The 144,179-nt window shown below is 43.5% G+C and overlaps 2 protein-coding genes across 2 annotated transcripts; both read left to right on the top strand.

Moving 5' to 3' along the window:
• The first annotated feature begins 4,635 nt into the window (after positions 1–4,635).
• Positions 4,636–12,848, top strand: ST8SIA3 (ST8 alpha-N-acetyl-neuraminide alpha-2,8-sialyltransferase 3). The gene is made up of 4 exons (XM_045790382.2): positions 4,636–4,856; positions 6,286–6,408; positions 8,793–9,350; positions 11,887–12,848. Exons 1-4 carry the CDS (start codon positions 4,678–4,680, stop codon positions 12,167–12,169), a joined length of 1,143 nt encoding a protein of 380 aa, XP_045646338.2. The 5' UTR covers positions 4,636–4,677; the 3' UTR covers positions 12,170–12,848.
• A 64,675-nt stretch (positions 12,849–77,523) lies between these two features.
• Positions 77,524–135,247, top strand: ONECUT2 (one cut homeobox 2). The gene is made up of 2 exons (XM_045790169.2): positions 77,524–79,042; positions 120,409–135,247. Exons 1-2 carry the CDS (start codon positions 77,815–77,817, stop codon positions 120,693–120,695), a joined length of 1,515 nt encoding a protein of 504 aa, XP_045646125.1. The 5' UTR covers positions 77,524–77,814; the 3' UTR covers positions 120,696–135,247.
• Positions 135,248–144,179: the final 8,932 nt, after the last annotated feature.

Raw genomic sequence — 144,179 nt, 5'->3', positions numbered from 1 at the left:
CTTTTCTAGTTTCAGTCCCATCTGAGGGCTTTTGTGAAGCTTTCTTTGATGACAATGGCTTTCCCACCTCTGAGCTCAAAAAGTATCTTCCATGGGAAAATAGGAGGTAGAAACCCCGAGAGTCCCAAAATCTTTTCCCCCTGTGGCCACTGTTAGACCTATTAGAAACTAAGAAGTCAGGCAGTAATGTGCCGAAGGAACTCCAATCACATGTGGCCAAAGAGCGATTTCCCAGTGGGCTGTCCCTGAGCTCCCTGGACTATGATCTCCATGACATCTAGGAGGGATCACTTGCCCTTCCAAAAGTCGGCGCCTTGCTCAGGAGTGAGTATCTCCTAACAGAAAATGGTCAGTTGGTTCACTGATAAATTAAGGCATGCTGGTGCTTCTTACACATGGACAGGACATATCAGCTGATGTCCACCTAAGCAGCTGCTGTTCCCATCTCCCCACGGGCCTGCCTCCAGCTGCTCCTACATCCATTTGGTGCAAATTAGATTGAGCCAGTCCTCTCTTAAATGTTGGGCGGTGGTGAGCAGAGCTGCCAAGGACACAGCCAGCTCCTTAGCATGTCATCCAAGACCCTTCGCAATCTAGCCCTCACTCCCTTTCTAGGCTTTTCTTATTTATGGCAGTCACCTCATTATCTCTTGGCATCCCTCAATCCCACCGTAATCTTCCCTGCCTCCTCATCTCCCCTCTACTAAGAATGTCCTTTTTTAGCCTCTTTACCTAATGAATCCTACTCATACTTTAAAACCCAGTTCAAATGTTGCCTCTATGAAGAACCCTGCCAACCTGTCACAGTTTATGCCCCGGTTCTCCCATCAGCCCTCTATTGTTGAGCTCTCCACAGTATTACCAGTGCACCTACTCTACAGGACGCCGAGTACCTGCTTACTTAGGCTTACTCTTCTCTCTCCCACAAGACCGCAAGCATTAGGAGGTCAAGGATGATTTTGTTACCCTTTATCTGTCCAGCAAGGTGTCTGATAACACATTTTATTTAATGAATTGATGAGAGAAAACAGAAATAAATGAATGAAGCTCTTTCTTTTTTTTTCTTCTAAGATTTACTTATTTATTTTTAGAGAAAGAGAAAGAGCACAAGTGGGAGGGGCAAAGGGAGAGAATCTTGAGCAGACTCTGTGCTGAGCAAGGAGCCCGACATGAGGCTGGATCTCACGACCCTGAGATCATGACCTGAGCAGAAACCAAGAGTCCGACGCTCAATAGACAGTGCCACCCAGGTGCCCCTGAATGAGGCTCTTTCTAAGGAAAGACATCATCCTTCCCAGCTTTCCCATTGAAAATGCCTGGAGTCTACTCCTGGTAGGTATGAGTTGGTGAGGAACTAGACAGGGTCACAGAGCCATGTTCGTAAAAGGTAGGCAGTCACGGAGGTGGGAGAGGGAAGTACTTGTGTCCAAAATAACAGCTCCCCTAGAAAACCTAAATCAGAGGGGTCTTTCATTTCTGTATTTCTCGTTTTCACTCTCCTATTCTCCCATACAGGTCTCATTTCTAATGAAATTTGTTAAGTGATATTCTGCAGAAATGTCCTAATTATTTTTTAATTTACTAAGTAGCTATCCAGCCAGGCTTGAAAAATCCCATATCCAGTACTGCAGTTGCTCTGTGAAGCACCATCCCCAGGATTTTTCCCTCTGGTAATTGCCATTTCCACCTTTAGGCCTGGCACAGGATTCCTGCCCTCTGGTTTATTTTCCAGCTGATTTGGTTCCTCTACATTATATGACTTTCGGTAACCCATATGCAATATGGGAATCATCCTACTAGGACTTTCTTTAGAAGGTTCACAAAAGTATGCTAAACATAAGCAATATATCACCTTTTAAATCCAGGCAGAATAGAAAGCCTATTATGTTCTTTTTAAAAAGAGAACCAAAGAGCTTCTTGATCTTAGCCATTTTCTTTAGGAAAATACCTCACCAAGTACATCCCTTCTCAAGCATTCTGTAGTGGGTCATTTATGGGGTCAGAGAAAGACACTGAAAACTTGCCCAGGCTGTTTAGTTCATACTTATTAACAGCTTAATACAGACCCGGAGCTGTGCCAAGGTCTTTACATGCCTTGTGTAAACTTCTCCCAACTCCTGGAAGGTTTTCATCCTGATTCTGCAGCCGAGGAGCCTGGAACACAAAGAGGCTGATAATTTACCACAGGTCAGATAGCTGTGGGTGCCAGAGGAAGCTTTTGAAGTCAGGGCTGCTGGCTCCAGAGCCTGAATGTGTAACCATTACTCTGAGCTCCATGGCATGTTCCCTGCCTTCGTGTTCAAGAAGAGTTTTTCCAATATGTGGAATTCCTAGACAGCTCTCTAAGGGAAGATCTTACTCTTTTTGGCATTTTACACTATATTCATATGATCTTCTCTTTAAAAGAAACTATAGTAATTATTCAAAACATAGGGTTCGAGTATTCATCATATACAAATATGCAAGCTTTTTCTAAGACTTCTTAAATAAGAAAGGTCCCATGAGAAAAAGAAGATTATTTGTGTTCTCTTGGCCCACATTTTAATTTTTAATTCTTTTTTCTTTTTGAGAGAAAAAGCGTGCAGATGTAGTGGAAGAGGAGTGCAGGGACAGGGAGAGAGAGAAGCCCAAGCAGGCTCCATGCCTAGCGCGGAGCCCGATGAGGGGCTCGATCTGACAACCCCAAAATCATGGCCTGAGCCAAATCAAAAGTTGGATGCTTCACCAACTGAGCCACCCAGGCGCTCTGGCCCACATTTTTAGATTTTGGTATAAAATGCCTTCCATGGGTGCAAAATGAACAACTCCCTTTTTTCATTCATTGGAAACAGACATTTGCATTCTGCATGCTGCTGCCCACCACCAGACAGATGTTTTTCACAAGGGACCTCATTCAGTTCTCAAACATTTATTAAGTATGCCCTCTACATGGGAGAGTTGCTGGGCAGTATGTGCAAAGAGCAAGGAAGAAGATATGGCCCTGGCTTTATAGAAGCTTACAGTCCAAGAGTTCACCCCTTTGAGGAATTTGAGGTCCACAGAAAGACCATAACATCAGGTCCACCGAAGACCATAAGACAAGGAGTTCAGGAGAGAAAGAAATCATATCCCCCTCAGGAAGTATCAAGTATCCAATGCTTTATTGGAAAAGGTTCTCAGAGCCCAATGTCTCACCTCCAGCTTCTTTCATTAGTGCTTCTGGACCAGTACCAGGAGGACCAGGCCAAGGGTAAAACTAGGGTGGAGGAAGCCACAAGCTAACTGCAAGAACGGAACTCAAGAAATACGTGGGTTGCCTCTGAGAATACAGCAGCCTGACTGAAAATGGATTTTTATTTCCAATGGGTGTTAAAACAGGCAACATATGACTATTCTGAAACAAACTGAAGGTCAAACAATACAAAGTGTTAGGCAATGAGCCTTCCTTCCACCCTCCGAGACAGCCTCTCTTACCTGGTTCTTGGGCTCCTTCAAAAGAGAGTTCTGTACATTTATAAAGTTCATAATGCCTTTAGCTTCTGGGCCTCGCAGGACTAGGTTAGGTGGCCCATCCCCAAGACCTGACCCCAGGGATGGGTCAGGAAAGTGGGCAATGCAGAGTTAAATCAGGGAGAACTGCTCCAGGGTCAACTCAGGAGCACTGCCCAGTTGACCACCTGCAGTGTGCTGGAAGAAGGACAGGGAAGGAGAAGCCAGGCCCTCCACACTCACAGCTCACCTCCCAACTGTGCTAGGCACTGCCCATGTTTTAGAGAGAAACAATGTATGTGGTGGGCATAGGAAGTGGATAGGGGAGAGATTCTGGAAAATTCTAGGGAGGTTTTAAGCGTTCACAAGGCAGGCTGGCCCAGCAGCTGTTAGGGCTTCTTGGCTGGGGTGCTGGCTTGCTGGGGCACGTGCTACCTTGCGGGGCCCAGGGCGGTGCCTCAGTGGTGAGGAGAGAAGCTTTTAAATGTCTGTCTTCCTAAAACCACTCTCTCTGCCTCTAGGAGAAGCATACAGCTGGTATATAACCTCCACGACAGCAAGTACAGTTGTTTTCACCCTATCCTGTAATATATTTATAAAGTAATGAACGGTCCGTTGAACCAAGTTTGGGCGTCTGTCTTGCCAGGGGCACCTCCTTGCGCGAACCCTCACCCGGGGAGCCCGCGGACGTGGGCTGCAGCCTTCCAGCCTCAATTCCCCTCCCTCTGCTACCCTTCTTCCCTCCTCCCTCTTTGCCCCTCCCCCCGCTTATTCGGGAGATTAGAGTTCATTAATTAAATCCTGTGCTTAGATCGAACTGTAACATTATTCCAATCACATTTATCTTACAGGCGGCGGAGGAGATGGCAGCCTCGCTGGAAACGCGCGGGGGAGCCTGAGCAGGCGGCCGGGGACGCACAGCGCGGCGCGCTCCTTCGCCACGCCGCCGCGCGGACCCTCCATCTTCCTGCCCAGCCTCCTGGCCCCGCTCTGCCCTGCCTTAGGGGTCGGCTTCTCTCTAGGGCTCCTGCCCTCCCCCCCCCCACCCCCGGGCCTCCGCGGCTCCCCTGCCCGGTCCCCCTCCCCCGCCACACACGCTGACACGCGCGCGCGAACACACACACACTCACACACACTGACACGCCAGCGAGCTGCTGGCCGCTCAATGGACCGATTTCCCTGCTTCCCCTGATCCCAGCCCAGCCCGGGATGAGAAATTGCAAAATGGCCCGGGTGGCCAGTGTGCTGGGACTGGTCATGCTCAGCGTCGCCCTGCTGATTTTATCGCTCATCAGCTACGTGTCCCTGAAAAAGGAGAACATCTTCACCACTCCCAAATACGCCAACCCAGGGGCGCCCCGAATGTACATGTTCCACGCGGGATTCCGGTGAGTGCGGGCCTCTATTTGAGCGCCTCGGGTATCTGGTTTATTTGGGGGGGGGAGATCACAGGGGGGGGGGTGTTTTGGCTTCTCCGAGACACTTTGGGCAAGATAACTGCGTGGTCCTTCCACTCTTCTCTCTGATTCTCCCTTCCCCCTCTCCTTTATTTTTTTTTAACCCAAAGCCCCTAAAAGCCGTTGTTCTAATCGATGTGATTGCATTTCTCGTATTCTTCCTCGGCATCCCTTCCCCCATTTCAAAAATGGGGGGAGGGTTTAAGGAGAATGATGATGGAGGGAGAGGCGGTGTGTGTGTGTGTGTGTGTGTGTGTGTGTGTGTGTGTGTGTGTGTGAGGGGGCGCTGAACCGGGAGATGGACGTGCGTGAGGTGAGTGCCTTCCCGGTGCAGCGTCCGCAGACTCCACGGCCGGACTCCCGGCGGTCCAGGGCCGATTTAATGGCGCAGGCGCTGGACTCCCCTTGCCCTGTCCTCACTCCTCTTACCAAGCCCAACTGCATCAAATGATGCTCGGGTCTATTCTCCTGTAGCCCCTGGGGTATTTTACCCCGAACCTTTCCCCTGCTGCCACCACTGCCCACCCCCCTTTCCGGGATTTCTGCAATTCCTCCGCCCTCTGCGAGAAGCAAGCCTCCTAAGGGCCGCCTTCCCTCGCCCCTGGTCCAATTCACCTCCTGGCGAGGGGCTGGACTGGGAAAGCGCCAGGCGCAGCTTGGCGCAACTCATTGAGAACCCCTGCCTCTACCTGTGACCCTTAAGAGTTCTCCCAGGAGGATCTCCTGAGGGGCAGGTGTCAAACACAATCTGCAACCTGTGGTCCAAGCGGGCCAGAAGTGCGGAACCTAGAGAAGCCCCACCTGGGCAGAAGAGTGGAGCTGGCCTGCGGCCTCCGGCGGTCCCCAGTCAGGGGACAGGGAGTGAAGTCAGACTGGGCTCGGGAAGTAAGAGGTTAAGGCAGGAGCCACCCCCAGTCTTCCCCTTGGGTCTCCGGTTTCCTCTGCCCTTTCTCCAAAAATCAATTCACCCGGACAGCCGGGTCGTCGCGGGTCGGACTAGCGGAGGCGCGGCCGCTGTCCGCGGTGCTGACTCCCTGGTCCTCACGGCGCACCAGGCTGCAGCAGTGCGCCGGGCTCCCGCCCCTGCTCTCCGCCAGACGGCCATTTTATGGTCTCTCCCGCACCCGGAGGAATGGACAATGGAGGCGGATTTCCCTAGTTTTCTTTTACCCCTGGGTGTGTGTGGGAGCGGAGAGTGGACCAAATGAGAGAGGCTCGGGAGGGATAGAGCCAGTGCGTGTGCCAATTGCCCCTCCCCCCGCCGCCGCCGCCGTCCCCAGCAGCCTGGGCTTTAATGGCTACCTTGGCTTCCCCCAGCTGAGGCCAGCACGTTTGTCTGTGTACTCATGCTCCTCTCCAGGTCACAATTTGCGCTGAAGTTTCTAGATCCGTCATTTGTGCCCATTACGAATTCTCTGACCCACGAACTCCAAGAGAAACCTTCTAAGTGGACATTTAATCGGACAGCGTTTTTACATCAAAGGTAGGATAGGGGGAAAAGATCCGAAAGGTGTTTTTGAATTCTGGAGTTCAAAAAACAAAACAAATGATCCAAAACAACAAAAATCTATCCTATCCCCCACCCCGAGGTGTTATTTGTATTTTCTTCTCGGCCTGACTGCACAAAGCCTGATTGGTAACCCTTTTTTATGTATATAGGGCCCTCTCAAAAAAAGAAAACATCAAGAAAACCAATTGAATGGAAGAGAAAAAGATATTTCCAATATCCGCTCTAACTTGGGCTTAATTGAGCACAATGACTTATAGTGAACATGCATGGGTAACACTGCCAAAACCATCTACTAAAATAAATAAATAAATAATAAATAAAAAACTTAATTGCATCAAGACCACCTAATGCATTTCATTCTCCCTCTGAGAAAAAAAAATTTTTTTTAATGAAATAGAATTGTCTCACCCTGAAATACACAACAAATACTATAATCTGCCCCTATCAATTACTAGTGAAAATCTTGGCCCAAATATATGCAGGTATTTAAGTAAGATTTTTCATTAAACCTTTACAGCCTTTAACATATTGTAAAAGCTACCAACATCATTTTTATAGGTTGTCTTGTAACAGCCTTGTTTATACAGGAGGGAGTTTATGTGTGTGTACGTATGGGGTTTGTCTGTGTGTGAAGTGGGGAAGAGGATGAGATTTATTCAAATTTATTATGTTGAGTGATTCTGGTCTACTCTTAGCAACCCCAGATAAGTCATTACTCCTTCCTTTTTGGTGGGATTATTATGCTGCTAAATGGAATGTGAGCCATCTAGTGTATTCATTAGGGGTGTGAATACTTATTTTACACATACTCATTTTACCACTCATTTAAGGGGTTGTGTTTGGTCATAGCATTTCTAGTTACTGCAATTTTTTTTTATTTTAAGCTAATGACAAAATTAAAACAAAGTCACTAGATATCTATGGTGTCGTGAAAATGTGGTTTACTTGAAAAGCTGATATAGTCATGTTATTAGTATTAAAATTTTTAAAACTGTTTACTTAGAAATTACTCCATGGCAATCATTGATTAATTTGAAAACCACAGAAGTGCCCTTCTTTTAAACTATTGGGTTTTTAGTCCAATATTAATTTTATAGACAACCCAGAAAACTTTAACGGTAGTATACATTATACCTTCCCCAAAACATATTCCTAACAACAAAAATTTTCTTCCCACACTAGGCCATGTGACCCAAATGACTAGTCAGAACAATATTTCCTTCTCAAAACTTCCCTCCTTTCAATCCCCTTATTATGTAGTCTTTAATTAATTTTCCCAGTATCATTTTAAATTTACTTTACCTTTATAACAGGTAAAGAATAGTTTGTAAAGAACAGTATTGTAACTTTGGAAGTTTTAAATTAAAGCTCCAGTTGATGTTGTTTTATACTTCGACAAATGAAGTAATTTTTTAAAATTCCAGGTAAAGTGATGATATACACAACATTTAGTTTCAATCCTGCTATTTCTTAGGCAAAAGACACTGGAAATTCACAATGTGATTTCTCAGAATTAGAGAATCTAGTTAAGTCACATGTTACCGGTCTGTCTTAAATATTTTAAATAGCTGAAACTTTAAGAGGAAACGCTTAATTTTACTTAAAGCTCAACATGCAAGCAACCTGAAATTAGTGCTAAGTATCACCCTTGCCTTGTTTATCCTCTGAATTCTTAGAATATACGCACATTTTCACGGTTTACCATAGCCTCTTTTTCTAAGGATTAAGTTACTCCAACTAAATTGTGTTTCTATATAATCAAGGAGAAAAAATTCCTGTTTCATTATTCAGAGGACCTTAATGAGATTATCATCTCATTTCTATTAAATATTCAACTACACTCACTGATACTACCATTTCCATATTTTAATAATAGATAGTAGTATACTGACTCATATCTACTTGGCTCTTATTTGGACACCAGCGATATTTGATATTCCTTGAACGCTGAAGTCCAATAGCAAACAAGTAGTCCCTAGTTACAAACTCTAAGTCACCAATGTTTGTGCATTAATGTCAGCTTTTTGGAGCCTGTGTAAATTGTCTCCCTGTATTTTCTGACATAGTTTGGTCTATGCCTTCCCCTTGATCAAATACACTTTTCATGTAGAACAACTGTGAGTTACAACATTTATACGCCTTGAAGGATTACACCCAGAACTTGACTGAGAAATCAGCACGTCTGTAGATTCTGAAGGAGTCCTTCCCCAAAAAACCACAATTATTATGAATGTATAATCTTTCTTGGATACAGTGTACCTACGATTCTTGTCTGAATAAAATGGCGGCATAAGACATAAGATGGAAAATCAATTCTTTTGAATGGGATGCATTTAATGAATTTCTTTTCATTTTAGGCAAGAAATTCTTCAGCATGTCGATGTAATAAAAAATTTTTCTTTGACCAAGAATAGTGTTCGGATCGGACAACTGATGCACTATGATTATTCCAGCCATAAATATGTTTTCTCTATTAGCAATAACTTCCGATCACTGCTTCCAGATGTATCACCCATTGTGAATAAGCATTTTAATATGTGTGCTGTGGTTGGAAATAGTGGGATCCTGACAGGGAGCCGGTGTGGACAAGAAATAGATAAGTCAGATTTTGTTTTCCGTTGCAATTTCGCCCCTACGGAGGCTTTCCAAAGAGATGTTGGAAGGAAAACCAACCTTACCACCTTCAACCCCAGCATTCTGGAAAAATATTACAACAATCTTTTGACCATTCAGGACCGTAACAACTTTTTCCTCAGTTTAAAAAAGCTCGATGGGGCCATTCTTTGGATCCCTGCATTTTTCTTCCACACTTCAGCAACTGTTACCAGGACATTAGTTGACTTTTTTGTTGAACACAGAGGTCAATTAAAGGTCCAATTGGCTTGGCCTGGAAATATAATGCAACATGTCAACAGGTGTGTATATTTTATTGCCTTTAAGTCTTACCCCACCAGATGGCAAATCAATATTGTAATCTCTTGGGGGTGGGAGGTATCCGATTAGTTACTTCTTGTGGTTAGCTTAACACTTTAGGGCAAACTCTTATGTTTTTGTAATGAAAGAATGAATCATTCTAGGTAAGAAGTTCAGTCATCTACCCCCAGCTGGTAACAAAGTGCCAAATGGGGGGACTGGTATTTCATCAGCCTCCCTTCTCTATGCCGTCTCCTCCCTTGGTGGTAAGCCTAACAGGCAGTCATGGAAATCACCAAAAATCAAGAATTTTCTTTAAATGGATAGCTAGGTCCCCATAATACCAATGGGGAAATTAGACAAACCAAGTAAAAAAGATGCAATTGACTTAAAATGTCCCTTTTTATTTGATACTTGGGAGTTTTGTCAATGTCCAAGATTAGAAAACCACCTAGGTAAATCATGAATTGTATAATCGGCCTTTATCATTTGGGATTTCAGTGACAAAACATGTGAAGGGTATTTTATGACCTTGTTGTTATCCCTTATAATTTGATAGAGAGCTTGACCAGAAATGCAATATTTTTGTCTATTCTGATGAGTCTTAACTCTGGCTATACATTAGAATCACCTGGAGAACTTTAAAAAATACTGTTGCTTGGGCTCTACTTCAAGGGATTTTAATGTAATTTATCTGGAGGTGGGAGGGGAAGGGCCCAGATACCTGTTTTTCTTAATAACTCCCCAGATGATTCTAATATGTAGTCAGAATTGGGAGCCACTAGTCCAGGGCATTTTATAAAGCAAAATTAATTGTAAGATTCATTTTTCTTTAAATCATCTGGGGAAACTGCCTCAACTCTAATTTCTCCTATGCAAGTAGCCTCCATGTCCTAACATACTGTCCGGATCATCCTACAAGTTAAAGTGGGTTCTGGGAGGACTGGTAACCGGGGAGTTCAAAGATTTTTATCCCCATCTTGTAGTCCTCTAAAGTTTCCCGAACTAAAGATCTGTTTAGTTGACCTCTCATAGAAGGAGGAATCATCATCTAATAAAGTGGTATGTCTCTAACAGGTAGGGTTAGGACCATAATATATAGCCCAAACTGGAGCTTTGTCTTTGAGAGAAAGAAGGTGCTATTAATAATGACAGCAGGATAACAAACAAAATTTGGGACTATCCTAGTTTCCTGGGATGTACAGTCATCTTTTTGAGGTGACGTAGCCCATTTCTTGAGTTTAAAGATGAGTCAACTGGGGTACAAACAAAAGGAGTTATTTACCCAAAGTCACTGCCCAAAATGGGCAAAAACAGAATTAGAAGCCAGGTTTCCCACTAACCTGTCCTCTTGTGGTCTTTTGACCTCCTCATTTTTCTCCCCTCTTGCTTTATTTAAGTTCAGCCATACCAAAAGAATTGTCAGAAGTCATTCTAACTCCTTAGGTAAGAAAACCAAGACTAAACTTTTTAATTTCAACTGGAATGGGGAAAGATCTATGTGTGAAGCTTTCAAGTAGTAAAGAAGGAACTATGCATGCTTAGAAACGTTGGGAAATTGACCTGTGTGGCCTAGCCTGCTCCCAGCTTCTCAGAAGGGCTGAGGAGTCAGCCATAATGCTTCACAGCCACTCAGGCTTGAACCAAACACATTGGTTCAATGAAAACTCGGAGGAAATATAGTTCATAGAAACCTGATTTATAAACAGTTTCATTTTGCCTGCATAGCCAATGATACACACACACACACACACACACACACACACACACCCTCCCCGCAGTCTCAAATATGTGGTAGTATAGGTAGGAAGGCTTCAAAGGAAAAACAGCCATAATTTAGCATTTTTTTTAATTCAGAAAGTGTTTAAACACTTTTCTTAGACCCTGCCATGCTAAAGGAGAGCTCAGGACCCCCTAGCTAGACAACAACGGAACAGGGAATATGACTTGGTACAAGAAGGTACAGAAAAATAAGTCCCCACACTGTCTCCAGACCAAAGAAGAAGGATTTAATCTCTAGGTTTGGGTAAGAAAGTGACACAGGAGGTACCCTTAGATTAAACAACCTCCTCCCCACTTCCAAGGGCCCTTTGTGTATGAGAAGCAGAGTCATTCTCATTGCTGGCCTTCTGTGGGGTCACCAACGAGTCAGAGCCACCACTCCTCAGGACAGCTGTGAGGCAGGGCTGGCATCGGACACGTACGGCCTGTACGGTCACGCAGAGGCTGTGCTCAGAAGGCTCCAGTGCCTGGTGGAATGCTCTGCTATCACCCTCTTGAAACTCTAAGTAATTTTGGAAGGAAGGGCCCACATTTTCATTTTGCCCTGGGTCTCACGAATCCTGTAGCCAGACCTGACCCAAGCTATTCTGTGGTCTGAAAGATAGATTCAAAGCCAGTACTATTTGTGGGGGGGAGAAAAAGGCAAGTACTAAATAAGTTACAGATACAAATCCACCTCCCGGCCCAGTCACGTTGATCTTATCGGATTGAAACCAACACTGGCCTCTGAAACCACGTGTACTTATTATCCTGCAGGTACTGGAAAAACAAACATTTGTCACCCAAACGGCTGAGCACAGGTATTCTTATGTACACCCTTGCATCAGCAATATGTGAAGAGATCCACTTGTATGGATTCTGGCCTTTTGGATTTGACCCCAACACAAGGGAAGATCTTCCATACCATTACTATGACAAAAAAGGAACCAAATTTACCACCAAGTGGCAGGAGTCACACCAGCTGCCTGCCGAGTTCCAGCTGCTGTACCGAATGCATGGGGAAGGGCTCACCAAGCTGACTCTGTCACACTGTGCCTAAGACTCTGAACAGAAAGTGCCAAGTGGTCATTTAAAAAGTGCCCCAAATCAAATGGAATAGTCTTCAGAATAGAACCCTAGCGAATTCCTTATAAAGATTGTCTGCCATTTAAAAGGAAAGATGTCATCTCTCCCTCCTTTGCACTGCTCTTTGAAGGGTCTTGGCAAGACAAACCTAATTGAAGCCACATGATTTAAACTTGATTGATAAAGGGAATGTTGCATTTGGAACTATGCTGCTAATGAAATGGTTTGAAGTATTTTCGTGTTTGTATTTTGATAATAAACTGCCTCCCATTTTTTCATGAGGACTAGAGCTGTAGTTTCTGCAGCTTCGAGATACAGTCCTCATAGAGGCCTCTGGCCAGTTTGGGCAGGATTTCAGTTTTGCCTGGGTGGGATCAGACTCTTCAAAATGGAAACAACAACAAAAAATCGTTTGCATACTTCATCTCTCACTCTCTCTTTCTATTTCTCACTGTCGTTCTCAATCCCTTTCCCTACAACCCCTTGCCCCACCACTGTGGAGTTTAATAATTTGCTAGGAATCATATTAAATTAGCTTTGCTTGTATGTGTTGCATCTGTACTTGTTCGATGTGTTCAAGGCTCTGGGTAACTTTGATGTTTCATGACAAACTGACCAAATCATGATGGATCCCCTTAGGATTACTTTGTAAGAAATGCCTCTTAGGAAGTTCTCACTGGTCCACGCAGTCGTTCTACGGCAGAGCAGTCCCTCTGTGGTGAGTGGCATATAGCACAGTGTGTCTTTCACTATCACAAAGAGAATGTATGTCATGGGTGGCACTGCGTCTTTTGACATGAGTGCTATTACGGCAGATCATTCTATTGCCACATTGCAAGAGCGTTCCAGCCTGACTTCAGTGCCTCCCACAATCTTAACCCAAGCACTGGGCTGGGAATTCTCTCAGAACGTAGAGGCAATTGAGTCAGCTTAAGAGCCTGGAACATAGAGAGGAGAAGGAAGAAGAATGTTTAGAAGTAGTTACAGAATCCCCATATACCCTAAAGCGTTGTAACCATGGTGCCCATTCAGAGTCTTTGAAAACCAGGAGGGTTAGAGCAAAACAGAAGGTTTGAAGTGGACTAGGACAGGCCCCCATGTGAACAGGGCTGAGGTGAGGTCATCTTCAGTATCACTGTGTCCACCAGCACTGCTCAGAACCAACTGTTCTCTTCAGGACAACTGCAGACAGTGGATAATCCCTTTTCCAATGGAAATCTGTATATCTAAATTTGCATATCTAAAAATCAAATCAAATCTATATATCTAAAAATCAAGCATTTCATAAGGAAAAACCACTGGGTAATAGGAAGATTTGGTACAAAATAACCCTTGGAATTTGAGCTGTGCAGACCTGGCATGAAGGAATTAGTCGGCCATTTTCTTTTTTTATTATATCAGCCTCAGAAGTACAAATCACATCACTCCCACCCCTGGCTTTCCACTGAGCAGCACTTTGTTCTCCCGGTTCAGCCCAAAGTCTGGCCAAGTTGACGTTAAATTTTAATAAGAGTTTCTTTCTTCATTCCAAATGCCAGTCAAGCACATTTGTAATCCATCTAGGTGGAGTAGCTTGTTCTTTTCCAGAAATCTCATCCTAGATTGCCTGTAATGTTGCAAATGCTGTTTAAAATAATTGCTGTAGTTCGGTCATCAGCTCACTGTCCCTCTTTGGGAAGGTATCATCATGCTCAAAGTTAAACCAAATACAACAAGAAAAGACATAGTTCTTATGCTCATCTGCCCCTGGCCCTAAAGGGGAGCTGTCTTAGTCTCCTGTTTTTCAGAAAGCTCATCGGAGCAGCTTACCTTGATCCAGATATTAACTAGTGAAAGAAAAACCATACGGGTTCAAATGTGTCACCGATTTGACACATCTTACAATGCTGTATGAATGGCAATCCAAACAGGAAGAAATAGGAATAGATGTTTGGGAATAGGAAACACTAACATAGCTCAATACCTGAAATAATTAGAAGGGGAGAAGTAAAAAAAAAAATTTTTTTTTAATTCGCTGGTATAATTTGATGGGCATCAAAACCAGTCCATGCTTGTTCCCTGTCACTTTAAAGAGGACAGTACTCCAGTGCTCATGCTGCACTCTGTTAGGATCACTGCGGATTGATAACTGACAGAAGTGTTTAGTTGGCTCTTCCTAAGCACTTAGTTCATTTGGTTACAGCTAAGTGATATTAATGCCAATGTTACATGGGCCAGATCCTGACTCTGGAGTTTTAATCCCAATGTGCCCATTAGATTTCACTAAAATATATATATATATATATATATATATATATATATATATATATAGACGCATTGAACCAGGCAGGTTAAAAGAGCAAAAGACCAGAATCCCTAAAAACAGTTCATTGTTCTATAGTGGACCTTTTAAAATAGACCTCATCATAATGCCGTGTTGGTTTTGGTGGGGGGGTTGGTTTGTGGGGGTTTTTTGCCTTTTCGAGTTCAGGAAAACGTTTTACAGCTCACGTCACTCTTGGCTCCATCTTAACATCAGAGTGAGGGGACTCTTCCACTTCCCAACATCACTTCATCTGTCCCTTTCACAAGAACTCAGAATATTGAGGAAACAGGCTTGTTTCCCAGAACCAGAGGGCTTAGAGACCAGGCTTACCCCGTTTCCAGGCAGGACTTCCTGGAACTGATCCAAAAGACCACCCTTCCCTTTTCTTCAAAATCTCTTAAGAAAGCCCCAAGTCCTGCCATAGTGGTTAACCACAATTCTCATACCTTATAAATTCTTCCTACACAGCCTATCTCCCTCCTATTGGAAAAATTAGATGCCGAGTGTGGGTAAAGCATCTACCCCAGCTTTCAAGTATGTAGTAAGCACTCAATATATGGCAGCTCTTACTTGACCTGTAGTTCCAGCATAGAGAAACTCAGCTTCTAGCTGATCATACACACCTCTTTTTGTTTTTAAAGACTGTTTCAAAGATCAAATCTATATAACCACTGTCGCGACTGAAAGAGTTGGCTGGTCCCATGAGTCCTGATTCGAAAGGCAGTGGTGTAAGTAACCAGAACTCCCGGGGCTGTGCGGTCAAGAGCAGTGAAACGGGCAGACAGCACTATTGAATACCGCCCTCCTGATTCAGCTCCAATACAACACGCTGGCTTTTGCATTGCCCTTGCTTTATTGGTTCTAGGCTAAGTGCATCCTTTTGTCTGGGATCCTCACAGCAGAATCCACCCTCAGCTATTGGAATAAATGTCACCATAGAGCCCTCAAGGCCATCTACATATGATACCAACACAAATGAACAATTCAGTTGCACAGAAGAAAAAAACCCACAAACATTTAGCGACCAGCTTAATGCCAGTCCCTCAACTAGTTTTCATTGGTTGTCCTGAGAGTCATGTGCAAGCATTTAAACCAGGGGGGATAGAGAGCTAAAATGAGGTATCGAGAAATCCCCCCACACCCAGAAATCTTTACCATATTTGACGATTAGAACATTTACAGTTCCTCTGCCTTTGCTTCTGTGTCTCAAGTGTCCTTGACCACTGAAAAGTGCTGTGCGTTTAGCAGTGTTGTGTGCCTAGCAGTGCTGACTGTGACTGCTGTACTATTTGCCTGTGAGCTTGATGTCGGGCACGTGACCACGGGGCTGCCAGACAGGACGTGCAAGGGGATTCCTCCAGGCTCCTTGTGCCCGGACTTCCACGAATGTGAGTGCCATGACTAACCTAATTTGGTGGGGAAGCGAAGGAAGGGAAGAGCATTTCTTCTGACTTTGGGCTAAGCAGTAGTTATTAGACACTCTCACACAGCAAAGAAAGGTTGAACTGAGGCCAGAGGAGGCAGGGACGGAATTGTGGAACCACAGGATACCGGAAATGGAAGAGCCTTTCAACTTCTCTGGTCCTAATCCTTGACGCTACAAAGGAGAAATGGAGAAACAGAGAGGCTAAGTGATTTTCCCAAGATTGCATAGATAATCAGTAGATCTCCTCCTTATCAGCACTAAATGAAGATGGGCCCTAAAAGAAAGTATTTTAGTCTGGGGTCCTCATGGCACAGAAAATAAGTCAGACTGTAAAGGAGGAAAATTTATTCTCTCCCCCCACCCAAAAAAACCTATTTATTTGTCAGTGTAAAACAGTTAAGGAGATGGTTGCCTAGGCATACAACAGTCCACTGGTAATAACCTACATTCTCCCCTGAAATGAGAGAAAACCCCCTTGGTAAATCATGATTCTGGTAAACCACAATTTAGTTACTAACAGCTCACATTTGACAGCTGGAATTTTATCCAGTAAGTCAGTATTCACATTATAAAACCTTGTTTTAGAAATATGTATGCACAATTTAAAACTGAATACTGAGAATTGTTATGTACTTCTTTTTAAAATTTTTATTCAGTTTATTTAATCTAAAAAAAACTCCAAAACAGTTCATTATTTGTATTGTTCCATGTGCATTATTTTCAGCTGGGGCCTGTTAAGGTAAGGAATACCTTTTGTCAATGCCTTCCACATTGTAAGTAATTTCTACAGCAGACTTCGCATTATTGCATTAGTTCAATATGCTAAGAAGTTGTGCAAATAATAATGAATCATGTTGAGCTGAGTCTTTATGTGCAAAATAACAGACCAAACAATTTTCTGTATGAATCTGGATACTTAAGTCCTTTTCCTCTGATTGTTTAAATGTGCCAGGCAAAAGTATCTGTGTAGCCTCTATTTCTCCCTGAATATGCAGAACTGTCCTTTTGCTTACAAAGATTGTTGGGACTGTGTGTCTGTGGCTGGAAAACCCAGATGGAGCATCACAGGTGCCAGAGACTTAAAGCCCCTGGGCCACCTAACTGACCTATCTGGGCTCTGTGGCCCAATTAATCAAGGCCACGGGTGAATTGACACCAAGGACCAAAATGACTGAATATGCCTCCCTCACACCCTGATCGCTTTGCCGCATTGATATAACATTTGAAATGGGAAACCTGTTAGAAAGTCATTATTGTATTACACAGTATTTCCTAAAGTTTGTTTTTATTGTGATGACTTATTGTTGAAGATACGTGTTTTAATAGATGTTTTTATTCTCCATGAAGCCCATTCTCATGTTGTGAATAACAGTGGAATCACAGTGAAGAGCCTGTCACAGAAAAACTGCCTCCAAGCTAAGATGACAATGGGGTGATGGGGTTAGGACCTGGGTTGTGTTGCTGATCCACGGGCAAACAAAGCTGAGTGACATGAGGAGCTCTTTAAAGCACAACTCTTGCGCCCCAACCCAGACCTTTGACTGGGATAAGCTAAGCTTACAAAGATTCCCAGGTGATCCTGATGTTGCCAGCATTTGGAAACAAACCATTTACAGCAAAGTCATATATACCATTTTGACCAAAGTTGCTGAACGCTTATCACTCCTCATGCAATTAGTATCACATCTGTTCCTTGAAGTTATCATTATATATGGCGATATAGACAGTCTTAGTGACTCAACTATTCAACTGTTTTGGCTGAATTGACCTGTCACTGATTTGTAAGCAAGCAGTAACTGGTTAATTTAGTCAGAATGGATATAAGCCTGAAGACAGCTGGAGTGAGGGACATAGCTTTAATATACTTTACCCCAAGGCCAGCTCTTTATATTTCACTTTTGATATTTCAAACAAAGAGGCAGATCTCAGGTCATCCATCTTTACAAATAGTTAGATTGAGAAACAGGGAAGTTAAATGATTCACTCAGATTCTACTTGGATGTCATTCCCAGAGTCAAAAATATTCCTAAAAGGGTCTGATTTCTCAACCTACAGGTAATGCCCAAAATGCAAAGATCCTCAGGTTAAAATGAAACCGATCAAGAATGGAAATTCAAGCAGTTAAAATTCTAACACTAACTGAACCAGTTAGTCACTGGCTGCCCTGTGTCAGGCAACTTCACTACTAGTGAAGTTTTGGGCTGTGCACATGCAAAGCCTTTAATCATCAGAGACACTAAAGGGCTCCTTTGATTTTCTTTCTGTGAGACTCTGAGACAAGTGTAGCTCTTTGGGGCACTTCTAAATATTTAACAACTGGATCTGGAGAAGGTGGAGCCCTGAGCTGTAGTACTTGCCAATTTCCATGGTATAAATACTCTCGACTTAGACAGTTTCAAGCTACTAACTTGATGTCAACCAGCTAAGAATATGTACGAACACATTTTCAGGAGCCACTCTGAGCTCGCGCCAGCACAGCACTGCCTGAACCACTTCTGAGTCAGAGAGTACCAATCACCAGAGGCTAGCCGTGGCTTTGGAGAAACTCCCAAGTGCCCCCTCCCCGCAAGGAGGCATTTCTACTTTGGTTAGATCTACTAATTTTTAGTATATTATTGGGTCCTTGAGGCCAAGGACTCAAAGGTGTGCAAAATATTTCCTAGCCATGTGACTCTTAGGAACCTCTCAACAGAACACTCGGTCCTTTGGGAGACTACCAGCCACAGTTTTTCTAATTTCTAAGGGTGAGCTTCCAGGTAAACATTCTTTAATTTAACTGCCAGTTGAAACCACGTTTGGCTGATCTTTTCTCATATCCTATAGCCCACTGCCTGTTTCCCCAAATCTCTAAATTTCCCTGTCCACTTGCTCCTCATTCTCTGACACAGCATCCAGAAATCAGTGCCCGCAAAGGAGTAGGGGAAGAACAGACATCCAGTAGGCTTACCTAGCCCGCCACACCTGGAGAGTCTCCATGGTTCGAATGTCTCTACCTCATTAAGGGACATCTGCTAAGCCTCATGCCCACGGCTTGAGTATGCACCCGGCTGGGCTTTTTTTGCCCACAAAAAGTTTCTAATGGGCAATAAAGACCACAAATAAGAACACCACTGGGTAAACTTTGTAGAGGAAGGCACTGTGTGATGCCTTGCCCTTAGCTATGCTAGTGTAAGGCTGTACCCCAAGGAAACCTACCAACAAACTTTTGGCCACTGCAGTCCCCTGGGCATTGAGCAGGAGTACAACTTTCTTTCTTCCTCCCACTAGTTGTAAGTCAGTGCCCTACTTAACAGAGTGTTTAGAAATCAGACACTTTGGTGAGCCACAGAACAAACTTTGTTTGCAAATTAAAGGTTCTTCTGGTGGAAATCATTCTTAGGTGGATTTGATTCAATCCTTTAGAAGGCAACACTGGAAAAACAATGTATTTAATTCCTCAAACATAGTTAAGTGGACATAGGCTTTCATTCTGTATGTAGTTAATCAAAATTAGATCATAACAGAGAAAATCTACTTGTTACTGTAGTAAAATATCCTACAGGGTCTGTAAGGCATTTCTAGACTACAAATGTTTGAAACCCAACTTGAACGTTGTCTATCTTATGTTTAAAAGGCCAGGGTATGTCTCTGTTTTCTGTACTCTTTAACAGTCATTGAAATGTGCTTGCTTCTTTATACTGAATAAGCTACATTTTGTTTTAAATGAATCAGGTACCAGTTCAGATGTTTTTCTGTATTCAACAAATTGCATGTAGCCTCGGCACAAAATATACCTTCATCCCCTGGCTTTTTTCTGGACACCAAAGAGATAAGTCCATAGCTACAAGCAGAAAGGACTTGACAGTAGACCCCATTTTATTATGAACAAATTCACAGCAAAACCAGCCTTGAGGAACCAGTCACTCCCACAGTATTTTTAGTTAGAGAAGTAGGTTAGACAAATTGAAAGATGACAGGAGAGAGGTTTGATCAATGTGCAGATGTGGAATAAAGTCATCGAAGTACTTACAAAAAGGAAAGGGAGGTTTCTCTCTGAAATTTGGAATCTAGATCATTTTGCAAGACTTAGAATAATTGGTCTCCATGTCTAAACACCCTTTAACGACATTTCAAAATCCAAATCTAAGCCCTTATTATGCAAAAAACAGCCTTACAGCCAAGAGCCCTGGGAGGGGTTTATTGATGAGTTGAGATCCAATCACCAAGCATCAGCAATTAGTGCTGAAATTCTCCCCGGACGCAGAACAAAAATACTGAAAAATACGTGTACTCACATAGGAGAGTCAACTACATGCACAGCAGAATTTCACAGGTCTAGACATTACCTCAGGTCTAGACATTACCTCAGGTCTAGATTCCAGATCAAAAGCTTCACCATAGAGATGAGAAAGCTGAGGTCCAGAAAGTAGGAAATGACTTAGCTGCCCAGCTAGTTAACTGCAATTAGAGCCCGGGTCTCCCAAACACTGATTCTACTCCAGCACACCATGCTGCCTCCATTCTTTAGATGGGAAGCTGACAATCAATTGTAAAGCGTAAATCAGAAATCAAGACAAAAGAATGTTTGTGATACCTTCTTTCACTTGACCTACTTGGTTTCACTGCTTCATTTCAGCATCTTTTTAAGGAATGTTGTACTAATGTAGAATGAAGAACAAAGCTTTTTTCAGAGTGATGATGAAACCAAAAGGTGGGAGAACAGTGAATGTAAGTTATTAGAGAAATGAGCAAGAAGCATGCGTCAGGGAAAAGAAATGCTTCTTATATTGTCATAACCATAGAGCTTTCCCCTCACACACTTGATGCACTTACCTTGGAAAATGCCATTTTATGCTGAGAGACTGGCACTGAAGACTTCACTCCTTCTCAACTACATCCGAAGCACTCTTGCTCTTGGGGAGAAGCTGTGGCCCTTAGGATCAGACTCCCATCTCCTATGAGGGGCAGCCTCAGCTGCCCTGAGAAACAAGGTGCCAGACAGACAGGGCCACGGAGACCTGAAAGGAGCCAGCACGGCTGGACTGAGGAACGTGTAAATATCTTCCGCCTTCTTGGCAAACAAGGATGATCGTCTTTCTTTTGTAGAGGTAATCGTGTGTATCTTGTGACTGTAGTGTGTGAAGAAAATGCACTGATCTGCTTCGACGGCTCCCCAGATGTACCTGTTCCATGTGAATATGCCTGCCTCGTTGCCTCATGTGCCAAACACAGTACTGAATGCATTGTTTTTGAATAAACTCTTCTACTGTGCATTGGGAAACACGGCTGGGTGTCTCTGTCCCATCTGGAAGACCCCCCACCTCCACCCCCACACTAACACTCTCCGTCCAATGCAGAGATTAAGGACACCCTCCTTTTTTTCATTCCCTGTATTTTGAGGAATTCTCCTTGGAGATTTGTACCACTGCAGGAAGGCTGGGCTTGGCAGTCTTCAGCCATGAACGAGCAGCAAATAGTAAGTGCCCCCACACGCCATCTTCCGTAGGTCCTTGATGCAAATCATGCAACAGGCCTGAAACATTATTAATAATAATATATTCATCTTGAATGTACAGTCACACACGTCACTTTATTTCATCAATAATTAGGTGAGAAAGGGACATTGAGGGAGTTGGTCCATGTCACACAGTCAGTGGTAGAGTTAAAATGAGATCGCAGCCTGATGCCCAGTCCAGTGTTCTCTCTTGCCTCTTCCCCCCATTCCAGTCTTTCTTCAGGCCACCTTCTCACAGAGCCTTCCCTCAATGCCTTCATTGGCCTCCATCCCCTTACATGGTTTTATTTTTCTTCATAGCATTTTCATTCCTTGTTTTGTAAGATTTTATTTATTTTAGAAAGAGAGCACACGCACATGAGCAGGGCTGAAGAGAGAGAGAGAGGGAGAGAATCTCCAGCAGACTGCATGCTGAGCACAGAGCCTGACTTGGGGCTCAATCCACGACCCTGAGATCATGACCTGAGCGAAAACCAAGAGTCAGATGCTCAACCAACTGAGCCACCTAGGAGCCCTAGCATTTTCTTTCCTTGTTTGAAATGATAGTATTGAATTACTCCATTGTCTGCATCTCCCACTTATTATAAGCTCTACCATCTACAAAGTATGTAACTTTGCTTGTCTTAATCACACTATGTCCCCAGTGCCAATAACAGTGCTGGGAACTTAGTAGGTTATCAATTCATCTCTGTTGGATGGATGGGTGGATGGATGGGTGAAGGGATGGATGGATCAGTGGATGGATACACCAGAGTCTATGTGTCACCTCTCTTTTTTATCTCCCTTCCCATCTTTATTTTTTTTAATTATGATTGTTAGTCACCATACAGTACATCATTAGTTTTTGATGTCGTGTTCCATGATTCACTGTTTGCGTATAACACCAGTGCTCCATGCAATATGTGCCCTCCTTAATACCCATCACCAGTCTATCCCAATCCCCCACCCTCCTCCCCTCTAAACCCTCAGTTTGTTTCCCAGAGTCCATAGTCTTTCATGGTTCATTTCCCCTTCTGTTTAGCCCCCCCTTCATTTTTCCTTCCTTCTCCTACCAATCTCCCTGCTATTCTTTATGTTCCACAAATAAGTGAAACCATATGATAATTGTCTTTCTCTGCTTGACTTATTTCACTTAGCATAATCTCCTCCAGTCCCATCCATGTCGATGCAAATGTTGGGTAATCATTCTTTCTGATGGCTGAGTGATATTCCATTGTATATATGGACCGCATCTTCTTTATCCATTTGTCTGTTGAAGGGCATCTCAGCTCCTTCCACAGTTTGGCTATTGTGGACAATGCTGCTATGAACATTGGGGTGCATATGGCCCTTCTCTTCACTATGTCTGTACCATTGGGGTAAATACCCAGTAGTGCAATTGCTGGGTCATAGGGTAGCTCTATTTTTAACTTTGCAAGGGATCTCCACACTGTTTTCCAAAGTGGCTGTACCAACTTGCATCCCACCAACAGTGTAAGAGGGTTCCCCTTTCTCTGCATCCTCTCCAACATTTGTTGTTTCTTGCCTTGTCAATTTTTGCCATTCTAACTGGTGTAAGGTGGTATCACAATGTGGTTTTGATTTGAATTTCCCTGATGGCTAATGATATTGAACATTTTTTCATGTGTCTGTTAGCCATTTGTATGTCATCATTGGAAAGGTGTCTGTTCATATCTTCTGTCCATTTTTTTATTTGATTATTTGTTTCTTGAGTATTGAGTTTGAGAAGTTCTATATAGATCTTGGATACCAGCCTTTTATCTGTAGTGTCATTTGCAAATATCTTCTCCCATTCCGTGGGTTGCCTCTTTGTTTTGTTGACTTTCCTTTGCTGTGCAGAAGCTTTTTATCTTGATGAAGTCTCAAAAGTTCATTTTTTATAATAATATTTTTTTATTATATTATGTTAGTCACCATAGGTACATCCCTAGTTTTTGATGCAAAAGTTCATTTTTGCTTTTGTTTTCCTTGCCTTTGGAGACGTACCATGAAAGAAGTTGCTGTGGCCGATGTGGAAGAGGTTCCTGCCTATGTTCTCCTCTAGGATTTTGATGGGTTCCTGTCTCACATCGAGGTCTTTCATCCATTTGGAGTTTATCTTTGTGTATGGTATGAGAGAGTGGTCAAGTTTCATTCTTCTGTATATAGCTGTCCAATTTTCCCAGCACCATTTATTGAAGAGATTGTCTTTTTTCCACTTCCCTTCCCATCTTTATGTCTCCAGCACAGACACCAAAAGTCATCACTCTGCTCTGACTGAGCTGCCTCAGACGGCCCCATGAATAATATGTGTTGACTGAATGAATGAACAGTCCTAGGAATCGTTTTTCTCAAATGCCATGCTCCAACATGAAGACTATCCCAGCATATTCATGCACCAAAGTGCATCCTGTTCTTGTACTTGGCTGATTATAATTTCAAACAAAACAAGAACTTGCATAGGGTAAAAATATCACATTATTGGAAAGACCCTGCCTTCAGGAAACAGGGTCCCATCTGGAAGAGCCTGCTGCAACGCCCTTTAATTCACACTAAAAGTCCTCATTGGTCACTATGTACAAAACCGGGCAGGATAGGAACAGGATACAAAATCACAATGCCTATCCTGAAGGAACTTACAGTTCCACACATTACAAGGGAATATCTTTCATCCTGGGCAGTGCCAGAGAATGTTGGGATACAGGTAAGGGACAGAGAGAAAAAAGAATGGTCCCATTAAAGTGAACACAATAAAAACTATAAAGGCCAAATGTAATACTTAAGGCTTATATTTTCTGAAAACTACTTGCCAGTCTGATGATTACCCACCCCAAAAGAGAAATGGAAGTTCTTCTAAAACAAAGCACTTCACAAACTTTGGCAAAACATGAAACTGACACCAAGTTTATTGCAGGCTGTCTTTGCCTGGGGCTGCTTAGTACAAATTAAATTTTAAAAGTGGAATTTTTTTCCCTACGAAAATGCATTGCCACAGTTTGATCAAGACAAAGAGGATTAAGGAAACCCCACTCATGAAAGGACCAATCTGACCCAACACTCCCAAGCCAGTCAAAGAAGTAGGTTTTCTGCATCAGGGTAAGCAAGAGCGCTGTCTTCTTACCCAGCGGGTCTTGCACAGGGTCAAAAGGCCTGGGGTGGCTGATACCCGCCTCAACAACCGACCTATTCCCCATTTTGAGTGCACTTTTCTTAGTGAGTGAGTTAGCCTGATGACGAGGCTAGTCTGACCAGTGTGTCATGCCACTCAGAAAGTCCACAGGTGACCAGGAACTTACAGATTCAATGAACTCAAAGCTCTTATTTCCAGATGAAGAAACCAAGGCTCAGGGATGAAAGTCACCTGTCCAAATGTATTCTCCTAGCAAGCAACAATTTAAGTGCTTTATCAGTTTTTCTGGGAAGCAAAATGAAAAGGAAGTTATTTTTCTATCAGCCAACATTCTTAACTCTAAATGAAATATTTGGTAGGACAGTCTGCTCATCTTAAGTTAACTCTTTTTTCTTCTCATTATAAAAATATTCTTTGAAAAACCATTAGGAAATAGAGATAAGCAAAAATATTTTTAAAAAACCCCACCTAAAACATTCATCTGTTTCACCTGTGTGCTTGTTCTACACCATGCATCCTGTGTGTTTTCTGCCCTTTCCCCACCTTAAAATATACCAAGAGCATCTTTCCCTGCCATTAAATTTTCTTTGATAAGCTCACAGTACGGAAGCATTTATTTAACACATTTTCTATTGTTACAAACTTCAGTTTAGGTTCTTTGCCGTTATTCATCGCTGTAAACTGTGCTTTAACCAACATCTTTGTAACAATGTTTGAACATCCATGATTATTTCCCCGAATAATCTCTTGAAGTAGATTTTCAGGAGACATGAAAAATTTTTGCAAGAGGAGTCTTTTTCAAAGGCAGTCAGAAATGTTCAATGGAAGGTCAATGACCAACTTTCTAAATCTTTATTTCCCTGGAACACTTTAAAACACTTAGAAAAGGCAAAAAGTTTAGGAGAAAAGCATGCATCATCATTGAGGATGACTTCCTCCACAGAGAGGTAATGCCTTTTTATGTACTATATTAACCTAAATAAATAAGTTACTGGTGTGTGCCACTTTAATTCAGTTACTGCGTCTCCTGCGTAGGAGATGGGAGAACTTCACACATTTATAGAGGAAGCCCATCCAATTACTCCTCATTGCTAATCAAATAAAAAGCACCCAGGACTATCTGGGAAAGACAAACCTTCAATACAATGATAGATAGCTCTTTTCCTTATTCCAAGAGGATGTTTATTGCTTACTCAACCCTACCAACCTAATAATGCTTCCAATTCACATTAAGCCCAAGAACCCAAAATGAGGAGGATGAACTAACAATCTACCTTGAGGCTACACAAATCCTATAGGTCAGTTTTTTTGGTGAACTTTCTTTTAATCAATATCTCCACTTCTTTTTTTTTTTTAAGATTTTATTTATTTATTTGACAGAGATAGAGACAGTCAGCAAGAGAGGGAACACAAGCAGGGGGAGTGGGAGAGGAAGAAGCAGGCTCATAGTGGAAGAGCCTGATGTGGGCTCGATCCCATAATGCCGGGATCATGCCCTGAGCTGAAGGCAGACGCTTAACCACTGTGCCACCCAGGCGCCCCAATATCTCCACTTCTATAGGAGAGATGTGACTTTAAGCAAATTGCAATATGAACATACAGATTTTCAAAGCAGAAGTATTAAGGGTGGCTGAAGAAATCACTACAGAATTCCCTATTTCCCCATTGCTGTCCCTCTCTTAAATAAATCTGTATTTGCACAAAAAATATATTAGTAAATATATTAATCACTGTAGGTCTTACAGTCTCTGTCACAACTACTCAACTCTGACATCATAACATAAAAGCAGCCAGAAATGATACATAAATGAATGAGTATGGCTATGTTCCAATAAAACTTTATTTATAAAATAGGCAGCAGCCAGATTTGGCCCATGGGGCTATAGTTTGCCAACCCTTGCTTTAAGTAACATGTTCTTTATGTAAAATATTTCATCTGACAACCCCCATTGTATTCATTTCCTAGGGCTGTCATAGTAAATTACCACAATCTTGATGGTTTAAAGCAACAGAAATATATTCTTTCACTGTTCTTAATGCCAGAAGTCTGAAAAAAAGGTATCAGCAAGGTTGATTCCCTCTTGAAGTTCTGAGGGCAAATCATTTGGTCTCTCTCCTTGCCGCTGGTGGTTGCTGGCAACCCCAATGTTCCTTGGCTTATAGGGACATAACTCCAATCTGCCTCCGTCTTCACATGGCCTTCTCTGTATGGCTACATCTGTTTCCCCTTCTCTTCTCTTATAAGGGCTTGCCAGTGGGTTTGGGGCCCACCATAATCCAGAGTGATCTCATCTCAAGATCTTTACCTTATGACATCTACAAAGACCTGTTTTACAAATAAGGTCACATTCCAGGAGGATACATCTTTTGGAGGCCACAGCTCAACCCACTACATCCATTTACAATATAACACTGACCACCAAGTCACTTAAGGACCCGTAGAGAAGGGGCCGTGGAACACAATTCAGTGATGGCAGACTCAGATGTACATCAGGTGTCATTTTCCCCTTTGAAGGTAACAAACCCATACAGTAAAAGCCCAACAGCATTACTGGGTGGTGGAAGGCATGTTCTCAAATTACATTTATAAAGCTCTCCAGTCTATAGACAGTAAATGGATGTGCTTCCAACAATGGATTCAGAAACAAATCAAACATCACCTCCAAAATCAACAAATTCTGAAGATGTTACTAGCATAGAAGAACTCATTCTGACACCCAAGAGACGCTCAGTGCCAGGGATACTGATCTAGTGTTAAGTGAGTTTTCTGGCTGGGGTGCATGCAACCACATTGAAAGTAAAAAACGCATATGGTGAAAATACAAAAGTTGACCAACCTATGACATAGAAATGATAAGTTCAGAAGAAATGTCTGGAATGTTTCAGTAGACACAGTTGTTCAACACTTAAAGATCAATTTAACTCATTCTCATCTCGCAGCAGATATCATAGATATATAGATAAAGATCTAAACAACTTTACTCACGGACACTAATATGTCTGATTTCGCCTCCAGAAACCTCTGTGACCTAATCGGCAAACAAAGCCTGTTGGGAACTAAGGTGGAAATTTAGTTGGAGACATTTTTCTCAGAAATGGAAACTATCATTCACAAAGTATAGAGGGTGATTGAGTGACTTAAAGGAGAGAAAAGTCAGAGTTAAACAGAAAATCAGAAACTGAACACATAGATTTGTTTTGTCCTTTTAGAAGTATTACATCCTTCAAAATGGAACATTTACAGCACAAGAAAGTTTTCTGCCTTAAAGTATGTCAAGACCAGAATGACTCCTTGGAGACTGCATTTTTAGGAGACAAAATTACATGAATGTGAAGGCTTCTCAACAGAAATGGCCCAAATGGTTTTTCCTGAAGGAAGCTGAGTGTTCCCAGATGAGAGACATTCCCCCGTAAGCCCCGAACTTGGATGGCCTAGACCAGGAAATGCTCTGCCGGTGCTGGGGAACACACATGGCCAGTCTGCTCTCACTCTCTGATCCAGTCCTAACTAAGGGAGGGCATTTCCATGTAATGAATAAAGCAAACACTACAGCAGGGATAAGTAATGGTGGAAGAGGTAAGTTCAGTAAGTCCTTGGTATAAAAGGGAGAGGGGTGGGTTGACCTGGATACTCTCTAAAGAAGAAAATCATGAACTACCAACTGGGGACAAGGGACCAGAGAATTCTGTCATTCTCTTTAACCTTTGTAATTCCCTATATTCCCTTTGCTGCATGTCTAGACTATTTCCCCATTGTGGGTAGAGTTAACTCTCTGGCGGCCCCTTTAAATGGTCTCGGCATGCTGCCTCAGGAAGTCCTCTTCATTTGCTTTTCTTCTGACGACATGGACCTTCCTCACATGGTAACTCCCCACAGTCCCCCACCTACTCAGTTTCCAGCTTGGTGTCCTCATTCCAACTCCAAGACTTCACCTTGTTTTCAAACCAGGGACTGCACTTGAGATGCGTAAGCCATAATAATCTCAGACTTGCAATGGGGCTCCCTGAGCCAGGCACTTGGGACATGACTGAGCAAGCCCACAGCACCCCTAAGCCCCAGCCCATGTAAGGACAGAATTATGAAAATAAGCCTAGGTGCTGGGAACTGGAGCCAGGCCCTCCTCGGCTGCCAGTTTGGGGGCACACAGAAGAAACTCAAGGGATAATATAGGCAGCAGCACTCTGATAAAGAAAGAAAAATAGACTTGGTCCCTCTGGGGAGGGAGAAAGTGGACATAGAAAGGGAGGCAGGAAGCTAGAGTGGTCAGATAGATTCCTGACAGCCTCATAGAAAAATGACATCTTCAGAAACCTATTCATGATTTTGCATTCCCAAAGTGTTCAAGTGAGGCAAATAAACTTCTGTTGTTAAACCATTGAGATTTGGGGGTTAATTTATTACCAAAACATAACCTAGCTTACTCAGATTAATACAGTACCTTGGACTTTACACTTTTACTTTATTTTAAAGATTTTATTTATTTATTTGAGAGAGAGAGCATGAGTTGGGGAGGAGGAGCAGAGGGAGAGGGAGAAGGAGACTCCCTGCTCAGCAGGGAGCCCGACACCAGGCTTGATCCCAGAACCCAGAAATCATGACCTGAACCAAAGTCAGACGCTTAACTGACTGAATCACCCAGGCGCCCCTAGACTTTACACTTTTACAAACAGATATCACGAAAAGATGGTGTGCAAATAGAAACTGTCCCAATTGAACTTCTTGGTATCGAGCTACAGATCCTAGCTCCTCCAGAAAGGCTTGCATTTTCCACCCTATTCTTTTCTTCTCAAGTAAATAGCTCTGAAGAGTCAGCACATACTACTTAATTTCAGAATGAAGCTCACTGGATAGTAGAGATAGTTTTCATGAGTAGATATATTCAGAAATCCCTTCATATATTCTATTATGGCTTTGTTCTCACGTCTATACCTGGAAGGATAGATACCAGCATCTTACTTAACAGTGGTTATCACTGCATGGTGGTATTTTGGTGCCTTTTTATAATTGTCTAAATTTTCTCCAGTAAACATTTATTTTTGTGATCTGGAAAAAAAAAAGTTTGATTGCTTGTTTCTTTCCCCTCCCCACCAAAAAACACAATGATTCCACTCAGAACACAATTAAAAACATCCCTCACGGGATATGGAAGCTTTACTTGCGGCTCAGCCCTATCCATAAGTGATTGCCATGACTAGATGAAGCACTGGGAGCCAGAGTGAGGTGTCTTTTTACATCAGCTAAAATGTTCAACCAACCAATAGAAGCTAAACAGGAAAAAACAGTCGGCCCTACTCACTTTTACAACCATACACAGGAATATCAATCTCCACAGACAGCTGTCCCCAATAACCCACTTGAGCTGAATACCAACGGGGCTCCATGAATACTCCATGGCGTTCCTTGTGGGGAGCCTACAGACCAGGAGCCGGCAGCTCCATGAGCCGTGACTAGTGGCATTTTGAGACCTGGCTCGAAGTGGGGAGTGAGGAGGGACAGGCACTCCTGTAAATGTCCTTTCCTCCATCTAGAAACAGGATGCTGAGGGATGGTACCTCCCAGGTGAATGGGCACTAAAGGTATGGCTTCTCAGATTGACAACCAGAGGATATTAACACTGGAAGGAACTTCAGGGGCCCAGAGGAGTGAACTGACTTCTACTAAGTCACACAGCTAGTGAATGACAGGTGCAAGACTAGAGCCTAGGTCCCCTGCCTCTTACTCAGGACTGGGTCCCTTTGCATGACTGTGCTTAAAAAAAAGCATGGGGACATCAGAAACAAAGTGTCTCCTTGCATCCCTGTGGGCATCCACATCCTCCATCCCTCGCTGCTGTGGCCCTATTTGGCTTTTCCATGTGCACGCCTATGCTGGATGTGGCTTTCTGACTTCTCTAATCAGAAGGCACTGGCTTAAATTTGAAACAACCACTGTTATACTGTAATTAGTAATGAACTTGCCAGCTTCCAACAGCAACAATAAGAACACAACAGAGTTCACTGAAAATTAAAATCAAGAAAGCATTTAAAAAATTAAAACAAAGTAGATTTAAAGGAACTATATCACTTGATAAGTCAGGTCACTGAAGCTAATTCTAATTCCTCCTGACAGAAGAAAGGGTAATAGTGGGGTAATAGGTTACCTTTGAGAAAAAAACTTATATCTTACTGTGGAGCTTCCAGAGCAAGCATGCTTAAACTGGGGTTCACTAAGTAACCAACCAGCCCAGTTTGCAGGGACTGTCCCAATTTTAGCATTAGAACTCTTAAGTCCTGGGAAACAATGACTCACTCTACAAAGAATTCAAGAGGTCCCTGAATCTGGATGGGAAACAAATTACATCTCTATTTTGATTAACCTTCAACTAAAATTAACAAATTTCATTCAATTATGAAAGCAGGCAACAAATCACAGTGATATTAGCAATATCTGTGTCCTGGTCACCGATAGAAATTCCAGATATTTTCATATCAACTTTCAACAGATATCTTAAAATAGCATATGTCCATCACAACTTTGAAATGAATAGGTATCAGAGACACCATTAAATCTTATTTAATGCATTAGTCTAAGAAACACATATTATTATACCAAAAATTTTGTTTTTGCTACCTTGATAGTCATATGCAATACAATTGCATTTCTAAAATTATGAGACAAGCTCAACAGTCTTCACTAGACTGTCAGAGAGATCCAGCAGCACAAAAAGGGTTAAGAACTGTAGAGGCACCATGCAGAATCTGAGAGTAGCTCTCTAGTAGTGGAATTTATGGAATGACATTCCGAGCAGTACACTAAAGGACTTTAAAACATTATATCATTTTCCTCTCTACCATCCTTTAAGGTGGTCACTAACTCCCAAGGTCATGTTAATAAAGTCCATAGACTTAGCCACCAGGCAATCTGACCTTTCCAGGGTAGACCTGGGACTAGAATATCCCCTTCTGATTCTCAGCACAGGATGCAGCCACCAGAGCATGTGTGGGGACAAAGAGTTCCTATTTAGCAGCATACAAATTGGAAGGCTGACTGCTGCTCTCACTGTCTTGGAGACTGGACTCATTTTTAAAAAAACTTTATTCATAAGGGTCTCAGTCCCACCTAACTGAGCACAGTACTTTGTTTTGTCTAAAACTCACTCCCTTCCTAGGATCTTAGAGAGGTTCACTAAGTTCCAGAACATTTTCCAGTCACCTCCTAGATATCTTCTAGTCTCTCTATTAGAGACTGTATTACCCACTTGATTCTTCCTAGGAATGGATTCCAGTCAGATGTCTCTTAGTAAAGTGAATTACATCCACATGACATTATTATATTTCAGAAAGGCTAGAACCCTAGTCACTTAGAACCTTCTTAGTCCTCTCAAAGCTTTGGCAGCACATAGATGACACTAATACCTTAAAATCTCTATGAGTTTTATAAATAGAGGTTAATCAGGATGCCTGCGTGGCTCGGTCACTTGAGTGTCTGACTCTTGATTTCAGCTCAGGTCATGGTCTTGAGGTCCTGGGACTGAGCCCCACATTGGGCTCCACACTCAGCAGGGAGTCTGCTTGGGATTTTCTCTTTCCCTTTGCCCCTTCCCCTGCTCATTCTCTGTCCCTCTCAAATAAATAAATAAATCTTTTTTAAAATAATAAATAAATAAATAAATAAATAAATAAATAAATAAATAAATATTGATCAACTGCCTCTGAAGACTGGAAAAAAGGGGGTAATCTCTAAAGGAGACTCATTATTTTCATATCATCAGAGCAGGTGAAAGCAGGACCCGCAGGGAGTCTGCTTGGGATTTTCTCTCTCCCTTTGCCCCTTCCCCTGCTCATTCTCTGTCTCTCTCAAATAAATAAATAAATCTTTTTTAAAATAATAAATAAATAAATAAATACATAAATACATAAATAAATGTTAATCAACTGCCTCTGAAGATTGAAAAAAGGGGGTAATCTCTAAAGGAGACTCATTATTTTCATATCATCAGAGCAGGTGAAAGCAGGACCCGTTTTTCATCCTATTGAGAAATTAGCTTCATTTCAACAATAGTTTTTAGACTAGAAATGTCAGTGTCTTACTATTAGAAAGTCATTATTATCCACAGGCATGGAAAATAGCAGTCCACTGATCGAAGGGCCTTTCTGAAACCCCTCTCCTGCCCTACCAGTGGCTGTGCTGACAGGTCCCAACATGTCATTAGATCAAGTAGAATCCACGAGAGCTCACAAGATCCAGCTCCTAGATCCCCACTCCTGCTGATACCCAGGCTGCCACCTCCCATGGTCTGAGACATTTTAGAGACCCTTATTGAGAAGATGACTGTTCAGCCCACAGCCCAGGATAGGAGTGGTTTTATGATTCTTCTCCTGGCATCATTATTAAGAGCCACATCTCCCTCTCAAGAATGTCATGATGTGGACAATATATAAGATCACCCTACTTATTGATCATCTGGTCTAGCTACTTCTTTTCATAGAGGAGGAAACTCAAACCTGGGTAAGTGAAGGGACTGATGCAAGCTCACAAAGTAAAGTATTGACAACAAGTTGCCTCTCCCATACTATTCACCTAGGCTTGTGCTAGGATCTCCGTTCATCAGTATCCTCATGGTTACTACACACACTTGGCTAATATTACTGTGCTTTTCCATATCTATAGGCTAGTTTTCTTATTTTCTTACTGAAGTATAACAAAGTACACAAATCGTAAGTGTTCAGTCCCATGACTTTGACACCCAAAACAACATATAAAATATTTCAATCAATCCTGAAATTTTTATTAATCCCCTTTCAGTCAACTCTCCCATCCCAGAGGCAAAAGCATCCTGATTTCTATCTCCATAGATTACTCTCCCCACTCTTAGAATTCACATGAAAGCTATCCTACAGCTTACAGCTCTAGAAGGGGGAAAGGAAGAGTAATCATTTTAAATACACCCAGCTAGAGCCTTATCTATAAAAAAGGTCCACCTTCCAGGGAAAAGATTTTGCCAGAGCCTTGTACCAGCTGAAGGAAGGGAATTCCTCCCACTCCAGCCCCCTACAGCCTTCCTGTCTCACTTAAAAGGGGAAAATGCAATCAACAGGGGCCAGAGCTTCAAAAAAATCGAGTGGAAGTGCTGCATCCAGGTAGGGGAGTAAGGGGCCGGAGGAAAAAAGGAATACCACTGAAGAAACAGTTGTGAGGGCCACAGCTCTGAGACACAGGTCCACAAAAAACCCGAGATTTAGACTAGAAAATGTCCCTCCTTCCCCTACCTTATCACCACACCAAGAGAATGCCAGTGTAACGAAAGAGCTGCAAGCCATAGAGGAGTATTTAGGGAAACCCAAATTCAAGAGGACACAAAAGCAAAGACACTAGAAGAAGCTGAACCTTCTGGCACCTGGAACTATGGCAAATATAAAAACACAGCCCAAATCATAGTCAGGTTAACATAAATCATCACACTAGAAGCATATTTATCTCAGTCCCTAGTACCCAAAATAATATGCATGGCTTTCAAGAAAAAATTACAAAGCAAACCAAAATGAAAAATGAAACAAAGTCTGAACAAACCGTCATCAGAACCAGACTCAGATGTGACAGAGATGTCAAAGCATCAGACAGGGTATTTTAAATAACAATGATGATCACGTTAAGAGTTCTAATGGAAAAGAGAAAGCATTCAAGAACATATGGGTAATGGGTAGAGATGGAAGCAAAAGAAAGAATCAAAAGATGTGCCAGAAATCAAAAACACCGTAACAGAAATAAAGAATGCTGTGATGGGTTCATCAGTAAACAGGACATAGCCAAGGGAAGAATCAGTGAGCTTGAAGATATGTCAATGGAAACTTCCCAAACTGAAATACAAAGAGAAAAAAAGAATGGAAAAAAAAACCCAAAAAACAAAAAACAGAACATCCAAAAACTGTGGGACAATATCAAAAGGTACAACATATGCATAATTGGAATACCAGGAGAATTAGAATACCAGGACAAGAAAGAGAGAAGAAATATTTGAAGTAATAATGGTCAAGAACTTTCCAAAATTAATTACACCAAGCCAGAGATCCAGAAGCTCAGGGTCACTAATTTTCGGTCTACTTTTCCTGTTCATTGAGAGGGTATAAAATCACCAACTATGAGTGTAACTTTGTCTATTTTTCCATTTAGGAAGATTAATTTTGTGTCACAATATTGAACTTCTCTTATTAGATGTATGCACATTTAGGAATATTAAATCTTGATGAATTGATCCCTTTATCATCATAATATATTCTTCTTTATCTCTGATAAGACTCTTGCTTCAAAGTCACTTTTTATGATATTAAGCACACCAACTTTCTTATGCTTAGAATGTGGATGCTATATGTTTTTCCACCCTCTATTTTATATATATATTGTGAGGGGGAGAGAGAGAGAGAGTTGTGTGTGTGTGTGTGTGTGTGTGTGTGTGTGTGTGTGCGCGCGCGCATGTTTTATTCAGCCTGATAACCACTGCCTGGGGTATTCAGATAATTTACATTTAATGCATATATATGCATCTATTTCAGTTCTCCATCTTGGTATCTATTCTCTGTTTCTTCTGTTGTTTATTTTCTGTTCCTCCTTTCCAGGCCTGAAGTTAACAAGGTATCTTTAGTAATTCATTTTATATCTCCTACGGTCTGTTCAGCTATATTTCTTAGTATTGTTTTTTAATCATTGTGCTATAAATTGTAATATGCATCTGTAACTTATGAAGATCTAATCTCAAATAATACTAATATAGCTTCATTAACATTGGAAGATTAAAACAGGATAACCCAGTTGTTCCTTTACCTAACCCTTGTGCTCCTACGCTCATATATTTTACTTCAACATATGTTTAATTACCCCAGGATATAGTGTTATTGTTTTGTTTTAAGCAGCCCATATTCTTTTAAAGAAATGCAAATAGACACACACAGAGAGATACATATAGGTGTGTCTATCTATCTAATAATTTTTAAAAGGTACTTTATATTTATTGAGATAATTATCTTTTCTGGTAGTCTTCAATCTTCTTGAAAATCCAGGATTCCATTTGGTATCATGTCCCTTTAGCCTGGAGGACTTCCTCTGGTATTTCTTATAGTGCAGATCTGCTGAAAATTAATTCTCAGTCTTAGTCTATCTGAAAAATGTCCTTATTTCACCTTAGTTTTTAGAGGATATTGTCACCAGATAATAGGTTTCTAGATGGGCAGCTTTTGTTTCATCTATCAGCATTTTAAAGTTATTCTTTCATTGTTTTCTGTAGCCTGCTATTTCAGACAAGAAGTCAGCCTGTTTTCTTACTGTTTTTCACCTACATGTGATAAACTCTTTTTTCTCTGCTTTTAAGATTATTATTATTATTTCATCTTTGTTTTCCAGCAGCTTGACTAACATATGTCTAGAATTAGTTTCCCTTGAATTGGAGTTCTTGGAGATTCTTTGATTAGTAGCTTAGCATCTTTTGACAATTTTTAAAAATTCATGGCCCTTATTTCTTCAAGTATTTCATCTGCCCCATCCTCTCTCCCCCCTCCTTCTGTTATTCCAATGTAATGGAGCATTTTTTGGTGTGTTGTTGCACTAATCTAAGATCTTTTCTATTTTGTATTCTGTTGTATAAGTCGCTTAGCTTGTGGTACTTTGTTACGACAGCCCTAGAAAACTAATAGAGTATACTACCTCCGGGCACTCAGTGAAGTCCACTATAAAGCGTTAATGAGGTGGTGCAAACCTGGTCTGTGGCTGGAGTTCCTTAAGATACTAACTGGTCATGCCAACCTACAGGTGGCCACTAAAAGTTCACCAGAAGATTTGAACAGATGGCAAATTTGCACAGGAAAAGATGCTCACCATCACCAGTCATTAGCAAAATCCAAATTAAAACATGAAATGCCACTACATACTCATTTAAATGGCTAAAATTAAAAAGACTTATTCTCTCAAGTGTTGGTGAGGACATGGAGAAACTGGAGCTCTCACACCCCACTGGTGGAAACTTAAAATGGTACAACCACTGTGGAAAACCATCTGATGGTCTCTCTAAAAGTTAGACATCTATCTTCTCTACAATCTAGTTACTCTATTTCTTTGTATTTACCCAAGAAAAGAAAGCATATGTCCATGTAAAGACTTGTGCACAAATACTTACAGCAGCTCTATTTGCAGCAGCCAAAACCTGGAAACAACCAAATGTCCATTAGCAGATGAATGGTTAAAAATTGTGGAGAGTAGCCACACAATGAAATACTACTTCACAATAAAAAGAAACGAACTACTGAAACACTCAAGAATATAGATGTATCTTAACATAATTATGCTGAGTGAAAAAAGCCAAGCCTAAAGGAGTTCATACTGCATGACTCCATTTATATAAAATTCTTGAAAATACAAACTAATCTATAGTGACAAAAAGCTGATCATTGGCTGCCTGGGGAGGAGGGCAAGGGGTGGGAGAGAGCTGAGAAGGAAGGATTAGAGAGCGGACACAAAGAAATTTTTGGAGGCAGTATGTTCATTATTTTGATTGTGGTGATAGTTTCACGAGTATATAATAATGTCAAAATGTATCCAATTTTACACTTTAAATATTTGAAATGTGTTATATGTCAATTACAGACCTATAGAAGACTTAATTTTTTGAAGTTACCTGAAGCTCAGCTGGCTTCTTATCCCTGCCTCTGGCATGTTCTTCTCCCTTCCACTGTCTTGCTCTTCCCACCCAGAAATAGCTTATTTACTTCATTATCTTAATACTCTGGATTGTATTTCCTTCAAGTTTCTTTCTGTCCTCAGTTCTCAGGGTTTCTTCTTGACTGTGATAAAATATACATAACAGGGGTGCCTGGGTGGCTCAGTCAGTTAGGCATCTACCTTCGGCTCAGGTCATGATCCCGGTGTTCTGGGATGGAGCCCATTTTGGGCTCCCTGCTCAAAAAGGAGCCTGCTTCTCCCTCTTCCTCTGCCCCTTCCCCTGCTTGTGCTCTCTCTCTCTCAAATAAATAAATAAAACCTTTAAAAAATAAATAAAAATAAATAAATAAGATATACATAACATAAAATTTACCATTTATTCATTTTTACGTGTACATTTCAGTGGCATTAAGTACATTCACATTGTTGTGGCACCAGCACCACCATCCATCTCCAGAACTTTCCCATCTTTCCTAACTGAAACTCTATACCCATTTAAAATTGACTCCTCGGGGCGCCTGGGTGGCACAGTCGTTAAGCGTCTGCCTTTGGCTCAGGGCGTGATCCCGGCGTTCTGGGATCGAGCTCCACATCAGGCTCCTCCACTGGGAGCCTGCTTCTTCCTCTCCCACTCCCCCTGCTTGTGTTCCCTCTCTCGCTGGCTGTCTCTGTCACATAAATAAAATAAAATCTTTAAAAAAAATAAAATAAAATAAAATAAAATAAAATAAAATAAAATTGACTCCTCATTCTCTTTCTTCCCAGCCCCTGACAACAACCAATCTACTTTCTGACTCTATGAATTTGACTACTCTGGACACCTCATGTGAGCAGAGCCAATGATCTATGTCCTTCTGTAACCAGCTTATTTCACTTGGGATATTGTCCTCAAGGTTCATCCAGGTTGTCACGTGTCAGAATTTCCTTTATTTTTAAGGCTGAATATTTCATTGTATGTAGATACCACATCTTGTTTATCTGTTCACCCCTCCACGGATACTTGGGTTGTTATTGTGTCTGATGAGTTTTTAAAGTTATGATTTTGTAGCTTATCTGGCTTATTCTCCTTTGTAGGGTGGAAACAATGGTCTTTTGTAACTTCCTATTCCTTAACCAGACTTAGAAGCCCTCTAGATAATGAGTTATGACCTCATTTTTTATCTGACCCTAAATCCCAGAATTAAGGAGAGGGTATCCACATTCTATCAAACAAAGGATAATAAATCATAAATAAATAAATAAATAAATAAATAAATAAATAAATAAATAAATAAATCCATAAATATTAAAGTTGCAGATATGTAAATATATTTATGTTTTTCAACATCCGAGACAAGAAAACAACATCAACAGGCACACAGTTGCGACTGAGCAGAGACTAAACTCCACGTGCCTTGATTCTTAGTCTGCTTGTTTCCCTGCTACAGTGTTGCCTCTACACTGGGAGATAGAACATCAAATGGAGAGATGGAACATCATAAATTGGTCAATTTTCCCATAAATTAATAAATAAATGTAACACAGTTCCCATAAAAATTCCAACCAGATTTTGGGAACAGAAGGCAGAGAGCAAGCAAAAGACAACTTAACCTGACGAAATGTCTATTAAGTTCAGCCTAAAAAATAGCTATATAAAAATAACCCAAAAAATTATTGAAAAACAATTAATAATGAATGACTAGCCTTGGCAGATGTTAAAACATATAAAAGAGTTACTATAATTAAAAGTGTATTATTAGTGAATGAGTAGACAAAAAAGTCAATATATTCTGTTCTGGAACAGAAATTCTGAGAGCAGTTCCAAGAATTCAGTATATGATTATAATGACATTTTAAATTAGTGATTAAATAACTGGTATTGAAAAATATCAAAGTACCTGGAAATTAACAGTAAGAAGTTAAAGTTACAGTCATTTCAGGTTCCCATATGTGAAGGGAGGTGGTGGTGGTGGTGGTTGTTTGTAACAAAATCTTTCAAGTTCTCCTTCCACTTTATTTATTTTTTGTTTCACTCACCAGGCCACTCAAATGTTTGGATTAACTAACCACCTTGCAAACAATCACTTGCCCAAAGCAAGCATCATTTGTTACAGGCCAATTTTAAAGAATTGGGATTTCTTTTCTATTACTGCAGGGGGGAAGCCTAGGGACTATTTTTTCAGACAGCTCGAAGGGTGGACTATTATTTACAAATATTCAACGCAGAGGAATTAAATCCTTCCCGTGGGCCAAGCAGCGTGCTCGGTACCGAGGATACAACAGTGCGTAAAGTTCAATCCTACCTTCTAAATGCTGTTTAACGTATCAGTGAGTAAACGGACTGGAATATACATTATCTCTTCACTTATTATCTGGTTATGATTTAGGTATAATAATAGAAGCATTAAAATAAGAAATACCAGGAACAAATATGAAACACCAGAAAAATCATTCAATATTGCTTTTGCTTATTAGATCTCTGCAGAGAGATTAAGCAGGATTGTTAGATTCTGATGCCCGTGTCTGAGGATGCTCACTCCAGCAAATTTGCGGAATAAGATGGATCTTCCAGGTTCTCCCCTTCACACCACAAAGCAGTCACAGCTGGATGCTTTATCATTGCTCTACCCTCTCCCCGAACAAATCTGACAAGCTGATCGCGTTAGGCCGTGACATACAAAATATGGCATAATTGTAGACTGTAATCATCATGATGATAGCTGACTTGATAAGAGAGGTCAAATCCCATTTTTATATCCTGAATTTCTAAAATATTGTTTCGTCAAAAAAATCAATTTCTCATTTTTCTAGCGTTAACTTGAAAAGGGTATAATTGATCAAGCCTAAATCCCTTACATCACCCAGGACTCTGTGAAAGGCTCGTACCCAACAAGCCACTTGACTTAGGGCTGGGCAAACAGCAGTTGTCCTCGGCATCTAACACCCATGGGCCTGAACAGCTTCAAAACAAGAACACGTTTTACATCCTTTGGCTAAGACTGTGGGGAAAACACAGGCTCATGGAATATAGATGCTCAGCTGGCTCATTTGGGTTTTGTGGTCCAATTTGTGGATGAGATATTTATAAAATCCGGTGATTACAATGCCGTCTCATTAACATTCGTTAAAGTGAAAACCACAAAGTACAGGATGGGAACTCTAGTCTGAGAGGAGAGGCAAGAAGAAGATGAATAGGGAGATGGGTTTTCCTACCCTCAGCACAGGCAAAAAGAGAGAGCCAGAGGGAGATGATCCCTTCGTTTAAGTTAGACTTTCTCCTTACTGAAGGAAAAAGGGAGGGAGAGAAGGGAGAGTAGCTTTTCCATTTGTCAGTTATATTTGATCCCAAAGCAAACCAAAACCAAGGCAAGCCCAAGTGGATCTCCCCATGAATCTGAATTCCCCCTTCCTTTTATGGTTTGCCAAGGAGACACCCCCTCCATGATGTCTGCCTAGACTAAACTTACCCTACAAGACGTTTGCATGCTCAGTGAGGCTGTGTGGAATGGACTGAACTCACCATGTTTTCAGCACAAAGTTGTTGTTGTTGCCTTGTGACTGGTTCCTGCCCCCATCCCTCTGGGGAAGCAATGTGACTTCCAGGAGAGACCCAAGGCTATGTAGTCAGAAGAGCCTGAACTGCAGCCCCAGCTCTGGCAGATCCTGGTTGCAGAACCTCTGATAATGGCTATTTGGCAAGGATGTCACAGTGAGGGGTGGCAGAGCAGGGGTTACATAAATCATACAATATCTATCTAATGAATAGGCACTCAATAAATGGTGGCTACAATTACGATGATTTGACCAATATCACTGACTTTTCTTTCCTGGTCAATCTCAAACCCACAGGTGGCTTAAACAATGCTTTCCATGTAGAAGCAGCAACAGGATTATCCACTCAGTAGACACTCAGTAAATACCAACTAAACATGAATGATGCTGTGTCCAAAAGGAGACCATTTGAAAGTTGGACCCTATCTTCAATGATTAATCAAAGTCAGTGATTATTTATGGCTATGGTATATGCAGTGACTTTACTTGAGAACTGTGCAAAAATTTCAGAAGGGTCTTCCTTCTTTATCAATTATAGAATAATCTAGATCTCTGAGATCCTTCCCTCCTAACAACTTACCCCACCTACTCCTTATTACACAGAGAGAGAGAGATTGAGAAAGCAAGGATTATTTCTCTGGTGCTTAGAGTCACTGACAGAAATTCCAAATGAAAATGCAGAGGCCCAGAGGCAGAGAATCGGTCACACAGTCAACAGAAAACCTGGGACCCGTGTTTGTAGCTTTTACCCACATTTCTGTGTTTAGTGATGGGGGGCAGAGGACCATCAGCTAGGAAGTACTGCTTCTGTGACTTTAATTCTACCCTGCCTTTTGTGCTTTCCCTCTGCAGAGCAGAGCTGCATGCATAATTAACCCTCTGCCGGCTGAGATAGCTGGAGCTGTGCCTGGCAGAGGACTGAATCTGTTCAGGGCCACACACAGGCTAAAGGATGGAAGTCACAAGAAGAGGATTTCCTAGCCCTACTACCTGAAAACAATCGAAGGGGCTGCCCTCTAAGCTTCTAGACTTCTCAGATCATGGGGCTGGGCTTCAGTAAGCAGGCACCCCTGATAGGCGGGGGCGGTGGAGTGAAGTGAGTACCACTGATGCAGTCATTTGGGGGCCTTTAAGTCTTCAAAGCTCTGTTTCTAAATCTCCCTATTTATGATGGATAGGTTCTTAGGATAGATTGTTATATACAGAGTCACATTTTCTTAAAAGGTAGGAAAACAAAATCCCCCATCCCCCTTCCCTAAAATCTAGGGAAGAAGTCTGGAGAAGAGATTTTGTTTTCATTCTCCAGCATTAGAAACTTAAAGGTCTTGGTCTGCCTGCTGATGGTTCCTTCCTCATAGCTGGAATATTCTTCAATCCCCTGTTCTATCTCCCAAACACACTCTCCTTGCACCTAAGTTTCCCTCTCAATTCTGCCTCATCAGCACAAGTAGAAGGAACAGAGGGCCTAGGACAACTTGAAAGACATTCAAGTTCCCTCCAACCCAAAATCTAACCCCTCTACCTATCTGCAACTGTCCCTGAAACAGCTGCTATTAGAGATCTATCTTTGCGCTAAAGTAAGTCTTCAAGAAGGACCCCGGAAAGGGCATAATGAGCACCATAAACACGGAGGCACATGTAATTTTACCAAACTCCTAGCAAAGGTCCTGAAAAGAGTAGGAGCAAGACTGGAAGGTCCGGATGTGTGGAGAGCTCAGTTTGCAAGGTAAAGCATGGATCTTCGAGTTCAGAGAATAGCAGACCCACAGGGAGCACCAAAGTTAAGGAGTGGGGCTAAGTGGTCAGCACTTCTGGAGTACGATAGAAAAGAGGGCATCAAAATGGAAATTGCAAAGAAGTAAAACCAAGCTTGGTCAACATTCATTCATTCATTCATTCAATGAAGATTCCCTGATGTATCAGGCACTGTTCTGGGCACTGCATGATATAGTGAAAAAAGTCATGGTCTTTGATGTCTGCCAGGTCTGTGCTGAGTCGCAAGCTCAGCCTATTCACTGTAGGTATTTAAATCAATGAGCACTGGTTTTCTCCTGTTTTGCCAGGGGATTAACTGAGATAATTGTGCACAACACAGACCCTGGTACACATTCATCATTCTTCCCACCCTCCCCTTGCCCTTGCTCTACAATTAGACTAAGATTGACTCTTGTTTCCATCCTAGAGGTCCCAGCTGTTCCAGATCACCACCCTACCCAAAACACTCAGTTTCAGAAAGGCACTAAATTCCACTAGCCCTGGGCCTCAAGCAAGCATTCATCTGTGGAGCAGTTTTATCTCCAGAGTCTCAGCAGAGAAAGATCCGCAGCCATGCTCGCTGGTGAATACTATTTTTCTTTGAAAACAATGAAGCACTGTAGATAGAACAAACCACCATACAAATGAGCTGACAATCTATGGGGAGACCATATAAACCAGACAGTGTAATGAACCAGCCAGTGGGAGATGAAAAAGTATCAACAGGATTTACCAAATGATGGTTCCAGACTTGCTTCAAAAGGGAGAAAGGACTGGTCCAAAGAGCTCATAAATTAAAAGAAATCCTCAAATCATATTCACAAGGCTGGGGCCACCATCATGTGTGGTTCCTAAAGCCTGGGCTCTAAGAAGCCACTGCATGATATAAAAGGCAAAAGGAACAGCATGTCAAGTGTAATGTCTAAGCAGCTGAAGATGTGGTGGCACTTCCTGCCCTGAGACTTGCAGGCAACGAGGAAACCCACTTACCTGGCCCAAATGATGCGTAGTTCTAGATGGAATACACGATGAACTATTAGAATTCATTTAGTGGCAACGAGTCTGGCTATTCATTTATCCAGTTTAATGGACCTCGGTCATTCATTGAACAAATATTTACAGAGCACCTACCAGGCACCAGGCACCGTTATCCATGCTAGGGAAACAACTGAATAAAACATGGGCCCTGAACCCCGGCAGCTCACATTTTAGTGAGGAGAGACAGACAATAAACAAATAAATAGGAAGGAAAGGGGGGAAAAAAAGGAAGGATGAGAGGAAGGCAGGCAGTTTCTTCCTTGAACGTACCACCATCCGAAATTAAAAGCTGGGGCCACGCGGTAGAGTGACTAGGGGACCTGAATGACACAGAGCCAGCGTGCAAAGATCTGATAGTATATAAGTTATTGCCCTCCTACTTCCTAGAATCATGTACTTTCTTACTGGAAAAGACCTTAGTGATCACACCCAATACTCTCAACTTAGGAAACTGAGGCTCAGGGAGGTAACATGATGTCTCCAAAGGCACACTGAAAATGAATCAGAGTTCTCTATTTGTTGTAAGGTCTAAAGAGACTGAAGAGACACACATGATAATTACCCAACAGATACGTATTGAGCCAGTATTTTTTTTTTTTCGGAGCACTATGATGGCCACTCTGCAGAAATGTAGCTCTCCGCAGACAAGATCCATCCTGTGCTACCTGGGGACCTGCCCATTTGGTTCAGTAACGAGGAGAAGGTATTCACCCCAGAAGGTTGCACGGAAGAGATGAAGTGAGAAATGGAAGACAAACCGAACCGGGGAAACACCTGGAAAGATGCAGGAGGAAAGAGGATGGGGCAGGGCAGCTGGGTGGCTCAGCTGGGTAAGCGCCTGCCTTCAGCTCAGGTCACGATCCCAGGGTTCTGGGATCAGGCCTCACATCTGGGCTCCCTGCTCAACGGGGAGTCTGCTTCCCTCTCCGTCTGCTCCTGTCCTCAACTTGTGCTCTCCCCACCAAATAAATAAGTAAAATCTTAAAAAGAAAAAAAAAAGAGGATGGGGAGGAGAAGAGCTTAAGCAAACTAGGTAGTAGGCTGAAGATGGGTGGGACCTCAAAAGCAAAACAGAGGACTGAGAAGAGGGGGAGTTTCAAGGAATATAATTGTCACTTGGATCACCCCTTACAATGGTTTTGCCCATCATTCTCACTCCCTCTGCATAAGACCCCTGGCCCCCCTGTAATTTCTCAGTGATTTGGGGGTGACAGTTCTAGATGCTCACAGAACCTGAACATTCTAAGTACCTGCCACCTGCCAGCTTGCAGAGACTGACATCTGAGGCAACCCCAGCTCCTCTTGATCCTTTTTCCTCTTCCCCTTCACCCGTCCTTCACAACAGGTCCTGCACAAGGCACTGTGCACATGCCAGCTCAAAGCAACCATCGTTTGTCCAATCATTTACTCAGCATTTAAAGGGCAACCCTTATATGCCAGGCAAAGAAGATCTCACTTAATCCTCATAATAACCCCATGAGGTACATACTACTCATTATAATCTTCAGCTAGCAAACTGAGTTTCAGAAAGATTAAACAATTTGCTTCAGAGGGGTGCCTGGCTGGCTCAATCGGTAGAGTGTGTGACTCTTAATCTTGGGGTCGTGAGTTCTAGCCCCATGTTGGGTGTAGAAATCACTTAAATAAATAAATAAATAAATAAATAAATAAATAAATAAATAAATAAATAAATAAATTTCTGAAAAATAATAATAATAATAATTTGCCTGAGATTACACAGCAGGAAGATAACAGACATAAGATTTTAATCTGGGTTGTTTAAACACCAAAACGCAAGTACATTACAATTTTTACTATAAAAACATTTCAGTACAAAACTGCATAAAAAGAAAAAACAAACCCTGCCTCCTTCATACGTTAGCTTCAGCCAGCCCTAGCTGTTTGGACATTGGAGGTATTTTGTCTCTCTCTGAAATTCCTTTTAGTCCTTGGCCAAATTTCCTAGATGCAGCTCAACTATGGGCAATTGGTACCAGCATTTATTCTTGCAAGCTGTTACTTAATCCTTAAGCCAGGAAATACAGAACTTATTAGGTCATTGAACCCTCCTAGATGGCATGGTACCATCAACTTTTTGAGATTAAAAGAAGAAGAAGAACTCGTTAAAAATGAAAGTGCTCCAACAGGGGTCAGGCATCAGCAGGTTCAGAGAGCACATGTACGGCTGCGTAAGCAAGTGGCACAAACCCACGTGTCCTCTAGGACTGTGGCACCAGGCCCTCTCCTATGGCTGCAGGGAGCCTCTCAGGCCCTGGAGACATAGGAGGGAAGAGGCTTAGCTGCTGCTGCACTACAGCCCACTCAGGGGGAGCCCAGAAGACAGCACTCTCCCCAGAAGGCAAAGCTTCAAGTGATGCACCCGTCCTCTACTTTGTGCAGAAAGCAAACGGTTGGAGGTTGAAATATACATTAACTCCAGGACAATGGCCTAGCCAGTTAGTCAGGGGCATGGCGGGGGATAATCTGGAAGCTTGGGGAGAAAGAGGTTTGAGAAGAGGCATTTGGATGACCTGTGAGAGTGGGCATGAACACTGAAGATCTTTGTATCACATGTTAATTCCAACCAGAGGGCATCTCTGATGGAAGAGATTAAACAACCAAGTTGACAGTGAATTGGGCTATCTTTGTTACCAGTCACCCCAGCGCCGAATGCATGAATAAACATAGCAGCCGTGACTGCAGGGATGAAGCCTATGAATGAGTCCAATGGCACAGGATCTCAATTACCAAGTGCCAGCACCAAATATTACCAAATACCCACACATGGCACCATCATCAACCAGCCAGCTGGTGGTAAGTCAACTACATTGGACCTCTTCTACCCTGCAAAAGGCTGTAATTCATCTTGGCTGGGAAAAATCCTATTCCAGCTACATGTTTGCCTTTCCCGCCCACAGCCCTGAACAGTATCACTATCCAAAGACTTAGAAGAGTGTTTGGGAGGGACTCAGCCTTTTACATCCAGGAAGCATCGGGTTTAGGTTATATGGTTAAGGAAGCTGAACTAATTGTTCCCACGGATAGAAAACATGACAAGATAATCAAGAAATTCAAGGTGATATGGCTGAAGTCCTTCTTACTTAGAATCCTGTGGTGCACTGCCAAACATGATTTTAAATCTCAACGGCTTGGGTATTGAGTGGCGAATAATGTTCTAGAAACTATCAGGGTGGTGTTTTCAATATAGGCCTGAATATTTTTGCCTAAGTATGACTTTTAAGTAGAGAATAAGTGAGTAGTTCCTTGCTTGCTTTAATCAAACAAAATGTTTGATTCATCTGGAAAAAAAAAAAAGTGTTTGATCCACCAACATGGGATTCCACAAAAAACTACCTCAGACCAAGTGACCCACTTTGCAGCAGAGGTACTGGGGCAGGGGGCATGTGACCATGAGAACCACTGGTCTTTTCACATACTGTAGCACTGAGAAGCCTCTAGTCTGGAAGAGCAGTGGAACGGCTTCCTAATGACACAGGTGAGGGGCCACCTTGGGGACAGGGAAGGCTCACTACCGTCCAGAACCCAACATATACTCGAAATGACCAGTACATGGTTCCGTGTTCCCATCAGGCAGAATACATAGGGCCAAGAACTAAAAGGCACAACTATTTATCACCCCTGCCACCAGTAACCCACTTGGGGTATTTATGCTTGTTATCCATGCAAGTTTAGGCTCTGTGTGTCGAAAGATCCTAATTCTCAAAGGAGGAATACCTCTACCTAGGGACACAGTAAGAGTCCCTTTGAACTTCAAGCTATAGCTGTCACCCAATTACTTTGGGATTTTCATGCCAGAAGGACGGCAGGCAAGCAAAGGCATAAGCCATACTGGTAAGGGAAGTTGCCCCTTGCCCACGTGAGCGGCTTCGCTTAAGCTCCATAGTGGAAGGAGGGAAGAATGTGTCTGGCAATCAAGGCAAATTTGGGTATCCCTTGATGCCCCCATGCTTACCACTGAGTGGCAAATGGATAAGAACAAGAGCCATAACTTGACAGGGGCACAGTAACCTGGGGCATAGTCACCAGGGGCTCAGGCTCCTCTGGGGGATCAGCCACCCACACCAGCAGAGGAGCTAGCCAGGGCTGAGAGGGATCTAGAATGAATGGTACAGCCTTGAGATCTACTGTAGAAGCAAAAGTTATAGTATTTCCTTACTAAACCTTCATTTTTAAGTCCCAAGGAAACAAGACCAACCAAAATTCAATAGAAGATGTTCCTAGATAGGGTGAGCGTATTACAAAAAGGAAGTGGACTTGAGCGGCATGGGGGATGGGCCGTGGCACACACTAAGGTGCTCCACCCAGAGCCCTGCCTCAGGACAGACACACTCATGTCCCAGCTGCTCAGAGTACTGCATGATGGCAACTCACAGCTGAGTTCCTCACTGGCAATCCCAGCTAGCAGGGATCTGCCCCAACCGGGATGATGGTCCCTACAAGGGGACTGGCGATAGCCAATGACTAGCTTATGAAGGGATACAAAGGTCCGGGTCCCAGTGCCTCAGTATGGCTGCGAAGCGCCCGCACAGGTCCAGAGTTCCCTGCAGGATCAGCTGAGGCCGCTGTTGCCACAGAACTACAAGTCGGTGTCTCCCTCTGCCCAATCCTGCCTTTCCCTCTAGATGGAAGGGATGTCCCTAGATGTCCCTCCTGAATACATTCGCAATAAATTTTCTGCAAGAAACTGTCTCAAAGTTTATTTCCAAGAACTCCATCTAGGAGAGCCCCCACACATCCCCACATGGCCTAAACACACTACTGGAACCTTGAGCACAAGTTGCTTATTTTGTCTCTTATCTCCTTACGTAAGTTCATTTAATCAAATCAACCGCCCTCTCAAAATCTGGGTGAGTAATTGTCCCTCCAGGTCTTATTCTGAATCTATGAGGCTATACGGGTTATTTAAAAAAAAAAAAAAAAAAACCTGTTGCAGGTGCGCCTGACTGGCTCAGTTGGTGGAACATGCAACTCTTGATCTCGGGGTTGTGAGTTTGAGCCCCACGTTGGATGTACAGATTACGTAAAAACAAAATCTTTAAAAAAAAATGTGTTGCGAAGTAACCTGCTTCTTCCAACACAAAATGCTGGACTACAGATATAAAGACTGAAATAGAGGTGGTTAAAAGACAGTACATTAAAGACACTTAGTGTCAGAAAGTTCACATGAAAAAGGGTTGGAAGACTGGGTCATTAAGGTCAAATAACCTACGGAAGTCATTTAATCGAATATTTTGTAATAACTGGAACGCAGTCAACACTCCATATACGGTGAGTATCAAATGCAAGGATGCTTGCAAAACTACTTTGAAACTGTAACATGCTACAAAAACACTAGCAGTTATGATTACAATAATATAGCTAATAGATAATATTGTACATCTTCTCAGAGGCTTTATCTTCTTAACAAAAACAGGGTCCTGCTCTTTCATTTCATTTACCTTCCAAACCACTAGCACAGTGTCTGTCAACTGGTACTTAAGGTCTTTCCCCTAATTTGCAAGACAGTAATCAGTGCAAATACTTCTGTAATACTCTGTGGAAGAGAGGTTTTTGTTTTGGTTTGGTTTTTTGCATCAGGTTGTAAAAGAAGAGGGGGAACTCCATTTCCCCAAACCACCTGAAACGCCACCTATGATTTTAAATGGATTTCTGTCTGAATGTATTCCAATCGAGTTATTTCTAATCATCTCTTATTTCAGCGTGCTGGTGTGTGTACACCAATTTATCTTTATATTTTATTAAATGAGGAATCAAGGATTACATCTATCCTGTGCTCAAAATTTTTAATGGAACCAAAATCCTCTGAGGATTATCTTAAATCCGGGTAATATTCTTAAGTGGGACCTGACTGTGGTCAAATGGCTGCATGGTGAGAAACCTGTCTATCTGTCTTCTTAAAGCGATTCCATAAATTTGGCTCCCTGGGTCACTAAACCACTTCAATGTTGGCATATATATTATGAGGAAATACAACGACCAAAATTCAAAAAACACTCAGACAAATGCCAGATCAAAATGATTTGGAAAAACTCCATCAATCCAATCCATCCCATTTAATCTCATCTTTAAATGGCCCTAAACCCTGTATTCTCTTCCTCTGAGTAAGGCTAACTTTTTTCCTTATCCTTCATCCCCTTCTCTTTATCTGTGTTAGCACTCCCCGTGTATTCAGCCAAACAGCTTTCTTTCCCAGAGCCACCTCAGACCTCACTCCCTTCCTAGGCCTTCCAAGCACACATTAATTTCCAGAACCTAGCCTCCTTTGTGAAACTTGGAATTTCCCCCATATAAACGACGGCTCCAGAGGCCAGGACAGGAACTATTCAGTACTGGTTCCTTGCCACAGGACTAAGGGCAAGGTATGAGTAGCCACTTGCTATCAGGTAAACAGTTGTAATAATTATGTAATAATTACCAAGAACACTAAGTTGCTGAGTGTTTGAATGACAGGTTTCCATTTCACAAAACAACATACTGCAAAATTTTAAAAATTCATTTCTTTATAAAACATTTCTTCACATGAACGATCTACATTGACACCACACTGAGAGACCTGTAAGATTCACTCCTACCTGACTAGATGAGGACATGGATTCCCATCCCAGCAGCCATGGCTCACATCCTTGCTGTGTTCCTTCCTTGCTGCTCTGTGTCAGAACAAGACGATAGAAGCATGAGTGCCGAAGTCCTGATGGTAGATTCTATGTGCCTTCTCAGTGTACTGATTTTTTCACAAGGTCTTCGGTGGTTGAACTTAAAGAAAGGACAAAAGATGGAAATTTCAAATGCCATTGGCAAGCTAAGGAAGAGTCATTTTTCAGCAAAAAGTTCAGAAACTATCAGTCTTTCAGATCATATCAGGCAGGTGATCATTTTTCTGCCAAGCTTATTCTGCACTAATTTAAAAACGTTTATATATTGGTCAAATTAACGAATAAATCAAAGGAGAATGGGAGAGACAGAGAGAGGGAGAGAGGGAGAGAGGCCCAGGAAGCAGGAGACCTATTTCTAGTCCTATCCCTAACCAATAAGCTGTGTGCCCTTGGACAAGTGACTTAGCCTCTCTGTAGCTTACAATACCTCACTTGTGAAATGGGAACAATTGACATCTTCCTTCTTAATGCAGAAAACTAGAAAGGTATAACCCTTTTACTTTATTTATTTATTTATTTATTTATTTATTTATTTATTTAGATTTTATTTATTTATTTGACACAGAGAGAGACAGCCAGCGAGAGAGGGAACACAAGCAGGGGGAGTGGGAGAGGAAGAAGCAGGCTCCCAGCCAAGGAGTCTGATGTGGGGCTCGATCCCAGACCACCTGGATCACGCCCTGAGCCAAAGGCAGGGGCTTAATGACTGAGCCACCCAGGCACCCCTAACCCTTTTATTTTATAGATGAAAACAGACACTTAGGATAAGTGACTTAATGTCAGAAAGTCAGTAAGAAGCAGGACCAGAACCTAGTCTTCTGATTTATTCCAATACAACAAGATCTAAAACCCCAGGAAATAAGTTGGGTATTATAGTCCTATTTGACAAAAAGGTAAATGTGAGGTGTGAGGAAGTCAGGTGGTTCACCACGGCAGAATTCTGACTAGAATGCAGCCACACTAATGTCTAAGCCAGAGTCTTTCCACAATACCAAGCCAAAGTGCTCTAACTTGACCTCTTGTTTCTTTTTGAAGATATGAGTATAAACTTAACCCCAAATATGTATATTTAGGTGTAGCAAATGTCCTAGAAGGCCCAATCTGAATCCTATTTTGTTGGTTTCTTCTTTTATCACTTGAATCCTTCCCCTTTATTTGATCTTAATTTCCGATTATTTTTCTACTATTTGAGATGGATATTTAGATTACTTATTTTCAGTCTTTCTTCTCTAAGATTTACATTTAATGCTATAAATTTATCTCTAAGCATAATTTTAGTTGCATCTGCGAAGTTTTGCTAAATCGTATTTCCATTAACATTTGATTCAAAATATTTGTGATTTCTTCCATGATCCAAGGTAATTTAAAAGCACACTGCCTAATCCTAAAACTTTGAAGAATTTTCTAGTTATCTTTGTAACTGATTTCAGGCTTAAATCCTCTGTGGTCAGAGATGATACTTGGATGATTAAAATTTTGAAATCTGTTGAGATTTTATTTGGGTCCCAGCACACAATTAATTTCGGTATGTGCTCTACGTGTACCCAAAACTAAGATGCACTCTTGTTATTAATGAATGCAGGGTTCTATATATATCAATTAAATCAAGTTTGTTTAGTATGTTGTTCAGGTCTTCCATAGGCCTTCTGATTTTTTTTTATCTGTCTATACTTTCAAGAGACACGTTAAAGTTTCCCAATATTGTTTTATATTTCTACTGGATTGACCCTTTTGTCTTCATAAAATCTTGCTTATGTGAAATATTATAATATTTCTTCCCTAAAATCTAGTTTGTTGAATATTATATATTTTTCCAAACTTTTTTCTTTCAATCTTCTTTTCTTTATGTTATGAGTAGTACTTAATAGGGTTATGGTTTTTATCCACTCTTATAATGGCTGCCTTTTAGCTAAAGCATTAAGTCTATTTACATCTAAAGCAATTACTGATGTTACTTGTATCATCCATCTTATTATCTGTTTACTATTTGTTCCACCTGTTTTATGTTTCTTTTTCCCTCTTTGTTTTATTTTAAATAAGTATTTGCCTTTCCTCTGCTTTTTCTTTTTTTTTCTATTTGGGTCCTTAGTGGATTGGATGATGCCTACATATATTGGGGAAGACTATCTATTTTACTCAGTTCCCCAATTCAAATTCTAATCTCTTCTAGAAACACTCTCACAGACAGACTCAGAAATAGTGTTTTGTCAGCTATCTGGGCATCCTTTGGTCAGTAAAGTTGACACATTTAATGACACATAAAACTAACATCACAATGACCAAGTGATGTTTATTCCAGAGATGCAAGCCTAATTCAATATTAGAAAACCAAACAATGTAACTCACCTTATTAATAAACAAAAGAAGAAAAATTGCATGATCATATCAATCAATGCCTAAAAATATTTGATAAAATTCAATACCCATTCATCATAAAACTCATAAAAACAGGAACATAGGAGAACTTCTTCAACTTTACAAAGATCATCTACAGGACACCTGGGTGGCTCAGTCGGTTGGGCATCTGCCTTTGGTTCAGGTCATGATCTCAGGGTCCTGGGATCAAGTCCCATATCGGGCTCCTTGCTCAGCGCAGGGCCTGTTCTCCCTCTGCCTGCTCTGCCTGCTGCTCCCCCTGCTTGTGCTCTCTCTGACAAATAAATAAATAAAATCTTTCAAAAAAAAATATTAAAAATAAAGAGCATCCACAAGTAGTGTTATACTAAATGATGAAAGGTTAAATGTGTTCCCTCTAAGTTTAGTAACAAGGCAAGGATGTCCATTCTCACCACTCTCATTCAACATAGTACTAGAAGTTCTAGTTCAAGTTTAACGCAATTCCTATTAAAACTTCAGCAAGATTTTTTGTAGATACAGATAAGATTATCCTAAATGTGTATGACAAAACAAAAGAACTAAAATAGCTTAAAAATGTTTAAAGGAGGGGTGCCTGGGTGGATCAGTTAGTTAAGTGTCTGCCTTTGGCTCAGGTCATGATCTCAGGGTCCTGGGATCAAGCCCTGAGTTGGGCTCCTTGCTCAGCGGGGGTTCTGCTTCTCCCTCTCCTTCTGCCCCTCCCCCCCTTACGTCCTTGCTCTCTCTCAAATAAATAAAATCTTTAAAAAAAAAAAGTCAAAGAAAAATAGAATTTTGAGAGCCACAAGAGAAAAGCAACTTGTCACATACAAGGGAAACTCTCCCCACCCCATAAAGCATACTGCTAAGCAGAAACCTTGCAAGCCAGGAGAGAATTGGATGATATATTCAAGGTACTGAATGAAAAAAACCCTGCCAACCAAGAATATTGTCCCCAGAAAAATTGTTCTTTAAGAATGTAGGATAAGCACTGGGTATTATATAAGACTGATGAATCACAAACCTGTACCCCTGAAACAAATAACACATTATATGTTAGTTAATTGAATTTAAATTTTAAAATAATAAAATAAAGTCAGTTTCTTATAGATAATAAAAAAAAAAGAATGTAGGAGACAAACAAAAACGAAGGGGATTCATCTCCACTAGATGGGCCTTACAAAAAGGCTAAAGAGAGTTCTTCAAGTTCAAAAAAAAGATGCTAAACAATAAAATGACAGCATATGAAAGTAAAAATCTCACTACTAACAGTAAATATAAAGATAAAGAGAATAGTCAAATGCTGCAGTAATGGCATGTAAATCAATTTTAATACTGGTTATATAAATTAAAAGGTAAGTGTAGTAAAAATAACTATAACCACAGAAATTTGTCAATTCAACTCAATATGGAAAGAGGTAAAATCTGATATTGATTACACAAAGGGTAAGGGGGGTTGAATAGTTTTTGTATGCGATTGAAGTTGTTATCAGTTTAAAACAGACTGCTTTAACTATAAAATGGTCAATATGAACCCATGGTAACCAACAAAAAAAGGTACGTTAGATACACAAAAGATAAAGAAAAAGGAATTAACGCATTTTACCAGAAAAATTATCAAACCATAAAGAAAGACAAGAGAAGAACAGGAGAAGTACAAAGCAACTAACAAAAGAGCAATACTAAGTCCTTACCTGTCAATAACTACCTTAAATGTAAATGGACTAAACTCCCCAATCAAAGACACAGAGTGGCTGAATGGATAAAATATATAAGACCCATCTATATGCTGTCTACAAGAGACTCACTTTAGACTTAAGGACATATATAGGGCTGAAAATGAAAGTGTGGAGAAAGATATTCCATGCAAATTGAAATGAAAAGAGAGTACGGTGGTTACACTTATATCAGACAAAATAGACTTTAAGTCAAAAACTGTCACAAGAGACAAAAGCCGTATGTAAGATAAAAGGGCGAACACAACAAGAAGGCTATTATATAATAATACAAAAGCAATTAAGTAATGATAAAAGGATCAATTCAATAGGAAGATATAATAATTATAAACATATATACATCAAACCACCTAAATATAAATGTACAAAGGAAACATTGGTAGATCTGGACAGAGAAATGCACAGCATTACAATAATAGGAGATTCTATACCCACTCTCTAAAATAGATAGACCATCCAACAGAAAATCAATGAAGAACCAACAGAACTGAACAACACTGCATATCAAATGGACCTAACAGACATAAAAGAACATTCCACCCCACAGCAGCAGAATATTCATTCTAGTGCATATGGAACATTCTCCAGGATAGATCACATGCTAGGTCACAAAATAAGTCTTAACAAATTTAAGAAAAAGGGGGAAATTCAAGATATCTTTTCCAATTACTATGGATTGAAACTAGATGTCAACAATAGAAAGAATATAGGAAAATTCACAAACACATGGAAATTAAACAACACGCTCAAATAACTACTGGGTCTAAGAAAAAATAAAAAAGGAAATTAGAAAACAGCTCAAAATATCTCAATGAAAATGAAAACACAACATACCAAAATTTATAAGATGCAACAAAAGCAGTACTAAAAGGGAAGTTCATAACAATAAACACCTCAAGAAGCTGGAACAGCAACAGAGGGACAGACCTAATCCACGCACGAGGAAGCAGTTAACCAAAATTAGAGCAGAAATCAACGAATTAGAAACCAGGAGTACAATAGAGCAGATCAACAGAGCTAGAAGCTGGTTCTTTGAGAGAATTAATAAAATTGACAGACCTCTGACAAGACTTATCCAAAAGAATAGAGAAAGGACCCAAATTAATAAAATTATGAATGAAAAAGGAGAGGTCACAACCAACAACAATGAAATTGGAAGGATTATTAGAAACTTTTATCAACAGCTTTATGCCAATAAATTAAGCAATCTGGAAAAGATGGAGGCCTTCCTGGAAACCCATAAACTACCAAGACTGAAACAGGAAGAAAATGATCTTTTAAACAGGCCAATTAATTATGAAGAGATTGAGTCAGTGATAAACAACCTTCCAAAAAATAAAACTCTAGGCCCGGATGGTTTCCCTGGGGAATTCTACCAAACATTCAAAGAAGAAATAATACCTATTCTCCTAAAGCTATTTCAAAAAATAGAAACAGAAGGAAAGCTACCAAACTCATTCTATGAGGCCAATATTACCTTGATCCCCAAACCAGGCAAAGACCCCAACAAAAAGGAGAATTACAGACCGATTTCCCTAATGAATATGGACGCCAAAATCCTCAACAAGATCCTGGTAAATAGAATCCAACTGTACATTAAAAGGATTATCCAGGGGCGCCTGGGTAGCGCAGTCGTTAAAGCGACTGCCTTCGACTCAGGGCGTGATCCCGGCATTCCGGGATCGAGTCCCACATCGGGCTCCTCTGCTGGGAGCCTGCTTCTTCCTCTCTCACTCGCTTGCTGTGTTCCCTCTCTCGCTGGCTGTCTCTCTGTCACATAAATAAATAAAATCTTAAAAAAAAAAAAAAAAAAAAGGATTATCCATCATGACCAAGTGGGATTCATCCCTGGGAGGCAGGGGTGGTACAACATTCGCAAATCTATCAGTGTCTTAGATTTTATTCAGAAACAAAAATTCAGAAATCATATGATTCTCTCAATAGATGCAGAAAAAGCATTTGACAAAATACAGCATCCTTTTCTGACTAAAACCCTTCAGAGTGTAGGAATAGAGGGTTCATTTCTCAAACTCATAAAAGCCATCGGTGAAAAGCTTACAGCAAATATTCTCAACGGGGAAAAGCTGGAAGCCTTTCCCTTAAGATCAGGAACACGACAAGGATGCCCACTCTCACCACTATTATTCAACATAGTACTAGAAGTCCTTGCAACAGCAATCAGACAACAAAAAGTTATAAAAGGTATCCAAATCGGCAAAGAAGAAGTCAAACTGTCTGTCTTCGCAGATGATGTGATACTCTATATGGAAAACCCAAAAGAATCCACTCCCAAACTATTAGAAGTTATAGAGCAATTCAGTAATGTGGTGGGATACAAAATCAATGCTCAGAAATCAGTTGCATTTCTATACACGAATAATGAGACTGAAGAAAGAGAAATTAGGGAATCCATCCCATTTACAATAGCACCAAAAACCATACGTTACCTTGGAATTAACCGGAGACATAAAGGATCTATATTCTAGAAACTATAAATCACTCTTGAAAGACATTGAGGAAGACACAAAAAGATGGAAAAATATTCCATGCTCATGGATCGGAAGAATTAACATAGTTAAAATGTCCATGCTACCCAGAGCAATCTACACTTTCAATGCTATCCCGATCAAAATACCAATGACATTTTTCAAGGAACTGGAACAAATAGTCCTTAAATTTGTGTGGAACCGGAAAAGGCCCCGAATCGCCAAGGAACTGTTGAAAAGGAAAAACAAAGCTGGGGGCATCACAATGACAGATTTCGAGCTGTACTACAAAGCTGTAATCACAAAGACAGCATGGTACTGGCACAAAAACAGACACATAGACCAATGGAACAGAATAGAGAACCCAGAAATGGACCCTTGGCTCTTTGGGCAACTAATCTTTGATAAAGCAGGAAAAAACATCCAGTGGAAAAAAAGACAGTCTCTTCAATAAATGGTGCTGGGAAAATTGGACAGCTACATGCAAAAGAATGAAACTTGACCACTCTCTCACACCATACACAAAAATAAACTCCAAATGGATGAAAGACCTCGATGTGAGACAGGAATCCATCAAAATCCTGGAGGACAACATAGGCAACAATCTCTATGACATCAGCCAAAGCAACCTTTTTTATGACACATCTCCAAAGGCAAGAGAAACAAAAGATAAAATGAACATGTGGGACTTCATCAAAATAAAAAGCTTCTGCACAGCCAAGGAAACAATCAAAAAAACTAAGAGGCAGCCCACGGAATGGGAGAATATATTTGCAAATGATGCTACAGATAAAAGACTGGTATCCAAGATCTACAAAGAACTTCTCAAACTCAATACGCGAGAAACAAATAAACAAATCATAAAATGTGCAGAAGATATGAACAGACACTTTTCCAATGAGGACATACAAATGGCTAACAGACACATGAAAAAGTGTTCAAAATCATTAGCCATCAGGGAAATTCAAATCAAAACCACACTAAGATACCACCTTACGCCAGTTAGAATGGCAAAAATCAACAAGGCAGGAAACAGCAATTGCTGGAGAGGATGTGGAGAAAGGGGATCCCTCCTACATTGTTGGTGGGAATGCAGGTTGGTACAGCCACTCTGGAAAACAGTGTGGAGGTCCCTTTAAAAGTTAAAAATTGAGCTACCCTATGACCCAGCCATTGCACTACTGGGTATTTACCCCAAAGATACAGACGTAGTGAAGAGAAGGGCCATATGCACCCCAATGTTCATAGCAGCAATGTCCACAATAGCTAAATCGTGGAAGGAGCCGAGATGCCCTGCAACAGATGACTGGATTAAGAAGCTGTGGTCCATATATACAATGGAATATTACTCAGCTATCAGAAAGAACGAGTTCTCAACATTTGCTGCAACATGGACGGCACTGGAGAAGATAATGCTAGGTGAAGTAAGTCAAGCAGAGAAAGACAATTATCATATGATTTCTCTCATCTATGGAACATAAGAACTAGGAAGATCGGTAGGGGAAGAAAGGGATAAAGAAAGGGGGGTAATCAGAAGGGGGAGTGAACATGGGAGACTATGGACTCTGAGAAACAAACTGAGGGCTTCAGAGGGGAGGGGGGTGGGGGAATGGGATAGACTGGTGATGGGTAGTAAGGAGGGCACATATTGCATGGTGCACTGGGTGTTATACGCAACTAATGAATCATCGAACTTTGCATCAGAAACCAGGGATGTACTGTATGGTGACTAACATAATGTAATAAAAAAAAATTTTTTTTTAAAGAATAAAAAAAAAACACCTATATTGAAAAAGAAGAAAGGCTTCAAATAAACAACTTACCTTTATATCTCAAGGAACTAGAAAAAGAAGAACACAGAAAAGCCCCAAATTAGCAGAAAGAAGGAAATAATAAATAGTAAAGCAGAAATAAATGAAATAGAGAATAGAAAAACATTTTAAAAAATTAATGAAGAGCACCTGGGTGGTTCAGTCGGTTAAGCATCTACCTTCGGCTCAGGTCATGATCCTGGGGTCCTGGGATTGAGCCCTGCATTGGGCTCCCTGCTCAACTACTTCTCCCTTTGCCCCTGACCCTGCTCATGCCTTCTCTCTCTCCCTCTCTTTCTCTCTCTAAAATAAATAAAAATCTTATAAATAAATAAATAAATAAAAATAATGAGACTAAGAGTTGGCTTTTGAAAAGAAAAACAAAATCAACAAAACCTTAGCTAAACTAAAAAAACAGAGGGAGAGGGGCACCTGAGGGGCTCAGTAGGTTAAGCATCTGCCTTCGGCTCAGGTCATGATCCCAGGGTGCTGGGATCAAGCCGCACGTTGGGCTCCTTGTTCAGTGGGGAGCCTGCTTCTCCCTCTCCCTCTGCTGCTCCCCGCTAGTGCTTTCTTTCTCTCTGTCAAATAAATAAATAAAATATTTTTTAAAAAGAGAGAGAGAGTGGGGCACCTGGGTGGCACAGTCGTTAAGCGTCTGCCTTCGGCTCAGGGTGTGATCCCGGCGTTTTGGGATCAAGCCCCACATCAGGCTCCTCTGATATCAGCCTGCTTCTTCCTCTCCCACTCCCCCTGCTTTTGTTCCCTCTCTCGCTGGCTGTCTCTATCTCTGTCAAATAAATAAATAAAATCTTTAAAAAAAAAATCTTATTAGCATAAAGCTTATTAGAATTCTTTAAAAAAAATAAAAAATAAAAAGAGAGAGAGAAGACTCAAATAAAATCAGAAATGAAAGAGAAGACATTATAACTGATCCCACAGAAATAAAAAGGTTATAAGGGACTATTATGAACCAGTATATGCCAAAAAATTGGACAAACCAGAGAAAATGGAGAAATTCCTAGACACATACAACCTACCAAGATTGAATCCAGAAAAAATAGAAAGTCTGAACATGCCAAAAACAAATGAAGAGATTAAAAAAGTAAAAAAACAAACAAACAAACAAACAAAAATCCTCCAACACAGAAAAGCCCAGGACCAGATGGTTTCATGGGTGAATTCTACCAAACATTTAAAGAAGAATTAATACCAATCCTTCTCAAAGTCTTCCAAAATTAGAAGAAACACTTCCAAATTCATTCTATGAGGACAGCTTCAAACTGACACCAAAGCCAAAAAAAGATAACACGAGAAAAGAAAACTACAGGTCTGGGGCGCCTGGGTGGCACAGCGGTTAAGCGTCTGCCTTCGGCTCAGGGTGTGATCCCAGTGTTATGGGATCGAGCCCCACACCAGGCTCTTCCACTATGAGCCTGCTTCTTCCTCTCCCACTCCCCCTGCTTGTGTTCCCTCTCTCGCTGGCTGTCTCTATCTCTGTCGAATAAATAAATAAAATCTTTAAAAAAAAAAAAAAAGAAAGAAAGAAAGAAAGAAAACTACAGGTCAACATTCCTGATAAACATTTATGCAAAAATTCTCAACAAAATACTGGTAAACGGAATACAATAGCATAGGAAAAGAATGACCAAGTAGAATTTATCCCTCAGATTCAAGGATGGTTCAACATAAGCAAATCAATCAAAGTGATACACCACACTAATAGAACAAAGGCTAAAAATCACACAGTCGTTGCAATTGATGCAGAAAAAAACATTCGATAATATTCAATACCCTTTCATGATAAAAACTCTCAACAAATTAGAAGTAGCTTACCTCAATACAATAAAATCCCTTTATGAAAAGCTCATAGCTAACATCATACTCAACAATGAAAAGTTGAAAGCTTTTCCTCTAAGATCCGGAATAAGGCAAGAATGCCTGCTCTCACTCCTCCTATTCAACATAGTATCAGATGTCTTAGCCAGAGCAATTAGGCAAGAAAAAGAAATAAAAGCCATCCAAATCAGAAAGGAAGAAGTAAAACTCTCTCTGCTTGCAGATGACATGATCTCACAAATAGAAAACCCCAAAGAGTCTACAAAAACTGTTAGATTAAGCAAATTCAGTAAAGTAACAAAACATAAAATCAACATACAAAAATTAGTTATGTTTCTATACAGTAACAACCTATCTGAAAAGGAAATTAAGAAAACAATTCCATTTACAGTAGCATTGAAAAAAATAAAATACTTAGGAATAAGCTTAACAGAAGAGGTGAAAGACTTGTACACTAAAAACTACAAAACAATGACAAAAGAAATTTTAAAAGTCACAGATAAATAGAAGGACATCCCATGTTCAGGCAATGGAAGAACTGATATTTTTTAAATACCCATACTTCCCAAAGTGATTTATAGATTCAACAGTTTCCATCAAAATCCCAATGGCATTTTTTACTGAAATAGAAAAAAGAATCCTAAAATTCATTTAGAACCACAAAAGGCTCTGAATGGCCAAAGCAATTCTGAGCAAGAACAGCTGGAGGTATCACACTCCCCGATTTCGAAACATTACAAAGCTACATCTCTAGATGATCTCTCTCAGCTAGTCCCATGGCTTTACAAACCATTCATACACATACAACTCTTAAATGTGTAACTTAACCTCAATTTCTTACCTGCACTCCTGACTCATATCCAAATGCCTACCCAGTGTCTCCTCTCCAACACCTAATAGACATCTACACCTAACATATTCAAACACATGACCTCCCGTCTCAATTTGTTCCTCTCCCTGTCTTCCCCCAGCAGCTTCTAAGAAAAAGAAAGCTTTCTTGGAACTCTCTAACAAATGGCATGATAGTTTTAAATCAAGCGTACAAGTTTTTTGATACCTCCATGTCCCCACCTCTTTGAATGTGGATGAGCCTGTGTATAATTCTAGCCATAGAATATGGGGGAAGTGACACTGTGTGAGTTCTGAGGCTCAGTCCTAAAAAGCCATGCAGTTTCTTCCTGGTTCTCCTGAAAGGTTCACCCTCCAGAAGCCCTCCCTTTCAAAACCCTCAACTATTATCCTGTATAAAGCCTAAGCCAATAACATTTTTAAAAGACAACAGAAATGGTTCTTGTTTTAGTCCACTATTTTAGGGGTGGTTTATAGTTAATAAAAAACTGGAATTGATGGCAAGCTGATTTCTTCAATTACTCAGACCAGAAATGATGAAGTCATCTTCATTTCCTTGCTCTCACATTCCATATCCAATCCCTCAACAAATTCTGTCAAGTCTCTTTCCAAAATAGGACCAATTTTCATCACCTCATCTATAAGATGGATCTCGTCTAGTCAAAATTCCTGGTAGGAAACAACAGAAACTGACTCAGGCTAAATCTGTAGACAAATTAAGTGAAAGGAAATCAGATGGCTCACAGACTGGAACAAAGGGAATGAGAACCAAATCCAGAAAATGGTCTAAAATCAATGAAGGCGAAGTACAAGAAGTCAGAGCCGAAGAACCAGCCTGATTGATAAGCCGCCATGGCTGCACCAGCTTCAACAGCATGAATTCTAGGCTGTCTCCCTCCTTTTGCTCTTTGGTGTCTTCCCTCCAGAGAAGTGTATTTAACTGGCTGAGCTTAGTTGATGTTCCTGAGTCCCAACTACCACAGGACGCCGAAAGGGAGAGTTGGCATTTTGGCTTTCATAGGTAGAAGTGGAGACCCATCTTTCATAAAAACTCATTTCACATAGCATTTTCCAAACAAAAGGTGACTACAAACTCTGAGAAGCCAAGTAAAAGTAAATGTCTATGATAAGGGTTGAGTGAGAAGGTGCATTTTGTATCACAAACAACAGAAAAATAAGTAGACTGAATTAAAGCCTTAGATGCAAGTCCTATTCTACCACTTACTAAATGTGTAATCCAAAGCAAGTCACTCAACTTCCCTGAGCCTCCCATTTTTTCATCTTTAAAATGAGAAGAGTAATATCTGCCCTGCTTATCTTACAGACTGGTTTTGAGGATCAAATGAGTGTGTGAGCCTATTAAGGCTACTATCTCCATCTCATTCATCTTTGTAACACTGTTGACTAGCTTAGGGTTAGACTGGAGTAGGTGTTCCATAAATGTCTACAGAATGAGTAATAGTTACAGAAAAGATTGGCAAAATGAAAGCCATTAATTAACTGATCCTGCTAGATCTTCCACCTAGACCAGAAAAGTGTGATATTGTCACCCAGAGCCAGCCTAAAGTAATATCAAATATGCTTTGAGAGGAGACCCTTGACACCGAAAATTTCTGCCACTGACCTTTTCATAATATAAATATTTTTCAGCAGAGCAACTTAATTGTTTCATTATATAGTATAAATTTGGCTCGTGGGGCAAATTCCTCCTGTGACAAGTTTTAGGGACCAAATAATAATTCTTTTTTTTTTTAAGATTTATTTATTTATTTATTCGACAGAGATAGAGACAGCCAGCTAGAGAGGGAACACAAGCAGGGGGAGTGGGAGAGGAAGAAGCAGGCTCATAGCGGAGGAGCCTGATGTGGGGCTCGATCCCACAACGCCGGGATCATGCCCTGAGCCGAAGGCAGACACTTAACCGCTGTGCCACCCAGGCGCCCCTCAAATAATAATTCTTGAGAATCATTCTAGCATGGGGAAATAATGCAGGTTATGTAGGTTTCTGGCCAACGGATTCAGGTTACCCTGAGAAAACAAGAACTATCTGATTGTAGATAGCTAATAATAACAATCCCTTAACCAAATCCTTTGGAGATAGATTTAGAAATGAAAATTTTTCAGGTATTTGAAAGGTGTTTGTGGAAAAAATTGTATATTATATAATCCCCATCAGGATCTGGGATAGCACCCTGTAATCAAACACAATAATTATTTCTGCAGAGGTATGTATGAATGTTCAGTCTATGGGGAATAAACACTGAAAGAGTCTCACATAAGTTCAGTTAAGGTTATTTCAACATGAGATTCAAAAAACTTCTGATTTTCAGAGCTTTTTTTGGATTTTAAAAATGCAGAGAAAAATAAAATTGTATTTTTCATAATAAGGGGAATGGGTTGATAGTGCCTTGAGACAGAAAATGCTCACCATGTACGTGCAAAGTTCTCATCAATTTGAATTATAGTATTACTCTATCTCTTTAACTCATCTATATAAAATCACTTGCAAAATATTTTTTTAATATTCAATTCAGCAAATTCTGGAATTCAACCAGGGAGATCATCTATTTCAAACTGCCACCTAATTCAGCTGATCCTACCAATAGCATCCTATCCAGACAGTCACTCAGCCTTTGCAAAATACTCCTATGGGTGAAGAATTCGTTCCTTCATGTGGCAACTCGCTGCACTCTTAGAAAACCTTAAGTATGAGGATCAAAGTCAGATCTTCTGTCACTTTTACCCTTTTGTCCTAACTCTGCCCTGGGGAGCCGGAAAAACTACTCTACCCCCGTCACGTGACAGTTAGGCAAATATTTGAAGTGGCAATCACATACCACATCATCTGCCTCTTCTCTGGGCTAAACATTTGCTCTAACTCTTCCACATAAAGTATATTTTCCTCTTCCCTTACATCCGGAGAGCCCATACTAATCTCTAATTTATCAATGTGTATAATAAAATGAGGTAGCCAGAGCTAGATAAACCTCCAGCTCAGAATTCAGGGAACTTGTTACCTTCCTTGTAAGCTATATATCATGTTCTTATTATCGTGTCCTAAAATTACGTTAGTTTTTTGTGTGTGCAGCATAACACTCTTGGATTGTTTTGCATTTATAGTATATTAATCTCTACATCTTTTCACATGCATTGTTGTCTCAATCCAGGAACCTGCCTTGATTTATATTTTTCAGTCTCAGTAAAGGGGTTTTCTACTGGTCTTTGTTAAATTTCATCCCGTTGGTTTTCATTCCAACATTCACATTTCACTTTGAATCTTGATCTCGCCTTTCAATATATTAGCTGTGGCTGCTAGCTCTGTGTCACCCACAAATCTGATGAGCAGTCCTTAACCTTCAGTAAAGATTTGAATAAAAATATTGAACAAGATAGACTCAAGAGCTCTATTGCATGCCACTGAAGACTTCCCTTCTGGATGGCATCCTCAAGTGTTTACCATCTAAAACAGCCAATGAACTCCATACACAAATAATAATACCTTTAGTTGACAGGTACTGAATGCGCAGTAAGAAAAACAAATGCTATACAGAGAAGAAAACAACATATCTCAGAACCATCGGACCAGGTTCTACATTTTAGTAATTAATCTCAAATACATGTTTGGCTACAATAAGGCATTTAAAAAGATGCATCTCAGGGGCACCTGAGTGGCTCAGTGGGTTGGGCGTCTGCCTTTGGCTCAGGTCACACCTCAGGGTCCTGGGACTGAGCCCCAAAGTCTGGTTCCCTGCTCAGCAGGGAGTCTGCTACTCCCTCTCCCTCCGCCCTTCCCCCTCTTCTGCACGCTCTCTCTCTCTCTCAAATGAATAAAATCTTAAAAAAAAAAAAAAGATGTATCTCATTTCTGAAATGTACATATATATGTACCAGGGTTGCAACATAAAATCCATTTCCTACTAAGGATCTCACCCAGAAAGTTTACAAACACAGTATTAAAGGATGAGTAGGATTTGGAATGTCATAAGGAAGGGGGGAATTAGCAAAGGAAAAAGCTTACCTCATTATGGATCAATAAACTCCTATAGATGTAACTCTTCCCACTGCCAACTTGACTCCACCCACCCAACACCAACATGCAGAAATCAGTATCTTAAGTATATGTTTTTAAATGACTGGTTTCCCAAGGAACTAGTCACTTTTAAAATGGGTCTACAGGGAGGACTCCCTGGCTCAGTCGGTGGAGAATGCATGCAACTCCTGATCTTGGGGTTGTGACATCGAACCCCGCATTGTGTGTAGAGATTACTCTAAGAAAATAAAAATTAAAGGGGCACCTGGGTGGCTCAGTCTGCTAAGCAGCTGACTCTTGATTTCAGCTCAGGTCACAATCTCAGGGTCATGAGATTGAGCCTAGGTGGGGCTCAGCGCTCAGTGGGGAGTCTACTTGAAGATTCTCTTCCTCTGCCCCTCTCACCACTCACTCGCTTGATCTCTCTCTCTCTTTCTAAAATAAATAAACCTTTAAAAAAATTTTTAAATTAAAAAATAAAATAAAGTAAAATAAAATAAAATAAAATAAAATAAAATAAAATAAAATAAAACAGGTCATACATAGGGCTCATGTACATGGCAAGTGACCCTGGTTTACTATGGGTTCATTTGATTGACACCCAGTTTTTTCCAGAATACCAAGAACACAAAATATCCAGGGTTGCCACTGTTTGCTTATATTGTGTAACAAACCTAATGTTAAACATGACCCTTGAAACTGTTCCCACATCTTTCCAGTCAGGACACTTTGATGATATAGTAAACATCACCGTGGTTCCACCTTGAAGAAATAAGGTTTACCTAAGGATTTTTGTCCCATCAAGTAATTTTTTTTCACATAAAACTTAAAATTCTCTTCAAAAGCAATAACTGTCAAAAATTTGTAGTAAATATCCCAAAAAAAAATGACATAACTCTAAAGCAATTCTAGACTCCCCAATTACTTTAAATCATGACAGTTTCTGTTCTCTCATCCTGTCTTCTATTCCTTCTGCCTTTCTTAGTCTGAAAATTAGTTACAGATACGAACTAAAAACCCAGAATGTAATTTGAAACTGAAAGAAACAAGCCCATTCACTGAACTAGATCACTTGGAATTAGAAATAAAAGAAAATTCATTTTTGAAAATGAATATCTTAAAAGCTTTTTGGAATATGAAGTTTCTCTTTACAAATTTTTCCCATCAGAAATAGCTTTTTAAGGGGCACCTGGGTGGCTCAGTCGGCTAAGTGTCTGACTTTGGCTCAGGTCAGGATCTCCACAGGTCCTGGGACTGAGCCCCATGTTGGGCTCCCTGCTCCGTGGGGAGCCTGCTTCTCCCTCTCCCCCTACCCCTCTCCCCCTCAGGCTTGCTATCTCTCTTTCTCTCTTTCTGATAAATAAATAAAATCTTTTTTTAAAAAAAAAAAAGAAAAAAGAAATAGCTTTTTAAGGCTATAAGCCCCATAACTACTTGGATTCAGATTTAGAATATCTAAAAGAAGGCTCTCAGAATATTAAACCAATCATCATAAAGACCCCATTTTGATAAAAGGGGATCCATATCAAATCAGACTTCAAGCATGGAAAGGACCTCAGAGAGCATCTACAGAAAGGAGCTCAAAGTCACACAGGAGACAATAATAGGATTGGGACTGGAATGCCGGGTTCTTCCTCCAGATCCAGAGTTTGTTTCCACTACATCCTTGACCTTGAGACTGAGGATAGTGGATTAGACACGGCACTTCCTACATCAGTAATTTCTGACTTGCCCTGACCAACATCCAATCATATCCAAAAGGCAACAAGAAGAAAAAAAAGAAAAAAGGAAATTTAGTCCACTATTTTGAGATGGGATCTGAATAACTGGGTTTTTTCCCTCTTTCATACAAGAAATATAAATATTCATGCAAATATAAAACATTTTAAAGTATAAGTATTTTAAATATTCTATTATTTAATATTAAATATTATAAGTATAAATATTTTAAAATACAAAATAAAATATTCCACTAAAATAGAGGATTCATGAGAGCAGGGTCCACATCTAATTTGTTCATTGTTCTATCCCCATCACCTATGCAGTGACTTATTTCTAGGTGCTTTTTGCTTGTTTTTTGGTATTTGCTGCCCATGATCCAAACACCCTTCTTATTTTAAAGTAACTCCCTATATTATGCAGTATAGTTAGAAAGCAGTGACCATCTTCCCACCTTCTGGTAGTTAGGACAGCCCCCAACTGGCTTTTGTGGAGGCAACATAAAAACACAGAGATAGAGTACACAGCAGTACCCACAGAGGCTTCTTAGCTGGCTGTTGCATGGACTGCTCCAGCCCCTAGTTTCCCCTGGTCATTGCTTCTTTTCCAAGCTTGACTCCCCTGCATTCCTATTCCTTCTGTGAGCTACCTGGTTTCTTCCATGAAAATTCTTTTCTACTTCAGTTGGTTTAAGGCAGCTTCTTTTGCTTATGACCAAAAACTCTAACAGGCACATGGTAGGCATTCAGTAAATATTTCTTAAATGAACAAATAAATTAATGAAGCAATTAACCACCATCGTAATTTTCTGTATAATACTAATAGTTTTCAAGAATTTCCCCATATTCTGCATCTGGTTGCTACCGCATTTATGTTCCAATATTTAAGTTATGATATTTAACCAATGCAAGTTCTTCTTAATGCAAGAAGCAAATACAAAAAAAAATTTTTTTTAACTAAAATAGGGTTAGACTTCATTTCTCAAAGTCTGCCATAACATCTCATGGTGTCAGTTACCACTATGAGTAATATCATTCAAGTAATAAGTAATCTGATTAAGTAAAAGCTCTCAAAAGAGAAGTTTAAAATAAGAGCTAGGGAGAAAAACTAAGTATGAAAAATGAAAAAAGTGAAATAATTTTACTCAAATGAAATTAGATTTGAAAATAGCTTCAAAAAAGTCTTTTAAAAAGACAACTGAAACTTCAGAAATGAGTTGACATTTGCAGGGGGGGTGTACAGTGGGTGGAAACGGCTCAGGGTCTTGGAAGGAACAGCATCTGCAAAGGCAAAAACTGTGTCCCTTCACAACACAAAAATCTTTGCTTTAATCAGATGACTCTAATAAACCTTACTTGTTTTGTGAATTCTGAAAAATGTTTCCACTCACCCCACCTCTACCCCACTGAAAGCTGAAATCAACCACAACTCATCCTTTCCCCCACAAAGTCCCCTGATTTAAAAAGGGGGGGGGATTAATACTGAAAACTGTTTTCAAATTCAATATCATAGTTTTGTAGCAGATGTATATAGAATATTATTCAAAGGATTTTCAGAAATCTTTCAAGCCTAGAATCAACTAAATGGAAAATTCTGAAGACTTTTCACATTTATACTTACAAGCCATGCTTGAAACATGGTGTATCGAAACATGATGTTTCAGAATTGCCCTAAGAAATTCCACTCCCTTGTTACCAATTTCCGTTGATAAGGCAAAGTGCATATTAACATAGTGCACTGTATCTGGTTTATGTGAACACAAAGCCCCAAAACCAGGTCTCCCCTGGCTGATAGTTGGAAACCATTACAAAATCCATTAAACCATCTCAGTAAGCAAGAGAGGAAAGGCCATTTTGTGTTCAGTGACCTATACTCAGCCCCATGGATTATGAAGCAGGCAATGTAGTGCCTTTTTGACTCCATATCTGATCTCCAGGGAGCCAGAGCTCAACTCTTTCCCGGAGAAAGTCTGAAGAACACATTTCACCAACAAAAGTGGATAGTAAACACTTAAAAGTAGTTTTAAGAAGAGAGAAAGAGAAAAATGAAACATTGGGGATGAGGAGTGTTAAACCTGTTATTATTTGAGCTTTACGTAGCCTATAAATTTCCTGTGTAATTTGTGGTTCCTATAAAATGTAGTATAAAAAGCAGTTTCAAATTGTGATGTAAACCACACGGCTTTAAGACGACCCAAGAGGAGAACATAAACTGTATAGACCAGAAGACGACGTCCCTGGCTTCCAGGGCTTTTCCGATACAGATGGGGGAGGGGGAGCTTTTCCTACCCTATCTGAATACATCAAATCCTTCTACATTTTTGCGTCTACAGAACCATAATGGATTCTTTAGCATGTACTCTCCACACAGTTGTGTCGGCTCCCCGGCTCGGAGAACACAGACAATTCTCCTCAGGACCACATTCCTGACCCAGTTCCTGAGCAAAAGAGAGCAAACCCGCCTGCACGGCCCTCGGGGCTCCTGGCTCCTGCCTCGAGGACACCGAGACTTGTTGCTCCGGCGGCGGGAACTCACCATTATCGACCGAACGAGGCTCGCCCTGCCCACGAGGTGGACGGCATGGGCTCGGACACGCCGTCCCGGGCCGCTCGTCCGGCGCGCGGGGGACGGCGCGGCCCTGCGAGCGTCTGCGCCTCGCGGGGCCGGGCCTGGAGCCAGGCTGCGGTCGTACAAAACCAGCGCCCGGAGCGCAGGGACCGGAAGCGCCCGCGGTCCGCCCTTCCGCCTCTAGAACGCGGGCGCCTGGCCGGGGAGCCGCGCCAGGCCTGGGGCGCTCGCCGGGGGTGGCCCGGCAGGCCTCGGGGGAGCATCTCTCCACCCCCGGCCGGGTGTCTTCGCCTCCCTCGGTCTCCTCCCGAGGGGGCGAGAGCAAGCCGGAGGAGGGATCCAGGCCTGGCCCCCGATCCCGGCCCCGCCGGGCCTAGCTGGAGCACAGGAGCCCGAGTCCCGTTGGCCAGACCATGCCGCGTGCGCGACCCGGGCCCGGGCGGGGAGCCAGGCCAGGGCGCCCGGTCGAGGGCACCCGAGGGCCGGGCCGACTCCCCTCCCTTCCCCGCACCCCGCGGTCTCCCCACCCCCACTCGCTCCCGGAATCAATAGTGACCGCTGATTTTTCACGACAATTGCAGCTGTCTAATTCATCAGTGAATAATTAAATCAGAAGCCGCCAGGCCTGCCGGAGCAGGGCCCGGCTTGGCGTCGGAGACTAGGGATCTCCCCTACCAGATCCCATCAAATTGGGGGCCCAGTGGGGAGCCAGGAGGGCAGCCAGGGGACAGGCCTCGCCCTGTGCCGCTGCTGGGAGCGCGGCTCCGCGTGAGGAAGCAGGAACTCGGTGTAGGGTGTAAGCGCGCGTAGCCTGGGGATAAGCGGGGCGCTCCGCCGAGAAGCTCCATCTGGGGGCTTATTCCAGAGCCTCCTGCCCCGCAGAGCCTCGCGTGGGGCTGCGCTTTCCACTCTCCTCACGCTGACTTCGCGAAGGGAGAGGAAATCACCCTCGGGAGGCGATTTGCCTTTGAGGAAGATGGAGAGGAGCAGAGAGAAGCGCCTAGAAACGGCATTGATTTAGACATCAATCCTGGCCGGCTCCCTCCGCCTCCCGAGCCGCGGGGCCGCGCAGCCCCCTCCCCGAGAAGCGGCTCGCCTCGGGCCCGGAGGCCGCGGGGCTGGCGAGGGTGGGCCGAGAGCCGCACTAGGGCACGGCCGGCCCGGGGAGCCGCTCCCAGCCACCCCGCGCCTGCGGCCTCGACGCCCGCCTCTGCACCGCCGTTGCGGCCGGAGCAAGCACCGCTTCGCCGCGGCCAACAGGTCTCCCGAGTCTCTCCCGAGTCCGGAGCGCCGCCGCATCCTCTCTCGCTGCCCGCGCGGCCGGACGCCCTCGGAGCCCGGGTTCTCCAGAAGCAGCCAAACCACCTGTGTCTGGCCAGGCCCGGCCCCGGCGCTGGTCGGAGGGGCCCGCGGGGACCGTGTCCGGCTCCTCGAACGACCACGGTCCCCGCAGTTGCTAAATCGCCGCCTGTGATCCCTGTGGTCGGCCAGAGTTGCTTTTTCTTACACTCTTGGAAGCGAAACAATTCAAAATTCCAAAAGAGTGTCACCGAAGCGATTTTCCAAGATAAAATACTCCTGAAATAATCTGAATGTGCTACATTACTTTTGATAGTATTATCTTCAAAGATCAGCAGCGCAAATTCACTTAGTTATTTAATTACTTTAGGAGCTAATATACACGGAATCTAAAAATATATATACCATGTGATTTTTTTAAATAAAGAAATCGTCTGACTCGCATAAATATTTTAAACCCCTCGATTGCTTTTGTTAGTTTTCAAACAGAAATATTATCTTTGGAAATCGGAAATAATATTTCTTAAGTTTAAAAGCTGGCCAACTCTTTTTTTTGTTCAGAACTCTGTACACTTTTTTATTTTTAACTATATCGTAGCGAGACAACTGAAATTACAGAGAAAGATTTTTAAACTCTCCCATTTTCATAGACAGTAAAAGTGCTAGGTATTTTTGTATTAATGCCTAAACAACATTGAATCCTCAACCAAAAGTGGTTACGTCGAGAGCAAATAAATGATCCCTTTAAGAAGGTAATAAATAAAAAGCGATGCCCGTGCTTACTGTCTCAGGGCAACTTGAAAACAGCTCCACTTTCAGAGAGTTAAATTTGTCCTTTCTACAATCAACTGCAACTTTTGCCTTCCCTTTGAAAGGACAACAAAAAGATTTCACGCACAACTTGACCTGAACAAAAGGACCTCACGCCAGTTTTTCTTTTGTGGGGTGACAACTGGAGGAGAGGAAAACTTTATTTTAAGCATACATGAATTGTACTTTTGGAAACGCGCTGTTAAAAGAAAATGCGACTGCAAATTCACGTGGCTCAAAATCGACGTTACAGGGCTTTGGTGGAGAGAAATAATGGGACAGGTACTAAAGGCCGGCGGGGATAAAACTCATCTTGGCTCTCAGGCTAACAAGTTGCTTTCTAAAAGTGCAACGTTCTTTTACACAAAAAGCTGTATTCCTGTGAGAGTCGTGCTCCAGCCCTCTCCCCCGTCTCCCCACTGTCCCCCCCCCCAGAAGCCCTCTGATCTCTGCAGTTTCAAATCTTCAAATTCCCCTTCACTTTTTAAATTTCATTTCCCCCAACAGTCAAATTACTTCTCCCACCAGCTTCTACAGTGGTAGCAGCGGCGAAAACAGAATCAGAGGGTGGCCCCAGAGAAGGTTCTCTGGTGGGCCCCGAATTCGGGGGAAGGAAAATGTCCTGGGCAAGGTCTGCAATCCCAGCACTCAATCACGGCGATAGTCACCTCCAGTCCGTACCAGAGGCCCAAGCTCTTGTTTCCGCCCAAACTCCTCCCGCAAGGGGGTCGGGGAACCAAGCCAGAACTGGAAGGGAGAGGGAGAGAAGTGTGTGTATGTATGTGTGTGTGTCCATCCCCGAGGGCACAAAAACTCCCACAATTTCCTAGCTATGGGAATGGAGGGGGAACGATCAAGGTCCGCCGACCTAGTCTCTTTCTTTAAAACTAGGCAGGAGGACGCGCTTACAACTTAGCTCTGCGGAGCTGGGGATTCTGCCGCTGCCTCTCCAGACTTGTCGCCCCAGGAGCAGGTGCTAACGCTCTTCCGGCTAGGGGTCTCCTCCTCCTCCTCCTCCCCGCCCCCAAGCCCGCCCACTGCCCGCGCCCGCACTACTGAGGGTGCGGTGGGTTTTGCTTCAGCAGAACCACGAGGCTGCGTTCGCCCCGAAGCCCTGCTCCCCACCTGCTAATCCAGGCACCGGGCTTGGGGCTGTGAGAGAACGCTCCCTCATCTGGCTGGGCTCTTGGCAGCTTCATTTTTCTTTTTCTACGAGCCCAGCTGAGGGTGGGAAGAACCCTAACACTCTCCAAATGTTCCTCCACCCCGGCGCAGAGTGTCAACCAAAAAGTTAAGGGCAGTCCCTGACAGCTCACAACTAAACTGGCGTCTCGGATTTTAACCCGATAGACGCGGAGGAGAAGAGAGTTCACGAAAAAGGACCTATTTGGCCTCGCCACCTAAAACACTTCAACAACAACTTTCCTAGATTCGATTGGAATCTGCGAAGTGTCAAGAGAATTTCTGAGCTGAGAGACAGAAGAGGGTCGGTGGTGCTGGGCTACGGTTTTAGTTTTCTTCTCCCTGTGCTCAACCAGCCTGAGCTTTCAGGCAGAATAAAATTGAAGGTAATGGAGATATCAAACAGAGCCGCAATTCTGAAGGCTCCTTTTCCGCCACAAGCACCCACCGTCCATCTGCAAGTGTAATCACAGAGACTTGCAGTGTCTTCTTCACTAGAGGCTCCGAAAAAAAGGGAAGAAATTTCTCCGTCGTTACAAGGAACCCTCTATTATCACTATTATTATTTGTGTATAGCAACATAAGAACTACCCCCTCCCCTTAAAATTCCCCCACAATATTGAAACAGCATTTGTTGTACGATTCATACAAACGCTTGAGGCCTTTCTGGAAAACCATTACCATTCAATGGCTAGAAAATTGCTCTCCTTCCTTTAAAAAAAAAAAAAAAAGGCTCAGCAGCAGCTACGACCGACAACAAAAACTTTCTCCTGCATAATCCTCGCCCACGGAATGACAAAGAAATGATATTGACTTACCCCTGAACGGATGAAGTGTTTGATAAGGGGGGGACTTTTCTGAAGATTTCTTTTCGGGAGCCACACAGACAGCTGCAATTCATGGGCGACACTGATTGCCAGAAACGCTATGGATTGGCATGGGGTCTGCAGCTCTCAGATCCTGATCAATACCCCTACACTCACGCGCCAGATGGTTTGGGGAAGGACAAAAATAAAATAGTCCAAATCAACCCACCATTATGTCTTTTTGTATTGCTCTGATAAACCTAGTTGTAGCACAAATGTGTTCTCCCAACACAAAACCTTCCTCAGGATTTTGAACATTTGGGTAGAAATAAGCAGCCCCTCTGTTCTTGGGATTTGGGCTGTGGTTACTGTTGTTTAGTGGAAACAAAGCTGTTGGGCCCCTTATCCAGACTAGGTTTACTTGTGGTCTATGTATTTTTTTGTGTGTGAATAATTTATGGGGTCTCTATTTTAATTGAATGCTCACCTTTCTCTCCCTCCCAGATCCTAAAAAAAAAAAAAAAAAATTGAATGCGAAAATACATATGAAAATCTCTGGCAGTAAAAATTTCCAGTCTATTCCTGCAATTACTAACTCAAGTTTTTTTTCTTTTATAATGCAATAGCTTACATTTATTGTCAAAGCTGCATTTTATTTACAGATTTCTTTTGACCTATTTAAGTGTCTGATTTTGAAGAAAATCAGACCTGCGGATGTGGTAAGTTAAGAAATGGATATCCTGATCCTGATATAACGGCTGGTGCAACTGTTTGTCCAGATTCTAATAGTTGTGAACTAGCATGCCTGCTACCATATTTCTGTAGAGTCTATTTGTGAATCAAATACTGAGGGGAAGGGGGACAGGAGTGTAGCTTCAAATTTTTTTTTTTTAATTCTGAGTTACACAACTTCTGAAGGTCAGAGTATGTGTGTAAACAAGGGGCAGTTAGAAAGCAACTCTTCCTTTTATTTTCTTAGAGAAAGAAACATCAAAGATATTTTGAAACATATTTGAAAATCTTACTAATACTGATATTCTTAAAATTATCTTCAAGTAGAAAACATTTTTTCCTTTTTAGAAAGAAAGGGAAAGGGCAGGCAAGACTAATTTAGTAAAAATTAGGATGCTGACTAAAAATGCACATTAATTTCCTTTTGAAATGGGTTTTAGGTTGACATACAAAACCTCAAACCATCATTAAGAAAAACAACGTGAAAAATCTGCTTTAATCTAGCCCAATGAAATTATACACAAAGAAGCCAATACGATTTCATGATTTCCCTGAGATCGCCAATATTGATCGAGGGAAGGGGGAGGGATGGTGGGAGAGAAGGAGGAGGGAGAGAGGGAGGGAGCGAGGCTGCAAGAATATGCAACTCACCTTTCAACTCTCCAACACGTGACTGCTCCCAGGCACTCCAAAATGCAATTCCCAGGAGCAGATGTATCTTGGTAGCCTGGTAAACGAGTTTATCATTTTGAAAAATTATTTTAATGGCCATCTATATACTCAGCTTTCTGTATGGAGGCAGTGCCTACTCAATGTCCCAGCCTGGGGTCACTGGCCACTCTTCAAGCCTGAAGCCAAGGCAGGGAAGGCTGTGTTCAGCATTGGGACATACCAGACTCTTTCTCCAGCCTTGCAGCTCTCTGGCCCTATTTCAGTCTCTGAGCACTCCTAGACCAACAGGAGGTTGCGCTCTTGTGAACTTTTGTTCAACTCGGTAAGTTTTTCAAACATTAACTGTTTCAAATTATCCCAAGTATCCAGCTGCCATATATAAGGTGGGGAGTGAAAAGAGAGACAGTAGGAGAGGGTTGAGGGGGAGAGGAAAGACAGAGAAACAAAAAATTCAGTTATTTTACCCGTCTAATTTTGTGACATTAAAAATGTGTGCAGCTAGAGAAGTATATCTAGCGAAGTAGAGGAACGTTCACTTTCTTACCCTGGCTTTGATAACACAAAGAAGCAGCTACTTGAAAGAATAATTGGCAAGGTATTGGCCAGAGCTCAATGAAGTTGATCTATGAATAACGTCACTGTACATTCATGTGACAGGATGGTGTGGGAGGGGGTGGATTTTTTTTTTTTTTTTTTTTTGGCTCTGTAGCTAGAAGGGAAAGGAGGGCAGCCGCAAAAGGTCACCAAGACTAAGACCTATTTTCCAAATGAATCAAACCTTTCTCTAGCACCAGGAAGGCACATACAGTATTCCAGGCTGTGTGTCCTTGTTTTCTTATCAAGTTTTCGCTAACAGCTGGAAGTGGTTGGAGGGGGCTGTCTTAAGGAGACCCCCTGCTCTTCTTTTGACAGCTGATCAAAAGAAAATAGGTCACGCTTCTCAAACTTATGTCCACCCTGTCCTTAATTACTGTCTCTTTAAACAAAGGCAACATCTGCGCAACCTCAGCTAGCTTGAATCTTCGGAGGCAAACAGAGCGCAACCTGCTTTGGAAGAATCTGTTACTTTTAAGGGTTTCAGTGCCGGGTAGCTCCTTGTCTTCAACTACCCCTCCACCCCCACCCAGGCCTCGGAAATCTCCACCTCCTTTGCCGCACCTCCACTTCCACTCCCCGACCAAGGGTTACCAAACGGAAATTCTGGAGAAACAAAGATGCAGTTTTTAAAGCTGGGGTTTGCGAGCGTTCTAAAACTCGCCAGGGTTCTGGTCTTTTCAGAAATAAATTTTGGATATACAGATGTCGGCCGAGGGTCCGTGTCATCTGCCCACAGCCGCAACCTGGGGCGTTCCTTTCTTGAGATTCGAGTGTGTGTGTCTGTGTGTGTGTCTGTGTGTGTGTGTGTGTGTGTGTACGCACGCGCGCGCGGGCGCGATCGAAGAAAAATCCGCGGGTGTCGTCCCGGACGGTTTACGTACTCCCTGCTCCCAGGAGAAGTTTGCTCACTATAGGCTTTGGCAACAATCTTGCCGCCCCCCACCCACCATCACTTCTTTAGAAGTCGCTAACGGGAGGAGCACCTTGAAACCGCAGCTCCTAGAGTTCTAGTTTTGTTTTGCAATCTAACAGGGCCCTTCTGAAACCTCATAACTGGGAGATTTATGAGCTCGCCAGGTAATTAAATGATGTTATTGTGTTAACTTTGCTTGGATTACGGTGGCCCGCGCCGCCTGTGGGCTTGCGTCGCCGGCCGTAGCTCCAAGGCAGCGAGGGTACTGGGGTTCCTTTCGCCTGGTAGATTATGCATGCCTTGGTCTCGGAAATTTACCCTGCATTAGAATACAGAAGCGCCTGCATTTTAAAAGGGTAAACTGCTGGCTTTCAGATAGAGACGCTTGGGAAGTGGCTTGGTAGGAGACTTGGGTTTGTTTTTTCACAGTACAGACTGGCTTGCAAGCCTCCAGAAAAGCTGTGGGGTGAGGCAAAGGGAACTAAAGCAATGCCCTTTTCTACAGATCGCAGCTGCACAAGAGGGACACAGAGCGGCATCTTTAACATAATTTCTCTCCCTCGCTCGCACTCTCGCCTCTCTCTCCCCACTACCCCCTCTTCCCCTCCCTCCCTCTCCTTGACGTTTGATTCTAGTGGCAAAGGAGGAAAAAAAGGCACAGAGCCGTCAGCCAAACCTGAAACGCATGGCCCCGCCCCCTCCTTAGCCATTGGTAGCTGCACTCAGGAGGCCCGCCCCCCAGGGCAGCAGCGCACTCAGAGTGGCTGTTTGCGACGCCCATCGGGCGCTGCCCCGCCCCGGGTCCGGGAGGCTAGGTTGCCTGCCCCGGCGAGCGGCAGAGCCCTTCTGGACAGCTCCCGCTCACCCAAACAGAAGACGTCGGCGCCGGAGCGGGCTCGGACATGGCGAGGCAGCGCGCCGGCCCGAGCGGTGGGGCCCGGTGATCCCTCCCTCCCTCCCTACCCCCCTCCCCTCTCCCGCTCGCACGCCCCGTCCGCCCCCACCCCGCCCCCACCCCGGGCGCGCCCGCCTGCCCGCCCGCAGCCCGGGGCGCACACCCGCACGCACGCTCCCCCTCCACACACTCACGCACTCCCGCACCCTCCCCCGCTCCCGCGACCGAGCTCCGCCACGCTAGCCTTGCCAGCCCGCCGGCCGCCCCCGCCGCCCCCGCCGCCCCCGGGCCCCGATGGACTGAATGAAGGCTGCCTACACCGCCTATCGATGCCTCACCAAAGACCTAGAAGGCTGCGCCATGAACCCGGAGCTGACAATGGAAAGTCTGGGCACTTTGCACGGGCCGGCCGGCGGCGGCAGCGGCGGGGGCGGTGGCGGGGGCGGCGGGGGCGGCGGCGGGGGCCCGAGCCATGAGCAGGAGCTGCTGGCCAGCCCCAGCCCCCACCACGCGGGCCGCGGCGCTGCTGGCTCGCTGCGGGGCCCGCCGCCGCCGCCAACAGCGCACCAGGAGCTGGGCACCGCGGCAGCGGCAGCGGCGGCGGCGTCGCGCTCGGCCATGGTCACTAGCATGGCCTCGATCCTGGACGGCGGCGACTACCGGCCCGAGCTCTCCATCCCGCTCCATCACGCCATGAGCATGTCTTGCGACTCGTCCCCGCCCGGCATGGGCATGAGCAACACCTACACCACACTGACGCCGCTCCAGCCGCTGCCGCCCATCTCCACCGTGTCGGACAAGTTCCACCACCCGCACCCGCACCACCACCCGCACCACCACCACCACCACCACCACCAGCGCCTGTCGGGCAACGTCAGCGGCAGCTTCACCCTCATGCGCGACGAGCGCGGGCTCCCGGCCATGAACAACCTCTACAGCCCCTACAAGGAGATGCCCGGCATGAGCCAGAGCCTGTCCCCGCTGGCTGCCACGCCGCTGGGCAACGGGCTGGGCGGCCTCCACAACGCGCAGCAGAGCCTGCCCAACTATGGGCCGCCGGGCCACGACAAAATGCTCAGCCCTAACTTCGACGCGCACCACACTGCCATGCTGACCCGCGGTGAGCAGCACCTGTCCCGCGGCCTGGGCACCCCGCCCGCGGCCATGATGTCGCACCTCAACGGCCTGCACCACCCGGGCCATGCTCAGTCCCACGGGCCGGTGCTGGCGCCCAGCCGCGAGCGGCCACCCTCGTCCTCGTCTGGCTCGCAGGTGGCTACATCGGGCCAGCTGGAGGAGATCAACACCAAAGAGGTGGCCCAGCGCATCACCGCCGAGCTGAAGCGCTACAGCATCCCACAGGCGATCTTCGCGCAGAGGGTGCTGTGCCGGTCTCAGGGGACTCTCTCCGACCTGCTCCGGAACCCAAAACCGTGGAGTAAACTCAAATCTGGCAGGGAGACCTTTCGCAGGATGTGGAAGTGGCTGCAGGAGCCCGAGTTCCAGCGCATGTCCGCCTTACGCCTGGCAGGTAAGCACAGAGGATCTCCTGGAGCCCGGCTGCTGTGGAGAGGGCTCCGGGTGCTTGTGGCCCCAGGTCAGCGCGCCTAGCCTCGGTTCTTTCCTCCTTTCCGCTACGCACTTCCTATTTTCTCTCGCCTTTATTTCTTCTTCTGTCATTTCTTCCTTCTTCTCCCTTCTTCCTTTTCTGTTCTTTTTCTTTTGCATTTTCATACTTCTCTTCCTTCCTCCTTGACTCCGAGCTTTCATTGACCGACCCCCCTCCGCCACATTTCATTCACCCTCCCCTGAATATGCCAATTTTACCCCCTTTCTGACCTTTCCTAGTTGTGGGATAAGGGACAGGGTGCGCGGTATCCACTAGGAGCCTTCTCTTTAGAGGACTCACAGAGACCCAGGATTGGCCTTTTTCAAAGCCCTGTGCACTTGAACTCTTGTTTAGACAATACATTTCAGTTTTCCAGGCTGCCTGGTTTCCCTATATGGAGGTAGTTAAGGGGCTTTACTCTTCAGAGGGGAAAAAAAAAAAAACAATCTCCGTTCTTCTCCTACCCACCACATCAGGCAAACTTGTTTAGTTATTAGCAGGAGTCACAATCTTGACCGCGCTCGGGGGAACGGGTGGCTAGGATACAACAGTGCTTTCCAGGCTCATCTCCGGCCTTGGCGTTGGTGCGGGGAGTTTCTGACCGAAAGAGCCGGCTTGGGCCAGTTCCCGTGTCACTGCCTACTGAGAGGGGAGGGTGCAAGGACGAAGGTTGGGACTAACACATTCACCTATAGGAGGATGGGGGAGGAAAAACTAAGAATGGAGAGCTCCCTGACAAACTCGCCGGCCACCCTTGCCCGGCTCCCAGCTTTTGCTGGGATTTGCCGAGGTTTGGCTGGACTCGGAGAGAGGGTTGGGCGCTCGTGAGGAGAGGTGCTGAAAAATTAAGATGCAGGTTAGTTAATGCATCTTGGCCACGGGCTACAGACTCCGCCTTTGCATTAAACGGACGCTGATTGTGCGCGTAGCGCGGCGGCAGGGAGGGCAAGCTGCCCGCGGGAGGGGACGGGTCGACGCGCTGGTTACATTGTTCTGGAGCGGGCTTGGTTCTTTGTGCCTCCTCTAGCGGCCGAGCCGCGAGGTACAGCCCTCTATTGTTCTAGGAGCACAGATACCTCCTGTGTGGGCGGCGGGAGCGAGAGAGAAAGGCGCAGCAGTGGCTGCGACTGGCACACAGTTGCGCGCTTTTGTGCGCGCAGACCCAGCGCAGTGTGCGTGGCAATTGCGCTGCCCCCAGGACCTAGCCGTGGGTCCAGAGAGACAAAGTGTCCAGGCGCCCCACTGGGGAGGACACAACAGTACCCTACTGCAAGTCTGGATGGGCAGTTTCTCTTGGACTGAGGCCATCTCTCCGGATCCGCGGGGAACCGAGGGGACAATTCACAGTGGCAGTGATTTACATTGGTGCGGAAAGTGGGATGTGCGTTGTGTGCGGCCGGCACGGTTCGGAGACAGCTATACACAACGCGCTTCCGGAGCCACAAGCTCAGGCTTCCTCTCCGGCTCCCTGGGGCTTTCCTCACACTGCTGAGCCTGGCTTATGGGGTGCACTCTACCGATACCGGACGGCGCTGGGGGCGTGTTCACCCAGGCTTGGGGAGGGGGCGTTTCCACTCTGACCGCCTCCGCCTATGCCCGCCGTTGGAGGATTCCTCTCCAGGCAGTAATCGCCACTCAGTATTGATCTGTAAAGGTAAAGAGTAACTATCCCCCAAAAAGCTTCCCCAAATCTATGGACTCCCGATACTTTTGTGTGCGTTTAGTAATTTTTCTCCTTTAGCTTACTCTTCATTCTCTATTACAATTTGCCCTGGTTCCTAGGAAAGATTAAGCAGTGAATAGAGGGCAGTGATGAGAAACTGGAGGCTTACTGACACTTCTGAACAGTATGGCACCCCTTTGTCTTGGCCCTCCCAAACTCCCCCAGTCCCTCTCAGGTGAGCTCTAGCATCGGCTGGCCTGGGCACAGGCAGCCAGAAGGAACTTGGCAGCTGGAGTGGAGGGTACAGTTAAAGGCAGGATGACAGCTATTCTATTCCAGACCATCTCAGAGCGCTGCCGCCCCCTCATGCCTGTCCTGCAAAGGACAGAGCTGGAAGGAAGGAAGGAAGGAAGGAAGGAAGGAAGGAAGGAAGGAAGGAAGGAAAAGAAATCACATGCCTTGTGCCTATGTGTGTCTGAAAGTGATATGGCAAGTAATGCTTTACCTGTTAGCCCACCTCAGACCCAAACATTGCTAGGATAAGAGAGAGTCTCCAGTCCCAACATCCACCCCAGGAAAGTCGGGGTAGGGGGGCACTCCTCAGGGGCTGGCCCCAGGAAGCATGGAGGCTTTTCCGAGGAGGAGGGCTGAAGCCACCTCCACAGGAGACTGAAAGCCTCCTTCAGCGAGTGGGAAATTCCTGCTGAGGACCCCGCTTTGCTCAAGCATTCAAATGTGTGTCTGTTTTATTACCCCGAGTTGAAAAGGGACAAGAGCTTTAGCCTTTTTATCTGGCCATTTTATCAGCAACTACAAGTGTGTTGAGTGGCTATTATTACATAGGAGGCTTTTCAGTTTGGGGTCAGTAGATCAGTCTCTTCAGACACTGACGCAGAAGCCAGGACTGGTAAGTAGGTATTATGTGCTCAGGAGCGCTAGGGGACAGGAGCAAATGGAGAAGAAAAGCAGAGGCCTTCCCCGCCAGGAATATCGATCGGAATCCCCGCAGGGACGCAGCTGAGGGTCCACACCTAGGGCTCTGGGGGTTAAACAAGACCATGGCTCTACAGGGCTCCTGGGCCTGACTGCCAGGCCTCCAAGAGCCACCTGGGCACCTCCAGTTCGCCCCAACCAGACCTCTTTTCTCTCCCTTCGTCTCTTTTTAGTTTCCCTTTCTCTTTCTCATTTTGGACCCCTCTGGGTCTTGCCAAAGGCCCAAGCAGACAGGGGTTTGAGGGACCTCAGAATCAAGATGTCTGATTTGGACCAGCTCCTACAGACCTCACCCTTAGGCGAAGCAAACCGCCCCCGCCCCCCCACCGCGCGCAAGAGAAGCAGATCCTTCCTCTCTACCCCAACCTGCCTCCCCCAGATCTCTCTCCGCGAGCCCTCCGCTTGGTTGTATCCACAGCTCAGGGTGGCATTTCAAAGGGTAAGAGACAAGACATCGGGGAAACTCAGATCCCCCCAGCGCTAGATTTCAGAGAAAGACACCAAGAGTACGATTTCGTTGGGAAAGGGTGGCCAAGGCAGCAAAGGGCTGCAACCGCGCCTTCCGCGGTTCCCAGCGCATGCTTCCGCAGGGCAGTTTGTATTTCCCCGGCAAGAGACGGCAAGGACAAACTCCCGCGGGTATGACCATTAATACTCCCCGACTTTGAGTCCAAGAAGCCTGTGAACCAAGCACACACGAAAAACGAGGGACTGAAAAAACCCAGGCAAAACCTGGACGGGCGGCTCACGGAGGAAAATCAGGGCCTCCATGGCGGGAGTGGTTTCCTCCAACGCTCAGCAGCCAGAGCAGAGCCTCTGACGCTATAACCTGACAAGGTTTGCACCTCCCGTGACTCGGAATCCCGGGGTGGCCTGCTCGAAACCAGCCACATGGCCAGACATATGGCCCTCTTCAGAGGGGAACTCCCAGCGGCCAGTCTGGAGGCAACTCTGTTCAGACAGCCGATGGCCTTTCACCAACCTACCAAGATGTTGCCTGGGCCACCTGATGCCCGCGGCGGCAGAGCTTGCCCGGGACAGTGCGCAGCGACTCCTGCCCGGGGCACCACAGGCCTGCGCGTCTTCTTCGGCGCCAGGAAAGTCATGGGCTACGCTGGCCGACTGGCATTTTCTAAGCGGAAAGGCGGGGACCTCATTGTCGGAACCTCACACCCCACCTCCCCTCCCGCCGGTCCGGCTGCCGGCCTGGCTCAACCCGTCTCCCCGAAGTTTAGTGCGGGATCCGAGCCCGAGAGACCGAACGCAACCCACGTCCGTACCGAACACAAGGTACTTTCGCCTGCTGGCTGGTCGGATTAATAATTGAAAAGCTCGCTACTGTCCTTGTTTGGTCAAGTCCCGGGTGCCTGGAGAACACCTTCCTAACACGCATCAGGGTGAGCGGGAGCGGGTGGAGAAGACAGAACGCAAGGAAAGGTAGTGAAGCCGAGCTCGAGAAGTAGCCCAGGCCGCCAGGGGCCCTCGACTCGAGCAGCTGTGCATTTATTTTTATTCCAGGCTTTCCACCGTGTGGTTATGTCACTTTCTCAAACAAATGTGTATATGGAGGGAGATCGATGCTGATAATGTTTAGAAGATTAAAAGAGCATTAATGCTGGCAACAATAACGTAAACGTGTGGACCCAGATCTCATTGATCTGGAACCTGATCCGGCGCGTTTCCAGTAAGCCCGACGGCGCGCTCTTCCCAGCAGAGCGCTCGCCAGCGCCCCCGCTCCCCAGCGCCCAGTCTCCCCGGCACTCCCGCCGCGCCGCTTTCCCTGCTCCCGGCGGGCCCACGGGTCAGGCCGCGGCTTCTCCTCGCGCGGCCCCAGCCGGCCCCTTCCCACGGCTTTCTCTGGTCGCAGAGCTGCTCGCCCTCTCCACAGTGCCCCCGCGCGCGCGCACCGCTCCCTGCGCTCCCCGCGGAGGACTCTGCGCCGGGCTGAGTCCGCGGAGCGGCTGCCCTGGAAGGCGCCGGCGCCAGAGTCCTCCCAGCTCTCTCGTTCCCGGGGGATCGTCGCTCCCGGGTCCCCAAGGCCCTCGTCTGGTCAAACAGGGCCCGGGGCAACTTCTTTCCTCCTCCTACACCATCCAGGTAATTTGACCTACCTCTCGGCACGCGGGAACGACCAAACCCAATTTGGAAACGTCTATCAGGCTGCCACGATAACCGCGCAGCTTCCGGATCCTCGGATCCCCTCACATCTTTCCTTGTTTTCATTAAAAGGAATCATTCACACCAAAGAGTTCGCATTCACAGACTTTCTACACTGATGCATTAGGTGGGCAATTAAATGCTGCCCCAGTGACAAAGGCCTAGGCTTCATCTCTCAGAACGGTCTGCTCTGGGCTAATTGGGCCAACCAGGGAAGAATATTGTTTCCTATAGGGGCAGGAAGGTAAGAAAATCGAACGGGGGAGGGGGGAAGGTAAGAAAATCGAACTGGGGGGGAACCCCACCCCACTCCTTCCCACCAGCTGGAGAGAGCTTACGCTCTGAGACCCCAGACCTCAGGTGGCAGGTTTACTCTGAGGCACCTGCATTGACTGGAAAAGAAAGAACTTTTCAGCTCTTCCTTCCTTCCCCTAGGGTAGATGTCCTTACTGTGCCCCACTGGTTCACCTTGCCAAATGGTGACTTATTCTTCCAGAAGGAACACTAAGGTGAATTTTACTGAAAAGAATGAAGGAGCTGGGGTGGTAGTGGGGGTGGGATGGGAATTAAATTGTTCTGGCTTTTTGAAATTCTAAATCCTCCAATTGGTGAGAGGAGGAGGTCTCAATCTGGAAGGAAAGGAGTGTTTTCCTTTCTTCTCCAAGAATAAAATGAGAAAAAAGAAGGAGAGAGGAGAGAAGAAGAAAAATCTTTCATGGTTCTGCTTTAAAGTGTGCCAAAGGGTGAACTGTATTTCTTTCTGTCATTCCCAGAGATGGGATTCATCTTCCCACCAATGGACTTCTTAAAGAAGGGAGCTTTAATACAGCTTGCTTTCTAGTCAGAATATGCCCTACCCCCTTCCTGAAAACTACAGTTACCTGGTTCAGGTGATCAGATGCAGAAACCTAGGAGAGTGGGTGGTGTCCTTCAGGTCATGTCAGGAAGACAACTGTCCCCCTCCCCATAACCCCCTTGAAGAGCTCCTAGGTTCTGGGAGGGGTAAGTGAGCTTAGACTCTCCTCCATACCCATCTTAGAATCCCAAAATTGGGCAGGGATTCTGGTGAATGGTGAGGGTGGGGCAGAGGGGAAACTGACTCCCCAGATTTTGTATCCAAGAGGAGAAATGTTTTACTTCCTTCCAGAGCCAGGTCTGTCCAGATGTGACAGGGCTCTGGGCAGGTTTACTTTCCCAAGCTCCAAACCTGAACCCTGAGGGAAGGAGAGCCTGCCTCTCTTTCTGTCTTCACTTCTTGGTTTTCTGGCCTTTAGTATCTGTTTCTAAAGGGATAGCAGAGGAAAGAGGTTGAAGAAGGAGGTACTGAGCCCCACCGCACTACAGCTGGTGGCTGATGTTGTCAGAAACTGTCTTCAGGAAGAGTTGTATCATGTAGGGGGATCCCTGGAGGAATGAAAACCTCAAAGGAGAAGGAGAGAGATTAAATTTCTGGGTTCTTGCCAAAGGAAGGGCAATGAGAAGGGAATAAATAGAAATAATTGCCTGGATAAAGGGCCCTGGGGAAAAGGGTGAGTATGGAGGCACCCTGGGCCTTAAACTTTATAGACAGACTCTCTGGATTATCCTCATCCCTGACCATCCCAGAGACACTCCCCCCCCACCTGAGGAAAGTCACTTTCTCCAGGGGATACTTTTCTTGGTGGGGAGTGAACATTATGAAAAAGCCTAATGGGATCACTTAGGCTATCATGTACAGAGCCTGCTCAAGATGGGCTGGAGGCCCATCAGAACCCCTCTTCACCCACTCTGTCCCCCCCTACCCTAGTACATTGCCTTTGGGGAAGGCTTTTTGTTTTCCAAGTCTCACTCAAGGCAACAACTCTGGAAAATGTGCATAGGTTCTTGTAGGTGCAGGGAAAGGGGAGAAAGGGAAACTTATTGGGTAATTCAGCCCATCTGGTACCTGACAAGGTGCAGGATGGGCAAAGCAGAAGGGCAGCTGCCAACATGCATACAGAGATAGTCTTACTTGAGGAGCAGGGTTCCTAGAAATTGTGGACATTTTTATGAAAAGCTGTCCCCACGCAAATTGCCTCAGAGGGAAAGGAGGCTCTGCATTCCACCTTGGTGCCTCTGTCGCCATTCGAAGATCCATTACTCTTCAGTAGAATGCAGACTTTGTTTGGGTTGGAAGCACACCTCCAACGTAATTTAATCAGCATCGGACTTTGGTTCGTGTAATCAAATATACATATACTTTCTCCTGCAGGAAGAAAAATAATTTCTCTGTAACTGGTATTGACTTGAAGTCATGTAATCTCTGGAAAGCATCACATTTTTAAAGGGAAAAGTGAAATTAAGAGGAAAAGAACCCACAGGTTTAGTGGTCTGCCTAGCCATTGCTAAGAGAGCCAGTTACCACCTAAGAAAGGGCTGCTCCAATTTTAGATATTTCATTCCTGCTTCCTCTGTATAGTTAACCCTACAAATCTATATAGGTAGGAAAATGACGTTGACTGGCTCGCCAGATCCTAGGAATCTGGGCTTTATCCTTGGGTTGAGACATCCTTGGAGGAACCTATTTGGTGTTCCACAGGCAGCAGCACCAGGATCTCAGTGGGCCACAAGCCCCTTCTTGACCAGTGATTGGTACCTATTGGCAGCTCACTCCCTGCTCTACCCGCAGGGCCTTGAGCATACTCCTGGAGCAAGCCCGGACTCCCCACCCCCAGGGCGAGGCTCTGGGCTTTACCCAAGTTGAGTCTGTTAGGGAATCTGTTGTAAACACAGATCCATTGATTTGCATTTGTCAGAGAGTAAAGTTAAACCAGTGAAAAGAGAAGCCCTTACCCTTTTATGCAGGGCCAGGGAAACCTTTCATATTGATCCTATTGATCCAACCTTTCCCTTTAAGGAAACCACATAGTTAAAGACCCTCGTTCAATAGATTTACCCTTCGTGCTTGTGATATTCCTTTAAGTGTTCTCATCTAGGATAGCTGGGCATTAAGCCCACACTCCAAACCAAACAAAAATGAAAAGGGGGGGGGGTAGGAGGGGAGGGGTCAGGAGGCAGAATTGTGGGAAGTGAAATTGAATCAAACAGAAATGTGTAATGACTCGGTTGGAGATGTTTTTCTCATTCTTCTAAGATGACATGCAGGGTTAAGAACAAAATAGATGCATTTAGCATATCTCTCTCTCCTTTTTTCCACACAAAAGAAAATCTGTTTATATGCTAGAATAACAATGTCTCAGGAACATCATTTTCTACTATAAAATTATTTCAATCAAGCCACTAGCTCAGTTCATTCAAGCTGGTACTTAAACACAGTTAATACTTCCATAAAAATTATTTTGGTTCATTTGTAGCAAATCAGGAATAGACTAGAACTGCCCCCAGAAATGCGATATTTTGAACTATGTATTTGAGCATGGACACTGATGTCACTCCAGAAGAGAGGGGACTTGGAGTTTTGCATTCTGATGGAAGTAAGTAGAAACCAAGCCAACAGAAGGGACAACTTTTTTTTTTTTTAATTACTTAAAGAGCAGTGTAGATGGAGTAGGAATTGCTAAATATTTCTCAGTATCCCTCATGTTTGCAGATATGAAAATGAAAGTCCTCTTTGTTTCCAGAACTGTTGGTATGATCCATTTCATTTCTTCCTTGACTCTTTTTTATTCTGTAAATAACATCCATTTGTGATTTTTTTTTCCAACATGGTACATGCATTATTCCTAATTGGCTATCTCTTGGGTTGTGTTCAGACATTCATGTTTGTTTTCTGTGATTGAAAAATATTAATGATTCCTTAGGTGAGCTAATGTATTTATCTGGTGAGTGAGTTCAAAGGGCAGAGTTCAGCTATGGTTCAGGTTAATTGAACAGGAAGCAGTGAGCTCTCCAGGCTATGTTGAGCAAGGGTCCAGTCCCTTAAAATATCACACTCAGCAAACACACAATTTCACTGTCCTCATCCTGGAGTCTGATGTAAGAGGCTCAGATCAACTTGGATTGCCTGTTTAAAAACCCAAAGCAAAGCACGGCAACTACAACAAAACCCTCACAGTCCCCCTCGGGGAAGAAGAGTTTTCTCATTGGCTAATTGCTTTATTGGTAGCACTGACCTGCAGAGCAGCTGCAGGGGCCTGGATGAAGGCTTAGGCCTCGTAATAATGTGCTCCATTAGAACAGGGCAAGGCATTTTTTGTTTACTCAATTGGAGCTCCCTGCAAAGTGCCATTAACCCCAGCCCAGTCGTGTGTGCGCTGCAAAAGCCAAAGGTCACGCCAGTCAGGCTGTAGGCATAGCCAGCTCTGCCCTGGTGGGAGGGAGGGGGCATTCTGCTGGCATGGCCCTCCCCAAGCTTGGCCCAGTCCTGTAGGCCCCTTCAGGGCTTTGACCGCAGCAAGCAGTTGCACAATTTGTTTACATTTCCCAATTGCTGAATCATGTTATTGATGATTAAACAGTTCTGATCTGAGCACCATCAATCATGCCAGGAAAAAAAAAATCCTCCCACTAACCTTCTCTTTTCTATTTATGTTTTGTTCATTGTGCATTACAGTAAGTAGAATTGTGCAAACGGTGCTTATTAGGAGGAATAAGTCTGGATAAGTGCTTGGATCAAGAGGAAGACAGACCTGCAAACATGGCTGCGGCACGGTGGGGGAGTTATTTAGCAGAAAGAAGGTTTGAGGTGGAGCCCCAGCATAGTTAGGGCTTCTGTGGAGAGCACCTTGAACTAGAGTGCCACCTGCCGGGAGTCTTCTAACTACAATAAGCCTTGCACCTCCCGGGAGGCCCAAGCCCCTTCCTTTACTCCTAGTATGTGGCCCCATTCCCCAGTCTCTAGACCACTACCCACGTTTTCTTGAGGGACTTTTTCCTTGTCTGTTGGCACTCTAGCCTCGGCATCTCCTAATTCATCGTCAAAGAGAAATCAGTAGTTCTGCTGTGATGGGTGAGGTGATTTGCCCACCCTCCACATTGAGGCAATAGTCTCCTGCTTGGGCGAGGAGGGGTGGAGAAAGCAAAAAATATCGGTGGGAGAGAGAGGAATGGTTACGTGTGTAAGAGAAACGGCTCAGTTGATGGTGCCAGTGAGAGCTGTGCCAGCTGTAAGGTGCTCTGCAAAGGTAATATATTGTACAAAGGAGAGGGGGTGGGAGAGAATTAGTATTGGCAGGGAGGACATCAGGAAAGAGATATGCCAAATCAGCGAGCCAGAGGTGGGCCCTGTGAAATCCCCTGGGATGAGAAAAAGTGAACCAGACATTTTGCAATTGCAAAGAAGTGAGCCAATGAGCTAGATTTGGAGTCAAACTGTGGAGCTGGCTGTAGCTCTGTGGGCGGCAACTGTTTCCAGACTCGCCTCACATGGATCTCGGCCCAGAGCCTCTGGATGCCTCCTAGCGCCTGTGGGTGGGTTGCTGCCTCCGCGCCCTGGCGCGGGCTTCAGCACCACGAACAGCGCCCCAGAGCGCCCCAGAGCCTGCCCGCCTGGACCGTGGTCTGAGAGAGTTAACATCTCAACCCAGAGAAGGAATATGGGCCCTCTACTCGGATTAAATCTGGGCCAGGACCCTGATCAGTAGCTCCAGCTCTCTAGATCTCAGCGTCCCAAACAGAATAAGGCCTCAGTTTTCCTCTGGTGCCCCGTGGCTTCGGTTCTTTCTGTGTGAGGTCAATGATAATAGAAGGAGAGGAGGCGATGCCGAGTGAGAGGACAAAAGATGTGAAACGACCCTTTCCTTCGGAAGAGGAAGAGCATTACCTCTGTTGGGGGGCTCAGGGATTGAACTGTTTTACTCCATGTTACTGCCGCATGCAGATGCTGATTGCCACTCTCAACACAGTATTTTAGATTTGGATTTCCTTTCAAGGTTTACAGTCTGGTTGCCCCGCACATGGGTGTACACAAATGGATGCTTCCCTGCCCCCCACCTACATGCTGATTTTTGAAAACATGGTTTTCATTATATTAAAGAATATTCTCACACTGTATCAGCAGTAATGTTGCAGGAAGAGCCAACTAAGGGACATCACTACCTCCAATAAATCTTGAAGCTGGGTTTGATTTCTTGAGAGTCCTCTCTGATGGGCTCTCTTTGAGAATCCCTGCACCACTTCTGCGAGTCAAGGGTTGAGTCACTTCCTCCAGGCCGCAGGTGGCGTCAGGTGGGCCTAGGCAGGATGAGAGCTAACATTAGGCACAGACCCCTGACTCTGGCCATTTTGTCAGTTGCTCTGCTTTATTTGTGTTTTTATTCCAGAAAAAAGAGGTGGGTTCTTTTGATCTGCAGTAGGGCACAACTCATATCACTTTGGGTTTCTAGTAAAATGGCCCTGGACTTCCCAAAGCTAATTAGAAATTTTATTTATTTATTTATTTATTTATTTATTTATTTATTTAAGAAAAGGGGAGGGGCAGAGGGGGAACAGAGGGAGAGAATCTCAAGTGACTCCACAATGAGCATGGAGCCGGATGCAGGGCTCGATCCCACCACCCTGAGATCATGACCTGAGCTGAAAACAAGAGGCAGACACTCAACCCACTGAGCTGCCCAGGAGCCCCTCCCAAAGGAATTTTAGTTCAAGCCTAATTTATTGCTAAAGTGGTTCTCAGGGAGGTAGGGCACAGGAACAGACAAGTGTGTCCCCTTTAAAAGAAAGTCAAGAATATGATAGATGAGATTGTCTTCCCTGGAACAATTCATCTTTAAATTCCAAGTGGATTGGAATGAAAAGAAGGAAAAGACAGCCCAAAACAAAACAAATGTGAGAAAGCATTCACTGCCAATATTAAAAAGAAAATAATTTTCTTTGTCTAAATGCCTAAAATTTTGCCCTAGAAATGAGCAGGAACATATTTAAATCAGATCTAAAATCTGGTTTTAAATCTATTTGATAAACACTGAGTAAAGCAGTTTCTTCAAGCTGTATAATCTTTGAATTTGCAAACATGCATTTCTTAGTAGTTGTTGGGTTACACCATCAAAACCTTTTCCAGTAAAACATGGATTTGACAGTAAGCAAAGCCTTTTTTTTAGTCTATTTTATGTGTATCAGTGCATCTTATTGAAATAAGGCAGTACGCTCTGTAAGGGCTTATACTTAAGATATTTCAACAAGACTGCAATATGAACAGGACTTCTCGTAGTCTTCTTTGACTCCAAATACTAAAAAATGGGTGGAGTAAAGAACTTCTTGCTTTTCTGAAACAATATGACAGATTCCCAAATTTAAGAGATTTTTTTTTTAAATCTTAGATCCAGTTGTCTCCTAATGTATACCAGTGTTCACTTCAGTTCATGTTCAAGGCACAGAGTGGACTCTATTCATCTCAATGTGCAACCTCTCTTCCTTTCTTTCATTCTTCTGAAAAGGAAGAGACTGATTTTCTGATGAAGGCCAATTTCTCAACCTGATTCTGGGCCCTTGCCTGTCCTGCCTTCTCAGGACCCCAGCCTTCCCTGTGCTTTTAACCTTTCCATATCCATTACCTTTTTCCCATCCACATTTTTGTGCTCCAGTTTCTCTTATCTTTTTAAAAAATACGCCACCCCCCACCCCACCCCCTTCTAACTTCATCTCTTCCCTCTCTTCACTTCCAGAGTTGCCTTAACTCTGCGCCTGTGTCTTACATCCCCCTTCAGCTCTGCAGGCTGCTTCTAGCCACTCCTGTTTACTAAACCAGCTCTGACCGGTGTCACTGTTGAGGCTTTTGCAGCCAAATCCAATTCTCAGTTCATATTTTAACGTGGCCTCTCCTCAGCATTTGACACACTGCTGACCACCCGTACCTTGAAACCCTTTCTTCTCTTGATTTCTGAAATAATATTATACTCTCTTCTTCTTCTTCTTCTTGTTAGTATTTTCTGGCCACTCCCTGTCAGTCTCCTCTTTGGGTTTCTCTTGCTCTGTCCTTCTAGCTCAGCATCTGGCCGAGGCTTTTTAATTTTTACGCTCAACATACTCACCCTGGGAGATCTCTTCCATTCAGTTACCATCCCTCTATGCTGAGGACTTCTCAGCCTCTCTCCAGCCCTGATGTCTCTCCTAGCTCCAGGTCCTTATTTCCTTCAGCATCTGAACATCTTTGCCTGAATGCTCTCAAATTCAGTTTACCTCAAAGTGAACTCATGTTCTTGCCTCACTCGGACCCCCCTCACCACTACCACCATATATGAGTCTCTTCTTTTATTCCCTCTCTCTTTCAGTAATATCCCTTTGTACATACCATAAGCTGATAAATCAATTCAGACTCTTTCCTTTTCCTCTTTCTCCTTGAGTCAACTATACTCGCCATATGGATTTTACCTCCCAAATATCTGCCTGTGTCTCTCCATTCCCTGCGCTGCTGCCCTCGTTGGAGCCATCCCAACTTCAACAGCCTCCTGATTGGTCTCCCAGTCTCCAGCCTTAACTTCTCCCATCCATTTCCAACCTTAAGCCGGAGTGATTGTTCCAGAACCCAAATATGATCACATTACACCATTATTTAAAACTCTTTGTTAGCTCCCTATGACCATTGGATGAAGGTCCAGACCCCTACGCAGTGTGTACCAGTCCCTATATGGACTGACCCCTGCTCATGTTCAGCCTCATCTCACATCGCCACCCCTTCACTTCGCTCCAGCCACGCTATACTCCTGTCAGCTCACCAAACACATCAGGCCATTCCTTTAGCCTAGAACGCTTTTTCCCCTCGCTCAACTAACTCAGACTCAATTTCAGATCTTGGCTTAGATGTCCTCGCCTCTAGGAAGTCTTCTCTAGTCTCCTAAATTGGGATGCCTTTGGGCAAACCTTCCTATTGCACATAGAACATAAACAGGTATCACCTACTAATTTGTCAGTGTCTTCCTGTGAAAGATTCTAAGTTCCACAAGAGCAAAGGTTGGATATATTATACAACAGGCAGCCACTAAGTATCTGTGAATAAATTAATAAATACTTTTCTTTTGTATGATACTGTTTCTTCCCACTTTACTCCCCCAAGTTAATAGATGGCATTTAAAAAAAATTTTTTTTTTAGATTTTATTTATTTATTTGTCTGAGAGAGAGAGAGAGAGCACAAGTCAGGGGAGAGGCAGGGAGAGGAAGAAGCAGGCTCCTTGCTGAGCAAGGAACCCAATGTGGGACTCAGTCCCAGGATCCTGGGATCATGACCTGAGCTGAAGGCAGATGGTTAACTGACTGAGCCACCCAGGCATCCCAGGTAGATGGCATTTGAAAAAGAATCATCAACGTTGGTGCATCATTTTGGAACAGTATTTCATAGTTCACAACATCAAGTTCTCATCAATGTCATTTTCCTCCTAAGCTAAGATACTATAGGTATGTGTGAGTTTTAAAGGGAATCTTGGGAGTGGAATTAAATCTTATCCAAAGCTTCAGATTATCATCAGTGAGGTGACAGAAGTAAAAAGACAATCACTAGGCACTAGAATAGAGACCCATTTTACCAGTTGACACTAGTCCCCCAAGGTAACCTGCTCCAGTCAGGTAGTTTTCCTCTCTATTCTCCTCATACGTTGTCTTCTTTGCCATGACCATGTCTTTTTGCACATTCTTTTCCCCCTACCCAGAATGCCTTATTTCCTGTCTCTCTCCAGATCCCATCCTGGCCACCTCAGTTCTCCCTTCTTTGGATGTTCCCATCCTACTCTAGCCCATTCTTTTCTCTTTCTTTCCTGAACTCTGGCTGCAATCCTCCATTCCAAACTACAGAGCAGCTTCTTAGCTGTGGTCTTACGCCACTCTTTAGACCTCTCCTACGTCTCCCTATGACTCTGGAGAGGAGGTATTATAATATTATACATTATATCCCACAGCTACTGGTCACAGCTGACCCCATAGTAGGCACTTTTTTCAAGTAAGACATTTGATGGACTTCTGCCTGTCTTCATGGATTCCCCTAATTTCAGTCACTCTTGCAAGGAATAGGTTCATGTTGACTTATATCTGGCATTCTTTTCTAGCCTCTACTCTTCGAAAAGGAATATTCTTTTCTATACATGTTTTGATCGTTGACAGAAATTCTTGCTTACATACCCAAAAATAGATTCCCACGTCAACCTGAAATGAGAGAAAAGCTGAATATGGAGAAAACAGTGCTCATGATGGTCAGTTAATAGCAAAGGCTATTACTTCCACACAAAGCTGAACATTTTAGAACACTGATGCCTGCAAACACATCAGCAAATCAGTCCTCTTTTAAGTCATTTTAGTTACCAGTAAACTAAATTTGCATTTACATAGTCATATACTGCAAATTCTTAGATTATTGGCTTAAATTTACATATAAAGAAAAAAGCCAGAGGTCAACATTTTTATATTCTCAAGTTTATTCTTTTCCTCTCTCACTTCCTTATCTTCTGGCAAATGTGTACATAAACAAAATTACCTGAGATCTTTGCAACCCAGTAGTTCAGAAACTTTTGGATATACCAGTTCTGCCTATGTAGTACTGAACTAAGTAGTTAAGAATGGGGAAAAAAATTAACTAATTTTTTTAACCTTTCGTTTCACTGAATTTTGGGGATTTAAGTAGATAAATCCTCATTAGCCTTTCTAACAAAAAGAAATTTGATGGTTATCTCAACTTTAGTGAGAAATTGAAACTAAGAGAATTTGCTGTCAATCTTATATGGAACTAGCCTTGAGATGTTTTGTCTTTTTTACAGTTATGTTTTGATATCCGTATTACATGAGTAACAAACTAAGAAGACCAAACATATATAAACAGAATTTAGTGTTAACATGAAAACATCCCAGACTTTTTCTTTCCTGATGCCTTTAATTGCATGCATTTGGGGGCTGCATGATAATTAGGTATTCTCAGTAAGCAATTGACTTAAGGGACTGTCACATGTACCTCGCATAGCCCAACCAATTTTCCAGACATAGGCAGGTTGAGCAGAGCACGAGGCAGCTCTGGGGCCTGTCTGAAGAGCCTCAGACCCCCCAGTAGGGGCCACCCTCTTCTCTGGCTGGGACACCATGGGCTGGCATCAAAGACCACACACTCTCTTTTTTTCTCTTATGCCTGGGACCTCAGCCTCCCCCTCTGCCATCCATGCAAAGGAATCACACTGGACCCAGCAGAAGCAGAACTGCTGAGCTCACCCCTCCCCGACCAGTTTTCCACCTAGAGCCTTGAACTCAGGTTTCCATAGGCAGATGCTGCAAATTCAGTTAATAAGGGCAGAGTGGGGAGTACGTAGGTGATTGGATTGTAGGAAAAAGGGAGGAAAATCAACAGGAGAAATAGGCGGACTTTTCTGCTATAAGCCATACCAACTCAGGAGCCCGAGTGTTCTGCCTCCTTAGAGCTCTGAAATTCCCGGGACAGGCATATCCCTATCTGAGGCTGGGGAAGGAGCCCCAAGCTAAGAAGAGTGGGAGTCAACAGCAGGTCCTGGGACCAGTATCTAGACAACCCAGATCCTTCTCTCCTGGGCTGTTGGGAAGGGGTTGGAGGCACCAGAAATTCCTTTCGTACCACCCCTTCACCCAGCTGATCTTACAGAGGTAGCAGCCGGTTAATACAGTAGAATGAATGGTCTTTGCTTTGGAGTCAGACAGGCTTGAGTATTAATTCTAACTCTGCCATTTACTAGCGCTAACCTAACTGCTCTGAGTCTCAGTTTCCTCCTTTATAAAATGGGACTTACATGTCCACCTTGGAGAACAGATGTAAGTATTAGAGATGATGTGTATAAAGTAGTTGTCAAGTAACAGGCTGCTGGGCTGTCTTCAGGACTTCCCCACAGAATCACTTACTTAGAGTGGTGACCCAAGGGAGAGGTGACTTTGGATGTTGGAGAGGGGGAGAGAAAGGAAATAAAGTACAGATTTTACTGCAATTCTGTTATATGCTATGTATCAGTTACCTATTGCCATAACAATGCCAAGTAACAAAGCATCCCCAAAATTTAGCCTTCAACAATAAACAGTTTTTTGTCTCACAAATTTGCGGGATTCAGTTGATCTAGGCTGGTCCCTGCTAAGCCTGCTTATGCATCTTTGGCTCAGTTAGCTTGATCATGTGTCTATGGGTGGCTCTGCTCCACGTTTCCCATCCTCTTCTGGGGCCACTGTAGTGGCCGAGCATGTCTGTTGCATACAGTGGCAAAAGGGAAAATGCAAGCAATAACATACTCTGCAACATACCATTGCTGAGAGCATGTCACATGGTTGAGCCCAGAGACAAAATGGGAGGGTGCTACAAGGTTACGCGGCAAGGAGCATGCCTACAGGGAAGGGTGAATTGGAACTTTTTATTTTGCAGTCTACTTAATACCATCTATTTTAGCTCACTTTTAATTTTGCAAGAAGCCATTCCTGTGGTAGGGATAGGAAGGATAAGAAATTTGGCAATTAAAAAAAAAAGAAATTTGGCAATAAATAGAAAATAAATATGGAAATATTTTAATATACTTTGTTATTTTATATTTTATACAAGTAACAAACCTATGGCCAACTTGATGGGAGCCATATTTCTTTGTACTATGTCTGTTTGTGGACATGCCTGACCTGCTCTTCTAGATCATAGAAGGCAAGCCTCCTGAGCTTTGCTTTCCTTCATCTTCCCTTTAACGCTAGTGCAGGGCCTAACATGTGGTTGGCACCCAGTTAAGTACAGAATGCCAAATGATCCCCAGGGTCACACAGCTCTAGTGTCCTAACAGGAGGTCCCCTGAGCTGACCACACGTAGTTCTACATGTATTTTTAAATAAGGCTTTATTTTCCATTTTTTCCTTTTTTTTTTCCCACTGAAATAATCACTGAATATCTGATGCCTACAGAAGTTAAGGCATTCAATTCAGATCTCCGTTATTCTGTGCCAACAAAATCCACACAATGCAAACACTTTGCTTAGGGTTTGCCAGTGAATATGGAAGCAGTTTGGAGATGATATCCAAAAGATCAAAAGATTTGCTCTTTTTTTTTTTAAGATTTTATTTATTTATTTGACAGAGAGAAAGACAGCCAGCGAGAGAGGGAACACAAGCAGGGGGAGTGGGAGAGGAAGAAGCAGGCTCCTAGCAGAGGAGCCTGATGTGGGGCTCGATCCCAGAACGCTGGGATCATGCCCTGAGCCGAAGGCAGACACTTAACGACTGCGCCACCGAGGCGCCCCAGATTTGCTCATTTGTGACTCTGACAATGTCTAAGGTTTGTTTTTCTTTATTTGTTTGTTTTTAACCTTAGGTTCTGCATCTGGGGCATTATTTTTTAAGACATAAGCAATGTCAAAAATACCGGACACTTTTGTCTTGAGTCTTAATGTGGGTGTTAAGAGATGCCTTCCATTAGCGAGTATGCCCCCAGATAATGTGTTTATTTGCATCTTCCTTCTTCTCTGCCTGTCCCCTAATGGTCTGCTACACAGAGGGCTACTTGAACTGATTTATATGGATCCCAGTTGCTCTCATTTGTGCATACTTAATTCAGAGAGGTGATCCCATTGATTTCTGAGCCCCACTTTTCAAGACACTGTACTTACATAGATATCTCGGCTGCTCTAACTACATTGTCTGAAAAGGAAAACATTTTAAACCTTTGGAAGCAATTTTGACGGACATTTCATTGTGTTCTATATTACTTACCTAATTAAATTTCCTTCACATCAAGGTCTGTTTAAAATTAAATTGAGAAATATTTTTGAGTTCCATTGGGCAGATAACTTTGTTTGGCTAGATTCGTTCTGCGTACATATGAAATGGTACCCTATGAATCAATACCAGTATGTAGACTTCCCAGAGATGTGAAAAAATGACACCCTGATTAGGCAGATGTCGTCTCCTGTTATTATAACAAGCTATCCCTGGTTACTGAACTTTGTAATTCCAAAATGTCCTTGCATTTTTGTGCCTGTGGTTTGGCAGGCTGATTTATTCAGATCCTGAGCGTTGTGAACAAAATTCATAACTTCTTTCATGGATTGGCTGGAGTCCGGGGACTCACAGTCCAGCTCAAGGCAACTAGCTTCCTATGCAATCTTATTTGCATACACAAGAGGGTAGAATTCCAGACTGAGTTTGAAAGCAGATAGGGTGAGTTGTCTGAGGGTTCATCCCCAGTGGAAGAGGTGTGATTTTCAATGTTTTGTATCTTTGGAAGGAAGAAACAGGACAAAGGCCTTATCTCTCAGCTCCACCCACTCTGCTACTGAAGACAAGAAAAGCAGACCCTCCTCATCTTTTATCCTAGCTCTTCTTGAGACAGCCGTTCCATTAAGTTCTATGGCAAGGGAACCTGTGGTGATAAAGCTGTAATTGGAGAGCTGGCACTCCATAGGCACTGCTTTAATATTTTTAAAAATAGTCCCAAGGAAGGGCGCCTGGGTGGCTCAGTCGGTTAAGTGTCTGCCTTCGGCTCAGGTTATAATCTCCAGGTCCTGGGATCAAGCCCCAGGTTGGGCTTCCTGCTTGGTGGAGAGTCTCTCTCTCTCTCTCTCTCCCTCTCTCTCCCCCTCTGTCCCTCCCCACTGCTCATTCTCTCTCTCACACTCTCTCAAAAAATAAATAAAATCATTGAAAAAAAATAGCCCCAGAGAACTGCTTTTTGTTGCACTGTTAATTAGCCTGTAAACATTTCAGACTTCATTAGAATTTTTCAAGGTCTTCGGGTTTATCCTTATAACAAAATACCACCAACTGAGTAGTTTATAAACAACAGAAATGTATTGCTCACAGTTCCAGAGGCTGGAAGTCTGAGATCAGGGTGCCAGTGTGGTAGGGTGAGGACCCCCCTCTGGGTCACAGACATCCCATTGCATCCTCACGTGGAGGAAGAGACTGGGGATCTCTCTGGAGCCTCTTTCATAAAGCCACTAACCCCGCTGGGGAGGGCTCCACCTTCATGACTTAAGCACCTCCCAAAGACCCCAACGACTAATACCATCATCCTTGGGGGTTAGGATTTCAACATATGAATTGGGGGCCACAAATATTCAGCCCACAGCCATCTCTATGTCTCAGATTGTAAGTACATCATTAAGTTACTGTGAGCCTTCCATGAGCTAATGCATATAGATGCTTAGACCAACTGGTACATCATGAATGCTTGCTGATTCAGCTGTATTATTATTACTGTTGATTAATATCACATTTTGTAAGTTCTCTGTCTATCAGTAGGAGATTTGGCCTGAGTCGTCAACTCTCCCATAATTTTTGTATGTTAAGAGTGTTGCTTGGTGTGGTCATCGAGAGCATGAACTTTGGGGCTAGACAAATCTAATTTCTGTCCCAACTGCACCACTTACGAGTGAGCTATGTGACCTCAGGTGAGTAATTCACTTTAGGGAGACTCAGTTACTTTCTCTGTATAATGGGGGTAAGGTTGCTGTCGGATGTCACGTGGTTGGTGTGCAGGCTAAGTGAGATACCACAAATGCTTAGCGCAGCTCTTAGCACACTGAACTCTTACTCCACACCACAGATGACACCCTCTGTCACAGGACACATCTGTTCTTCAGCATTTATGTTGGGATAAAGTCCACTTTGGTGTGGTACGTGCTGAGCACAAACTCTGTGTTTGATAGAATTTTACTATTTCACATGTGAAAACTGCAGCCCAGCCAACAAGGCTCAGCCGTCTTACAGCCTCATCATGATCACAGGCCGGGGGCCATATCACAAAGTTAGTTTCTTAGACACCCATGTGGTTATGAGGCTACGAGTGCTGAGAATGGTCTCCTCTTTAACGTCTTTTCTGCTTTCAGTATGTCCGGACCCTGCCTCCTAATCGTGTTCCCCAAATCATTCTTTGTGTATTCACTTGGGCTCTCATCTGACTCCCTGACGAGCTCCTGTTTGGGTTCACACCATCATCTTTACTCCCAAAGCCAGGAACCTTCACAAGAAAAGAAAGAAATCTCACAGATACCCCGCTGCTGCTTTTTCTGAAGTAGCAACTTTTTTCGCCAATATAAGATTTCAAAGCCATGGGCCTCTGAATTCTCAACCCGCAAGTCTATTTAAACAGTCCCGAGAATCCTTTCCTGACCCCAAATTACTCCCAAGCATTAATTGTCCTAGTGGTTTCATGGCCACATTATTTCATATTCATTAGTGTTTTCATGAAAAATTATAACACTAATTAGAGCAGCTTCCAGTTAATTCGCTTGGTGATTCATTTTCTCTCCCCCTTGGTGTTCTGCATGTGGTCGTCTTGGAGAACGTATCCAAGGAGTAATTGCAGCTCTATTCCCTGAGTGATAGCCTAATGCCATTAGTTCTGATCCCAGGCACATCTCGAGCGGCTCTGATGGGGTCTAGTTACAGCTGCACCCCGTGCCTGCCCTTGGATGCAGGGAGGGAGGGAAGCCTGCAGTGAGGACTGGTCTTCCAGACAGGGGGGATGGGCTTAAGGAGGATGAAGTGGGGGCAGAGATTTTTGGTGGGAGGTGAGCATCACTTGAACCTCTTCTGGAACCTGAGGTAAGGACAGGATAGTGCCCAGAGAAATCCACCTTGAGAAGCTATCCTTGGAAGAGAATAAGGCAAGCAAGTTCTCTTCAGTCCTTGCAGAAGTGTGGCCAGGCACCGCCTACACCCTGGAAGGGCTGCCTCCCGCTCAAAGTTCTGATGCCAATTCTTTTCATTAAAAGTTTATTTGACCTCATACCCATTAGGATGGCAGCTAGCAAAAAACCCAGAAAATAACAAGCATTAGATGTGGAGAAATTGGAAACCTTGTGCACTGTTGGTGGGTATGTAAAATGATGCAGCCTCTATGAAAAAAAAAATGGCAGTTCCTTAAAAAACTAAAAATAAAATTACCATATGATCCAGCAATCCCAATTCTGACTACATACCCGAAGGAGTTGAAGCAGGGTCTCTAAGAGATATTTGTACCCCCATGTTCATAACAGCATTATTCACAGTAGTCAAAAGGTGGATACAACCAAATGTCCATCACTGATGAATAGATAGGGCACCTGGGTGCTCAGTGAGTTAAGTGTCTGCCTTCGGCCTCAGGTCATGATCCCAGGGTCCTGCATCGGGCTCCCGGCCCAGTGGGGAGCCTGCTTCTCCCTCTGCCCCTCCCCCCTGCCTGTGATCCATCTCTGTCTTTCAAATAAATAAATAAAATCTTAAAAAAAACACAGATGACTAGATAAACGAGATGAGGTTTATACATAAATGGCCTTAAAAAGGAGGGAAATTCTGACGCATGCGCCAACATGGATGAACCTTGAGGACATTATACTAAGTGGAATAAGCCAGTCACAAAAAGACAGATGCTGTGTGACTTCATTTATATGAGGTATCTAGAGTTGTCAAATTCATAAAAACAGTAAGAGAAAGGGTGGTTGCCAGGATCTGGGGAGAGGAGGAATGGGAGGTGGCTATTTAATAGAGTTTCCCATCTTACATGATGAAAATTGCTTGCCCAATAATGTGAATATATTGGACACTATTAATGAACTGAACACTTAAAAGTGGTCAAGGTGGTAAATTTTGTTATATGTATTTTAGCACAATTTTTAAAAAAATAGATGGTCGTTTATATTGTAATGCTTGCTTAATATTAAAAATTAGAAAACAGAAAAAATAGAAAAACAAAAATGTTCCACCACTCAAAAGCAACCATACTAATACTTTGCTTTTATTAAATTTATTTTTTAGTTACTTAGGTAATGCATTAAAGCATTCTCCATGTAAAAACTCAAAACCTTAATGGTCACGATGAAGTCCCCCTTGCCCACCTCCTGTAATCCCAATCTCTTTTTTAAAAATTAATTTATTTATTTTAGAGAGAGAGAACACGTGCATGAATGATCAGGGGAAGTAGCAGAAGGAGAGAGGGAACCACAAGCAGACTCCATGCTCTTTTTCTGTTGTTGTTTAATTAATTTGTCTATTTGAGAGAGAGAGAGAGAGAGAGCTCAAGCAGGGGCAGTGGCAGAGGAAGAAGAAGAGAGAGAACCTCAAGCAGACCCTGGGCTGAGCATGGAGCCCAACTCGGGACTCAATCTCACAACCTTAAGATCATGACCTGAGTCGAAACCAAGAGTCAGACGCTCAGCTGACTGAGCCACCCAGGGGCCCTTCCGAGTCTCTCTATCACTTCCCAGTAGTGACACTCTTAGAGTGGCAATGGTGTCTGCCAATCCAGGTGGTTCCAGTGCATTTATTTACCAAGGTTGCTACTCATGGAAATGTTTATCTCAGGGGTTTGCACATTGCTCTGCTTTAGCTCGAGTCCCATGGCACAGCACACATCATTCTGAAGCGCCCCGCTTTCATTCAGTGGTCAGACCACCTAGTTTCTATATAACACTGAGATTCCCCCAACCCAGATCTGCTGCGTTGTATCCCATGGCATGGCTGGTTTCGTTTCATTAGCCATTCCCGTACAGACGGACAGTTGGACTATTCATGGAGTTTTCCTATTTGCTGCATTTGCTGGGCAGTGTGGCATGAACAGCCTTGTGCATGCCTCCCTGGGTATGTGAGCGAGTACGCCCTGGAGAAGACACTGAGAAGTGGCTGCTGGGTTGTGGAGAAGCACATGTTTGAATTCTGATAGAGCTGACTAAACTCAGCAGTATGGGAAAGCACCTATTTCCCCCACACTTGCAAACAGTTAATATATTCTCCATCTTCTTCTTTTTTTTTTTTTTTTTGCATGGTTGATGGGTAAAAAATGGCATTTTGTGTTAAACATTTACATTTTCATGATTTCTTTCTAGTGAGCCTGAATATTTTCACAAGTCTACTGGTTCTATGTATTTCCTTTGCTGAAAATGTTCTGTTCATATCCTTTGTCCATTTTTTTTTTTTTGCTGATTTGTTTTTCTTTTTTCTTTTTTTGTACTTCTTTGATTCTGAATGCTAATACTCCTTTGTTTTATATACTGCAAACATTTTCTCCCACACTTTTTTTTTGTTTTGAAGATTAATAAGGTTTCTTTTAATTTTCATGCCATCAAATTAACCTTTTTGTGTGGTTTTACTTCGTGCGTTTTGCTTCTTGGGTAATTTTTAAACATTGGGCTCTTTATTTTTTTTAAGACTTTATTTTTTTTACAAGAGTTTTAGGTTTACAACACAATGAAGAGGAAGCTATGGGGATTTCCCATATACCCCCTGGCCCACACAGGCACAGCCTCCCCCACTATCAACATCCCCCACCGGAATAGTACGCTTTTTTTTTTTTTTAACTAGAATGAACCTGAATAGACATATCACAATCACCCAAGCTCATAGTTTACCTTCGTATTCACTCTTGGGGCTGTACATTCTATGGGTTTGGACAAATGTATCATGACATGTATCCATTACCGTCATACAGAGTATTTTCACTGCTCTAAAAATCCTCTGTGCGATGCCTATTTATCTCTGCCCCTCCCCTCCCCAGGCAGTCACTGATCTTTGTACTGTCTCCATAGTTTTGCCTTTTCCAGAATGTCAGATAGTTGGAATCATACAGTATGGACCCTTTTCAGATTGGCTTCTGTCACTTGGTATTAAGCATTTTAGGGTCCTCCATGTCTTTTCATGGCTTGATAGTTCATTTCTTCTTAGTGCTGAATAATAAATATTCCACTGTCTGGACGTACCACAAGTTTATTTATCCATTCACCTGCTGAAGGACATCTTGGTTGTTTCTGAGTTGGGGCAGTTATGAGTAAAACCGCCCTAAACATCTGTGTGCAAGTGTTTGTGTGGGTGTGGTTGTCAACTCTTTTGGGTAAATACCAAGGACCGCAATTTCTGGATCATATGATAAGAGTATGTGTAGTTTTGTGAGAAACTGCCAAAGTGTCTTCCAAAGGAACTACTATTTTGCATTCCAACCAACAATGTATGAGAGTTGCTGTTACTCCACATTCTTGCCAGCATTTGATGTCGGTGCTCTGGACTGACATTAGAATTTTGGTTATTCTGATGGGTGTGTAGTGGTATCAGATTATTATTCCAATTTGCATATTTCCCTGCTGACATATGGGGCATCTTTTCAAATGCTTATTTGCCATTTGCCATCTGTGTCTTCTTTGGTGAGGTATCTTTAGGTCATTGGCCCATTTTTTATAATTGGGATGTTGCTTTTCTTATCTTTGAGGGTTTTTGTTTTTGTGGAGTTTTAAGAGTTCTTTGTATACTTTGGATAACAGTTCTTTATGAGATGTGTCTTTAGCAAATATTTTCTCTCAATTTGTGGCTTGTCTTCTAATTCTCTTAATATTACCTTTTGCAGAGCAGAAATTTTTAATTTTCATGAAGTCCTGCTTATCAATTATTTCTTTCATAGATTGTTTCTTTGGTGTTGTCTCTAAAACAATATCACCACAGTCAAGGTCATCTAGGTTTTCTCCTTTGTTACCTTCTAGTTTTATAGCTTTGTGTTTTACATCTAGGTCTCTGATCCATTTTGAGTCAGTTTTTGTGCAGTGTGTTAGGTCTATGTCTGCCTTCCTTTTTTTTTTTTTTTTTTTTTTTGCATGTGGATTTCCAGATTTTCCAGCCCATTTGCTGAAGAGACTATCTTTGCTCCATTTGCATCAATTGACTATAATTATAGGGGTCCATTTCTGGGCCCTCTATTCTGTTCCACTGATTTGTCTGTCATTCTTTCACCAACACCGCACTGTCTGGACTACTGTAGCTTTATAGTAAGTCTTCAGGTCATGTAGTGTCCGCCCTCCAACTTTGTTCTCCTTCAAAATGGTGTTGGCCATTCTGGGTCTTTTGCCACTCTGCATAAACCTTAGAATCAGTGTGTCAATATGCATAAAATAAGTTGCTGGGATTGATTGGGATTGCACTGAGTCTATAGATCAAGTCGGGAAGAACTGACCTCTAGACAGTACTGAGTCCTCCTATCCATGAACATGAAATACCTGTTTATTTAGTTCTTAGATTTTATTCATCAGAATTTGTGCTTTTTCTCATAGATCTGGTGTGTGTGTGTCTATATATCTATATCTTGTATGTATATATATATATCTTGTGTATTATGTGTGTGTATATATATCTTGTATATACATACATATATATTATATATATTATATATATTAGATTTATACTTAAGTATTTCAACTTTTTTCGATGCTAATATAAATGGTGTTATGTTCTTAATTTCAAATTCCACTTACGCATTATTGGTATATGGGAAAGCAATTGACTTTTGTATATTAATCTGCATCCGCAGCCTTGTTCTCTATTTGCTATTAGTTCCAGGAATTTTTGTTTTTTGTGTTTGCTTTTGTTTTGTTTTGTTTTGATTCTTTTGGATTTTCTGCATAGACGAACATGTTACCTGCACACAGAGTTTTATGTCTTCCTTCACAATCTGTATACCTTTTACTTCCTTTTCTTGTTTTATTGCATTGGCAAGGACTTCCAGTATAATGTTGAAAAGGAGTGGTGAGAGGGGCCCACTTGCCTTGTCTCCTCCCTCATACCTGATCTTAGTGGGAAAGCTTTTTCTTACCATTAAGTATGCTGTTAGCTTTAATCTACTCATTTGCTTGTCAGGAATTTCTTTTTGTAAATGATATGAGGTTGGTACCTATATTTTTTTCCTTGAATGGATAACCACTTAATCCATCACTAGTTTCTGAACAATTCGTCCATTTCTTAGGCTTTGAAATACAGTATTCTCTTCATCATGTATTAAATTCATTCATATACTTGGGTGTGTTTCTGAACTCCATTCCATTCTATTGATCTATTAATTCCCATGTCAACATCACACTATTTAAATTATTTTTGTTTTACAACGTTTTGAGGCCTGGTAACGCACGCGCTACCTCTTCATCTTTTGTTTCTGCCATTTTCTTAGCCTTTCTTGCACTTTCATTCTTCCGTAGGAATTATAGAATCAGCTTGAATTTGTATATTATTTTGAACTTTTCGATTATATAGAAGGCATAGGGTTCACTTATCCAATTTTTTGTTTATCTTTTCATCAAAAAAAGAAAGTTTTAGCTTTGGTCTTTCCCTTTTTTTTTTTGCTAATAGTTATTCCTAGGTACTTGTATTATTGTGAGCTGCTTTTTCTGTTGCACTTTCTAATAGGTTATTTCTGGTGTACAGAAAAGCTATAGCTTTTTAAAATGTATTATTATAAAAGAAAACATGTATACAAGGAGTACATGAACCATAAATGGATTGCTTAGTGAATTATTGTAAAGCAAATTGAATATTGCCAGCTCTCCAGAAGTTCTCGTTATTCCCTTTCCTTTTCAAAAACCCATCCCTCAATCATAAAATTTAAGTAAAAACCTGCCTTTTATTATAATAATTTCTTGGCTTTGTCTTATAGTTCTTAACACTCAAGTATGTATCCCTAATGACTAGTTTTGCCAGGTTTTTAAACTTCATAGAAATAAATTCACTCAGTGTGTATTTCTTTGTGTCCAGCTTCTTTTTTTCAACCCTTTCTTCATGTTGTTACATGTTGTTGCATGTAGTGGTCGCTCTTTCTTTTTCATAGCTGTATAGTATTCCATTAAATAAATATGCCTTAATTTATCCATTCTTCTGTTGATGGGCACTTGGATTGTTTCTAGTTTTATTACCAACAGCTGCTCTGACCATTCTCAGACATATATCCTAATGTACATGGCATATATTTCTGTAGGGTTTTCTTCATTTGGGTTTCTCCAGAAATAGACTCTGAACCAAGGATTCTAGTACAGGTCATTTATCTGAAAGGTGATCCCAGAAAGCACTGGTAGAGGAGAGGGGAAGTAAGACCAAGAAGGGAAGAAACAAAGTAAGCATTGTTTTATCAAGCACATTCCCACAGAGGGCAACTGGAGCTTAATCCTGCTGAGTAACTCTCTGTGTGTTCATAGAAAACATGCCTCAGGGTTCTTGCACCTGGAAAACAAGGGTGTTGGGGCATTTATCTGGCAGCACTCATCAGAACCTCCTGGGAGGGGGGCATTGATTCCCCAGCCCTTCTGGCATGACCTGTGTATGGACAGAGCAGGGTCTAAAAACCAGAGAAAGCCATTAGGCTAAGAGATAAAGGTGCTGGCAATTGGGAGTTGGGCTGGCATTAACTACTATGGTGACAGCCAAGGGAGTGTGCCAGTACATGATAGCATCTATAACAAGACAGTCTATGTAGGAGGCAGAATTTCCGGGTCATAGGGCATGCATATATTCAATCTTATGAGATACTGCCAAATAGTTTCCTAAACCGCTGTACCAATTTACGCTCCCACCAACAACGTAAGAGTTCCCATAGCTTTGCCAGCACTTGGTATTGAGAGACTTTTACATTTAAGCCATTTTGTTGGATGTGTAATGTTGTTTTTAATTTGTAATTTCTGGATTACTAATAATTCTTTGCATAATTACTGGGAATTTGGATTTCTTCTTCTGTGAGGGCCTGTTCAAGTCTTTGCCTGTTTTCATATTGAGATGGCTGACGTTTTCTTATTGCTTTCCAAGAGATTTTATGTATTCTGGATTTGGGCCCTTTGCCTATCTTACGTGTTGCAAATATCCATGGCTCTCTTTTTATTCTTCCTCTCTCTCTCTTTGTTCTTTTACTCTCTTATTCATGTCTTTTGATATGCAAAGTTCTTAATTTTAATATGCTCTAATTTGTATATCTTTTTCCTTTGGGTTAGTACTTTTTGAGTCTTAAGAAATCTTTCTCATGATTATGAAGATAGGGCCCCATATTACCTTCTATAAGCTTTATTGTGTTGCCATTAACATGAAGGCCTGTGATCCATGTGGAACTTATTTTTTGTGTACAACAGGAAGGTAGGGGTTAAGACTGAAGCCCTGCCCCGATGCCTATCCAGTTACCCCAGTTCCTTTACTGGAAAGAACACACTTTCTTCATGTTCTGCAGTGCCACTCTCATTAAATGACACTTGTCATTAAATCGAGTGTCATTAAATCTTGTCATTAAATCAAGTGTCCATATGCGTGTGGATCTGTTTGTGGGTTTTGTCTTCTGTTCTAGTGGTCTAGTTATTTGTCCTTATCCCAGTACTACATCATGATAGTCTTATTAAAGGTCTTGCTGGTTGATACAGCAAGTCTTCCTATCTTTTTCTTTTTATCAAGAATAGCTTGACTACTCTTTGATTTTTTGCATTCTCATAAAGACTTTAGAATCAGCTTGTCAAATCCCCAAAACTGAAAGGCAAGAAAGGAGAAAAGGAGGAATGGAGAGAAATTTGCTGGGACTTTCATTAGAGATTTGATTGGATCTATGGATCAACATGGAGAGAATTAAATTCTTTATAATATTGAGTATTCCAATCCCTTTATTTAGATATTTTTTAATTTCTCCAACAAAGTTTATAGTTTTCTCTGTCAAAATATTGCAAACCTATTGTTAGATTTATTTCTATATACTTGATGTTTTGATCCTATCATAAGTGGTATCTTTTTATTTTCTGTTTGTTGTGCTATAGAGGATTTTTGTCTGCTGATACTGAGTCTAGGAACCTTGCTAAATTCTCATATTAATTCTAATAGTTTATCTGTTTATTATCTTGGATTTTCTATGTATAAATAATCAATATTGGTTTTTATATGTTAATCTTGTAACTGACCACCTTCCTGAATTATCTTACTGGTTCTAGCAATTTCAGTATTGAAGCTCTTGGGTATTCTAGGTTTAAAAAAATCATATTAACTTATAATTAGCATTCTGTTTCTGCCTGGAGAGGCAGCATAGGGTAGCTGTTAGGTACAAGGAGTCTGGAATCAGACCACCTGACTTTGCATCCCTGCTCCATTACTCACTCTGTAACCTTAAGTAATTTGCTTAATCTTCCGTGACTTAGTATCATTAATTGCAAACTACCTCACAGGTTGATTGTAAAAATTAAATGAGTTAATACCTATCAAATAATGCCTATCAAATAATGAGCACTCAGATTATGTCGACTTTCGTCATTGAATAACTAGTATCATTCCTGTCTAAATATTCACTTCTTTGTTTTTTCTTACCTTCATTGCATTGACCACTTTCTCAGCACAATATTGGAGAGTAGTGGTGCTCTCAGGCCTCACCTGAACACTCTGAAGCATTTCCTTCTAGGTTTTTTTCTTGTTGTTGGCATAGTTGTTTTCTTTTTCATCTGTTTGACATATATGGAATCATTTTTAACTTTGACTTATGAATCTGGTGTTTCACTCTGAAAGAGGGAGCTACTTCTCCAGAGGAATTTTTTTTTTAAACCACGTACTTCACATAATGATGAAAAACATTAATAATGAAATTATTTGTAAACATTACTGAGATCCTGTTACAAAAGGAGGCATCGACCATTCTATTTGCCTGCAGAGTCATTGCTGCAACCTTTCCAAAGAGGTGATGTCCGTTAATGTAATGATATTTCTTTGGATGTTTGGGGTGAGTTCAGGGGTATTCGGAGCCACATGGGGCCGTTGGCCAGTTCCTTTTTTAGGACAGTACAACATTCTTGAGCTTTTAATTCTGATTGTATACCCAATAAGCTAGAGTGGTCTTCAGTTATTTTTCTTTTCATAAAGAGTCTGTAGACACGCTTTTCTGAGTCAGTATGTGCCTGAGAATAACTCCGTATAGGCAAGACCACCTGAACGACAGAAATGCTAGCTGCACCGTCCGTGTTGCTCTGGGTTTCCTCCAATGCGGTGTGTTTCTCATCCTCCTGCAAGTTTTTATCTTTCTCATCGCATCTTACTGTTTTTTATTACATACTGTTACTTACAGAGTTCTGTTTTCTTCATCATTTTCTGTTTCTGTTTCATAGAAACCATCTCCTTTGGCATCATACTGAAATACCACATGATTCCCTAAAATATTCTTTAAGTTTCTGTAAGATATTTTCAGAAGAATTTCCTCTGATTCATTCTCGAAGGAGAAAAACCCGGTCAGGCCCGATGTGGTTAACAGAAATGGTGTGTGTTTCCCTGACGACTTCCTTTCTGGGGGTCCGTGCACTCATCCTCTGAGACCTGCCCTGAATCACCCACTGGTACATCTAACCCAGCTCCTTACGTCTGACCAGCTTTCTTTTCATTGGGCCCTGCCGGCCTGACGTGGATTCAGCTCTGGTTGCTGACGAGCCGGTCAAATGGCGTATGTGCATCCGTCCCCGTACCCTGTACCCCAGTCCCCACATCCCCACATCCCCACATCCTGCACACCTCCTCTTCTCCTGTGTTCGCCTAGAGCGCTCGTCGGAAACTCAGCCTTCCACGCTCTGACCTACCGCTGCTGGTGTTTCTCTTCCATCCCCCACCCCCAATTTTTTTTTTCCTAATTGTTTTCTGAGAGTTGCAGTTCTCAGTTAGTAGGTGAAGGGAGTGGAAAGCCCTCTGGCTGCTTCAGAAGACACCAAGACAAGTGCTGGCTGCTTAATTTGAATTCCTGAACAGCTAGAGGGAGCAGGTATTATGATGTTTTTTTTTCAATTCAGATCTTATTTTTCAACCTAGTTCCATTGGCCTTGTGTTGAGGTGAAAATTCCTCAGAGATGGCCTCACACAGGTTGACTGCAGTCCTGGCTTTCAGTTTGGGGGGTTTTATCTCCTACTCTAGGCTTTTGAGGTGATTTTAGTGGAAAGTTAGGAGCGGCTACACTGACTCCCTTAGCCATTTTAAGCCAGACGTTTCTATCCAGAACTAAGTATTTGTTTTAGCAACTCGCGACTTGCTAGATAGCTTGCAGGAATGCAGCTGGGCCCCAGAATGAAAGATCTTTCCTTGCCAGCCTTTGTCATAGGCAGAATTAATAACCAGAAATTGACATTTCAAAGGCTGAGTGCCCCGAAAAGACTTACTGTGATAGTCACCTGGGAAATAAAAGTCCTGCTGGAGTAGAAGTGAGAGATCTGGGTTCTCAGGGCTCGGCACCGACTAGCTGTGGTCAGTCTTGGGCTACTCATGGCACCTCTAAGGGCCTCAAACTCCTCTGTCCAGGATAAAGGGTGGGGCCACATGGTCTGAAGTCCTGCCGTTCTGGGACTCGGTGGTTTTACCAGCTGTCGTGGAACATCTGCTGTTAGAAACTTGTCCCTTCTGCACTCAGAGCTTCTGCTGAAAGGGAAGCAGAGGCCGAAGGCACGTCCGCACTGGGTGTGCACCGTCCACACTGGGTGTGCACCATCGAGCTACTGGCGGGGGGGAGCCTCCTGGGGAGGGGCAGCGGCACGAGCGCCGGGCTGCAGGAGGTGCTGAGGGCTGGTGCCCTCCTTTGGAAGATTCACCTTCTGGGGCCACTTGGGCCTCTTTCTGGCTCTACCTCTACCTACAAAAGTTGTCAGGCATCCAAGGACCCCCATGTCCTGAGTCCCCTTCAGTGTCTTTGTATTGAAGGTAAAAATAAAGACAGGAAATAAAACCTGTTTTCTTCAGAGTGTCTTTGAGGCGCGGGAACTGAGCACGGTGGCTTGCCGGCTCCCTTTCATTTGACAATAAATGGACATCGGGGAGTTGCTCTAACATTTGTCATTATCACCCTCCCCAAACCCAAGCCAAGGCAGGGGCAGGCTATAGAGAAGCAGAGATTTATCATTTATCATCCACATTTCCAGATGAGAAGAGGGTACTGCAGGATACCCAGATGAGCAGAAATTTGCCCCACGTCAGAAGTGAAGTCGGAGGTGTGGCTCAGGCACTCAGGGGCGATTCCAAGCCTCCTGGGGCTGCTGACATCTCTGCACTTTGGACATGACCCCTTCCAGCGTCTCCTGAATGAGGAGTGGCTGTGCGCGCTCACGTATGCACGGCCCCCATGCTCTCTCGATTCTTCTCCCTCCTCTCTCCTTTCTCTCTCTCCCCTTCCCCCCTACTTCCCCATCCCCAGCTCATAGTTGCTCTAAGAAGCCAGGCAGCAGCTCTCTCCCTGCCACGTCGTCCTTCAACCTGGAGTGCCTGGGCTGTCCAGGAAAATTTGCCAAATGGTTTAGCGGATTTTCTCGCCAGGGTTTTGTCTGTACTCACAGTTCGAAGGGAAAGAAGGAAGGATAAAACCCAACAACCAAGAATGACTCCAAGTCCATTTGCGTGGTGCTTCCTCCCTGTCTCTCCTCTTGGCCTCTCAAATGGATGTGGGTCTGGATGTCACTGGCCCCGCTGCCTGAGTGGGTTGGCATCTGATCCGTGAGGAAAGCCAGCTCCCCACCTGGAGACAGAGCCATTAAGTTTCCCGTCTGATTCAGGCCAGGGACGTTTGCAGAAATCAGAGTGAAGTTAGAGTTTAGCTCTCAGGGGCCAAGTTCACTGTACTGGCTCCATAGTAATATGGACCAAGGTCAGGAATCAGAGGGAGGCAGGGAAAACTGCAAAGCATTTAACTGCAAACTATTTATAGTTTCCAAGTTTTAGACAGCACAAGATAGTTAAACGATTTAAAAAGATCATGTCCCTTGCAGCCCCTTCCCCTCCATCAAGCCCTCCCACCTCACAGGTAGGGAATCAGGGCCCCTGCCACCCCTGGCCCTCAGGGACTAAAGCTTAGAGCTGGAGCCCTCAGTCTTGTGTGTCAGACCCTCCTCTCCCTGCCCTGGTAGCCATGTGCCAGCACCTAGTCCTTTGCTGCCCGAGAAGCCTGCATTGCTGAGACTTACCAGCACTGATGGCTTTCGGAACATTCAATATGTATTCTCAGAGTATGTAACTCCCCTATATGCTGCTTCCCTATTTGAATGCAGGGGATCCTGTTACTGTTTTCAAAGCTCTTCGATATGAAGATTAGTTCCAAAGGCAGGGGACCCTCCTGGACACCGTCACCTTTTCCTTGGGCTTGCTCACCTGTCAGTACCAAAGGGCCACTTCTTCAGAGCAGGAAAGTAAAGGGAGTTTATTTCCTTCTTCTTACCTGCACTCCATAGGTTTCTCTGACTGACTTATTTCACTTAGCATAATACTCTAACGCCAGCCATGTCATTACAAATGGCAAAATTTCATTCTTTTTTATGGCTGAGTAGTATTCCATTGTATAGATATACTACATCTTCTTGATCCATTCATCAGTCAGTGGACACTTGGGCTGTTTCCATATGGCTGTTGCAGATAATGCTGCTATTATAAACATTGGGCTGCGTGTATCCTTTTGAATGAGTATTTTTGTAGCCTCTGGGGAAATAGCTAGTAGTGCAATTGGTAGCTCGTAGGGTAGTTCTATTTTCAACTTTTTGAGGAATCTCCATACTGTTCTCCAGAGTGGCTGCACCAGTTTGCTTTCCCACCAGCAGCATAAGAGGGTTCCCCTTTCTCCGCATCCTCGCCAACACTCATTGTTCCTTGTGCTGTTGATTTTAGCCATCCTGACAGGTGTGAGGCGATCGCTCACTGTGGTTTTGATTTGCATTTCCCTGATGATCAGTGATGTGGGGCATCTTTTCATGTGTCTGATTTCACTCATATGTGGAATTTAAGAAACAAAACAAAAGAGCAAAGGGACAAAAAGGGAGAGAGAAGCAAACCAAGAAACAGACTCTTAACTACAGAGATGGTCACCAGAGGGGAGGTGGGTGGGGGTTAAAGAGGTGAAGGGGATGAAGGAGAGCTCTGGTCGTGATGAGCACAGTGTGACGTATGGAAGTGCTGAATCACTATACTGTACACTGGAAACTAATAGTATACTGTATGTTAACTAACTGGAATTCAAATGAAAACTTAAAAAGAAAAACCCATAGGTTTCTTGGAACAAGGGTGGAGCTAAAAACATGAATTTACGTTTGTAATTAGTTTTTCCAGTACAACCCAGCTGATCTTTCCAGCACAGCTCCAGCCTGGTGTGTGTGTGCCTTCCTTGCTAGACAGAGTCACTCTCCCACCCTGCACAAGCCCTTGTAAGCCGGCAGCTTGAGGCTCTCCAACTGAGAGCTGGCACTGATTCTCCTTAGCATATCTTCCAAACTCGTATACTCGGAGGTCAAGTGACCGCTGACAAGTGCACACCTCCATGACTTCCTCTCCCACCCCCACCCTGCACCCTGGCAAGATCACATTGAACTATTCAGGGAAAGTATTTACTGAATGCAAGGAGAATATGGCCCTTCTGCATTATTTATTAGGGGCTAGCAATACCCATCATATGTAGAATGTATTTGGACGTAAATTAGTGATGTTAGGAAACACCAGTGGTCCCAAGCCTATTAGGGTCTCTGACACATACATGCAAACACATCACGGTTTTACCTTTTCTGTGAGGCTGATTATTGGCTATGAGACAACTTCACAATGAAAACAAATCTCCTTAACCTTTTATTTGCCACTAGCCCTCTGGGCAGGTCATCTACCATTGAGTAAGCCTTGGAAAACCATTTCAAATTGTGAATTTTTCTTATTTTTTTAAAGATTTATTTATGTTTGAGAGAGAGCGCATGGGGAGGGGAGGGGCAGAGGGAGAGAGAGTCTTCAGCAGACTCTCTGCGCTGAGCACAGAGCCCCATGTGGGGCTCGATCTCACAACCCTGAGATCATGATCTGAGTCGAAATCAAGAGTTGGACACTTAACTGACTGCGCTACCCAGGCACCCGTAACCTTAGCTTCTTATCACCTTTTTCCTTCTTTTTCTATGAAGGGAAAAAGACTATTTACATTTACTAAGCACCTACTATGTGCCAAGGGCTACAGCTGGCCTCCGTTTTTAAAATTTTTTTTTATTTATTAGAGAGAGAGCAGAGCGAAAGAGAGAGAGCACAAGCTGGGGGGAGGAGCAGAGGGAAAAGCAGACTCTACTGAGCAGGGAGCCCCACTCAGGGCTCGATCCCAGGATGCCAGGATCATGACCTGAGCCGAAGGCAGATGCTTAACTGACCGAGCCACCCAGGTGCCCCACAGCTGGCCTCTTGATGTCCGGAGTGGTGGGCGTTCGTATCCCCATTTTACAGATGAGGTAGATGAGGGAACTGAGGCTCAAGGTCACGCAGCTGATAACCAGGTCTCGGTGTCAAGCGGAGACTTTTTATCGGACATTTGACTTTCCCTGGGCAGGAAGGCAAAGGTTTTCCTTGGCTTCTGTATCTATCACCACAACAATGCTACATAACACAGAACCGCAAAACCAGTAGCGGAAAGCCATAACCATTTGTTTTTGCTCTGGAGTCTGTGGGTCAGCTGGGCAGTTCTGCTGCTCCAGGGCCACGCTTGGGTGGTCTCGGCTGGACTCACTCATGCGCCTACAGTCAGCTGCCGGGGCCACGAGGCCCACTGACCCAGGCTGGCTTGGGCTTGTCACGTGGCCACCAGGCAGCGCTCCAAGAGCATGAACAAAGCACATGGTTCCTTGAGGCCTGGGCTCAGAACTGCCCACTGTCAATTCTGCCACATTTGTTTGGCTAAAGCAAATCATCTGGCCAGCCCAGATCCCCAGCAAAGGCAAGCAGATGCCATCTCGTGCTGGGAGGAGCTACAGAGTCACGTTGCAGGGGGTACAGATATTGGGAAGGGAAGAATTGGGGCCAATTTTGCAATTAGTCTGCCTCAGTTCCCGCCATGGGGCTGCTCTGCCCCCTTGGGGGCACCTGCTTCCTGTAAGCCTCCGCTCCCCCGTCAAAGCCTGCTCTAGGAGCCTCTCCTCATTCACACGAAGGGACAGGACGGCTGCTGTGGAGAATTTAAAATGACTCTTTTCCCAAGGGGAAGGAGGGCAGTCAGTCTGGCAGGGGCTAAGTCTTCAACCCATCTGATTAAGCTAAAGCAGGCACCCTCAGCATGAGCCAATGCGCAGAGGGGAGTCTGGGGGTGTGGGGGCAGCAGGCCTTCCAGGGATCTTGGAAACCACACAGATGGATCCTTCCCTGCCTACACCTGAGATTGGTGCTTCTTGCGGATTCCCCTTTGGCATTGGCTCCCCCTTGCCCAGCCCCAAGCATCATGCTTTGCTGGTGGAGCCAGGACTCCCCTCCTCTTCAGGAACTCTGCTCACCTTCCTACCGGCCTCTGCAAGGACCTCTCTGGCCCGTGTTCTTGTGGTTTCCAGGGGGGAGGGTTGGAAGGACAAGTCATTTCCGCAGGACTCCAGGGTCAACCTGGCCTACACAGGAAGTTGGAGGGGCGGGAGGTGCTGAGTCAGGTGGAGTGGAGGAGGGAAAGCCAGGGCTGGGGCAGAGGTGGGAAGAGCTGCTGGATTCCTGGAGGACAGGGAGAGGCCTGAAAGCTCATGAAAAAGAAACAACACACTGAGAACAACACACTGGTTTTAAAATCCAGTCTGAAAGATCAGAGATAAGAGGAGAAGCCAGGGGAGGACGATGTTGGCACACCCAGGCCATGCTTGCCCTGCTAACTCACTCAGTGCCTGCCCTTCCACCTTCCTCCAGCATATAACTCATGAGCGCCCCCTAGGATCCTTGCGAGGTTGTCCCAGAGCTCAAACCCTGAAGCTTCTTGCCTTGGGGGGGGGAAAGAAGCTCCTGATTCCACTTTCCACTAGGTAGGTGGCATAAGTACCCCAAAAGAGGCACCTGCCCAGTGTGGGACTTTCCAGACAGAACAGATTGTGTATATTAACACAATTGTATATTAAGCTTACAGGTAACAGCCAATATTTCTGTAATTCTCTGCCCGCCAGAGGAGAGATGAACAGGTGTCACTGAGAAAGACAGCATCTGCCTTTGGTTTGGGACAACCAGTGAAATGGTACTAGATAGAGGGAGAGGCCCATGAAGGCAAATCCATCACCAAGGTGGGAAGGCCCTGGGAAGCCCTGTCCGGCCCAATGAGCACTAGGGAGAGGAAGGCACTGGGAGGCCCGGCGATCACACCCAGGTCACATAGCTGGGCTGTGCACTTAGGTCAGTGGGAACTGCCAGGCCCTGATCCATGTCAGCCTCTTCCTCAGTCAGTTGTTCAAGAAAAATAAAACTACAAAGTCTTTCGTTTCAAGTCTTAGGAGGAGAACTCATTTCTGTGAGACATTTTCCTTTCCTGTCAGTTGAGGCCGTTATGCCCCAGCCCAAAGGACCTTCCAGCAGTAACTCTGCAGCAAACCGTCGGGCTGAGTTCTCCGAAAACAAGTGGGAGTGTTTCAGCCCAAACAGGAGAGCTTGTCCAACAGGGGCCTGAATTCACGGGAACCCCCCCGCCCCGCTCCCCGCCAAGTGTGAGAAGCTTCGGGGCCAGAGCAGGGGGGTGCCGAGGAGCTGACCCACTGACCCGGTGTTGGCTTCCTCTTACTTCATGGCTTCCCCGGGCACTAGGGAGACTGGGAAGGGGTCTCTGGGTCTATGTCCTCGCTCCAGTGCGAGATGTCACCGTAAGCATGTCCCTGAACCTTCACCGACTGTGCGATGAGAACCTACATCACTACCCACATTCCCGAGATGTTATGGGAAGAAGGCTGTGATGGGGTTCAGCCTCCGGCGTCGGCTCCGGCTCAGCTCGCTGGGCCAGACAAGAGCCCTCTCGTTCTACGACTCAGTGATGAGGATGCAGCTGTGGTGCGAGGTGGGCGGGCGCCTTGCCTGGCTGAAGCCCCTGCACCTGTGGGACCAGGTAGCAAGGGGAAGTGTGGTTCCAGGTTGACCGCGGCCTGTATCTGCCTCACAGAACCAACTAGTTCCGGTCCCCGTTCCTCTCTACACCCTCCCACACTCACGGCTGAGGTCACGCACCTGGGACACCACCCCCGACCCCGGGAAGACCAAAAGAGAAAACAAGGCAGGAGGCAAGCCAATGTTTGTAGAGGATATTTGCCCAGATTTTGTTATCAGGAGATTGCCATGTACCACTGTTTACGCAGAATCCTCCCGATGAAGGCTTGGCACCGGATGTCCCACGAGGCTGGGGTGGGGACAATAGTCTGGGACCTGAAGTGTAGGCAGGCACGCTGGTTCCCACGTCTCAGGAGGGGTCAAGGAGGTTTGTAAAAACACAGATTCTAGAACCCTGCCCCATATGGGTGAAAAGCAGAATCTCTGGGTGGTGGTGGGGGAGCCCCAGAGGCTGCCCTGCAAACAGATCCCCTCTGATGTGCCAATGGCGTGGGTGCTGTTTCTGTAGACGAGAAAGATAGAGAGAGGGAAGGACTGGATTCTTAGCCTAGGTCTGAAGCGGACTTGGAATGGGAGCTCAGGTCAATGGCTTACCCTGTCTAGGTCTCAATTTATTTCATTTTTTAAAAAGATTTTATTTATGTATTTGAGAAAGAGAGATTGAGAGAACAAGTCGGAGGAGGGGGAGAGGGAGAAGCAGATGCCCCACTGAGCAGGGAGACTTCACAGGGACTCAATCCCAGGACGCCCGGGATCATGACCTGAGCCAAAGACAGACGCTTAATGGACTGAGCCGCCCAGGCACCCCTCGATTTATTTCATTTTAAAATAAAAATAATTCTGCCAGCTTACCTACCTCAGGATTCCTGGGGAAATGCAGTGAGAGGGAAGCTGGGGAGGGAGCACCTGTCCATGCTCTCTTGGACCTCTGCAGGTCAGCACCGTCACTTCCATGGGATGAGGAACACGGGCTCTGAGGCGTGAAGCCCATCTGCCGAGGTCCCAAGGCCCTGTGGGAGAAGCAGCCGGGCTGTGAATCGAGGCTTGCCTGGCTCTGAGCTTTCCTTTCCCTCAGGGTGCTCCTCTGAGATTTCAGAAGTCGGGGTCCTGCTTGGGAGCCAGCTGAGGTGAGCGGACCAGCTGCATTTGCATCTCCCGGGAGCTCGTGAGAAATGCAGGTTCTCAGGCTGCACCCCAGGCTGCCTGCCCCGGAGTCTGCATTTGAACAAGCTCTCTGGGTTGAGAAGCACAACTGAGGAAGACTGGAGATTGGACAAGAGAGAGTGTGAAGATAAGGGTGTGGTAAACGTACAGAACCCAACATAGATGGAAGACCCCGGCAGGGATGAGCAAGGAGGCTGCCTTTAGGGGGACGCGCCTGTGAGGAGTGAACAGCTGTGCGGCATCTCGGCCTTTCTGCCGGAGCTGCCGTTGCCCGGGAAGTACGCCTTCTCTGAGGAAGTCCGACCCTCCCAGAGAATGGGTTTTCAGGTGGAAACAAATTGCTTTCATCGGTGTATTTTGGGGTGTGTGTGTGTGCATATTTAATTTCAAAGGTACTATGATTACTTTTATCTTTAAAAAGAAAGAAGGAAGAAAATCAGGTAGAAAGCATTTAGCAAAGCGAAGTGTCTTCACTTCTCCTGTATTTCAGGAGTGACTCCTTTACGGCGAGAGCGCCCACCGGGGAGAAGGGCCGGTTAGGTGGGGGGACTTCGGCGTCCACAAGATCTTCTCTGTGCATGCTGGTCCTCAGGTTGAATTGTAAGACCCGTCAGGTGAAAGGCTATCCCCCGATACTCCAACGGTAGCGGCTCCCCTGCACAAGATGCTCCCTGCAGAAGGCCACGCCCCGACCCAGGGCTCGGACGCGAAACTGGCAAACCAGGGCTTTGAGAAGTGTGCGAAGACATCCAGGCAACGCCCAGGCTGCTCGCCCTGGGGGACTGTCAGTCTAGCACAAAGGAATTCCCAACCCGGGCCCAGAACGTCCGGTAGGGTGTGATCCCGGAAAGAGCGTCTCTGCTGCCTCCTTGCCTTTCTCGGGTTAGGTCTGTCGATGCCGCACCCCTGGGCGGGCTGAGCTTTCTTTCCAGTGACTTGAACAGGTGTTCTCATGTTTACAATCCTGATTTGTATGCGCCGTGTTATTTCACCCTTCCGAGTCTCTTTTCTGAGACCCGCGTCAGTCTATGAAGTGTACAGACCCCCTGAGAGAGTCCAGGCATCACGTGACCTCGGCATCCCAAGTATTCCATTATGTCCACGGCTCCCAAACGAGCCAGTGGGGAATATTACATAGACCTGCTCCCTGCCTTCTGGGAACTTGTCGGGTAAGGCGGAGGTAGTGACGCATACATTACTGTCCTGCTTAGGTCGGGCTGCTTCTGCCACCGTCAGTCCCCGTCCTCTTATATGGGCTTCACTGCAAACTACCCAAACTGGAGTTGGCTAAACCAACTTCTTTCAGCCTTTCCCTCCTCGTTTTGTTTTTCCTTAATTTTTCAAAAGTCAAAGTCTGGAAGGAGGGGATTTGGGTTGGGATGATACCATCATTCTGTCACTTCTAATTTCATTCTGTTAACAATTTTTTGAATCACATGGGTAGAAGTTTTGACTTTGAAAAAATTATGCACTTTTAAGTTTTGGCTTCAGAAAGTCATTTCAGCTCAGCTGTAAACACTTCTAGAAGCTGAATATGAAAGAGAGGGACTGTCTGCCCAGGCTCCCGCTGGGGACCTGGAGTCATCACTCCCTTCACGGTGCCTGATTTCAGAGATGAAGAATTTTAAGGGTGTGCTGGGAGGCAGGGGGCTGCTACTGGTTGAAAACCAGACCGTGCAGAGCCGCCCTGCCGTTCTCCCCTTCCTCCCCTCTACACTCACTGGTGCCTCCCATCACCCGGAGACAAACCATGAAGGCTGCTTATTGACAGCTGGGCAATTCGCACAATAAAGTTTAACGGTTTACATCCCCTTGTACGACTCTGTCAATGTTTTCAATGGCTCACCTTTTCGGGGGCTGGTTCTCACACTCGTACTGACTCGCTCCTTCTTCTCTTTCCCTTCAAGCGTGCAAACGCAAAGAGCAAGAACCAAACAAAGACAGGAACAATTCCCAGAAGAAATCCCGCCTGGTGTTCACCGACCTCCAACGCCGAACACTCTTTGCCATCTTCAAGGAGAACAAACGCCCGTCCAAAGAGATGCAGATCACCATTTCCCAGCAGCTGGGCCTGGAGCTTACGACCGTCAGCAACTTCTTCATGAACGCCCGGCGCCGCAGCCTGGAGAAATGGCAGGACGATCTGAGCACGGGGGGCTCCTCGTCCACCTCCAGCACTTGTACCAAAGCGTGATGGAAGGACTCTTGGTTGGGCACAGGTCACCTCCAGACGAGGACAACCGACACGAAAGAAAACACAAAGGAAAAAGACACCGGATTCTTAGCTGGGGCCCTTCACTGGTGATTTGAAAGCACAATTCTCTTGAAAAGAAACTTCTATTCTAGCTGTAATCATAGGCCAGGTGTTCTTTTTTGTTTTGTTTTTAATGGCAATGGAGTCCAAGTGCAAGCTGAAAATTAATCTTTTTGAACCGGATATTGTCCTCTGAGCATGCTAAGCATCCCAGAAACCCAAATGGGGGCCTTCCTGGAGCGAGTTGATTTCAGTGTGGTGTCAGCCAAGCTCGGGATCTCTTCAGATGTCAGCAGTCCCACTTCGGGCCCTTTTGCAGTCAGAGTTCCCATGTGTCACAGTGGGAATTTGGCCTGTGTAAGGATTCTGAGTTTAGGCTCCCAAGATACTATCATGAAAGATTCTTCTAGCAACAAGAATGACCTCATTTGCTTTCCAAGTGCTTAGCCTCATCATACCACAGTACACCAAAGTTCACAGCCATAACATAAAAACATCAGAATGATAATTACTGAGCACAACTTTTAAATAAGGAAATTAAAAAAAAAAATCCAAGGACCTGTTTTTCCAACTCAGGCATCGTTCCATTGAATAGTTTAGAAAGCTTTAAGTTGATCCAGTTTACAATTTTCTTTTCCTTACCTCCTGGAAATCTCACGTGGTCTTAGATCCATCCAAGAAAAAAAAAAATCAGTTCTCTTGAGCTCAACGTATCAAGCACAACGTAGATAAACAGAGAAGTAAGGAAGGTTCTGGATTCACCACATCTGGATTTTCAAGACGCTGATTGTGAAGTCATTGGGGAATCGTTGGGAATATGGCTTCAAGCACATTTTGCAGTTTGCTACAAATTCTGTTTGTACATAATGCAGACGCACACTCAGGAGGCCGATTTAACTGTTACGGTACATGGAGCAAATGCAGCATTTTAAAAGATCTAGATTTTTTTAGATCATTGATGTATCCTTCTCGGTTATTAGTTACCTGGTTCCTCCTACTGTGCATTGTAACTACCACATGATTCATTCTCACTCTTTCAGATTTCGGTTGTTTCCTCATCCATCATTGGTAGGGACGTTTTTCAGTGTTTTCTAGCAAGATAAAAAAAAAAAAAAAGAAGTAATTCAAACCACCATATGTGTTAGTCATGAGGGTCATCTAGTCCCAAATCTCTTCCATTGTCGAATCATCCTTGCAAAACAGCTGAGTAAATCTGGAGAAAACACAGCACACCAAAGAAGCAGAATACTGCAAACCAAAGACATTTATTACTTGCCATTTTCTAGCCTAAAAATACTGTGATTACTTTTAGAAATCAGAAAACCTCTGCAATTCCAAATGGCATTCAGCTCTTGCATTTGGCTCACCATCGGGCTGAGTGGACCGGCTAGCCAAGCCACCCAGGGAGTGGCTTTGCCACTCCAGCTCTGGTTCCTGGCTGTCACCTTCCCACAGCACGCAGAAGAGCGCCCACAGAACTCTGGGAGATTGCAAAGGTCACGATGTGCATATTTACCAGTGAATGGCCCCAGGTGGGCCCCATGGGGGTGTTCGAAGCAAGCCAAACGCTGCAATGATTCTTTACAGACACTTGAGACTGACTTTTTTATGAATTACTTAATCGAAACCAAAGAAACTTTTTCTGCACCTACTTCTGCAACAAACAAAACTGTTCCATTAAAATGAATAAATAAATACGTAAATCAGTGAAAATCACCACCAACAAGAAGGAAGCACGCCAGAAAAAAAAGAAACAAAAACAAAAAAAAAAACAGCAAGACACACTGTGCTTAAACAGACCTCTTGGGACATTTTTTGGAAGCAGATTTTAAAGAAAGGGTTGAGACAGGAACAGATATAAGGAAAAGCCTCGGCGGCTACTGCTTCATTTGACAACTCACACGGTAATCTTAAAGTTGAAGATTGTCTTTAATTTGTGCCTATGCAGTTTTTCAAAAGAACACGGAACAGAGCAACAGAAACCTCAACAGCTACAATACCAAAGATGAGGATTTCTCACATCTTTTGTTTCAGTTCATTATCTCCTCTTGTCTGGCTAAAATACTAATAGCGTCATTGATCTGTGTAAAGGTAATCAATTTTGTTTCTGAGCAACAAAAGGAAAGGGTCATTGATTTGATTTTATTGTTTCCCTTTAATTTTGCTTTATGGCTTTCTGCCCCAACGTGGAATCCCTCAAAAGGTTCCATGGACTCCAAGCTTAAGATGTTGGGATACTGAACTATTCTCTCTACTCCTCAGAGTACAGGGAATAATGTCACTTGAATGTTCTTTGCATCCCTTAGACTTGGTTCCTTCTATGTTCAGAGTCTCAGCATCAGGGGAGGGAAGGGGAGTGAGGGTCAGGGTTAGCAGTCTTGGTGACACATCCTCTCCTTAACCACAGAACCAAAGAGTTCATAGAGGAATCGACAGCCTCATTTTCATGTGATTGCTACATCCTAACGGCTTCATTTGGGGGTGGGGGGAAACATGTAAAAATAATTGCCAGTTTCTACTTTTCTATTAGCTTTTGAAAAGTCAGCTGTAAAGTTGCATTTCTAAAGAAAGAGATATATATATAATATATGAATACATATATAGATTCAACTTGACATTGGTGATAACCCCAAATTCTTGCTGTCCAAATCCATGTCTTGTTTTGGTCAAGTGCTTCATTTATTGGGCATTCAGTTCCGAATTTTGCTCATTTCTCATGCCATCCCAGAGTCCGTTTTCCACTGTGGATGATTTGGAGTACTCAGATTTCTGTGACAATTCCTGGGAAAGGTTGAAAGTCAAATTCAAGCACTTCAACATCTAACCTGTTGATAAATGGATTCGTGGTGCAAATGAGTTTTATTTGTATTTGGAGTCATCTCTAGTCTAACGCCTCACCCACCATCAAGGTGTGAGTGAGGTCTGTCCATGAGACCTGGCCCACCAGTGGGCCAGGGCCAGTGGGGAGCTCGTCTTCTGTAACTGCTGGGAAGCCTCGGTGGTCCAGTCCCACTAGCTGTGGAGATGAGGCCAGCCCCAAAATCTGTTCCCCAGGAGCTACCCTGTCCCATCAGGGTGTTGCCGATCCCCTCAGGGAGCAGATCCACTGAAGGGACTTCTCATCGGGGAGGTCCAGCTCCTGCTGCAATGGGCTGATCAGGTTTCCTCAGGGTGGTAATTCCCGATGTGTATTGACAAGCCTGTGTGCAACCACGGCTAGCACTGGAGTGAGGCAGCGGTGCTGACGGCGGGGGGGGGGGGGGTGTCTCCATCCTGGAGGGAAAACACAGAGCAGGATTTGGGGAGAATCCCAGTGTCCTGCCCCCGGGAGCCCCGTCGTCCATGGTGCCACTTCCTTGCTCCCACCACGGGGGTCTCCCTTTGCAGGGCCAGCAGCCACACAGCTGTGAAGGAATGGGTGACTCTCCGTGGCTTTTGTATTTCATCCTACCTCGGGATGTGCCAGGACTTTTCCCTGTATCCTTTTGTCTCTTGCTCGTACCCCATGTCTCCTTTGTCAGACGACTGAGAAAAGAGCATACTTCAGCAGGGGAAGGCTCCCTATGGGTTGATACAAAGGAACTTCAGCTCGGCTGTTTCAACATGAAATCCTTGTGACTTGCGGCCAGCGTTCTGGAGATCGGATTGAGGGAGCAAGCCTGCTTGGTTTGGTTAGTGAGCCTTCGGCACACTAATCTCACCATTGGGTGTGGGTAGCCTCTGAAGATGTCAAAACCAAAAGAGGCTGCCTTTGTGGCCTGAGATTTCAAGACTGATAAAACCTGTTGTAGCCACGTCCACCCCCTCAGTGGTTCCGGGGACCTGAGGAGGACATCCTAATGTAAAAAAGGCAAGAACTTCCCTCCGAGGACTTTGGTTAAATGTCTCTTACTGGATAATGTCATACCAGAGGGAGGTGCTTGCTTTTAGAAAATTATATACATACATGTATGAATACACACATGTATGTATCAGAATTGTAAGCTCTACAGAATTTCAATTTGTGAAAAATCTGAAAGAAAAAAACAAAATCCTGCCAATTGAAAGGCAATGAAATTTGACCCAGTAGGTTTCCTCAAGCGTTTTTAAAATTTACTTAAGTTGATAATTTCAGAGAAAAATAACCATTTGGACTTGGTTATACTTGAGGATCTGTTTCTTTGATCCAAGAACAATTCCAGGCACACCTCAGCCATTAGCGACAGAGGGGACAGTGTGAAGGGACAGTTCTGACCCAAAATTCACATTCTGGAGGCAACAGAAATCTAAAGGCTATTGAGTGGAAAAATAACTTTTCTCTATTCCTGTAGGGAAATAGGCTTGCTTTACTTTTGTTTTCAACATGATTTTGGTACTGGGGATATAATTCTTTCATTCTGGGAAAATTTTTAAAAAGAGCCAGTCTATTTCATTTTTAAAGGGAAACAGCAACAACAATAAAAACTCAACCCTGATATGTAAAGGCTTTTCCAAAATGTAAAGTGGTAGGTCGTACCACTTAAAGGTACCGGAGAGAAAAAGGAATGAAGGACTCAGCATGTCGCTTTCTCTGGAGAGATCAGAGCATCACCTCTGCATCTTTTCCCGCAGCCTCTTGGCAATTGTGGGCTTAGGAAATTTAAGCTAATTTTCATTTCTAGCTAAAATGAAGTCAAAATTCAGAAGGTAAATCTGACACATGCACACATATATGCACACCTATATGCATTTTTGTAATTCAAACAATGATCAGTCATTTCATCTTACCTGTGCTGGGCACCCACCTTTTAATGCCAGTAAATTAAAGTTGAACAAATTAAAAAAAAAAAACTCACTACCACCTGGTACAGGCGGGGACACTTTCCCACTTTTGAAAATGCTGGTAGAATTATCAAAGTGTCATATTACCATTACCAAAGTGTCCTGACAATATACCTTTGTGGTGAACTCAGATTTTCTGCAGATTGTATAGTAGGAATTTTTAAAAATATAAAAACAGCCTGAGTCCCAATGTTGTTGAAGAAGAACGGACTATATTAAAAAGCTGAGAAAAAGAGGTGATACGTGTGGTTAAGGTTGACCCCAAAGCCCAAACACAAGTCCTATGGAAATAACTGTCATGATTCTTAACAGATCAGAGATGATTTGTTGTTGTTGTTGCTGCTGCTGCTGGGTGATGCGGACTTGTTAGCCTAACCAGGAGGAGTGAGTAGGAAATGATAGAGAAAGAAGGGATAGAGCTGCTGCGCTTATAACTTTCGAATATTCACATGCAAGACTGGATAGCTTAATAATTTTGTACATTTAGCTAAGACCAAGTCACCTCTAAAACAACAGGAGATTCCAGTTTTCAAATAAGGCCCCAAAATCCTTACTAAAGGAAGAAGGGACGGTTCGTTGTATAAGTCTCATAAATTAATGACATCGGCTTTAAATATGGCTGTCCCAATGCCCATTTTCTGCCCATGATTTATTTCTTCCCAAGGGGGTGGGGAGGGGGGGTTGTTTTAGAAAGTCTCAGAATGTGTTATAAGATACCAAAATAATTATTAAAACAATATAAAGCCTTATGTATAGGTAGACACAAAGCCTATAATTGAGGCCAATGGGCTATTTTGCATGAATCCCACAGGGACCACAAATGCTCATTGGTCTCAGATACCAAAAGGACTCTGACAGTCTGAGACAGGCTAAAGCTACAGCCCAAGCTGTCCTTAGAGGTTTTTGAGTTTGGTTGAGGGGAATCAACCAGCTCTAAGACCTTGTTAGTGGAGAAAATGTGTATAGGAAAAAAACACGTTGCTAGAGGTCTGTTCATTCCATGGAAGCCTTCCACTCTGCTCCACCTTTAGCAGCAGACATTTCACAGAGCATAAACCTTGGTAGTTAAGTTTGCCTAAAGCTTATACAGTCTGTCAGCATGGATGTATACGGACTTAGAGGCATCTCTCGACATGTATTCTCATAGCTGTCCTCATAGCAACACACATTGCCTATGGGCGTCCAGACATCTCCATACATACATACTGTCACCTGTCACAATAAATGAGTTCAAGGGATCACTTAACATGTATGTGAGACTTCTACAATGTCCATCGCTTTCTTTATTACAACATGGAAAACTGAAGTGCAGGAAAGAAACAGTATCCCAGCAGCTTCACAGTGTACACTTGGAATTACTTTCATTTGGGCACATCCAAGATAAACTCAACTTTCAAGAAACCTTGGATATTGTTTAATCATCTGTGTAGGAATGACACATATGCTTGATGACTTCGGTTGAATAGCTTTATTCTGGATCTCTCATAACTACAGCTAAATCCAAAGACCTGGAAAAGGACAAGAAAGAAAAAAGAAAAAGGAAAAAAAAAAAAAAGAAAAAAAGAAAAAAACACACGAAAAGAAAAAAATAGCAAAGTGCAAACTCATAGGAGAAAAGCAGGCTCTGGTTTCCAGGGTTGAGACAATGGGATGTGGTGTCGTGGGGGCTGCACCAGCGAGAGGGGGACATGGGGATTTTTTTTCTTTGTGCTTGTCACATCGAAATGGTCTTTATGAACGTGAGGAAGTTTTAGAGGTTATGATTTCCTGCTTTATTTTATTCAGACTATCGAAAAGAGGCTATACATTTTGTCCATCAAAAAAAAAAAAAATGAAGACCATCGAAAACATTTTTTTCCCCTTGTCTCTTTGGGTTATGACCCAACAGGCTATGTACCATTAATGTAATTAATTTATTTAAATTAGTTTCTAGCACACAAATGTATAGGATTTTGGTAATTAGCTCATCATCTTAGGTTGATTTTACTCGTGCTTATTTATCGAAACATAGACCAATGGTGCATCAGAGATGCAAAATTTCTCTTAGAATTTTCTTGAAAGATGGTTTGCTTTATAAAGCAGTGAAATTCTGTTACAGACAGGGAAAAAGTACAGGTTACCAAAAAAAAAAAAATCAAGGTATTTTTCCGTCTTGAATTAACTTTGAAAATAGTTTAAATAATGATTATTAAATTATTTAATTTAAGTTTGCAGCCCCACCTGGTACCAGGCAAACGTCACCTTTTAATTATCGGGGCCCTCAGAGCCTTCCTATCGTAACTTATTTATTTAACTTATTCAGCACCTACAAAAGGTGCACTGTAGAGTTTAGAGTTTTTATTTAAAACAGTAGAGAGCACTGCAGTTTGTCTGCTGTCAGAACAATAGAGCAAAGTCTGTGGACGAGCAATGACTATTCAACCCGAACCTGTGCGTTCAGAAAACACATGTCGAGACCCTGCTTCACCAGCCTGGATGTCGGGGCTTCTTTGCAGAAACTGGAAAAAATAAATAAATTTTCAAAGATCATAACAGCAAAAAGAGAGAAACCCTTACACTAGCTGCTTCCAAGAATGAACTCTGTGTGTAAAACAACAAAACAAAAAAGGGAAAAAAAAAAAAGCAGAAAAAAGAAAAAAAAAAGGAAAAACTTTCTATTTCTAGTGAGAACCAAAGAAGGCTACCTCACTGACTTTTTCCATTTGTAATTTTAATCGTGTTGATGACACCAAAGATACCAAAGATTTCTTTCTCTGTGCGGTCTGCATTTTGCTTGTGCTCTTTTATAATTTGAACTATCCTCTCTGACATATGGTATGTACAGCCACAGCTCAGATACCCCAAAGAAATAATTATCGATGTGATGGTGGCTGCTAATTTGGAAAGGGATATTTTCTGTGTTTCTCTCGTTTGTTCGCTGTCCCCTGCACACGTTCAGGATGCAAGTTCAGATGCTGCTGTAATTGGACTCCTTAAATTCCAATTCCAAATTGGTGAAGAAGACTGGTTGGAAGGGGCCTTCGGTTTTAGCCGTGACCTCTGTCCCTGCTTCGGGCTATCACGGCAAAGATTTCTAATGTACTGAACCACAGAAATTCTGATCATTGAGTGAAGGAGCTGGAAGGGGCCTCAGGAATCATTTAGTCCAACCCCCAGAGGCCCGGAGGAGTGAAATAGTTATCCAAGTCAAACTACTGTCTAGAGGCAACGCGCAGACAAGCTCCAGGGCTGTACCCACTGCTCGGGGCTGCCTCTGCGTGAGATGGGCCACGTGCTGGCAGAGGGGAAGGTGGCAATCCTTTAGCAGTGAGCGGGGCCTGGGGCTTATCACTTAACATTTTCACTCTATAGAAGTAGCCGTGGGCATTTCCAACTCTGTCTGGTTAGAATCTCAACCTAAAGTCACATAGGATCAGTTGCTTGGAAAGGTGGCCAGTCGGGCAATAGTCAAGCCCGTAGAGGGGTTTTTACCCTGGAATTATGCATCGATCCGTGTGACCACCATTGAACCTCTGCACGACAAAGTGTTGCATATATAAACATTTAATTCAGCAAGAAGAGAAAGTTCCCTCTTGGTCTGTTGAGTTTCATTATTATGGATATTTTTAGGTCCTATTTATCAGAGAAAGGGAATTTGATCACTGCACATGTGACAGTGACGCTGTTCAGCTTTTGTCCTTTTCTTCTTGACTTGTGGGTGTAAATGCTTTGTTTCCAGGCCAGCTCTGTATTTATGAGAAGTTTAAGCCTTACATCCTTGGGTCCTTAAGGATTTTTCATTGTAAATGAAAGATGACCCTAGAACTTCAGAGAATTGGATGGGCCACTTCAAGAAATGATTACTTAAAGTTGCTTCTCTCTTCCCTTCTTACTCATAAAATTAATTGGTCTTCTGTAAGTTTCTTTTGATTCCATTAAATGATTAAATCACTATTAAGATCCATTCATCAGAGTGATTTGTATGTTAGCCAATGAATCATTCCAGCTTTGACCAGATGGGTTTTAGATGTCTGCAAAGACCCACCTCTAGTCTGTATTTATTGAGTACTAATATTTTTCACTTCGCATTCTATAGCTACCTTTGAGCTTTTTAAGAGACCATTAGACAAAGAAGCTAAGAAGGGAAAAGACCAATCAACCCACTATCCCATGCATCAAAAGACTAGCTAGTAGAGGAATTTAGAAGCCACACTGACAGCCTGGGAGACACATACCCCTTTCTGCAGTTTCCAATACAGACAGAGGTGAAAGTTCTCTCTTGTCCAGACAAGTTCCAAGCTCCAACTTGCCCCCCCCAATACAAGATAAACTCATAAGGCCTTCCTTCCAAACAGCGAATGACTTTGGTTTTCTTCCCAAATTCCTATTAAAAATAGAATCCTCAGAATACCTGGGAGACATAAAAAAGAAGATCTGCTGGGGGGGCAACAGAGTGCTCCCCTAGAAGCAAAACAAACCCCACCTTCCCCAACCGCCCAGCCCCCACAAGAGGGAACCTAGAGAGAGCAATTGCAGCCTGAACACAGAAAACATCCCCGATTGGCAGACCCCTCCTCAGCAACCCCCCTCAGCCTCATGCTTCACTTGCAAAGTGTGACATAACCACGGGACGAGTGCCTTGCTTGAACCAAAGCAACGATTTAGCCAGTCTGGACCTCTCTGTGCTTTTTTTATCCTTCCTGTGAATACCTCAGCTTCAACTGGGCCTCCATACAGTCAACTGGTGGGCTTATTGTACTGTGGTGCTTTGCAAAGCAACCCTGCAAAGAACAAGATTTGTACTGATACCAAAGGTTCTTTCTCTCTGTCTCCTCCTTCTGCCTCCCCCGTTCTTGTCCCTTTTCTAGTTTTTCATGGTTCCAAAGCTTTAATATGAACCTGGGCATGTTGGCAATGCAGACCGCGCAAATCCTTACCGAATTTTCTCAGATATACCTCATAGATAATAGTGTTTAGAGTAATGTTATTATAGCGTATGTAATAAATTATTCACTGTTTCTTTTGGTAACTGTGATTTAAAAAAAGAAAAAAGAAAAAAAAGCTTTATACGTTTTAGGTTGTGCTTTTGTAATAGACAAAAAGGTGCGCTTAAAAAAAATGTATGTTCTTTTTATTTTCCCCTTTGGATTTTATTTATTCTGGATTGGGGAAAGTTGCAGAATGAGCCCAAAGTTTACAGTTTCATATTTTGCTGAAGAAACAATCTGTGTTCATTTGCTCTGTTGAAAAAAAATTATTTTCTACATTTGTGCTACTTGGTCTGAACAATTAATTGTTCTGTGTTAACAGTGTAGTATTATAATTAGCAACTGCCAATCAGTGCTATAATTTTATGCATGAGGCTAAAAATTTAGCAGTGTGATGCATTGTGGTCTTAATAGCAACATTTTTCATTTTGAACTAGATCTTCCCCTTTGGTTCGATGGACTTTATTTATGCATGGGTGCCGAGCGTTTGTTAGCCGTTGTGGAACAGTTGTGTATACATTAAACTGTGAAAATGTACACAGTTCAGCCTCAGACATTGGTAATATTGGTTTTATTGGGAGATGTCTCACCTCAAAAAATACCTTTTCGTCTGTTGGGATTTAAAAATGAGTCCAATTGAATTGAGTTCAAATTTTAGGAGAAAGGTCATTCCAAGTTTGAGTTACCAACGTGCATTCCACAAATTGGGATCCTCAGAGCCCAGCAGTATCGCTGTATTCGAGAGGGGTTTGGAAACAAGGAAAAAACAACTCAACTCTGCAATTTTAATCTCCTCGAAAAGGAGCCACTTTGGCTTTATGTCCATGACCTCAGACCTAACTGGCCGTGTGTATGAAGATGTGAAATCATCCGGCCCTAGCTTCTCCGAGATCTCTGCTTGGGAACAGCCGCTTTGTGCTTAGTTTCTTCCGGTATTTTGTGGACAGGTCAGTTCTCAATAACAACTCAAATGGTGTCAATATCAGTAATTACTCTGGGCTTTTTGGTCCCTTCTTCTGGACAACCCCACCAACTGTTCCAGTGATTTAGGCAAAAATAGATGGCCATTCCCCAAAACATCCCCTGTGCAGTCATCTCATGGTTCTTCCTCTCGAGGGTCAGAGGTGACCCTGTTTCCCACCCGACAAGGTTTCGCCTATCCTAAAGGGAGTATAAGAAGTTTTGAATCCCAGTTTTGGAAAACCAACTTGGTTTAAACTCCCCAATTATCTGAGGCTTCTCTATCTCAGAAAGTATTTTACAGTTGCAATGGATTGGGCAAACTTGTTCTTTCTTACATTTGGAGTCTGAAACTCATTCTCAAGTTTCATACCGATTTCCCAAACCAATGTGCTTGACTAAAGCCAACGCAACTGCCCAGCACCCTTTATTCTGCGTAGCCGAGTGCAGTCTGGGAGACAGTGGTGGGAAGGCAGCAGTCTGCTCTGCAAAATATCAGAGGTCGCTGACAGCAGAGCATTCACAGCACGGTCAATGAGAATTTTGGGGAATGCGCTTTCATTAATAATAGAAACAAACATTTTTTTATTTGGCCTTATGAAGTAGATTGTGATCATGAAAGCCTTGTAATATATAGTCTTTTTAATTTTTTTCCCCTGATTAATTTGCCAAAGATGGGAATGGATACCAGTATTTTAAGTTGGCTTTTGTAAGACAGTTAATGATTGTAATAGTGTTCGATCTTCCAGAAAGCTTTATATGTTCTTCCGCAATAAACCAAATAGAAAATTTGTTTCGGTCGGTGACGTTCTCCTCACACTCACAAACCCACAAACTATTCCTCCTGATACAGATACTGTAATATCTACTAAGTCCAAATGCATTTTCAATCCAAAGTAAACAGAGGAGTGTCTGAGACATGAGCGTGCCCAGCCCTTTTTATTACAAGCAACGCATGGCTCTGGCTCACTGGGATTTGCCAAGACTTGTCTTATGAAACTCAAGGTATATTTTGTTATGCCATTTATTGTCCTTTTTTTTTTTTTAAAAAAAGAAAACTTTTGTGGAAAGTGATATGTTGAATCAAGTGTAAGCTGAGTTTTCCAGACAACTGACGTAGCTACATCGTGAATGTTATTTTGTTATTAAAGGGTTTTTACTCAATGCTTTGTGCCAGTGGATGTCCTTTCCTTGGAGACACAGAACTATGGGATTCCCTCAGCCTGGCCTGGATTTTGCTTCTGCTGTCATGGGGGAACATGGGCCTAGCCTGGGACATTAAGGTCATGGGCTAGAAGGTAGATTTGGGCACTAGGAAGAGATCTCCCTGAGTGTCACTTTAAAGAGAGCTGGGCCCAAGCTTGCTAACCTTACTCTCTCTCTCGACCCCAGCACTTCTCTGAGATCCCTTGGCCTTGAGCACATGCCAGCATGAAAGCAGATCCCAATTCGTACAGGAAAGGCAAGGAAGAAAAAAATAGTAATCCCGAATCTTCCATGGCCCAACAGGCACTCCTCTCTCCCTAAGCTGGGCTCTACCAGCCAAGACCATGGGGGGACCATCTAGGTGGCTTTACCGTCTTGACTACTGCAAAGCATCCAGGTCCCCACAATCCAGTGGGGCTCTTTCAAACCAGAATCCCTCTTACCACTCTTCCTCTGCATCCTGGTTTAGCTATTTTATCTATAACTTTTGTAGACAGTTATTTGGAAAACAAAGAAAAGTAGGACCAGGTTTTTCTGTTGTCTTGTTTCTAATTTGTATTTAAGCTATTCCCAGTTCTTTGATCGGGAAGGATACCAGAGGGAAAAGGAGACCCCACTGCCTCTCTGAGCCTCACTCTTCTCTGAGGGAGGGGGCTATGTACATCGCCCATGCTGCTGATCTTCCATGGGGGGCAGGCTGAACCACAGCTGTTGAGTCAACCAAGAATAGGGCCTGGTAATGCCTGTTGTGTCTCTTCTTGAAGGTCCTACTAAAAAAAAGAACTTGGGGTTTTCCCCATCTTCCTTGCTTCGACTCAGTCTGGCATTTTGCCTAAGAGTCAGTTTGCTCTCTAGGAAAGTTTTTTCAGATTATGACTGCCTAGGAAGGAAGTGAACTTTTTTCAGATTATGACTACCTAGGAAGAAAGGTGAAGTATTCAAAGACTAGCTATTGGGTCAGTAGTCATACCATTAACAGATATTTCCTTGAAGGCAGAATATCATTTCCTTTCTTTGCTATGTCATTTTGTGTCGAAATGGTGCCAGCAAACTTTTTACTGTGCAAAGTTGTAAGACATCTGCCAAACTGGAATTCCTGAAACAGGAAGACAACTTTCACACTAAAAAAATGATAGAGAACATCTAAGTTTGTCAGGCAGGGACTGAGATGATGTAGGCATAATCTTGGTACTGGTTTTTCTTTTAATCCATATCTCCAACCACCAGATCTTGTTTTCCACTCCCCCCGCCCAATCCTGGACAGTTCAGGCCTTTCTCGCCCAGTCTAGGATGCCAAACAATTTTATGGACAAAGATCATTAGGGATTGACCAACTTTTCAATTAGTTCTCTTCTCCATCCTTTGCTTTTCTCCAAGGTGTTTTCCTGGACTGCAGACAAAGAGCCTGGCCGATTTTTTCCCTCTTTCCTATTCTAATAGTTCGATCCAAATTAACATTTTATTAGTACAAGTACAGTAGACTCTTTCTTGGTCAATGAATTCTTAGTAAAGAAACTATCCTGCCACTAAAGTGAATGAGAACAAGTTCTAATATCTTTTCTTTCTTGGGTTTTTGTTCTTAGGATTGAGTGAGTCCTATTTTCTCACTTTGGGCCCTGACCTCAAATACGTTGATTTGGGGGATTAAAACACCTTTTAATTTCACATGCTGGCTTGTGGGACTTGAATCCTTTGCAATCTGTTGGTTGCCTTATGGTTTTAAAGGTGACTAAGATGAGAGAAGGGAGGAAGAGGAAAAGAGAGAAGAATTAGCCCCAGCTCTATTTAAAGTTTTAAAACGTAAAGAAGAGACCTATAAAGCCATGGGGAAATGACTGTAGAGTGGTTAACACCCCCGTACTCATTCAGAGCCCATGGCTTCTAGGTCAGCTCTCTCAGAAACCCAGTCCTGTAGTAGAAACCCAACTACCTTTCATAGGTCTCTACCCAGATTCCAAAACGACAAGAGACCAAAGAGTCACATGCACACCTCTTGTTCTATTTCCTTGGTTTTTCAGCTATTATCTCCAAGAAGATCACAGAGGAAAGCTTTAAACTTTATTTTTAGTCAATCCCTTTGACATCACCTCTTATATTCAAAAATCAGGAAAACACACCCCTAAAATTTGCACTCCCTTCTGTTTTGAAAAAGAAAACCCACACGCTAGTTAATCCACGTTCTTATTTTCTTTATACCCCGAGCTGTATTTCCAAAGCATATTATAACACAGATTTCACCCCATCTCAGACATGTTGTCAGACTGTGCTGAAAGATGTTCCAGGGATGGTCAACAGGGTATATGTTCAGTGACCGCCCTGAAATCCTGGTGGGGATGCGGATCACACACCGTTATCAAGGGGCTGCTCACCCCTTGATAAGCTCCCAGTCCTTTGGAAGATTTCTTTGAATGTTAACTGCATTTTCAATTTTGCTCATTTCCCACCCTGATGTTTTGTCCACAACATTGCTTACACTGGATTCTATTTTTATTCCTATCATTAAATGGTAGTGCTGTAAATTCTGCAATTAATGTCAAATAAACTGCTTTCATTCATTGACCATGGCTCAGTTGGCTTCTTTCTCTTTTCATGGAAAGGATTAAGCATCCTTCTCCTATTGCATCCCATTGTAGTTTCATAAAGAACAATAAAGTTGCTTGGCTTAGTAAGATTGCAACTCCATTACCTCTCACAGGGTGCAAGGCACATTTTATAATCAACAAATCTGTCAACCATGTTATCAACCACAAAAGATTAGGGATGCCCTCTAAAGACTGCCTTATTCTTAGCCCATTAAAACATTAGAGATGACCTATCCTAACTTTGTCCTTGTACAGATTCCATATGAGGTCACATGTGGTGAGTCAAAAGGGGATCACTTTATTGTCACCGTATGGAAGAATGAAAACAAACACATTTGGAGCCAGAGACCTCATATGGAATTTAGGGTCTGCCGTAAATTATATAGCTTTCAGCAAGTCCCTTAAACTCTCTGGGCTTCAATTCCTCCAACAAGGTTAAGGTTAGGATAGGTTATATCTGATAGGATAGGTCCTTTATATCTCTTGTTAAAAAATTTTTGAAGATATTTATAACTTGCTATAGGTCATATCTTGGCTTATTATTTTTTACAGTTAATGAGTTAAAGAGTTCTTTTATTCATTTTAAATTTAAATATCCCCAAGCTGCAAAGGAGTTCCATTAGGTAAACCTTTGGTCTAAGTGAAGGACTCACCTAAAACCCAGCCTATGAAGCACTAAGTGCCTTTATCTAGGCTAGTGGTTTTCAATTCTGGATATACATTAGAATCACCCAGAGAGCTTTCATTTATTTATTTATTTATTTTAAAGATTTTATTTATTTATTTGACAGAGAGCCAGCCAGCGAGAGAGGGAACACAGCAGGGGAGTGGGAGAGGAAGAAGCAGGCTCCCAGTGGAGGAGCCCGATGTGGGACTCGATCCCAGAACGCCTGGATCACACCCTGAGACGAAGGCAGATGCTTAACAACTGCGTCACCCAGGCGCCCCACCTAGAGAGCTTTTAAAATATACTGGTACTTGGGTTTATCACAGACCAATCGAATTTGACGGGGTGGACCCAAACATTTATATATCAGTTAGCTTTTGTTATATAACAAACCACTCTAAAACATAGTGACTTAAAAGACACAACCATGTTCAAACACACACACAAAGAAAAACCATGTTATAGGTCACAATTCTGTTGGTTGTCAATTTGGACTGGTCTCAGCTGGGTGGTTCTTCTGGTGTTGGCTGGCTCTTGCATCCACATGTCAGCTCCCCAGGGGGACTGGCTGGTCTAGGATGGGCCTTTGTTTGGGCCCCTTGTGGCCTGGGAATGGAATTGGTATAATTGCCTCTGCCATATCCTACTGACTGAAGAAAACCATGATAGGTCCAGCCCAGATTCACAGGGAGCAGAATGGAAGGAGACTCTAGCCCTTGATGGGAAGAGGGGCACAATCACATTGCCAAATGAGGAGTGAAATAATGCAGCCTTTTTTTTTTTTTTTTTGCAATCTACTATAATCTATATGTTTTAAAGTTCTCCCAGAGATTCTAATGTCCAGGCAAATTTGTAAAACACTACTGTAAAGCCTACTGTTTCTCTATTTTTTTCCACAACCCCAACCCTACTCTGTGCCAACTCTTTCATATACCTTCATTGTATAGCTTGGACTCATTTCATGAAAAAACTATTTACAACTTCCAAACTTGCAGTATAGGTATCACCTATAAGCCGACTTTATATAACTGAAAAAATCTGCCACAGACTGAATGATTTAGACACTTATTTTGTTGGCAGATGAACTCCCAGCCTCAGCTATTGGTGCCTGCTCACCAAGCCATTCATTCCATGTGCAGAGCTGGTGGGAAGCACTGGGAAAGCATGGAGTTCTTCCTGCTAGAATACTCTGGAAGAATTCTGGGCTACCCTAGCCACCCGCAAGGAACAGCACTGGGCTTAGCACGGCCTTGGGGCCAGTCATGGCGATCTTGAAATAGCATGGCCTTTGGCTCAAAGATGGAATCCCTTTTACCTGCTATTGGCATCTTTCTTCCCCAAATGGCTTACCCTTATTTATTCAGGCTTCTGAACAGAGAAGACCGTCTTAGAAAATAAACATGCTAGGCCAAGTCTAAACTAAATGATCACCAAAACCTCTTCCACCTCTGATATCTGCTGCCTCAAATAATCCATCACCATTACTCAGAAAGGTAAACAATAGCTAAAGTTGGAAATTTTCAAAGCTAAGAGATCTCTGGTCTCACTTTAGCCCTATCAGGATAGCAGAAACAAAAGAAATTCATAGCCTAGGTGGACCCTTCGAATGACCCTTTGAATTGGGCTCACTGAGGATAATACTTCCTCATTTGGGAAGCTTGTTGATATGAGGCCATCTGTCTAGCTTTTGGTTAAAGCCATTTGATGAGATGGGGTATCCTTAAGTCAAAATACCCAAAATTATTAGCCATAGTCCTTACAAATCCCCTCTCTTACTTTTATCTGCTTCCTGGACTCGTCCCTCCTTCAATGGGGCTATTTTTATGAGGGAGGAAGTACTTGTAAAAGGAAAATAAAAAACAGGAGTAAATCCCTGTAAACCCACCAAACACGAGGAAACAGTGGTCAGTCCACAACTGTCCATGGACAGTGATTATTTCTGGAAGTACTAACAACAGTTGAAGCCAACACTGGAACATGGTGAGTAACCATACTCACTATGCTCTCACCTCCCCAACCCTCCTTCCTTGCACAGCACAGCGACCCTGCTCAGTAGGCTGGGGCAGGGCTAATCATGGACCTCTCACGGATGGTAAAATGGGATGTAGCAATATAAGGAGTAAGTGGCAGAACCAGCATTCAGACCTAGACGTCAGAGTTGATCTCCTTGTACCTAGTCATTCAATGCTGCACCACAAGGACCCGGAGATTAGTACGGCGTGCTCTCTGACTGGAGTAATAAAACATATACCATGAAATCACTACTACTATAGAGTCCTCTCTGCTAGATTCCAAATAAGTGGCACAAACAATAAAAAAAAAAAATGCCAAGAATTCAGAAGAAATGGGGACCACTCCAAACTGGGTTGGTCAAAAAAAGGTTTCTCTTACCTCATGTAGATTTCTAAGTACTACATTTTATTAACAAGCTCAACTGAGTGCCGCTCAAGCATGGCCAAGTAATCTAGATTTGGGGGGAAGATGACATGCCTCCCCCCACATAACTAACCTCAAATGTACAGTATGCTCTTCAGATAATTAATATGGAGATCTCTGAATCATGATTCCATTTTTACCTCTAGCTCTGATTTGGGAGGGAAACCAGGGTTTTGAGTCAGAAGATTTGAATTCATGCTCTAGGTCCATCTCGTACCAATATGTGCAAGCCACTTAAATTCTCTGATCTTCAGTTTTCCCGTATATTGGAAATAAGAATATAACAATGTGTGACTGCCCTACCTAGTTCACAAAGTTATTGGGAATATCAGGCAATGCGATATATATGGATGTGAGCTATTAAAGATAGCTATCATTTCACAAAAAAATATAAGTCTGAGGCTCAGAGAGGTTAGGTAATTTGTCCTAGGTAACACCAGCGGAGCCAGGATTTGAGCCCAGGATTGTCAGTTTCAAAGCCCACATGGAAGTCCCTATTGAAACATGGATTCCCCAAAGTGAAAGGCGAGCCATGTTGTGGAACTTGTAGCAATGCATACCATGTCATAAAGCATTAATTAACAATTAGTCCTGACAACCGAAGTGTAACTAGTAGAAGAATAAACTCACTCAACTCTACCCTGCAAGGACTATTCATAAAAATTGTCGTGAATTGACTAAGCCAATCTGGTCATGCACAACATTTAGGCTCTTTCTGGTGGCTAATCGTAGCCACCAGAAGGCTTTGAGATGGGCAAAAGTAACCTACTTCCCCAAAACTCCCTGTCAGATTTTACAGAAAGTGAGTCTAAGACCAAACACTGCCACAAACAGTATTAGAATTTAACAAATTCTATCGAGCAAATAAGTCACTACCCTATGCACACTACCTGCTGTAAAACTTCAACGAAGTCTAAGTTCTCTGTCCAACAGGGAACTCTAACCATACTCTAGAGAGACCCAGCAACATTCCAGAGGCACGCTCTTGTTAGCTCTTGGGCAGCATCAGACAAGAAGCAACTTCTGAAACCAAGGTTGGAACACAGGATCTCTTAGGGATCAGACCTCCTGTATATTCCCCAGCTGTGCAGGTGAAAGGTTTCACTCTGCATGCAAGGGAGGCTGTGAGGGGTTCTCCAACCCAGTATCTTAAATACCTTTCATCTCACCTAACACCAAAGTCCAGTTGTCACATTTCTCATGATAATTGATAGTCTACTATTTTCACCATTAAAACTCCACTTCTGTACATAATAAATAAATAAATAAATAAATAAATAAATAAATAAATAAATAAATAAATAAAAAACTCCACTTCTGCATTCAGTATGCTAATTAGCAGAGCTAGGTATTGACCGAGATGTGGAAGGCTGAAGTACTGATGTAAGCAGTGGCTGCCCTGGAGTGAGACCCTTCAGAAACGATGTTCACTACCACCCAAGGCTGCACACTCTTGATGAAGACAACTTATTGCCCCCAGATGGAAGCGCAAACAAACTGACACAAATTACACCTAACTATCTGTGCTAACATCTGTTAAAATAAGTCACAGTCATGGGATGCCTGGGTGGCTCAGTTGGCTGGGTGTCTGACTCTTGATTACAGCTCAGGTTATGACCTCAGGGTCATGAGATCGAGCCCCGGGTCAGGCTCTGTGCTCAGCACGGAGTTGGCTTGCCCCTCTCCCTCTGCTCCTCCCCACCTCCCAACTCTCTCTCTCAAATAAATAAATAAATGCAATCTTAAAAAACAAAAAAGTCACAGTCATTACAGTAAAAGTTCATGTTTTATCCACATCCTATGTTGGAAAAGATTGAATAGCATTTGTTAATTTCAATATAAAAAATAATATTTCATATTGCATTTATTTTTATTCAGCTCATTTTTCTCTACAACCCACAGGGCAGGTCTACTAAGAGCTTAAATCACCTTCTTCATACTCCTCTAATAACAGCAGAGGTGGATGAATATTTACTATGTGCTGGACATTGTACTCAACACTTTACACAGTTTACCTCGTCTTGTTCTCCCAGCTGCTATGAGGCAAGTACTACCATGAGCCCCACGTTACAGACGAAGGAACTGTGCGGAGATGAAGGAACGTGCTGCAGGTCACCACCAGGCAGCCTGACTCCAGGGCGAAGCTCCTGTCTCTGCAGAGATGAAGGAACGTGCTGCAGGCCACCACCAGGCAGCCCGACTCCAGGGCGAAGCTCCTATCTCTGCAGTTTCCTTCAGTTACTAGCGGAGCTTAGACTCGTTCTCACAGCTGGGGACCCCTACTCCAGCGCTCCTTCCGTAGGAAATCCCAATTGCTAAGGAGCAGACATGGGTAGAAGTGAGGGTAAACAGTTCAAATGCCCTTCCATCATCTCCATAAAATGTGTTCACAGCTTGACGCCAGAGATTATGGCCACTAGGAACTTGCTCCCATTTCCGACTCTTCATCTCACCCTTGGGGAACTCCATCTAGGACATGTGCTTGGACCTCCTGGGAGCTGACACCTATGATTTGGGACTTCCCAACCACAGAGAAGCTTACAGAGTGGGAGTGAGAGTTCACTGTTGGCTGTGTGTCCTCAAAGTGTCCACAAAAGTGAATTTTAATTTAATTTTTTTAAAGATTCGTTGATTTATTCGAGAGGGAGAGAGAAAGAGTACACACATGTGAGTGGGGAGAGGGGCAGAGGGAAAATCTCGAGCAGACTCCCCATTGAGCGTGGAGACCGATGTGGGGGCTCAGTCTCATGGTCCTGAGATCATGACCTGAGCTGAAATCAAGAGTTTGACATTCAACCAACTGAGCCACCCAGGCACCCCAAGAATGAATCTTCAAAGGATACTAATAGAGCTGCAAAATTGAACCCACAAATAAAACAGCTGGTATTGGTATGAAGCAGTGGCTACAAATACATCTCCTAACGGAACTATTTTTGAATAACCTCGTCTGAGCTCTAAATGGTCCTTACCATCACCATCATTGTTACTGTCATCATTACCTTCACCTTCACCACTCTGGCTGGATTTTCAGACCAATAAAATATCCTCCTGTCTTCTCCTAAATTCAGAACTAATTGAGAAATGAGACACAGAAATGAAAGTCTTTTTTTTTAAATCTGAACATGCATTGCATTTGTGACCAAAGGGGTTTCCTAATATAATCCTCCTGAATCGAACTTTCCCCCCAGACTGCCAGCCAACTTTCCCCTCTTTTCCATCCTGCTTTCCTCGCCCCTCCCAGGGGCTGCTCCCAAGAGCACTTCCCGGTAAACCTCCTGCACGTGGACCTTGGGGTCTCAGGGTCTGCCTCCCAGAGAACATAACCCAACACACCTACTTCTATGCCTTCCTCCACTCCATTCTCCCCTCCCCTAACAAAACCAGACACTAACTTGGGGAGGAGGAAGGAAAGGGGAGGAAATCTAAAAGACTCAACTAGTTCCTAAAGCAGATTGTTTGAACAGTAAGAGATGGAGATATTATTAAATGATAACACTAAGTTCCTGATCTGCGCCCCAGTACAACTGAATAGGGCTCTTGAAGATCAGAAATAGAAAATTAAGAGGCTCTGTCCTCTTTAAATATCTAAGATGTAAGCTGAACTACAACTGTGAGCCAGCGACACAAGAAGGGGGATCCAAATTGGACAAAGCCTGAAGGCCCTGGGTGTTCGAGCCCACCCGGGAGTGTGGGAGGCAGTGCTGGGGGCCAGGACGTCCCCCAAGAGAAGAACACGGCCCCTCAGCCTGTGTTGGGGATGGAAACAGTGATGAACCGACTGAAGGTAGAGAGAATGTTGGGAAATCGTTGCTATTCTTGAGCATATTTTATAAAACTAGTATCTTTCCAAGGATTTTTTCATGAACATGATCGTTATGATGACAATGAACAGATGTTAAAAGTAGTGTGAAAGCAAATCGTGGAACAAGAGACAGCACCGTCAAAGGAGGAAGCCCCTTGTTTTACATGCTCACGCCCCTGGTTACAGTAGCTCAGGCCACCCCATCCTGCTTAGCCTTGCTCCCTCCCCATCCTGCTGCTGGAATACGAGGTCATCTGGGAGTGGAGATTTGGGGTGGGAATTAGTATTCTATGGCTGCATAACAAATTAGGGCAAACTCAGCAGCTTAAAGTAACAGTCACTTCTTATCTCACTGTTCTGGAGGCCAGCGGTCCAGAGGTACTGGCAGGACCATGCTCCACTGGAAGGTGCTAGGAAAGGACCTGTCGCAGGCTCCTCTCTTAGCTTCCGGTGGTTTGCTGGCAGCCTTTTGTATTCCTTGCTTTATAGACACACATGGCGCCAATCTCTACCGTCACATGTTCACAGGATGTTCTGTGTGTGTGTATGGGTCCAAAATCCCCTTTTTATAAGGACACCAGGCATATTGCCTTAGGGGCCTCCCCTAGTCCTGTATGAACTGATCTTAACTAACTGAATCTGCAGTAACCCTATTTCCCTATAAGGTCACATTCGGAGGTACCAGCGCTTAGGACTTCAACACACGAATTTGGGAGGAACTCAACCCATAGCTATAGTCAGTATGAGAAGGTGTTCCTGGTCACTTGACACTTGAACCCTGATCAAGGCCTCTTGATTCTACGGTTAATTAATTTGTCATTTATACTTTTTCTGCTTCGTTTTAGATATTCTTATAATTTGCTCTTGACATTTTGTGGAAAGAGGATAAAGCAAAAGATAAGAGGAGAAACAGGAGGTGGGGAAGGAGAAGGAGGAAGGGAAAAAGAGAAGAGAGTAAAGGAGAAGGATGGTGTGTCACTTATAATGCTGTCGGGCCTGGAATTGGCAAGTAAGGGTTTGGGTTCCATGGCCTCTTTTGCCAGATGTGTATCAAGGGTGGCTGTGTCCCCAAATCTGTCTTCAACATAACTCCAACCACAAAATCCAAGATCAAGATCATCCATATGGATTAAATTTTATGACTTATGTTTGTAAGCCTGAAATTTCACAAGATCTAAAATACTCTTCCAGTGGATTTTATGGCAAAGGAAGGCTGAACAGGAGCATCAAAGTCCTCTCCCCCACCCCCAGCTGGCCTATCTACAATTAGAGACATTCCTTTCCTAGAAAAATTGCTCAAGGTAAAATATGAATGTTCTCTAAGTTCTGCTGTGAGGTCAAGTCCAGAGCCATGGGCAGCTTCCAAAACCATTTTCTGCCCACAAGTCATCACTGGCCACCGCCCTTCCACTACCTCTCTCGTGGCTGGGCCTCAGCTTGCTCCGCATCCCACGGCGAGTTCAACAGAGGGGAAAGGAGATCAAGAGTGCAGGGCTTGTGGCACTTCGACTCCACCCACAGGGCAGAGCACAGCAGAAGACAAGAGGCCTTGCCCTCCATGAGCTGAGGAAGGACAGCTCGTGGCCCACTGTTCCAAAGGCACAGCTGCTCCCCCCTCAGAGAAGCAGCCGTATCTTCCAGAACAAATCTAGCCATGTAGTACACAGGAGTAAGTCATGCTTAGAGTCTAAGAAGCAAAGAACAAGTTTGTCCCTCCTACGCACACAGTGGAGTGGACAGCGGCCTCTATGGTGTGTGACAGGGCAAGTGCTAACCACTCTGACACCCCGTCACGCACAATCGGGAAGCCAGGGACACTGCTACACATCCTACAAGGTACAAGGCAGCCCAGCACAGTGAAGACTCCTCCAGTCCCAAATGTCAGCAGTGTCAAGAGGGAGACATCTGCTTTGTTCCCACGGCAACACTATCTTTTTTTTTTTTTTTTGGTACCTGTTCATATAAAATGTGATTGTTGGAATGTTGGAGAGGATGTGGAGAAAG

Source organism: Ursus americanus, chromosome 19, assembly GCF_024610735.1.
Source record: "Ursus americanus isolate L20-20 chromosome 19, mUrsAme1.1.p, whole genome shotgun sequence".
NCBI lineage: Eukaryota > Metazoa > Chordata > Mammalia > Carnivora > Ursidae > Ursus > Ursus americanus.
The sequence above is the reverse complement of the archived record's forward strand: the minus strand, read 5'-3'. Positions and strand labels throughout refer to the sequence as shown.

Coding starts and splice junctions, on each gene's coding strand:
- ST8SIA3 (XM_045790382.2), top strand. CDS start 4,678: ATGAGAAATTGCAAAATGGCCCGGGTGGCCAGTGTGCTGGGACTGGTC. Junction 4,857..6,285: donor ATGTTCCACGCGGGATTCCG/GTGAGTGCGGGC, acceptor GCTCCTCTCCAG/GTCACAATTTGCGCTGAAGT. Junction 6,409..8,792: donor ACAGCGTTTTTACATCAAAG/GTAGGATAGGGG, acceptor TTTTCATTTTAG/GCAAGAAATTCTTCAGCATG.
- ONECUT2 (XM_045790169.2), top strand. CDS start 77,815: ATGAAGGCTGCCTACACCGCCTATCGATGCCTCACCAAAGACCTAGAA. Junction 79,043..120,408: donor GTCCGCCTTACGCCTGGCAG/GTAAGCACAGAG, acceptor TTTCCCTTCAAG/CGTGCAAACGCAAAGAGCAA.